At 34.9% G+C, this 120,949-nt stretch overlaps 9 protein-coding genes and 1 long non-coding RNA gene across 16 annotated transcripts; 4 read left to right on the top strand and 6 right to left on the bottom strand.

The window, feature by feature from the left end:
* Nucleotides 1–6,844: 6,844 nt before the first annotated feature.
* Nucleotides 6,845–11,219, bottom strand: LOC142622675 (putative cinnamyl alcohol dehydrogenase 1). The gene is made up of 7 exons (XM_075796202.1): nucleotides 10,810–11,219; nucleotides 10,381–10,475; nucleotides 9,419–9,532; nucleotides 8,999–9,229; nucleotides 7,897–8,182; nucleotides 7,630–7,780; nucleotides 6,845–7,506 (listed from the first exon to the last, which is right to left on the bottom strand). Exons 2-7 carry the CDS (start codon nucleotides 10,467–10,469, stop codon nucleotides 7,310–7,312), a joined length of 1,068 nt encoding a protein of 355 aa, XP_075652317.1. The 5' UTR covers nucleotides 10,470–10,475; nucleotides 10,810–11,219; the 3' UTR covers nucleotides 6,845–7,309.
* Nucleotides 11,220–23,019: 11,800 nt separating this feature from the next.
* LOC142640750 (protein FAR-RED IMPAIRED RESPONSE 1-like) lies at nucleotides 23,020–26,736 on the bottom strand. 4 transcript variants are annotated; one of them, XM_075814993.1, is made up of 3 exons: nucleotides 26,468–26,723; nucleotides 26,287–26,358; nucleotides 23,020–25,250 (listed from the first exon to the last, which is right to left on the bottom strand). In XM_075814993.1, exon 3 carries the CDS (start codon nucleotides 25,244–25,246, stop codon nucleotides 23,258–23,260), a length of 1,989 nt encoding a protein of 662 aa, XP_075671108.1. In that variant the 5' UTR covers nucleotides 25,247–25,250; nucleotides 26,287–26,358; nucleotides 26,468–26,723; the 3' UTR covers nucleotides 23,020–23,257. The 4 variants fall into 4 exon arrangements, with proteins under 4 accessions (XP_075671108.1, XP_075671121.1, XP_075671113.1 ...); XM_075815006.1 differs by having other exon boundaries at nucleotides 23,094–25,248; nucleotides 26,308–26,358; nucleotides 26,468–26,736; XM_075814998.1 differs by having other exon boundaries at nucleotides 23,094–25,250; nucleotides 26,287–26,384.
* Nucleotides 26,737–30,123: 3,387 nt separating this feature from the next.
* Nucleotides 30,124–35,914, top strand: LOC142622897 (uncharacterized). Its single transcript, XM_075796456.1, has 5 exons — nucleotides 30,124–30,453; nucleotides 30,722–31,686; nucleotides 31,831–31,903; nucleotides 32,835–33,031; nucleotides 35,653–35,914. Exons 1-4 carry the CDS (start codon nucleotides 30,334–30,336, stop codon nucleotides 32,979–32,981), a joined length of 1,305 nt encoding a protein of 434 aa, XP_075652571.1. The 5' UTR covers nucleotides 30,124–30,333; the 3' UTR covers nucleotides 32,982–33,031; nucleotides 35,653–35,914.
* An 840-nt stretch (nucleotides 35,915–36,754) lies between these two features.
* LOC142621965 (putative cinnamyl alcohol dehydrogenase 1) lies at nucleotides 36,755–40,963 on the bottom strand. Of its 2 annotated transcripts, none has more exons than XM_075795363.1 (7): nucleotides 40,808–40,963; nucleotides 40,354–40,451; nucleotides 39,079–39,192; nucleotides 38,729–38,959; nucleotides 37,725–38,010; nucleotides 37,455–37,605; nucleotides 36,755–37,335 (listed from the first exon to the last, which is right to left on the bottom strand). In XM_075795363.1, the coding sequence occupies exons 2-7, from the start codon at nucleotides 40,440–40,442 to the stop codon at nucleotides 37,139–37,141; spliced, it is 1,068 nt and encodes a 355-aa protein (XP_075651478.1). In that variant the 5' UTR covers nucleotides 40,443–40,451; nucleotides 40,808–40,963; the 3' UTR covers nucleotides 36,755–37,138. The 2 variants fall into 2 exon arrangements, with proteins under 2 accessions (XP_075651478.1, XP_075651479.1); XM_075795364.1 differs by lacking the exon at nucleotides 40,808–40,963 and adding an exon at nucleotides 40,628–40,664.
* A 2,476-nt stretch (nucleotides 40,964–43,439) lies between these two features.
* LOC142640892 (uncharacterized) lies at nucleotides 43,440–46,051 on the bottom strand. Its single transcript, XM_075815209.1, has 2 exons — nucleotides 45,701–46,051; nucleotides 43,440–43,950 (listed from the first exon to the last, which is right to left on the bottom strand). The coding sequence occupies exons 1-2, from the start codon at nucleotides 45,935–45,937 to the stop codon at nucleotides 43,720–43,722; spliced, it is 468 nt and encodes a 155-aa protein (XP_075671324.1). The 5' UTR covers nucleotides 45,938–46,051; the 3' UTR covers nucleotides 43,440–43,719.
* Nucleotides 46,052–47,064: 1,013 nt separating this feature from the next.
* On the bottom strand, nucleotides 47,065–54,700 carry LOC142622537 (uncharacterized). The gene is made up of 3 exons (XR_012841920.1): nucleotides 54,101–54,700; nucleotides 48,758–48,834; nucleotides 47,065–47,734 (listed from the first exon to the last, which is right to left on the bottom strand). It is a non-coding gene; the product is annotated as an uncharacterized LOC142622537 (long non-coding RNA).
* A 10,230-nt stretch (nucleotides 54,701–64,930) lies between these two features.
* LOC142623694 (uncharacterized) lies at nucleotides 64,931–66,435 on the top strand. The gene is made up of 3 exons (XM_075797143.1): nucleotides 64,931–65,116; nucleotides 65,654–65,926; nucleotides 66,115–66,435. Exons 1-3 carry the CDS (start codon nucleotides 64,931–64,933, stop codon nucleotides 66,433–66,435), a joined length of 780 nt encoding a protein of 259 aa, XP_075653258.1.
* Nucleotides 66,436–66,525: 90 nt separating this feature from the next.
* LOC142623684 (uncharacterized) lies at nucleotides 66,526–67,443 on the top strand. Its single transcript, XM_075797131.1, has 2 exons — nucleotides 66,526–66,576; nucleotides 66,718–67,443. Exons 1-2 carry the CDS (start codon nucleotides 66,526–66,528, stop codon nucleotides 67,441–67,443), a joined length of 777 nt encoding a protein of 258 aa, XP_075653246.1.
* A 3,652-nt stretch (nucleotides 67,444–71,095) lies between these two features.
* Nucleotides 71,096–72,120, bottom strand: LOC142609359 (RING-H2 finger protein ATL79-like). The gene has a single exon (XM_075780932.1). It carries the CDS (start codon nucleotides 71,946–71,948, stop codon nucleotides 71,283–71,285), a length of 666 nt encoding a protein of 221 aa, XP_075637047.1. The 5' UTR covers nucleotides 71,949–72,120; the 3' UTR covers nucleotides 71,096–71,282.
* A 19,909-nt stretch (nucleotides 72,121–92,029) lies between these two features.
* Nucleotides 92,030–112,009, top strand: LOC142615945 (uncharacterized). Of its 3 annotated transcripts, XM_075788849.1 has the most exons (28): nucleotides 92,030–92,546; nucleotides 92,639–92,731; nucleotides 92,843–92,991; nucleotides 93,227–93,500; nucleotides 93,579–93,646; nucleotides 93,781–93,850; nucleotides 93,949–94,311; nucleotides 94,936–95,015; nucleotides 95,120–95,171; nucleotides 95,394–95,547; nucleotides 95,691–95,778; nucleotides 96,415–96,517; nucleotides 96,609–96,696; nucleotides 99,726–99,823; nucleotides 100,542–100,724; nucleotides 101,361–101,606; nucleotides 103,891–103,986; nucleotides 104,086–104,180; nucleotides 104,293–104,356; nucleotides 104,465–104,552; nucleotides 104,661–104,734; nucleotides 105,317–105,577; nucleotides 105,704–105,777; nucleotides 107,278–107,384; nucleotides 107,656–107,774; nucleotides 109,110–109,187; nucleotides 111,119–111,324; nucleotides 111,410–112,009. In XM_075788849.1, coding segments are annotated over exons 1-28 (3,576 nt in total). In that variant the 5' UTR covers nucleotides 92,030–92,342; the 3' UTR covers nucleotides 111,411–112,009. The 3 variants fall into 3 exon arrangements, with proteins under 3 accessions (XP_075644964.1, XP_075644971.1, XP_075644962.1); XM_075788856.1 differs by having other exon boundaries at nucleotides 101,361–101,610; nucleotides 103,901–103,986; nucleotides 111,119–112,009; XM_075788847.1 differs by having other exon boundaries at nucleotides 92,031–92,546; nucleotides 111,119–112,009.
* Nucleotides 112,010–120,949: the final 8,940 nt, after the last annotated feature.

Genomic DNA, 120,949 nt, shown 5'->3' with positions numbered 1-120,949 from the left:
CCCCAACTGCTGTTCGAACATCCTGGTCATCATTCTTTGGTAAATAGCCCCAGCATTTTTCAAACCAAATGGCATGACCTTATAATGATAATTCCCCGTCGGAGTAATGAAGGCAGTCTTCTCTTGGTCCTCCAATGCCAAGGGAATCTGGTGGTAACCTTGGAAAGCGTCCAAAAAACTCATCCGAGGATGTCCGACAGTGGCATCCACCAGTTGATCAATACGCGGCATTGGGAACGAATCTTTGGGACAGGCCTTGTTCAGATCAGTAAAGTCCACACATACCCTCCACGTTCCATTCTTCTTTTTAACAACGACTGTATGGGCCAACCATTCGGGGTAGAAAACTTCTTTGATAGCCCCAGCCCTTTTGAGTTTAAGCACCTCTTCCTTCACAGCCTCGGAATGTTCTCTGGAAGAACGTCGAGGTGGCTGTCTTCTCGGAACAATAGCTGGGTTGACATTTAAACGATGACAAATGAAGTTCGGATCGACGCCCGGAGTTTCGTAAGGATCCCACGCAAAAACATCAATATTGTCCTTTAGAAACTCTAACAATTCGATCTTCTCTTGGTGTGGCAAAAGTATGCCGACCTGGAAGAACCTCTCTGAGCCATTGGCTACTGGAAATTTCTCTAACTCCTCACAATGTGTCTCCTCTCCTGTCACCATTCCAGATGAATCAAGAGCTGTTAACTGCTATAAGTCTTTGGTGATTAAAGCCGAAGACTCGGCTTCTGTCTGATGCAGTACTGCAGCCGATATGCACTGCCTGGCTACCGATTGGCTGCTGACGATTTCCTCAACACATTCCCCCGAGGGGAATTTAACTTTAACATGTAAGGTAGAGGAGATGGCTCCAAGCGCGTGCAGCCAAGGCCTGGCGAGGATGGCTGTATATGGATAGTACGCGTCAACCACAATGAAATCCACCTCAACCGTTTCTGGGCCGGATTGAACGGGCAAACGGATCTGTCCCTTCGGCACAATGGCTCTCCCTTCAAAGCTTATAAGCGGCGAATCATAAGGAGTAAGATCTTCCAACTTCAACCTTAACCCCTTAAATAGATCAGGGTACATGATATCTGCACCGTTGCCCTGATCTATCATCACCCTCCTCACATCATAATTCCCTATCCTAAGCGTAACTACAAGGGCATCGTCATGGGGCTGGATAGTCCCTACCTTATCCTCGTCGGAGAATCCTAAGACGGGCAAAGTGCCCTTCAACCTCTTCGGCCTGCTGCCCACATCCTCGGCCTGAGAATGGGAAACCGCCATTACCCTAGTGGGACCTGAGCCGGTCCTACCAGGTGCAGCGAAGATAACATTGATTGTTCCCAATGCCGGCCGAGACGAATTATTCCTCTGATTGTTTGAGCCGGACTGGCTGCCCTGCCCAGTAGGTTGACACAAGTGCTGCTTCAGTTTTCCTTCACTGACAAGCTGCTCCAAATGGTTCCAAAGGGTCCGACAGTTCTCGGTAGTGTGGCCCACATCCTGATGGTACTGACAAAAGAGGTTCTGATTCCTCTTCGCAGGGTCCCCTGACATCTTACCAGGCCATTTGAAGAAGGGTTCCTTACGAACTTTCTCCAGCAGCTGATGTACTGGTTCTCGGAATACAGTGTTCACGGCCTGAGGTGCCGCCGAGGCAGGCTGTCCAACGTAATCCCTCATCGGCCTGTTATTGTGGTATCTGTCCGACCTGAAATCCCTTCTCTCCTGCGGGATAACCTTTTCCTTACCCTTTCCTTGCTGTTGGTCTTCCTCCACTCTCTTATACTCGTCAATACGGTCCATGAGGCGATGTACACTGCGGACAGGCTTTTAGTCAAAGACTTTCTCAGGTCGTGATCAGTAGGAAGGCCTACCTTAAAGGTATTAAGCGCCACCTCATCAAAGTCGCTATCTATTTCATTAAACATCTCCCAATAACGGTCGAAGTATGCTTTCAAAGTCTCCCCCTCCCTCATAGTCATGGATAACAGCGAGTCCAATGGCCGAGGGACTCTGCTACACGTAATGAACCGCGAGGCGAATGCTCTAGTAAGCTCCCCAAACGAGCCTATAGACCCCGACTTAAGGCCGTTGAACCACCTCATAGCAACAGGTCCCAGGCTAGAGGGGAAAACTTTACACATCAGAGTCTCGTTGTGAGAGTGCACCGCCATCCTCTGGTTAAAGTGACTCACATGCTCCACCGGATCAGTCCGGCCATTATAGATGGTGAAAGTGGGCTGGGTAAACTTTCTGGGAAGCCTTCCTTTCTCAATCCTCCGTGTAAATGGAGATTTGGAGAGTTGGTGCAACGCCCTACTCATAGCATCGTTGCCTAAGCCCCTAGAATGAAGCTTCTTACGTCTGCGAGTTGGCTGGTCGTCCTCCTCACCGGAGGATGTTGCACTGGTGGGAGGGCGTGACCTTGAGCTGTAGCCACCTCCCCTATCCTCCTCTGAGGAAGAATTAGATGAGGACGGTGAAAACCTACGCTTAGCACGGCGTAACCTTCTCTTCAAATGATTGATTTCCTTCTGCATGGATTTAGAACCCTCTCGTGGGTGGTGCTACCCCCCTCATGAATATGGCTAGCGCCTGGGTATTCTGTATGGACACTTCCCTCACGATCCCTTCGACGTTCAAGACGTTCGAAATGATCTTCCAGCTGTGATCCCTGTGACTCTGCATGGTGAGCACCTAAGCCTGCCATAGTATCCCTACCTCTTCTAGACTAGATTTCCCACAGACAGCGCCAATTGTAAGTGCACAATTGCACCTGGACCCAAAGACAATCACGGGCTCAGGCCCAATGAGCCTTAAACAATAAGATTTGTAGAGTGTGGGCTTGAAACCTAGGTTAGAAATGCTGGGAGCTTGATAACAGGCTTTTATAAGCAAACACAAGTAAATAACGAATGATAATGACAAATTGATCTCCTCAGACTCGAGCCGAGGACTACTTCTTTATTATTTCTTTTTCTTCCTTCAAAATTACAAGTTCTTAATTTCTTTCTTAGTTTCCCGATCCCCCTTTTCTTTGGCCTTTACCCCCCTTTTATACTTCCTTTCCTGATACTTTTTGAACAGTGACTAGAAGTTTCCACCTCACTGTTCAGGGGTCACCTCCCCATTAATGCGGCCAGGGAGGTAGGTGCAGAGCCTTTAATGCGGAGGTGGCAGCCTTTATTCTTGATATTTTCTTTAATACTGGTGCATCTAGAAGATTCAGGATGTCCCCTTTTAACCACTGGTCTCTCCAGAGTTGTGCTTTGACCTTCATAATGAAATTTTGAATTCTCTAGGGCTTTTCCGAGGAGAAGCTCGTCCTCGGCTGTATCCTCAGACCCTCGGCGTATGGGCCAACTCATAGATTTTAACCCTGGAGCAGGTCGGCCCTCCATGTTACAGCCCAAAGGCCCATATGCCCACTTGGGTCCTTTTACTCCCCACAGTTAGAATTAAATATATAAGTACTCTATCATTTCAGTAAAAAAAATTATATATAAGTATAGCTAGTTGCAAATTTATGTGATACATGAGAATAAATAATTATTTTGTAATTGTAATATAATGCATAATTTTTTCTCTAAAATTTGTTGAAGATAATTTTTTCTTCCTAAAATTAAACATCAATTGGGTCTTAAATTGATTCTTTTTTATTTTCTCATTTTCAAGTTTAGTTCAAAAATTCATTTTTTTCCCTTAATTTTTGGGTTGAAAAGTATGAAATTTTATTATTATATTTTGGGCTAAACTCTTTATTTTTGAGTAAAAAATTACAAAAAAAAAAAAAAAGACATTTGAAATTAAAAATATGAGCCATAAAAATGCAATAAAAGTAATAAATATTCAAAAGTCTTCAGTCCATTTTGGTCCTCTTCGGTTCATTATGTCCACTTCAATCCTATTCAGGCCATTAGGTTGACTTTGTTCCTATTCAGTCCCCATTTGCCTTATTCGGTCCATTCTCTCCACTTTAGTCCTATCCAATCAACATTGGTCCTATTTGATCCACTTCAATTCTTTTCAGTCCTATTTGTTCCTATTCGGTCCATTACGTCGAATTTGGTCCTAACCTGTCCATTTGTTCATATTCAGTTCACTTTAGTCCTATTTGGCCCACCTTGTTCCCATTCAGTCCAATTCCATCCACCTTGTTCCCATTTGGTCCACTTCTTTCTATTTGGTCCAATACCAATATGGTCCATTTGTACCACTTCATTCCCTTTTGGTCCATTTTTATGCACTTACATACAGGTAAAAGACATGTTTGGGTTGAGAGCACCTATTCTAAAATCTTATGCATAGTATTTATTGTTACTACACTTTTGTTGAGCCACATTAACGTAGTATTTTAAACCACTTTGGTCCGGCTAAATTTAAGTAAAAAAAGTTTTTCTAAACATTAAGGTTATGAATATACAAATCTAATATTTAAGGCAATTACTCATTTTTTTCAAAGTCATTACTTTTAAATGAATTGTATGAGATTGATTATACCTTCAAGCATGTGTGTGTGTGTGCGTGTGTGTAATTTTTATTTAAATAAATTATTCAAATTATTCGTTTTCTTAAGAGAGATTATTATGATAATCAAAACTCATAACAAATTTATATTGAATATGTATAATTTATTTTTTTAATTATCTTGTACATAATTTTTTCTCCCTAAAAATTAAAAAATTACAAAAAAATAATTTCCAACGCTCTATTTTTACAAACCAATAATTTTATCATTTTTGATGCTTTTGAAGGATATTATTCTTTTTTGAAATGGTCCATATTCTTCTAACTATTGCCATTATGCATTATATTTTCCTAGTTTCTTTTGGTTCAATTAAAATTTTTAAGTTTCAAAGCTATTATTCAAATTCACATTCTCTTAAAGAGATTACTATGATAACAAAAACTTATCATGTAATTAAAATTTAAATTACTCAGCCCAAACTTTAGGTACACCAAATTAGACTGAAGTGATCTGAAATAAACCAAATGGACTGATAGACCAAAGTGAATCGAATGGACCAAATATACCTAAGTGAACCGAATGGAGCAAATAGGACCGAAATGGACCGCATTGAAAGGAATGGACCAAAGTAGACAAAAAATGACCGAATTAAGCAAAGTAGACCGAAATAGGCCTAAGTGAACCAAATGGAGCGAACTGGACCTAATAGACCGAATTGGACTGAATTGACCGAAGTGGACTAAAGTAGAACGAGCCAGACGAGATAAATGAAGTGGACCAAAATAGACCGAAATGGACCAAATACCGATCTGTAATTAGCATAGCCAAGATTGTGTTTTGATATAAACTCAAATTCTTACTTTCAAAATAATCAAGTATTAACTCAAACAAAAATCAAACTAAAACTATAGGAGAGATAGAGATACTACTTGGATTGGGGAACTAAAAGCTACAACACCAAAACGTATGAACCTAACATAGAGTTTTAAAAATCACATTAATTCATCAATAAAAAGTAAAGTTTCAAGAAAGAATAATAAAAAAAAAAAAGAGAGAATAATCACTTTTTCAAGAGAGAATGTGAGAGAAAATAATAAGAAATTTATAGAAAATAATATGAGAAGAAAAAAAGTAAAATAAAAAAATATAGTAATAAACACCAAATTATCCAAGTCATGTTATATTATGTAATAAAATAACATTATATTCTTATATATTATCTTAAAAACACAATAGGATAACATCTATGAAATCAAAGAGAAGAAAAAAGATAACAACTTAAAAACACAACTTAATCACATCAACCTAAAGTAAATTTTCAAATAATACAAAAATTCATCAACCTAAAGTAGAGATGCAAGAAAAATATGTATTTTTTAAATGCTCCAAAAAATGAAAAACAAAAATTTGAGAAAGACAAAGATAGGGAAATAACATTTTGTGAGTGGGAAAACTATGTATAGAATGAGAGAGAGAATTGTAAATTTATAGTAAGAAGAGGGGAATAAAAAAAAAAGCCAAAAATAAGGAAGACAAAAAGAGTTGGGAAATGAAAAGGTATAACTAAGTAAGAGAAAGTATAACAATAAGTTAGGAAATTAATAAGGGAAAAAAAAAAGTTCAAAAAAATGTTGAAAATGGGTGAATGATGTGGCTGCTGATTTGGCTCAACAGGAACGTAATAACTATAAACGCTATACTTCAACTTTTAGATATATATAGATTATAAATAAAATATTGTTTGCATTCTTAAAATTTGCATAAATTTGTTTTTCGTTCCGAAACTTTAACGAGTTCTTTGTCCTTAAACTATTGAAAACATTATACATTATATTGTTTATTCCAAACCTTAAAAAGATCTTTTATACCGTGCATATGACCAATAGTATCGTTTCGTGCCCCTTGACCGATATAATGATCCACGTCAAACATGTCAATTCTCTAATGCTAAAAATAGTACCACCTAGGACAAAAGTTAACGGAGTGAATAAAGGACAAAAAAATGTAAAATTTTCAACAATTTAGGAGAATAATACTTTTAGAAATTTAAGGATAAGACTTCTATCGATGGAAACAATATTTTTGCCTAAAATAAATAAATATAGCATAGTCAAGATGCAAGAAATCCATAGCTTTTCAAATACAAGAGAAGCTCTGTTCTCAAAAAACAAAAACAAAAACATGACAAGCTGAAGTAATCTTTGGATGATTCTAAAATGCATAAGCTTCCCAAAATTGGCGAAAAGCTAGGCAAGATGGAAGTAATTTCAATCTTTAGAAGAAGAATCTCCAGAAAAGGCCTATCAAACGGTCTTAATACCCCTTTAGCATTACCGTAGGAAGTAAAGTTTTAACTACAGAAATTTAGTAATAGAGTTTATACGATATGGAGCTTTACCATTAACTGAACAAATCTTTAGCATTATGAGTGTCAAACAAAGATATTCTGGTTGAGGGATTTTTCAGTTTGGTCTCCGGGAAACAAAATAAAATAAAGAACTACCAAACAAAATGACATATTCCCTACAAGTAGAGCCTGCTGCGCAGCCACAAGACAAGGGCACAAAAACACAACAGTTTAAAAGTCCATACTTGGAACTTTCATTAATTCATTTCTCACAACACCATTTAAAGACCTAAGAAAATGATACAAAAGTCTTTATAAAGCCATTTCTCACAAAACCACTCAAAGACCTATTCACTTATTTCAGGCTATTGTATGATGCAGAAGAGCAACACCAAATGCTTGTTAATAGAATTAAGTGCCCGCCATCCAAAAAAGAACAATTACCAATCACTGTATGCTTTTGAGAGGAGGAATTCCTTGTTTCTTTATCAGTGTTATTTCAAGGAGTTCTCAATATCAATCACGAAACGGTACTTCACATCTTTCTTTATTAGTCTCTCAAGAGCTTCATTTGCATACTGAATTGGAATTACTTCTATGTTTGGGTAAATTTTGTGAGCAGCGCAGAAGTCTATCATTTCTTGGGTCACCTTTGTACCACCTGTTACGCTACCAGAAATGGTCTTATTACCTACAAAAAGTCAATGCATGCAATTCATTACACTTGTGGTGCTTAAAACCTAGAAAGGTAACACTATCAAACTAAATAGTTCTTTGATTTCAAGAAATTTTCAGATCTAGGAATTGTAAGTACCTATATTAAGGCTTCCAGGGCTGAATTTGACTTCACTTGGGAACCCCACCAAGACTAGAACACCAGCAGTCTTCAACAGTGACATATATGGATCAAATGGGTGATCACCAGATGCTGTGTCAATTATAAAGTCAAATGACTTAGCCAGGGCCTACAACAACATAGCAACAATCAATCCAACAAAGCTTAAAGACGGTTCATCAATTTCAGCATTGCTTACATGAACAGGGCAACAGATGCTCTATAAGAAGTTTTATGTAAATCTACCTTCATTTGCTCTTGGTCAGATGAGACCACAAATCTGTTTGCACCAAGCAAACTCAGGGCTTCCTCTTTCTTGGATACGCTAGTGCTGAAAATTGTTACATTCAACCCAAAAGCCTTTCCAAACTTCACTGCCATGTGACCAAGACCTCCAAGCCCAATCACTCCTAGAGATTTACCAGGTTGGTTCATTTTGTGATGCACCATGGGAGTGTACACAGTAATTCCAGCACAAAGCAAAGGAGCTGCTGAAGCCAATGGATAGTTTTCAGGTATCATGAAGCAGTACCTACATATTCAAGGCCAAAACTGTCTTACTTTAACCTCAGTTAAAAACTTGGCAAATTCCCAAGTATAAAGTCAATAGATCACAATCATCACATCAGATTCTCAATTCCAAAATCTTAAAGTTGCTTCATGAAACTATGGTTGCTATTGACTATTTTAGAACCGTAACAAAGAAATGGTAATTATCTTCTTTTCCTAATGGCATGCAAAATATAACTGCGAGCTCTAAAAGCCCAACCATAAGCAAGATCTATATATTGATGTGAACAGCCATCCTTGATTTCCTTCATTGAAGGCTCTAGTACCAAGTAAAAGATAGAGAATTCAAAGAATTAAAACAATGCACAAGAATATAATGTCAAATATGTCATAAACTGGAAGGAGTGGAGCGAGAGAACAGCATGATAATAGAACTTTTTATAAACCTAGCCACATATGTGGTAGCATGTAGCTTATGTTCAGTCACTTGTGAATTTGCCAAAGACGTAGGTCCCCTGGGAAGCCTTACCTGGCCACTGAAATCTACAACCTCGATGTAACACCCTTTTATTACTTCCACAAAATGATAAAATGAATTGACACAACTTCCACAAGGTCACATTAACTCCGATTAGTATGAACCAAGACCCTTCTTATTTAGGAAGTGCATGAGGTTAAGAGACTTATATATGAATACCATACTAATGTGAGCAACAGCTTTAAAGATTCAGCAGATACCAACCATTAATTGGGTGCCAGAAAGGTGTTTTTTTTCTGTGAATTTTGTATGTAAAGGAAGATAAAGGAACAGAATGTAGTAGCATTAGAGAATTCTTACCTTTCATGGGCTACAATGTAACTGGAATATCCTCCTTTGGTAATGCTACCATCCGCGTCCACAGCATTAAAGGTGTAAACTGATCCTTTTACACAATGAACTTCTTGTCCATCATTACAATACTCACAACTTCTGCATGAGTTGACATAGGTACCCACTCCAACATGGTCACCAACTTTGAAGCGGTGAACATTGGAACCAACCTCTTTCACGATTCCTGCAATCTCATGTCTATTGCGCAGGTATAGATACATCAGTTCAAGGATAGTCTTTTTAAAATAAAATAAAAATTGTTTAAGTAAATATTTTATTGAAGGAGGAACAGAGACTGATACAAAGGATGTGTATAGTCCCATTTCAAAGAATGCATCAGTTCAAGGATAGCTAAGACTACTCATAGTATACAGTTGGTCCACTTACCCAGGCACTACAGGATACTTTGAATCCCCATGAAAATTCCTGGTCCAAATTAAATCAGCATAACAAATTCCACAGTGTGTAATTTTTAATGAAACATCGTCACTGCCAACAGCCCTGAATAAAATTTCCCAAGATCCATGCATAATTAGAATATATTACGTAATCAAGAAAAACAAATTCATCAAGAAAATTTCAAGTATCATTTAATCATAGTTCTTAAAATCAGAGAGGAACTCATGTATGGGACCATTAATGTCAACCAATGATATGAAAGATCAAGATATGTAACTCACTTCCAGGTAACCTTTTTAATTAATAATTTCACCAACTTAAGCAAATTACTTCTATTTTTTTTTTTAATTTACCTAAGCAAATCATTTCCATTATGAATATCTAAGAGAATAAAAGCACCTCAACAAAATAACATAATGTATAAAAAGATCAATATGATTGTGCTTTCAAGCACATTTAGAGTTTCTTTTCATTTGTTTCTTTTATTCTTATCAAGAAAGGAATCATCAGGTCTAGTACCCACTTGTGTTCTACCATATACAAATTTGTATGAACAAGTGAACTTGAACACTAGTCCAAGCTTCATAGGACATTATATGACCACTAATAGGCTAAACAACATGGTTAGGAAGCACAACATAAGTATAAGCAAGAGCATATGACCTGCGGCTCTGCAAGGCATTCTCAAAGTTTGAAGCCTCAAACAAACATCAAAGTAGACACCCCATTAATTTTTCTTAAAAACATGATATCGCCCATTTGCCATTTAGCTTTATTTGCTTTTGTATATATTCTTGAAGTCTCACTTTTTATAGATCAAACTATAACTACAGTTTGATCAACTTTGCAAATAAGCTTTTCAAACAAAAGCCACATCCAAACGCATTATAAAAGAATTGACAAGTAGGCCATGGAAAAAAATGAAGAAAAGTAAATATAAGAAGAAAGACCTGCGGCTGAAGTTGTAAGGTGATAGAACTCCAGATGGGTCTCTTGCTGCCCATGCGAGGCAGTCATCCTTTCCAGCCAAGGAGCTCATCTTGACCTGGTTTACCATAAAGTAAGCAATCAAACACCAGTATCCTCAAAGGAAAATATACTTGGAGAAAGAAATCGATAAAAGTTATAAAGCATTCCCACTTTAACATTTAATAAAATCAAGCAATTGAGGCTCATAGCTTTGATAAAACAAGAGGCACTGATATTAAATTAAATTTTTTTATAAAAAAGTAATCTTTTTTATTTATTTATTCAATGGAATTCAGAAAAGCAGCTACAAAATTATTTGGGGCATTCATAAATTAAATCCAAAACTTGAGTTCTTCAGATAACGGCAACTTCAATAGATTTGAGATTAAAGTGTGCGTTGGCTTACTTACCCCAGAGGCAGAGGCAGAGGCAGAGAGAGACGAGAGAACAAGAATATGGATTATGGAGAGAGTGTGTGAGAAAGAGACAGAGAGACAGAGGTACTATACTATAAAGGACCAATCCAATCCAATCGAATCCAAGTAAAGACAGTATGTAATTGGATGAAAACAAAGGTGCTGCGTCAGTCTCGCATTTGTAGATAGTCACGAATCGATGATGATACTACCACGGGCTCTTTACATTACCCCCGACTACGTTCGATTATTTCTAAACCACCCAAGTAGGATGTTCAGTGATTATTACATTAGAATCGGTCTTCAAAATGTAGAATTACATGTACACATTCATCTTTTCTTGGGTAATGACCACCATCTGATGATTCTGATCTCCAGTCGTCCAAGAAGAAGTTATAAATTTCAACGTGATAGTGATATTTTACTTTGGGAAATGTTAACATGCCCAGTGAGTATGATTTATTGTAAAGTTCACTTAATAAAATTTGGTATAAATTCACGAAGTAACTGAAAATATTATTAAAGTGGTAAGTGAAACTCAAATAATTAATTTTATTAACTCTGCACTCTATAGAGTTTGACAAAAATCTAACATAAAGTAAAATGATGTGATATAAGATGCCCATTAACACTGATTTTTACTTTTTAGTATTTCTTTTTTTACTTCTTATTTCATAGTACTAGTATATACTTCTTCTTTTCTTTTCTTTTTGGCGAAAATGCACTTTTGGTTTATATATTTTGGGTCTATTCTCGATTTGGTCCCTAAATTGATTTAGCTCCTAGATTAGTCCTTGATCTTGTAAAAATCATTTTTAAAATTGTCCCTACCGTCAACCCAGTGACAAAAAATGCTGAGCTAGCAAATGGAAGTCCTAGATGTCAAACCCATTTATTAAAATAATAATTAAAAATTCAGCGTGTCCCACTTACACCCACGTAACTCTTCACGTGACCTTGCCACCTCATCTCCCACGAACTTAGCCCCCACATGTCCTTGCCACGTCATTTTCCCGTGGACTTAGCCCACACGTGACCCTCTCATGACTTAACTCATAAACTACCTTTAGTCCTTCACTAAAAATCTCCAAATTTCACCTGAAAACTAAACCCTAACATTCCCAAATCAACTCGTGTTCGTCCTGATGTTCTTCCCCAACATCCAACTTGAAAACCATAACATTCCCCTGAGAAAACCATTTCCCTGAAACTTGAAAGCTGATAATCTGAGAAATCATAGTGAGTTAAAACAACAGAGACTTTTACCGCAGCTGATAAGCTGAGAGGTGCATAACTGTTTCTCTCTATGTGTGTATCTATTTGTCTGTATCTGTGTGTATATCTGACTCTTTTTGAAAAGGTGTGAATGGGTGTATATCTGTATCTGTCTCATATTGTCTCTTACTTTTAATGCTTTCTGTTTCTCTCATCGATTATGGACCACAGTTTAAGTGCTTTATTATGCTTTTATTTGTTTAATGTTGTCTATTTGTTGGTGTATTTTTCTGTTTGGCCTTTAAGGATTATGGTGGACCATGTGTGTTCCCTATTTTCAGTAAATGATATATGTTTTGGCATTGTTTTATGTTTAGAATATATAGAGTCAATACATGTTTGACTGTTTGGTTTAGTTTTGTCTTTATTGAAATAAAATATTCGGTAAATAATTTTTCATGCATGTAGGATAGACGAGTCTTTTACTCTATATGTGCATCATGGTGGAAATTTTAGTGAAAATTATGAAGAGTATGCAGGGGGTGAGGTGGGGGTAGTAGATGGTTGTGATCCTGATAGGTGGTCTAAGGTGGAAATTGAGTCCATCTATAAAGATTTTGGGTACACATGTGTGAGTAGGTTGTGGTACACAAGACCTGGGGATGATCAAGTATGACAAGGATGCAATGTTCATGACTAGTTTGGTGGGGGGTCATGAACATATTCATGTATGTCCAGCATCCAATACATGACCCTATCCTGATTAATAATGGTAATGGTGTGACATTGGACCTTGTTGTAGAGTTTGAGCCTGAGCCTGAGCTTGAGAGGTACAGTTCTAGTGATGGGGAACCTGCTTATGAGGATGGAGATGACTTCTATGATGGTGATGGTGATTTTGATAGTCATCAGTACTTCTATGAGGGTAATGAGGATGATAGGGTAGGGATGATTTTGATGGTTATCAATATTTCTATGAGGGTGATAAGGATGATAGAGGTGAAGGTCCTGGTCCCACTAATGGAGATGGTATCCAGAGTGATTCTGATGTTGAAATACTTGGATGTAGGAGACTTGGTAAGGAACCAGTTGTTGAGGAACCACAAGGGGATGGGGCTGTCACCACTGATAGTAATGAGAGTTCTAGTGATACTGAAATGGAAGGGACTAGAGAAATAAACCCCAACCAAAGGTATGTGGGTGAAGATAATAATGATAGCTGGGACAATGATGTTGTGGTAGCATTGCTAGATCATATGGGGGCTGGTGCAATGAACTCAGATTACACCAATGAGGAGCTGTTAAGTTTGACTAAGTCATCATCTAGTGGTGATGAAGGGGTTGATGATAGTGAAGTGAGGGTGATGGTGATGCTGCTCATGGACATATGGATAATGTCACTAAGAGGAAGAAATTTCCAGTGTTTAAACCAGTTTCTAATCCTGAACACTTGAGGTTTGTAATAAATATGTTGTTTATTTCCCCTAAACAATTCAAGGATGCTATCACTGAGTATGTAGTGAATGGTGGATAGGGGGTGAAGTTTGTGAAGAATGATAAATTAAGGGTTAGAGACAAGTGTCAACCTACCTGCAAGTTTACAACTTACCTAGCAAAGCTGCCAAGAGAGATGAGTTACCAACTTAAGACCTTGAACTTGGAGCATACATGTACCAGGAGCTACAAAAATCCAAGGTGCACTGCCAAGTTCCTTGCAAGGAAGTTGATGAAAAAGGTTAGGAGACAACCTGATATAAAGTTGAAGGATATTCAAGAAGCAGTGCATGAGAAGTATGTGGTAAAATATCAATGTTGGGAATGCTAGTAGGGCTAAGGAAAGGAGCTCAAGAGTTTGTTGATGGGTCTTACACAGAGCAGTACAATCAACTCTAGGATTATTGTGTTGAACTGAGGAGATCTAGTCTTGATAATACAGTTCTAATGAAGACTCACACTTATAATGAGGGAGACTTGGCAGCTAAAATAGATTTATAGATAAGAGTGCCCTACTTTGAGAGATTGTTCATTTGCTAGGTTGGGTGTAAGAAGGGATTCTTGGCAGGTTGCAGGCCAATAATTGGATTGGATGCTTGGCATCTTAAAACCAAGGTGGGGGGGGGGGGGGAAGGGGGCAGCTGACTGTTGCAGTGGCAAGGGACCCCAATGAAGAATATTTCTCTTTGGTTGTTGCAGTAGTGGAAGCTGAAACCAAGGACTCATGGACTTGGTTTATAAACCTGTTACTAGCTGACATTGGTGACAGCAAGAGGTGGACATTCATATCAGACCAACAAAAGGTATTTCCATATTTTATGTTTATAACATGAGAAATATGAACAACAATTGTATGTGATGTATATATACTTACTTCTTGTTGTCTGCATTTGGCAGGGATTAGTGCATTCATTTGCAGAGAACTGGCCTCATTATGAACATAGGATCTGTTGTAGACATTTGTACAATAACTTAAGGAAGCAACATCCTGGTTTCCTAATTAGAGAATTGTTTTGGAGAGCAACAAAAGCAACTTATGCACAAGAATTTGAGAGGGCAATAAATGAGATGAAAGATATTGACGAGGGTGCATATTTTTGGCTGAAAGGACACACCACAACAATATAGGCTAGACACATGTTCAAGGGTGATGGGCTAAGTGATATTGTCCTCAACAATATGTGTGAAAGCTTCAACAGAAGGATCATAAAATTTAGAGGGAAGCCCATTATTAGCATGGTATGAAAATTTCCTATACTTTATGTATGTAGGTCTAAGTTATATATTTTTTAGCATGCACTAATATGTGGATTGTTTATGTATGCAGCTTGAAGACATTAGGTTGTATTTGATGAATAGGTCCCAACAAAATAGACTGAGTATTTTAAAGGTAGAGTTTGAGTTGTGCCCTAAAGTATGTAAAAGATTGCATAGGAAGAAGATGAGTAGCAGTAAATGGTTGGTTTGTTGGTCTTCTCACACAAGATTTGAGGTTAAGAATGGGCTACAAAGTTTCATTGTGGACCTGGATAAGAGGACATGTAATTGTAGGATAAGAGGACATGTACTTGTAGGAAATGGGACATCACTGGTATTCCATGTTGCCATGCAATTTCATGCATATTCTTCAATAGGGAGGCAGCTGAGAAATACACCAATGACTGCTACAAAGTTAGCACATACAAGGCATGCTATGAGCCCATCATTGATTCCATTAATGGTTAGAATATGTGGACCCCAACTAGACTCCCACTTGTGCAACCTCCAATAAAGAGAAGGCCACCTGGCAGACCCAAGAAGAAGAGAGCAAGGGAACCTAATGAACCAAGAAGGGGTCATAGCAAAGGGTTAGGTATTGCAAAGAGGTGCAAGTCATGTGGGAAGATTAGGTCACAATAAAAAAAGTTGCAAAGGTGAGGTTGGAGGGAATTCTTCACTGCCTAAAGCTACTGGTGGTGGTCTAAACAACAGAAGTTCTAGGCTAAAACAGGTATAATACTTGTTTGTGCATTAATTTTTTTTTTTTTTTTTTTTTGTACTTGTTTCAATTTTTAAATGTTAACTTGAGTGTATGTGTTGCTTATAGACAACTAATAAGGCTCATGCTGGTGGAGTTGGTGGAGCAAGTGGAGGAGTGACCATCAATGAACCAAATCCACCAAGGGTACCACCTACCAAACAAGCTGGAAGCATTGCAGCAACCACCAAACAAGCTACAAGCAGTGCATCAACCACTAAACAAGCTACAAGCAGTGCACCCCCAATGGTACAACATCCAATCCAAGCAGGAACACATATGGAAATTCAAAGAAGAGAAAGAAGGGGAGTGTCACAAGAGAGACTTTGAATGCATCAAGAAATGCATCTAGGTATAGAGAAGCATTGAAGTTTGCTGAGAGCTAGTCATTTGTGCATGGGCCAATGGGATAAGCTGGTGGAGACTGGGCAAAGTCCATTTCTTTGTTTTTTGTTTCTTTGAACTTTTTTGTGGTAGTCAGCTAGAAAGTTTGATAGAGGCAGCAAAAGTCCTTTTTGTTGATTGTAATTATTGCTGAATTATGTACATTTTGGTATTGAACTATGACAACTAAGTACTGTAGTTTGAGGTGTAATCACCTTTTTGTTTTTGTTGCCTGAACAATGGCTAAATTATACAAAAAAAAAGTTGCAAATGAAGATGTAACTTGATTGCCTATAATATTGTAATATTGTGGCAGCTAAGGTTTTTTTGTATTATGATTTGTGTAATATGGCAAGGATTGCTTGGGTTTTGTCAATGAATTGTGTATTGTGATCTATGTATTATGGTAGGGATTGCCTATATGGTTTGTGTATTGTGATTTGTGTAATATGGCAGGGATTGCTTGGGTTTTGTGTATGACAGTTAAGGTGTAACTTGATTGCCTGAACTATGGCAGCTAAGATTTTTGTGTATTGTGATTTGTGTAATATGGCAGGGATTGCTTGGGTTTTGTCAATGAATTGTGTATTGTGATTTGTGTATTATGGCAGAGATTGTCTATATGGTTTGTGTATTGTGATTTGTGTATTTTGGACAGATTCATGTATGTTATGTATATAATGTAGTCTGTTTACACACAATGACTGAATTGGTAACTTCAGTTCAGTGAGTTACACACAGTGATCAACTTAAGTTCATTATATGGCTAATGGCAATCTGCTCCAGCATTTATCAGGTATTTAGTTATTTATTGGTTACCATTTGTGTCCAAAGGCTCTTCACCATATGACCCTTTATAAATTATTTCAGTCAAATCAAGAGCAAGATTTAGTATAGGACAAGGCTTGGATAAAGCACCAGATAAGTGTCAAGTATTTTCCAGTGGACAGTTTGCACACAATGATTGAATTGGTAACTTTAGTTCAGTAAGTTACACAGTGACCAATTTAAGTTCATTCATTCATTACAAGACCAAATAACATTGAACAATTTATCTAAAACAGCATATACACTTTATGTTCAATCCATGATAATTTCATTTCATTAAAATTGAAATTACAAAGGTAATTGGGATATAGTTTTCCACAAAATGCTTCATACAAGGCACTTCATTTATCTACCTTAACCCTACATACCTTAACCCTGCATACACCATCTAACCCACCCATTTAAACCACCAAAAACTAAAATCACACAAAGGCAGATCCCACACATCAGCAATGCCAAAATCAGAGACACTGTCAAACACTTCTCCCTCTTTTTGCAAGTTGAAACTTCAGCCTTAAGTCTGAGAATGGTCTACCTCTGTTCTGGGATAAGGACCTTACCATGCGAACAAATCTCAACATCAACCCATTGAAAATATTTGCACTTCTGTCCAACCTGAAATTCAAACCAAAATTTCAAACCAAATCAATCAGCCCACTTAAAAAACGAACTAAAGAAATTTTTTTTGGAATAACTCAAACCTTACCCAGTAATTAAGACACCCATAAAACCTTCTTCCTAGATTGTTCTCCGTCTAGGACACCACTAGACCTGGTTTACCAAGGCTGGGGCAATAACACATGCGTGATGCTCTCCTCTTCAGGCTTGCCGAGGATGTTGAGCTTAATGCCATCTCTTCAATATGGTTTTGATGAATGGGTGATGCAGAGTTTTTTTCTATGAGTGATTTAGGGTTGTTCGTGCGTGTCTGTCTAAGGGGTGGTTGAAGGAAGTTGATGGGCAGGGACACGTGAGGGCTAAGTCCGCTAGATATGAGGTGGCAGGGTCACGTGGGTGTAAGTGGGACACGTTGGATTTTTAATTATTATTTTAATAAATGGTCTTGACACCTAGGACCTCCATTTGCCACCTCAGCATTTTGTCACTGAGTTGACGGTATGGACTATTTTAAAAACGATTTTTAAAAATCAGAGACTAACCTAGGAGCTAAATGAATTTAGGGACCAAATCAAGAATAGGCCCAAAATGAAGTGACCAAAAGTGCATTTTTGCCTTTCTTTTTTTGGAGAATCCCCCTTAGAATAGTTACTTCTTAGACTTCATTTGGGAATTCACAACGGAATGGAAATGAATGGAATGAAATGTATTTAAATAAGGGAAAAGAATGAAAAAAAAATGGAATGGAATTAAGTAATCTTGTTTGGATGTTTTAAAATAAAGGAGTGAAAATTAATGAAATGTAAGTAACCTTATTTGGGAGTAACATAGAGGGAAAGGAACGGAACCATTTTATGACGATATTACTATTAGACACTTATTTTAAAATAAAATGGTTGAATATATAGGGGTATATTAGAAGTTTTAGTAAAAAATTCATTAAATCTAATTTCATTTCCTTCAATTCCTCCTAATTTTGGAAGAATGAAAATTTGAGGTTTTAAGGAAATAGAAAAGAATGAGTGTTCATTCCTACCAATTTCATTCCCTCCCATTTAAACTCTTAAACAAAGAAATGAACTTTCCATTTCCTCCATTAAAACTTTTAAACAAGAAAATGGAAGAATATTTTAAAATTATTCTTTCTATTCCTTTCCATTCTTTTGTATTCCCTCCTCTCAAATGAAGGCTTTATTTTGATAACTTTCACATGTAAATTTTTGAAAGAGGAAAAATAGCGCCGATGATAATTACTATGACAATTTTCCCCTACCATGACATATCCCCCCAGTACACAATTTACAATTAATACTCATTTATTACCATGTGTAAATAAATTTAAATTATATTACATATCATTAATTTTTAAAAAATGCAAATGAACTGAATTATAATATATATATATATATATATATATATATATATAATTCCAAATTAGAGTTCTAATTTTGCGCCATGTGCCCTAAATTATCTATTATTAAAGAGTTTTATTTTCTAATTTTAGAATCAAATGTGGGATCGCGTCATAAATATTCATCTAAGTGAGTTATTAAATACAAAAACTAAAGAGTCTGGAATAAATTACTCGTAAAAAATAATGCTTCATAATAATTTTTTTTTAAATGAACAATTTACATTTTATACCTAATAATATCCTTACAAATTTTTTAAAAGAGTTAACAAAATATAAAAATGAATATCAATAGTATTTAAATTATATATGTAAGAATTATATTATGTATCTTATTGTATATCTTTAAGTGTATCTATGCATATACATGGGGTTACAAGCTAGTATAACTTAAAATACGAGTTTAGCTAATAGACTTTTATTTCAAATGGAATGTTTGCAATCAAAAAATGTCTAGAGTCTATACTTCATCCCCAAATATCGAATTATCAACAATATATATATATATATATACACACACACACACACATATGTATGTAATGACATCTTAAATTGTGCAGCCTCAAAAACTTATTTAATTTTATTCCATTTATGAAAATTATTCTTTATCATCTAGTTAAAATATGAATATGTTTCTTTAGTATGTAAACAAGATTCAATACAATAGAAAATAGATTTTACTAGTTAAATTAACTCACATTTCCTTTGTTACTTTTTCAAAATAATAATTGTGGGGACGAGGACCCCTAACCCAATTTAGTTAGTTAGTTATGGCTAATTCCGAGAACACGCCTTGGACCTCGGGGACAAGTGCCAATTGTGCGAGTTATATGGAGTTAAACACTAAAAGGAAGAGGCAGCAAATTGGGCACAAAACACAAGGAGGAGGAAGAAAGAGAGGTGTAGAAGTCGTTCCCTCCGCATTAAATGCATGACAACCACTCATCTTACCGCATTAATGAGAAAATGACCGTGAACAGTGGTGACACAGCTAAGATTATAGAGTAAATCAAGTTAGCATGCTTTGGATGGGACAGGAACTCAGGGACTGCCATCTCAGCCCTCCAGGTTTAAGACTCAGATGAGTTGTCGCTAGATATAAAAGCAAGAGAAAGATAGAGAGAGTGAAGACCAAAAAAAAGGTCAATTCCGCTTGTAATTTCATTCTTTGACTAAACCCGAGGACCAACACTTGTATTTTCTTTTTGAACCAGTTCTTGAACTGTGGATTAATAGAAGAAGATTGGTTTTCCTTCCCGTGCCTATGCCATAACCTTCTCGTCCTTGTATTTTCCGCCGTATTTTTTGCCATTACAATAATTATCAAATTTAATTACTCAAAATAAATGTGGAACTCACGAGAGGTTTGCTGCATGCATTGTAACAAGAGATAGCACCTATTAAATCCTAACAAACAAAAAATAACTTCAAGCACCCACAAAGAATCGAATTCTACCAATACACTCTCTATTCCTTATCTTACATTAACTGATATTAGATTTGGATAGAAAAAGTATGTGGTAGGCTCTATAATATAATGAATACCATGAAAAAAAAATTTCTCATCAAATGCAAGGCTGTCTCAATACAAATTGAGGCCTAAGGCAACATTTTTCAAGTGGAAATTTGTTACATTTAAAATCCATTATACATATTTTTATTAATTTAAATCTATTTTTCTCTCTAAGATGTAGAATTTCTAATTATGTTTTTGTGTCTAGGTTTTGCTAGCATATATTTTTAATTAATAATATAATTCACTTAATTTTTTGATGACAATTAATTTTAGGTAGAATTTCACCAATATAAAAAATAAATAAAAAACTTCCTTTTGAGAAAATAATTATAACAAGTATTATTAGTAAACTTAAGTAAGAAATTTATTCAAAAAATAATTTAGTATTTTTATGTAACCAGGAAATATTTTTAACCTATTTAAATTTCATTATGATCATTTTCATTGCTATTATTATGTTGTATTATTTCGTTATCTTACAAAATCCTTTTTAATTTATTTTTCTTCTTTTTAACTCCTAGCAGCAACTTCATTTTTATTAAATTTTCTTCTTTCTTTTTAATTCCTAATAACAACTTCATCTAGGCATCGTTTAAGATTCACTTTTATTTTCTATTTTCTCTCATTTTTTTTCGTAAGCTTTTCTTATTTTGATTGATCTTTTCTAGTAGGCATTTATGCTGAAATAAAATTATTTGCAAACACACACACACACACACACACATATATATATATATATTCCAGTTTGAAGGAATCTCCCTTCATCCCACTACATGGCAGTAAAGAAGTCATCCAAATGTAGTTTTAGTTACAAAACTTTTTTTTATGAGTTATGTGACTTGATTAATTTAAATAATGCACATGAATAGCATTCTTATAAACAGTCATAAAGATCTCCCTATAGAGTAATGTGTATTCCTTGGCTGACTAATATTATTTAATTGTTATCATATCACATTTCAAGAACCTAGATACACCAAAAAAAAAAACCCTACTGCAGGACAGATCTGCAGTGCAAACACACAAACAGCATAAGGGAAACAGTACAAAACACAAAACATTACACCCTATTACCCTCCCCTTATAACAGAAGAAGAAATACTCTGCCTGCTTCATAAAATCCTATCACAAGTAGAATTACGGTCATTTTGCATAAAGAGGATTTGAAACCCAAGTTCTGACATGAAACACCTCACATTCCTTTGAATCCGCTTGTGGGATACATAGACAACCCAAGCTGATTTGCATAAAGAGGATTTGAAACTACTCTTCTGCAGACATCCCATTGTAATACTCTATTCACAAATATTTCAAGAGCACATTTTTTGTTAATATATGTAATTGGAAAATTTTATTTCAAGCATAATGAAAAATTTTATTTCCACTTCAAGAGCGCTTTTACTCCAATATAAAATAGAAAGCAACAATATGCCTGAAGGGCAAGGCTAGCTCACCTCATGACAGGAAATATAGGAAGGTTCTATGAAATACAAATCCTGATTAGTGTCTTATATAAACCCATGCTGAGGGTAAATACAGGTACTACAATGTAAAATTGGTTAAAATATTTAGTCCATAACATGAGGGGGGTAATACTGGAGAACACTGTTCACCAAGCATTCGAAGTAATTGCTCAGTGAAATTCTACTGGCGGCAAAGCATAAAGATTTGCATCCTGTGTATGCATTTTAATTAAAAATTATTTTAAAAAGAGAGCTAGTTAGATAAAAATTATATTTAAATATTTAACCACATAAAAGTTAAATCTATTTCTTATATGATGATACATAAATCAATCAAACACCTGAAATAATTTTGGACGTCTCTATATAACAATTGTATTCTATCACCTATGTTTAGCATTCATAGTTTTAGAAGAGGGGACTGGTTCAGTGACCTTGACAATGAAACATGAAACAGTGATAGGGGATATAACATAAAACACAGAAATGAAAGAATACTGAATTTACAATTCAAAAATATCCCAAATACGAGTGATCCATCAAAGCTAAAAGGCATAAAACAGCTCTAACTTTCACAAAGAGACAATAAATAATAACAAACCAATAATTTATATAGATATATAAATCCTATTTATTATATTTAAATACTAAGAGCCTTGAAGATAAGCTGGCTGGCACCTCCTACTATTTCCAACAGAGACATCCAACTATTGAATCATCAAAAAATATTTATTATATTCAAATGCAAAAATAAACAAAACAAAACAATGAGGACCAAGACCTAGATGAAATTTCTTTTACTGGGAGACCAAAGACAACCTATAGATTAGACAGGAACCAGTTTATGACGAAAATAAAGATGGGGTTCAGTTCAGACTTGAGATTTAAGATTGCAGAAACATAATTATTCAAAATAATAACAATAAAATTAACTCTTCAATTTTTTTTTTTTTTTTTGTATTTTAAAAAAAGAAAAAAAAGAGGAGTATGTAGGTTTGGGGATATGAAGGATGTGAACTCAAGGGTACAGAATGAGACCCCAAAGACCATTCTGGCCATATCTATCACAGGCACTTGTATCACTCCTACCATCTTTGTGCAATCATGGCTTTTAGCTTTCACTATGTTATTCATTTCAATCTAGTGGAACTTGAGGGATAGATTGCTGCCATATCAAAAATTGCCTTCCACGATGGATGATGATGACCCTAAAATATAAAAATGAATGATAATAGATATTATGCTAAAGACACTCAACTTTGTTATAAAATCTGTTTAAGCTATAAAATGGCTAAGGCAATAAATGCACACCTGAGTCAATATCATGATAAAAAAAACGGGTGCATGCCAAACCCTTGTCTAATCATACTTGCGTAGAATGGAAAGATTGTTTCCATTTAGATGTCAGTGGCTCTTTGAACAAAAAACCAACAAAATCAAGTATTTTTCTACTTTCTTTTAAAATTGCAAGATCATCTCCACATGAGGCTAAATCGTTAAATAGGCTTATTCCTTCCACAAACACCTTCCTCATTTTCAAACTCCCTTTTTAATTCCTGAATTTGTGCCATCACCTTCTCACACCTATCTTCCGAATCTGCTGCTAAGTTGGCAACCTCATAAAAGGCTTTGCACATTTTATCATAGCGTTGTGCTTCAGGCTTCACAAACCAGTTGTCATAACTTATCCGAACTTTATTGTGGCTCCTTATGACAGTTTTACTCCATCTTTTTAAGATGTACTTGTCTGGTATTCGATAAACCTCCCTATGAATGAACACCATAATTTGATGTCTGCACAATATCCCCCTAAACTCAAACAACTGGCAGTTACAGTTAACTTCATTGGTATCCTCGTTAACATAAACTCTAAAAATTGCAGGTCGATGACTTTCTCCAAGTGATACATCTTCACGTAGTTCATATTCTGAAAAGACAGTACCTTTCTTGCATGAAAACAAATTACAACAAATGTTCCCAATTAACTCTCGTTGGAACTCTTTAAATTTTGCAATTGTGTAAGCACTTTGACATTGCTTCTCCATTTCATAATGAGTGATACATGGGATGCACAAGTTAAAAGAATTGAAATCTTCATTATTTTCATTTACCACTTTTTGGGCTATAGCAGGCTCATACTGGTCTAAAAATTGTTTCAAAGTAGTCTTCAAATTGATATACCCATCAAAGAATGCATGCATGCTTTCACCCTGCTTTGTAGTTGACATTCCTGCCCAAAACATATCTTTCACAAATGCAGGCACCCAACGATGACGCTCATCATACAACCCAAGTAACCATTCATTACTTTCAAGTTTATATTTTTCAACGAACTTCCCCCAACTTTCTTCAAACTCTTCTTTTGTTAAGGAATCATACACAGCATTTTGCATACAAATTTTGATTGATTCATATTCTTTGTACCCTCTCAATTTTTTAGACAGCTTTTCCATGATATGCGATAAACACCATCTATGTCGTGCTTTAGGGAAAACAATTTCTATTGCTTTTTTCATGGCTTTGTCATGATCTGTAACTATTGCACAAGGAGGGCATCCAAACATGCATTTAAGCCAAGTTTGAAATAACCATGTAAATGTCTCTGTGTCTTCATTTGAGATCAATCCACATCCTAGCAATGTAGATTGCCCATGATGGTTCACCCCAACGAAATGAGCAAATGGAATGTCATATTTGTTAACCAAGTATGTTGTGTCAAACATGACAACATCACCAAACTCTTTGAATGTTGCTCTACTCCTTGCATCTGCCCAAAATACATTCCTTAATCGACCATTTTCATTAAAATCCATTGTGTAAAAGAAGTCAGAATTATCAACTTGCATTTTCAAGAAGAAATCTTGCATTGCAGCAACATCTCCTTCCCCGAGGTGTAAACAGCTGAGTTTATTTCTGCAATCCTTTTCTATAAATGACAAATTCCCATGCCCCCCTGCCTCAACCACAATTGATTTCAAATTCTTCTTCACTCTAATATCAGCTTTATCATTCGATGCAAACCTCTTTTTTGCATGTGGTTCTAGTAGCCTGTTGCATTTGTAATATCGAGTTCTGCTTGGACTCAATCCATGGTTATGGTCAAGTACCATGGCATTCAATATCCACTTTCCATCCGGGCATAGAACCGCCCTGAGCTGTGCTTTGCAATCTGTTTTTGATTCTGATTGCAATTTAAGTGGGTTGCTAGATCTATTCCTTGGCTTTCCAGCACGATTACAAGCAATAGTCACATACCTAACCTCTCCATCATCACCCTTTTTAGAGCTTCTTTTAGCCACTGCAAACCCTTTTTCCTTCCCATATCTTGTGTAATATTTCATTATATCATCAATGGAGTTAAACATCATTCCCACCTTAGGATCCTCTATTTTTTCTTTTACATTTCTTGTTTCTTCTGTTGCATTCTCAATATTATTTTCATTCAACTCCACGCGTGAAGAACCGATTGTTTTTTCTTCTTCCATGCCTCTACAATATAATGCATAAAAATTTATCAGAACATAACATCATTTTAATCATAAAAATTACAATTTCATCATTCAATGATGTTGCCAAGGTTCTAGATTATTTCTTGTATTCCAGCAATGGGTTAGAACCTCTGATAAAATTAAATAAATGACAGGGGATCACAAACTTAAAGGAATCAAAATCTCCCATATATCATAAGCATATGATATAAACCTTATCACACATTTGGGAAATTAACAGCTATGAAAGGATATAGACATTTGTAATAGTTTGCTTATATTGATTGTTTTTCCAATCAATTAAGGCAACCTAATCATACCAAAAGACTATAAGGAACATGTGAAGTTTCAGAATTTATTTAGCAAAAAATTGGGTATTCCTTGATGCTTACCAGCTACAATGTAAAGTAATTATAGTACATGAATAATGAAAGTTATGGATTTTATGAACTTGGAAAATTAGATTGGTTGATCAAGCCGAGAATTCATATCAAAATTAAATGTGGAGCCACTTAATTAAATACAATCTAAAACCTGCTGGCAGTTTTCAAAAATTATGTCAATAAGCTAACTAGTACACCAAGCAATACCATGCCAAGCACATGTTTGTTAGAAAAGAAAAATATACCAACACGCCAAGGGACCTGAAACCTTACAGACCCTTTCATCAAAAGCCAAAAAAAAAAAAAATTGTATACAGTAGAGAAGGAATTGAAAATTGATTAAAACAAAAAACATTTGATGCAGAAGAGCAACAATACAGCCAGCAAAAGAATTGATGGGTCAGAAGAAATATTACACCAAGAAAAAGAACCAAAGACTAAAATATAAAAATAAAAAAAAACAAAACAGAGCATGCTAATTACAAGCATATACATGTTTAGTAATTCCCTCCAACAAAAAAAAAAATGTAAACTTTAGGGTGTATAAATAAAGTTAAAGTTATACATGGAAGTTGGTGTAAAAGAAACAGAAATGAAATGAAAGAGCTAGCGTATATTATGGTAGAGAAGAAAGTTCACGGTTAGTAATAGTACCAGAGGAGGTGTGTGTCTGACCTCTGAAGAAGAAGAAGGAATCGCAACAGTGAGAAGATTAGGGTCCACAGCCTAATAGAAAAAGGCGAGGAGGGAAGCTAAATTGAATATGCAATGAGATACAAAATCACAACTCATATCACAAAGATTTAAGCAACAGAAGAAGAAAAAGGAAACTCACCGTCACCGAGCAGAAATGTCGGGAAATGAGGAAGGTTAGGGTTTGGATTTTATTAGTTGGGTTTTGAAGTTTGAAGTCCGCAATGGAGAAGTAGAAGAGCGCAGAGAAAGCGATCCTAGAGAGAGGAGAGGGAATTGTGGCTTGTGCTATACGCTCATAATATATATTAACAATTAACAAAACACTGCTGTTTTGTTTTTGCGAAAGAAAAGAGAGCTCCTCTAGCTCTGACACTGTCACACTAGTGGGCTGCCTGACTGAGCTTATCCCTGATGTCAATTATCCTATCCCCACTAACTCGTTATCAAATAATCTATCATTTTACCACTTTTTTTTTTTTTTAATTATTATTCTTTCTTTTACCACCCAAAATTCTCTCTACTTTTATTTAAATTTTTTTTTTGGGTGTGTTTACCACTGCATTAAACTGCTAATTAGGTGTTAAAAAATTATAGGTTTGACACTTTAGATGTAAATGTTCTAACACATCATTGTATAGTTAGTCCTTAATAAGGGACGACCTCAAAAAAGAAGACAATACACATTTGATAGCTCCTTAACAATGGAGTATACCATTGAAGATCCAAAAATAGAGCTCTTTGGTAAGAAAGTGCACATTTAGGTTCCAAATGAGTCACCTTTAAGAAAAGTAATGAAAATGAGGTTTCAATCCTAAAAAGGAACAGTACAACCCTGTCAACAGGCGTAAACATTGACCACGAAAAAAGCTTAAGAATTTGTTTATATGATAGTGTTTGTATATCCTGATAGCTCACAACATAATGATAGTTTATATGAAATAAATGATGTTAAAAAAAAAAAAGATGGCTTGCAAGTTATAACTTTGTTATATGGATTTTTCTTTTAAAAGATTTGTTCCCACACCTCAAAATTAGTGAATTCCACTTATTGAGTTATCTCATCCCTCCCCCTTATTTCCCCTTACAGATACATTAAAGGGAACATTGGAGTAGAGATTCTTGAAAAACAACAGAAACAAATTATATTGTGGAACTAAGGGTTTTATTATTATTTTTAGGGTATTCAATATTGTACAGGAGAATTATTTTGAGGATATTTTATCTCGGGTGAAATTAGAGTTCTGACAGTTGTGATAAAATTTTAGGTTGCTGGTTGCATTTATTTAATTTTTTTTATGGATTATTTAGATTGAATATATTCTCTCTTTTTTTGGGGCATTACTTACACAAAATGAAAAAAAAAATTTCTTAAACCAAAACCACCAACGATGGAAGACCATATATGTGTGTTAGAAGGACTCGAATGTAAGGAGGACTAGATCTGTGTAGGGAGGATGCGACAAAGGACTAAGTGGGAGTTATGAGCACACCCTTTGGTAGTCATTTTAGACTAAGTAAAGAACAATCATTAAAGACAAAAGAAGAAATGGACCATAAGAGCAAGGTGCCCCATGCCTCAACCATTGGTAGCTTAATGTATGCTATAATGTGTACAAGGCCAGACATTGCACATATAGTGAGAGTTGTGAGTAGATATATGAGTAGGCTAAGGAAAGCAGCATTGGGAGGCAGTCAAGTGGATTCTGAGGTATCTGAGATGCTCAACAGATACATGCCTTTGCTTCACAAGTGTAAGTTTGAAACTGCAGGGTTATGTTGATGCTGATTTAGCAGGTGATATTGATAGTAAAAAGAGTACTACTGGATTTGTATTTACTCTAGGTGGTACAACTATATCTTGGGCTTCAAATCTACAAAAGATTGTTGTTTTATTTACTACAGAAGCTGAGTATGTTGCAGCAACTGAAACTGGAAAGGAGGTGATTTAGCAATATAGTTTCTTAGATGAGTTGGGTAAGAAGCAAGAGTTAAGCATTCTACACAATGATAATCAGAGTGCAATTTTTCTTGCTAAATATGTGAGAGGCGTAGTGAGGACCACCGTGGCTATGAGAGGTGAAGCCATGGTAGATTGGGTAAGAGAGAGAGAGAGAGAGAGAGAGAGAGAGAACCAAATCGGAGAAGGAAGGACTCAAAAGGCATTGGTGGTGATGATGACCAACAGAATAATCGTGACAATGGCTCATTCAAGGGTGGAGCCACGTTACTCCTTAGGGGCCATGGCCCCCCCAAAATTTTAAATTTTCTCAACAACATATACAGCAAAAGGATATAGCCCCCCTCAAAAAATTATAACGCCCCCCCCCCCCCCCCCCCCAATTTGTTCAGATGACTTAAACTTAGTCTAACAGGTAAAACTTTTCCTCAAATAAAAGAATAGTTAAGCTCCCCAATTATCCAAAGACTTGTAATTAATCTAGTGGACAATGAGATACTCTCTACAAATAGAATCGATGTCAGCCCATTTCAAAACAAAGCTTTTACATTTTCCTCTTCATTCTCATTCTCAAGCTACGTGCCTTTTGCTTTTTTTCTCCTCAATATTGTTGTCAGCCTCATTGTTTAGTTAATATTAACAAAACAAAGCTCATCTCAACATAGCCACACAAAACTGAACACCCTCACAGCTAGTAAAAACAAATCTGTCCCTTTTTTTCCTTCTCATTGCTGCTATAGTAGAGTAGTGAACTTGGAAGCGTGTGAGGATGTGGATTTGTGTTGGGGATAATTCATTAAAATATTTTAAAAATAAATAATATGAATGATGAAGTGGATGTTGCTTTAAAATAATAGTGGAATTTGTTTTTCTTTAATGTGAGTAACATCTATATAATTGAGAAAAAAATTAAGGTTCTTTTTAGGTTAATTCTTGTGTCATATTAAAGATATTAGTAATTTAAAATTTAGGACACTTGTAGCAACAAAATTTTTTTTAATGCAAAATGTTCTTCTTTAATGATTTGATGATTGTAGTTGAATTTAAGATGCCTGTAGGAACATTTAGAATTCATAATTTGATGATAATAGATTAATTTTATTCTATAAAAGATTATCGTCATACAAAACATTATTTTTGTGTGGATATTATGTATGTCTATAGTGAACTATGGATATATTAGAGTTGATAACTTTGTATTCAATATATTTATGAATTATGATGATTGTATAAATACTATAAGTCAGCCCCACAAGTTAAAAATCCTGGCTACGCCCCTGAGCTCACTTTTAGGTATTTTATGACAACATTTTTAACATCAAAATAGGCTGAGATCTGAAATCATCCTCTCACAGAGTTCGCTAGACTTATCACCAATGATGAGTGGAGTCAAATATGGGTGGTGCTGTCACTTGTGGGTGCTCTCTTTGGACTAGCTTGGGTGAGAGTAAGAGAAAGAGAGAGAGAGAAAAAAGGGTCAAGAATAAGGATTTTTGTAAAAAAATTTACACTAGTTATATATATATATATATATATATTTTTTTTTTTAAATACAAATTTTCAATCAACGGAATTATATTTTACAAGCAAATAAAGATGTGAAAAATGTGGGAAAATATTTACATCAAAACAAATAGAGTACAAGTTGATTTTGAATTCTTTCTCCAAATGGTTAGTTATCCTTTTAGGGTGACCAATTTTGTTGCTCATAATTTAACCAAATGAACTCTTTTGTGTAATTTGGAGAGAATAATTGTAATTCTCATTTCATAGTTCAACTTTCAACGTCTAGGTTTTAAATGTCCCCGTCCTACCATCTAATTATCAACAATGACAAAAATAATAATAATCCCAATATAAATGCTTCATTAAAAAAAAATCCCATATCATCTGTGGTGGGCCCATTTGGTTGGGCCAGGACCCAGGAGGGAGAAGAGCAACGGACATTACAAAGAAATTAATACAGTTTGGCCTGTTTCCTGGGAAATGGGAAAAACGGAGGAGCGAAAGGGAAGAGAAGTGTTGTTGTGATCGGAATCGGAGAGAGAATGAGAAGCAAGAGTGGGCGCGGGGGTAGGCCCAAACACAATCGTTCTACTTCTTCTTCTCCTTCCATCACTACTACTACTACTTCACTTCCTATGCTCTTCAATCACAAACACAATCAGGTTTGTTATCTCATTCATATTTTTGTCCTCTTCTTCTATATTTGTTTAACATTGCAATTTTACAACCTATCCTCTTTGATTTTGTTCGTTAGGTTTTCAATTTCATATCTACTTGTGTTTATTTTGAACTCTTTTGTTTTTTTTTTTTTTTTTAATATGCTGTATAATTATGTAGGCATGCATTATGCAAATCCTCACTAGTTTATTTTTGGGAATTTAAGAATTACCTGTTCCTGTTGTTGCTTAATACGTGAGAATTTATCTTCAGTTCACACTGGACGAAGATAGCATCTGTGGAGAAATGCCCAATGCTCAGCTACACAATGATGTAGCTCCTGATTTGGTTGATGATGCTCTTGCTTCCAAAACAAGAGTCCATTGCTCTACCTCTCATGACATTTCTACTGAAGATGATGGTATGGAGATTGATTGGTTCAAACAGACTTGTATAATATGCAATCAAGGCGGACATGTGTCTGTTTGTGCTGAATCTGGCTGCCCAATTGCTCTCCACAAGAAGTGCGTGAGTCGGGAACTTATGTCTGATGACGACTTAGAGCAATTCTACTGCCCATATTGTTTGCACAAACGGGCGTTGGTACAGAAACAACAACTGAGAAAAAAGGTTGAGTTGGCAAAGGAGGATTTATTGAAATTTTTGGGTACAAATGCCGTTGGTGGGGATGGGCTAAAGCAGAAAGATGGGGAAGAAAAGAGGTGTCAGGATCAGCGCAATGCGGATGAACAGATGACTGATGATGTTGCACTTGATGCATCAAAAGGATCGCAAGGCGGTCTAAAGATACATGAGGAAAACATTTCTGAAGCACATCGGTCTAAATTTGCAGAAGACGAGGAAAACATACAAGTAGAGATGAATGCAGATGGTGCACTTGATAGATCAAAAGGAGGATCAAAGGACAGTTTAAAGGTATCTGAGGAAAATAAAAGCAGAAGCAAGGATGAAGAACAAGTGCAGCCAAAATCACCAAAGCAGACTTCAAATGTAGATTTTGCCTCTGGAACTACGGATTCAGATATGGAGATACTCTCAGCACGAGTATGCCGAATCAAACAAAGAGCCCAAAAGAAGGCTTTCCCTCAGAATGATGATTCACCAATGAAATTATCCTCTCAGGAAAATAGCACTACAGAGAAAAAGGCCGCCTCCAAGAATAAGAAACATGCTGCCTCCAAAAAGTCAAGACAACCTCAAGTGTCGACTAAGCAATTGTGAGTTATTCATGTCATATAAGGTTTTCCTTTGTCTAAATAAGGTTTAATCTGGAGAGTGTGGAAATTTGGAGTGAATATTATCTATAGTGTTTGGTGTGGGCCAACTTTTTTTGGTTAGTTAATTTGCTTTTCTACATGCAGCAAAACAATGCCTTTTCCTACTGCAAAGCGAAAGAGATTATTTTGGACAGCTGAAGAGGAAAATATGTTAAAGGTATATGTTTATGGACACAGTGCTGTCTAGAGCTATGCTTGATGATTATGTATATTTTCCCTGTTTTCTTCCCCAATAATAGAAAACATCAAGAATCCATTCTAATAAATTCATTTTGGTATCGCAACACTTGTTTGGAAATATGAACAGATTAATTTTCATGGATATAGTGTGACCGGATACATGCAGAGTGTTAATATATTTGATATTCACTAAGAGATCTAAACTTAAATAAAGATTGATATGACAACCTATTAATGCTGGATTTCTTTATCTTCTTTGCCATAGTATCCAAGTTCCACTTCCGTGATCTTTGCTGTTTGATTCCAATTTTTTCATCAGAGATTTATTATTATTATTATTATTTTAAATATGTATATGAAAGAGCTAGGCAGTATACTAAAGTTTTTCCATTTGTGGGTGTATATATTTCTTCCAATATGTGGTAGAAACTGGCGGTTTTTGGGTCGTAAATAAATAAGTACATTAGACACTCAAGGGGGCACAAGACAAGTATGAAAATAGTATACACAAGAAAACGATGGCTTAAAATAAGAACATGTATAATTTTTTTTTCTTAAGTCAAGGATCTGAGAAAAGAAAAATTAGAGAGAGCACAATTGAAATTCTCCTGAACCTTTTACAAATAAAGGGATTGCAAAAGGGTTCTTTTGAACTCTAGCAAGCCTTGCTCCTTGCCTTCAAATGTCCAGCTACTGTGTTTAGAAATAAGACTTAAGACAAAAAACACCAAAACAAGCATAGAGGAGCAGTATTTCAATTTCCTGTTAGAAAAATGTCTTGTTTGTTGATCAGGTATAAAATTTGCTGTTTGTGAATCTGAGATTAGAAGCTATCAAAAGAAAGAGAGAGAGATATTAAATGTCTGGCATGTTGGCATCTGACTTAATCAAGCGCTCTTTTGTTGCAGGAAGGTGTGCATCATTTTTCAGCTTCTGCCAAAAAAAATGTACCCTGGAGGAAAATTTTGGAACTTGGTCGTCATATATTTCATAAGAGTCGAACTCCAGAAGATCTCAAGGATAAATGGAGGACGATGTTGGCCAAAGAGCCTTAGATATTTAAGAGAAGATTGACTGAATTGCTTAGTACATCAGATGACAAAAGGTAATTTTATTATTTCATAGTTTAGTTTCATTATATTTTGTTTTTTGAAACCTTCTTTGGGAGCAGGTGGATCTAAAGGGTAGAAGATTGTAGCTCATGTTCCCTCTATAATCTAGATGTGCTCGAAATTTAAGATACGTGTTATGTTGATTGTGTAACTTACTCCTAAACTTTTTAAGCAACCTTAGTAGTGGTGTAATAATTAAAATGTTGTTAAAAGTTGCATCTCCATATACTAATAAATCTAGAATGACAGAGTTCATAGGGGGCTTCGAGTGGTGATTTGACGTAAAACATTCTTCTGGAGTTGGAGTTGGTTAGTGTTCTTGTCTCTTAAGATCACGTCCAACATACGGCAAAACATTGAAGATATGACCGATGTTGTGGATGAAGATTAGAGTCAAGATTTAGTAATTAAAAAAAGAAAAAGAAAATAAGAGTCAAGATTCTATTGAGTTTATTGGTTTATGATGTTAATGAGTTCTAGCTTAAATGGTATCTGTTCCTATTGTCAAAAAAGGTGGAGGGTGAGTTTATGGGTTCAAGACTCTTTGCATATAAAAAGAAGTATATTGGTGTATGACTTTATGAAATAGCCTGCCATTAAATTCAACTCAAATTTTACTTGATTCCATATTCATATACTTTTTCATGGATGATATAGAACCACCTTTCAACGGCTCCCTTCCAAAAGGTCATAAGTTATACAAGGCTCGAGGTTGGATGCTTTTAATGAGTAATAATTAGACTAAAATACCCTTTGGTTCCTCTAAATTTTAGATGGTTGTTGTTTTGGTCCCTCAATTATCAGAAGTTGCAATTAAAACCTTCAACTTTAGGATTGTTGTCAATGTGATCCTTTAATCAAGATTCATCAACTTTAGTTTGGACTTTGGAGTATTTATTGGCACTCTACTAAGTACTAACAGATTTTAATAGAAGGTTTACATTGACAATGATTCTATTGGAGATTTAAATTGCAATTTTTCTTGCTTGAGGGGTTAAAATGATAGCAACTGAATGAACTGCGGATTGGGGGAGGATACTCACTATTACTGGTAATAATTTGAGGAGGAGAGGTTTCACTTTCCCTATTGTAGATTGGTGCTGTATGTGTAGGTATAGTGGAGAGATTGTGGACCATTTATTGATTCATTGCGAGAAGGCCTGTCAGTGGTGTTGTTTTTTCCTTAGATCCTTTGAGATCTCTTGGGTTTTCCCTAGAAAGGTGATTGATCTTCTTTTTGGATGGAAGAATTGGTTGGGAAAACACTCATCCAACATTTGGAATTTGATTTTGATGTGTTTGATGTGGTGTACTTGGAGGGAGCACAACAGTTGCACTTTTGAGGATGTGGAGAGTTCAGACAATCATCTGCTTGCCTCCTTTGTTGGCACCTTGTTTGATTGGTCTCGGGTTTGGGGACTCACATCTAGTGAATCTCTCCTGTTGTTTGTAGAGTCCTTTCTTTTCTGTATTAGTTTCTGTTTCTTTTGTAATTTGTGGCTGCTTTATTATTATTATTATTTTGCATAAAGAAGTCCTTTTTTTAATAATGTTTTTTCTTACCTATCAAAAATAAAATAAAATGACAGTGACTGGAAGTAATACATATTTTAACAGAAGGTTTACGTTGACAACAATTCTATTGGAGGTTTAAATTGCAACTTTTTATTCTTGAGGGATCAAAATGACAGCAACCCAAAGGTAAAAAGAACCAAAGGGTGCTTTTTAGTTTTTGCTGGATAAGTTCTCAGGACTTTCTGAGCCTTGATGTATGACTAACATACAACGTACATGCTGTCTTTTCTTATTCGACCACTAATATAACTATAATGTCAACTCTTCTTGTGATGTGGATATATATATTGAGGAAATCATATTGTACTTGACCAGATGTTACAATTTCTGATCATACTTTTTGTTGGGTTGTGAAAGGAATGGAACAAATTGTTACAACTTTTTGTGTTTTTTGTCAATCAGCTAGCGAAAGGGGTGACAGGAGTCTTTCTCGTAGTCAAGTCTAACTATACGTGTGTATATACCAGGAAGACCTCTTAAATGATGAAACATGTATAAATATCAAATGGATTCGCTACTGTTTTTTGCTTGTCAATGAAGGTTTTACTTTTTATGAGAGTAAGAAAGAAAAGCAAGGCATGTTAAATTTGTTTCTAGGGCACAGGAGCAAACATAACCTATGAATAAAACTTCCTGTAACTAGCATTTTGGATGGAGGAAATTGCCAAGGTTGACTGTAGATTGAAGATGAATGACCATAGAAGTTGTAATTGGTAAGTCCAAAAACATGTGGACTTGCCAAAATTATGATCAAGCTGATAGCATGAGATGATATTCATAGTGCACAAAAAATAGTAAAAACAATGAATTAATCCTCTGTTAATTACAACTTCAGGAGAAAGTGAAAAGAAAAAGATGATCTTGATGTTAGGAAACTAAGGACATGCCACCAGCTTGGCAACTAAACTTTGGGCAGCCTGCTATGGCCTCAGGCCTACTCTTTCCATGGGAACACAGCTACAGGAATATCCTAATGAGGATTTCTTTCTAGTCTTTCATTATTTGACTACTAATTGCCTCTGCCTTTGTCCGATTGCAGGAGCTTGCTCAATAGATATTCTGGCCTTTCGAAGTATGATGAGTATATTAGGAAGCAAACTTCTGTGCAGACATTTTGACTCAGCAGCAGGCTGATAGTAACTGGATTATCTTTGTACTTAATGTTCTGCTCCCAGCATTTGTGAACCACTATCTTTTGTGGGATGCCATTCACCTGTCATCTGTAAGCTGTAAATATTAAATTACTTTGTAGTAAATAATAGTTTCCCAGCTAAGCAAAGGAGCTTTAATCTTTTTGCCAATTTTGAGAAGTAGCTTATGCATTTTTAGATGACTTTTTACTTAGAAACGCCCAGGGATTTTTTCATAGTATTTAAGCAGCTCTACCAAACTAAAGAAAATAGATTTTATCTTGTATATTAATATTGATATGAAGCCAAGGATTTGTTTCAATTCAAAGTAGTACGCATATCCTTATGAAGCAAGACAAATTGCAAATGATTTAGTAATTCAAACATATTGATAATATTTGTCTATCACTGGACCAAGAGGCGAATTCACCGTCTAACCCCATCAAAGGAGAGAGGGAGAGATTTCTGGCAGCCAATTTAGGCATCCAGTAAAAGTGTAAAACAAAGGGCTAGGTGAGATATGAATCTATGTCATACGTCATGTCCTGGGAACAGCGAGCGGACTTTTGCATGATGCTACAGAACCTGTCACGTAAGGTAAACCTTCCGATCTATAAAATATAAATGGTGAGACGAGATCAGAAAGCCACATGTTTCGCCCAGCAGTTAGAACCATGTGCAGGGCAATGCTTTTACTTCTTAGCTCTTTGGCGGGTAGGAGAATTTCTCAATTTTCATGAATTTTTCCGATCATGGAGTACGAACAATATGCAAATTTAGAAGCTTGGGTCATGGGTGACTGGTCTGTACAGATGCAATACTTTTTGCTTTTCTTGTTTCTTTTTTCTAAAATTAGGTAATTCTAGCTAATCATGATTGCACGGATCTCACCATAGAAAGTAACCACCTGTTTTATTAAAGGCTTTATACTGTTTTTATGAAGCAACCCTGTGATCTTTTCAGCCAAAGTTCCTCATTCTTCAAAATTCATGATTCCACAAAATGAAAATGGACCTTAATGTAAGGGAATTTCATTACGAAATTTTTTTAAAAAACTACAACTCATACCGTTCCTTCATTCAAGTAAATTAAATACTAATGGCTAAAGTTGACTACAGGATAAAATTATGAAAGGATTGTAATTTAAAATTCTATACTCTTATCATTTTTATTAAACCATTTTTCACAACACTACTCAACAACCCTTCAGTAATTTCAGGCTAGTTAGACACTTGCAGGATGTAGAAGATCAACACCAGATGCTTTTTGATGGAAGTAAATGCCCACCATCCAACAAGGAAGACTTGCCAATCACAGTACGCTTTACGAGTATCAATATGTGATCCATACGAACATACATATTGGGAAGAAGAATTCCTTGTTTCTCTGGCAGTTTCATTTTAGGGAGTTCTCGATATCAATCACAAACCGGTACTTCACATCTTTCTTTATTAGCCTCTCAAGAGCTTCATTTGCATACTGAATTGGAATTACTTCTATGTTTGGGTAAATTTTGTGAGCAGCACAGAAGTCTATCATTTCTTGGGTCACCTTTGTACCACCTACTACACTACCAGAAATGGTTTTCATACCTGCAAAATGGTCAATGCATGCAGTTCATTAAGATTGTTGTGTTCAAAACCTGGAAAGGTAACATTGTCTAACTAATAGAGTTCATGAAACTCTTCAAATCTAAAAATTGTCATAGTACCTAGATTAAGGATTGCAGGACTGAATTTGGCTTCACTTGGGAAACCTACTAGGACTAGAACACCAGCAGTTTTCAACAGCGAAATGTATGGATCAAGTGAGTGAACACCAGATGCTGTATCAATTATGAAGTCAAATGACTTAGCCAGGGCCTGCAAAAACCAGATAACCATCAATCTAACAGAACCTGAAGATAGGTTATTGACTTCAATAGTGCTCATGTGAACAGGGAAACAAATGCTTTTTAAGAAGTTTTATTATATAAATTTACCTCTATCTGCTCTTGATCAGTCGAGACTATAAATCTGTCTGCACCAAGCAAGGTCAGGGCTTCCTGTTTCTTGGATAAGCTAGTGCTGAAAATTGTTACATTCAACCCAAAAGCCTTCCCAAACTTCACTGCCATGTGACCAAGACCTCCAAGACCAATCACTCCTAGAGATTTACCAGGTTGGTTCATCTTGTGGCGCACCATAGGAGCATATACAGTAATTCCAGCACATAGCAAAGGAGCTGCTGAAGCCAATGGATAGTTGTCAGGTATCCTGAAGCAGTACCTGTATATTCATGACCAAAACTGATATGCTTAATCTGTGTTTAAAAAGCTAAATTCCCTTAAGCATAAAGTCAATAGGTCAATTATCAGAATAAGTTATCAAATCTAAACGCTCTAAGTTGTGACATGAAACTATGGTTGCTGTTGACCACTCTGGAACCTTAATAAGAAATCATAATTGTGTCCTTTTCCCAATAGCATGCAAAGTATAGATGCAGGCTCCATCTGTAAGATTTATATACTGATGTCGATTTTCCATTCTTGATTTCCTTTATCAAAGGCTTTGGTACCAAGTAAAATAAAAATAAAAACAATGTACACGAATATTGTATGTTGTTTAGTCACTGGCAAAACTGCCAAAAACAGGCCCCCTGGCCCCTGGGAAGCCTTACCTGGACACTAAAATCTACTACCATGTAACTTCTTTTTTCCTTTTTGGGTTTTTCAAAAGTAACCTTCATTTAACACCTCCACAAAACAAATGATCAAATGAATTGGCACATAATCCAAGTAGTATGAACTTAGACTTCTTGTTTTGCAAGTGCATCAGTTTAAGAGGCCTAGATTTATATACTATGCAAATGTGAATGATAGCTTCATAAATTCTGCAGAAACAATTAATTTTAACAAGGGAGGGATTGGTCCTATTCCATAAGTTTGAATTTTGTATGTAAAGGAAAATAAAGGAAGAGTGTGTAGTAGCATAAAAGAATACTTACCTTTCATGGACAACAATGTAACTGGAATATCCTCCCTTAGTAATAGTACCATCCGCATCCATGCGATTAAAGGTGTAAACTAACTCTTTTACGCAATGAACTTCTAGTCCATCATTACAATACTCACAATCTCTGCATGAGTTGACATAGGTTCCCACTCCAACATGGTCACCAACTTTGAAGTGATGAACATTAGAACCAACATCTTTCACAATTCCTGCAATTTCATGTCTGGTGTACAATTGCAAATATCAGTTCAAGAAATATATCCAAGACTTTTATTTATTTTTAAATATAAGTAAAGGTCAAGGATATCTAAGACTACTCATAGCTTAAGTTCGTCCACTTACCCAGGCACTACAGGATACATTGAATCCCCATGTTTATTCCTAGTCCAAACTACATCACCATAACAAACTCCACAATGCGTAATTTTTATTGAAACATCATCACTCCCAACAGCTCTGTATCAAATTTCCCAAGTTAATTCTTAATCAGAATATAATATTAAAAAATATCATATAACCAAGAAAAACACAATTCATGAAGCAAATTTCAATTATTTATTAATCGTAGATCTCAAAATCATATGGAAACTCAGGTATAAGATCATTATTGTCAACTAATGATATGAAAAATTAACAGATGGATTCACTTCTCTATAAAAATTTTAATTTTTCATAAACTTAAGCAAATTGCTTACATTTGGTCATTCACTTAAGTACATCATTACCTTTATGAACATCAAAGAGAATAAAAACACATCAACAAATAACATAAAAGTATAAAGAGAAGGCTATTCATCTTTCAAGCAAATATAATTTTTCTTTTCTTTTGTTGATATTATACTTGTACTTCAAGAAGGGATTCATCACGTCAAGTACCCCCATTTATAATCTATTATATACAATTGTATCAGCATGATATGTTATACTGAATTATTTGTATAAAAAAGTGAACTTGACCGTTAATCCAGGCTTCATAGGACATTATATGACTACTAATAGACTAAACAACATAGTTAGGAGTTTAAGCAAAACAAAAGCAAGCAAGACCTGCAAGGCATGCTTAAACAAACGTTTTCTTAAAAAAAGATGACACACATTTGCCATTTAAGAAAAGGCCGAAGAAGGTAGGTGTAAAATTTTTGCTACTAATGCATAGACAAATCAAGAATTGGTTACTCTATGACATTTGACGTCTATACTTAACTTACACATGCACCTGATAAGTCTTGAATGGGCGACCTCATTCCTCCACCTTACGCTTACAATGGGAGGAGTTGCAATTTGAGCTAAAACAGATTGGCCACTCATATTTCTATATTTTTTCGGGAAACAAATCCAACATTTTGAATGGGCAATTCAAGAATCACAACCATCATAAAAAGTTTAATGAAAGTAGAAATGCTTTATCCCATCCCTTGTAGTGATGGCTTCGATGTTTTTGACAGTCCAATTCAAGATGATGGATTTGTATGTCAAAATAAGTTATGAATGGCGGTGTCCAAACTCATGGACAACCAAATGTGCCCTTAATGAATGATGAATAAACATGCAAGATTTTTCTTGTTTTATTTCACACCCCCCCCCCCCCCCTCTTTCAAAGAAGAATAAAAAACACACCTGCGGCTGAAGTTGTAAGGTGATAAAACTCCAGATGCATCTCTTGCCGCCCATCCAAGGCAATCATCATTTGCACTCAAGGAGCTCATTGTTGTGGACTGCTTTGCCATAAAGCAAACAAAGAATCAGTTTCCTCAAAGGAAATTATAATTGGGGAATTGTAAGAAATCCATCAAGGCTAATATGCACCTTAATTAGCTTCAAATAAAGATAAATCAGCTGACAAACTCTAGCTTATATATATATATATATATATATATAGCACCTCCTCTACCTTTAAAAACCAAGTTAAATGGTGAAGTATTGAGTTCAAGAACCACTGTATATCTATGCTTAAAAAGGTAATCGAATTAAAAACCAGCTATGAAAATTATTGGACGTTCTACAAAATTGAATTATAGAGTTTAGATAACGGCTACTTTTAAGTAGCAAAGATGAGACTGTGTTGGCTTACCAAGATTGATGAAGGAAGTATATATATGCTAATATGTATGGAGAGGGACAGAGAATAAGAATGATAGATAGAGATAGTACGAGGATGAAAACAACCTCTTCTCACTTTACTATTTGAAATTTGACAGAGAATAAGAATGAAAGATAGAGATAGTACGAGGATGAAAACAACCTCTCCTCCTCACTCTACTATTTATAGGTAGACATAATTCCACGGCTCTTTACCTTACACTCGAAAACGTTCGATTATTACCACTCCAATTAGAATCAGTCTTTTTAGAATTCCTTTTTTTTTTTTTTTTTTTTGAGAAAATTTTAAAATTCAATTTAGATAGGTTAACTTTAGTTTAATTTTATTAATACTAATAATATATTATTATATAATATTGCTCTCTCCCTCTATTTTGTTTGTCAAACCCTAGGAAATCCAGGATTACAATACATTATCCTTTAAATTAATTAAGAAAAAAATTATCAAAATGGTCATTTTAATTTAAACTTAAATGAAAAGGTAGGTTATGAAAATAATGTCTAAATGAATAATATTTTGGGAATAATAAACAAACAAAATGAAGGGTTCAATTAGCTTAATTAGTAAAATTTCTAATAGTTAAATAAAGAATTTAAATTCAATCTCCATCTACACAAAAAATTAATTAATGTCTTGAACGAAATAAAAAGTACAATCATTAAAAGCATACCTCTATATAAAAATAAAAATAAAAAAGACAAACAAAATGGGTCAAATTAAACAAAATGAACTCAAAGAGGCTTTTAATATCAAAGAATTATCTAATCAGACCAAAAAAGATGAAATGATTTATTTCATTTTGATTGATATTGACCACGGTCATCTCATCTCCCGTCAGGCAGCCACAAATTTCTAAATTTCATTAGTGAATTTATCGTTACGTATGCAGTGACCTCCTTGACCTTGAATATTTATTTTTTTTTTATATTTTTAATATGAATGAAATTATTTATTCCAGAATCATGACGAACAAAGATCAAATTATTTAGATTGACTAGCGACGTTACTACGTAGGCAGTGACCTCCATTGAGTTGGAATGGTGGAGCTATGGGACTATTCCTAATAGCGCATTCGCAAATGCTATATGTATGATAATTTTAGCATTAATACACGAAACAAATCCAGCATTGGACTTACAAACACGCTCAGCATCCAGACTTACAAACCAAGGAAGTCAATATTATACTGGAGGTTGTACTGGTTTGGCCACTGGTACGATATATTTCGGATACCGGTCAATATCGGTGTACTGTTTCGGGTTTACCGCTATTATATATATATATATATACACACACACACACATACCAAAATCTCTAGAACCATGTTTATAAGCATATAATATTTCACTTATATTATAGTAAATATAAAAATTTATCATAAAACATTACCTCAATTCAGAACAAATGATTCATAGTTTTAGACTTTAGTATCAATTAAAAGAAAAAAAAACACACAATATAAAAAATAGAAAGCTTAGTTGTTCATTGCATACTAAGAAAACAAATAATACTAATAAGTTAATGTAAATAAGTTACTATTATGCCTTTACAAAAATTCAAAAATTACAAAACTAAAAAAAAGCTTTTTTCTGTACCGGCTGGTATTGCCCGAAATTGGCCGGTACGGCCAATGCGCGGCCGGTATTTTTTCCAGTACAAAATAGAAGTATACCAGTACCGGTGCACCGGCCGGTACCGGTGCACCGGCCGGTACGGTATTGACCACCCTGTTACAAACACCAACTATTGCAAAAAAATTTGCAATAGTACTACTGTGCAATTCTACCTTAGCTCAATTCTATATAAAAAAAATAAAAAAAAAATAAAAAACTAATATTTTATTCACTTTATCAATTCTTCTCTCTCTCACCAAGTTTTGGGTTTTTGTTTTTATTTAGGTTTTGAGATATATTATTTTATTGAATATAAATATTATTTTAATGTGTTATATTGTAAAATAAAAGTTAAGATGTGGAGAGTATTGTAAAATGGTATGATATAATTAATAAAGTAACTTTTTAGAATAGTAAAATAGGATGAGATAGAATTTTGAAATGTGAATGCTATTAAAAAATTCAAAAGTCACAGCGGGGGCCAAAACATTGGTTTATCTAAATACAACCATAGCTTGTCTTCAATAACTCCACGATTTTGCTCAATAATATTGCTTTCGAACTATCTTGCCAAATAAGATTATATTAAATTTATATATCAGAAAATAATCTCTTTTTGAATTTGACTCTTTCCTTGAATCTCAACTCTTCAAGAAGTTTCAAAATACATTTTATTGATATAACTATCAGTGATGTGACATTCTTTGAAAAAAAATGATTCACTTGGATCACAACTTTTTAAGAAGCAAGAGTTTCAAGTGGATCTTTAAAATAATTGATTTACATAAGTTTTTCTTCTTAAAGAGGTAAGACCCACTTGAAAATATGATCTCAACTCTTCAAGAGGTGAAATGAAAATCAATAGGTTGTATGATATCTTAACCGAGTTACTTATAAATAGTTGGGGCTTGGTTCAAGAAAATGCTTGCTTATATAAATTTATTTAGCATACGAATCAAACCCAAGCCCAAGTTTAGGCTTGAACCATATTTCTCAATGACCAAATATCTCTGTTGCAAATCCCAATCCCACCAAAACATGAAAATCAATAGGTTGTATCTTAACAATCCATATTGGATCCAAATACATAGAAAATGGGAAAGGAGCAAATTGGGCAGCATACAAAAGCCTAACGAATTAGCAAAACAGCTTTAGACAGCAATCTTGATACAAAAAACATGTTCAAGACAGATCAATTGAAGGAAGCACTCATGTCACCACAGATTATACCAACTCTGGATGAAAGGGGAAGGTCTGGATACATACATTTTATTTCTTTTGCTTTCTCTTCCTCTTTATGGAAGGCTTCTCAGTCTGCAATTTCAGTTCTGAGTTTTTAATAAATTGTGCAATTTGAGGGTCTTCCGGCAAAGTACATAGCAGAAATTTCTTGTTGGAACCAATTTGGTTGCAGAACAGCTTCAGCATCTTCCTCCCCCTCATCCATTTGAGCATTAGTTTCAAGTGTGTCTTGCTGTTCAATCCACTAATACCAGATTCCTGTTATGAAAAATCAAACCTAATAAAAAACATAAAGCTTACACAAGCAGATATAATTTCCCATATACATTTTTAAAAGAACAATATATAAGTGACTCATTTCGAGAACATATGATTATCCTCTATCTGTGACTCATATTTCAATAACATTTTATGATGTACCAAAGATGATCTATATATCTCAGGTGCCCTGTGCACAATACAAAGTTAGCAACATAATTATTCCATGGCATAGTACAGTTAAATAAAATAAAATAAAACTAATCCCAGGCTCAGTAAATGAAGGACATGTGCAGTGTCAATTAATTCAAATGCCCGTCCATACATCCACAGGCACATAAATTGCACAAGAATAACATTAGGAAGTTAACCACAATTACAACAACAAAAAGGACTTAATCCCAAAAAATTTGGGGTTGGCTATGGATCCTCAATTAATTCATGGACAAACATAAACCAAATTTAGATTATACAAATTTTAGAGTGTCATAACCATCAAAATAGGTTACAAAAATCCTTTAAAATAACTTGAATTTTACTAAAGGAGCTAATCGTAAAGTCATATTTTGTATTTGGCATTAAACATAACAAATATAACGACTAAAGAATGAGTGTAATCAGCGGTACTATACATGGAAGAAAACATCAATCTTGATGGTAACACAAGATTTATAAAGTATTACACCTTTCATATAGATACTGATGTTAAACAAATATTGGAGAAGTGTGAAATGGAAAAAGAATTGAAACAAGTGAAGTTTTGGAGTTAAAGAATAAGTTAGGGCTAAGATAAACCAAGAATCATGAACAAATGCAGCTTCAAAAAGGAGAAAAAAAAACTTGTTTAATAATAGATCCAACTTCAAACCACTCTTTAAGAGTTGAAACCATGTTTAATAATGACTTATATATATATATAAGTCAGAGAAGATTTCATTAAAAATCAGAGAAGATTGCTACCAAAGTACATGGGCTGTATACAATGGGAAACACGAGAACAAAGAAGAAACAATAATGAAAAATAACATTACGAAAAACCCAAGGAGTCCAGAAAATCTAGGAACTCCTCGACAGAAAACGAAAAAGGTGATGAAGTCCACTCATACAAAGACTTCAAAAATAGATATTTCAATTTCACCATGCTTAGTTGTTGACCCTCAAAGCAATGCAAAGACAACAAAATTTATATGGTTCTATTGCATTTTGTCTAATTATAAAACCTTTTCAAACATAAAATTGATAGATTTTATTTCATTCTTTTTATTGTAAACAAATGAAAAGTTAGTCTATGTAATTAACTTGAGTAGGAATATCTCAACTATAACACAGATGACAAAGAGTGAGGATGGATTTTGGTAGAGGTACAAAGTTTTACTCATGATGTTTGTGAATCAACATATTGATTTACTAATTGGTATTTTCCAATTGAGAAATCTCTATATCTACAACTACAAGTCTATTTTGAATTATCATTATATATAAGTTTTTTATATAATTCAATAATTGAGGGTGGGGGATTTGAACCCTAAACGTCTCCATTGAAAGTAAAAATAGCATTTAATCAATTTTCTCATGGTAAGCATAAAAGTGGCAAACTAACTAAAGCCACATTTAAAAAATAAAAATGTTGTCACAGTCAGTCACAGATGGTAATGTAAAAGTGTGGAGTTAGCTCATATAACAATGTTATAGGTGTTTGATTCAAATAGAAATAGGAGACGTATTATGAATAAGAGGAAAAAGAAAGGACCTGGGCTTGAATCCAAGCATTAGAGATGGTGAGAGGGCCGCGTTGGTTGATGAGACGGTAGAGGTCTTGAGCTATGTTAGATGCCTCCTGAGGCGCCACCTTCGGATTTATCTTCCGTAGATTCTCCCCCCTTTTTCGAGAGAAATGCCTCACCAAACTACTGCTCATCATATTCATCATGCTACCACTACCGCTACTAGTAGCAGTCCTACTAAAAACTCCGCCGAGGAACCACATCTCTACTCCACTCCGCCACCGCTTCTCCGCTCTCGCTCTGGGTCTGCGACCTCACCTGAGACTGAAATTAGACTCAATAATATTAGGATTTTGTTATGGGGGGTTCGGGCGTTTTGGGTTTATAAAATCGACTATACTCAAGAAAGAAAGTAGAAAGTAGAAAACCCTTCATAATGAGCACGTGTCCCTCACGTGGCTTTTACCCAGCACCAACTAGCATCCTTCTGGTTAGATTTGCATGTTTCTAAAATAATAAGAGCTCGTTTGGTAGAAGAGTTTGAGTAATGTTGTTTGTAGTTCTTTGATATACCTGTAGAAAAAGTGTGTGAAAAAATATGTAAGATTGTTTAATAACTGAAAACGTGTGTTTTAGCCACTCTACCAAACAAGGCCTAAAAATGAGTTTGAGGTTTCATTCGCTCCCAAACTTAACATAATATAAAGAGGAACCTTTTATCCTCAAAAAAAAAAAAAAAAAAGTACCTTTAATATTATTATTATTATTATGAATTACTCATATGATTTCATTATGATCACTCCAAGATGAAAAATGTTACTCAAGTGGCATCCCTACCCATTTTTTTGTTCATCAAAAAATTTTCTTAATTTTGAAATACAATATACTAAAAAGTAAAAACAAACACTTACAAATATCATTAGACTATGTTCCAATGCATCAATTAATTCAACATTTACCCCTAGGTGAGGTGTCAAAATAAGAATTCATTTGTGAATTAACTCAATTAGTAAAATCTCTTATGGTTGAATAAGAGATTTGGGTTCAATTTCAGCTTACATCAAAAACCAATTAGTGTTTTAGTCTGATAATAAAAAACTATTATTAGGAATGAATGTCATAAGCTCTCTAAATTTTTTTTTTTTTTTTTAAATCATTTGCTTTGTTTTATTAACACACTCTTACAACAAGTACAAATTACATTACTTAAAGCCAAGCATTTCCCCCTAGCCCTTTTGCCCCTCCTCCGTTTTGGAAGCTCCTTTCTATATAGATTATGGACTACAATCCATATGCATTCATTCACATAAGATATGACATCTACGTATATATTGCTACAGCAGCAGTCACTTTGACGCTTTCCTCTTTTTCTCATATATGTCTTGAAACAAAAACAATTGACATTTATGTAAACGCATTGTTAACATTTAATAAATTCAGCCTACATATATGCCTCTCTCTTTTACCACTACCAAGTGACATGGGATTTCATGGATTGTAAGCCCTCACTCATCGACCCACGCCTCCACTTGGCCAACTAATAAAAAAAAATTTGAAAGTTCCACTAATGTCTCCACTATTTCCCACAAACAACATGAACAACACTGTCTCCATTTGGCTTCTGTTGCTGTGTTCCAACATTTCTTTTCTGATCTTACTTTTAAAGAACCATGATAATATGATATCTGAAAAGCTCTCAAGGCTTTCACAAAGAACTAACATAAACAGGTTCCAATTACAGCTCTGCAAGACTGCATCTATCACAACGTCCATGATGCAAAAGGACTGACAAACTGAGAAGTGAACAGGCCATCAACAGCAGCCTATGCAACCGCCACCATTTCAAATCCATGCTCCCTACTACAAACTGAAGAAATTCCCTCCCTACTACAATCAACTATTCATGTGGAAATTTCCTTAAGCTTAACAGCTAGCTGTGACTGCATAAACAGATTGCATGAAGTGGTCCAAAGTTCATGTGCAAGTTTGCTGTTGTACAAAAGCGCAGAAGAGTTAATGGTTGTACCCTTTCCACCGAAAAGGTGTACTCCAGATATATCCTGAAATAAACACACTAATTATATCAGTAATCAACACATTGACATGGATTCCAAGATTTCCTCCACAAAGTCAATAAAACTACACCAAAATCCAATTCAATAATAATTCAGCTAAATGTTTCTAATACACATGCAAGGAGAATCATACCCAGATCAAAAGTTATCAACCTCAACAAGAGGTTAGTAATGTTAGCACTCAATCGAAACCTTTCTAGTAACCCACCAACTAAACTTACTCAAGAAAACCCGCAGGTAATTGTAATCTTCAACTCTATAATATTTGGATTTGAACAGCCTGTAATAGGCCAATCTTACAGATTTTGACGCAAACAGCAATAGACTAAACTGGCCCATTTGCAGGCACTAATTTTCATCAGCATGAAAATATATCCGTTATATATTCCATGTGACATCAGTATCAAGTAACAGTCAACACTAAATATTTGATGCCTTGGAGTGTCCCACCTATTAAACCAAGGCATGTCCAGAAAAGGGCATTAACCAATTCAACTTCGAAGCGCCAAAGACACAGAGAGGCACATACCATCCAATCTGTCCATAGAACACAATCAAAAACTCATCACAAGAAATTGAAGTTCTAATACCACCCCACAATAAACAATACATGGGTGCTTTTAAGTCTCAAAAAAAAAATTACCTCAACAACGTTCATAAAGAAGAAAAAAGGTGTCCTGCTTTATCACAGCATAAGTTGCTAAATATTACTAGATAGGAGAAGCATCTAAGATATTCCAGAAATTATAGATGTATATCAAGGTGCAAGATTAGAACTAGTTGCATTAGACAATACACTCTAACATGCCACAATTCTGTCATTTGCTTCAGTACAATCAAATTGCTGATATAACTACTGGAGTTGGACTGACACATGAAATTGTAGGCATAATAGCTTTGATTAAGATATATATATATATATATATATATATAATGAAAAAATGTGTGCCTGCATAACAACTTCGTTTTGAGAATTATAATACAAATCATTAGAAAAAGAAAACTCACTGGTTGCGCAAGGGCTGCATCAAGAACAGAGCTTCTCCCTTTTTTAGGTGATTGCAAAAGGCCGAGAAGCTTCAAGACTGTAAATGGGACACAAGAACATCTTGAAAATGCATAATGGATGACAGCATTTAGGTAGACCTAAAAATTCTCAAATATGCTCAAAAAGCAAAAAAGTTGTACATGGTATGAGAATGGTGTTAGCGTGAGCTGTCTAATAAGATAAGTATAGAAATATGTTTATGTAAATCCCATACTTCAAGGGATGCCCTTATTTTTTGCCGCAAGATATGTATAGGCTAGAATAGGTTCCTTTGCTCTGTATCTATATACGATTGTATTCAGCACACAAAAAGATATACAGAAAACTACTACCTTTTGACATGGTATCAGAGCACGTCCTTAGGACCTCTGCTCAAACCACTGTGTGACCAGAAAAAACCAGACCCGATAGACTCCATGGCAGAATCTAGAGACATAACACAACCTCTCATTCCCCAGACCAATTCCCAGACCGATTCCATCCTTAACGATCTAACTACAAGAATGACGGAGGTCTTGACTAGAGCCCAGACCTCCTCTCAACCTTTGCTTGCCGATTCTTCAACTACTCCGATCGGTATCAAGTTGGAAGGATCCAACTATGCCGTATGGTCCCAGGTTGTCGAGATGTATATCTCTGGCAAGGACAAGCTGGGATATATCAATGGAGATTCTCCTCAGCCTCCAGAAACCGATCCTTCATTCAAGAGATGGCGCACCGAAAACGCCATTGTCAAGGGATGGTTGATCAATTCGATGGACCCTTCCTTGATTGCCAATTTTATCTGATTCCCAACTGCAAAACAGGTTTGGGATTCTGCTGCTACAACCTATTTTGATGGGACAGACACGTCGCAAGTCTATGATCTCCGACGTCGTGTTACTCGTATGAAGCAGGCAGGTGGACCCATTGAAAAATACTACAACGACCTTCAGGGGTTGTGGCGAGAAATCGATTTCCGTCGTCCTAACCCAATGGAGTGTGCTATTGACATACAGAAATACAACTCCATTCTACAGGAAGATCGAGTTTATACTTTCCTTGATGGACTAGATGACAGATTGGATAAAACTCGGAGTGATGTGCTCCAAATTAAACCACTCCCTACGGTGGAACAGGCTTATGCATTTGTCCGTAGGGAAGAGGTCAGGCAGACTATGATGATCTCGAGCGCAGATACTACTCTAGGAGCAGTTATGGCTTCCAAAGGGATCAAGGGAAGCCATCACCAGATGCCACCAAAACCAAGAGCTCTTTCCCTGAGCAGCGGGAAATCCAACTCCTCATCCAAAAAAAAAACCGCCATCTGACGGCATGAAGTGTACCCATTGCGGCAACTCCAAACACATCCATGACACCTGCTTCAAACTGCATGGATATCCAGATTAGTGGAATGACCTTCAAGCACGGAAAAAACGGGAAACCATTGCTAATGATGACCACATTGGGAGAGCTGCTGTGGTTACCTGTGATGCTTCGGTTTCCCTCATCCCTCAGGCCGAATCTTCACATGATCTAGGTACTTCGAGTAAGGCATTTCATATCTCTACTCACAATGATGATGAGGATTGGATTCTCGACTCTGGGGCTATGGACCATATGACATTTGATTCAAAGGATTTCTCTAATACAACTCAGCCGAGACGGAGCTGTGTTGCAAATGCCAATGGGGTCACTTATCCAGTTACAGGGGCTGGAACAGTGACTTTATCTCCTTCCCTTTCATTATCTAATACATTGCTTGTACCCTCTCTTTCAAATAGATTGATGTCTGTAAGTCAAGTTACTTCAGATCTTAATGGTGTGGTATTGATGTATTCTACTTTTTGCCTTCTTCAGGATATTCTCACCAAGGAGATAATTGGGCGTGGTACTAAGAGGGGGGGGGGGGGGTTATACTACGTGGATGACTTCAGTTCGAGAAGAGCAAATCACATGCACCACATGGTTGGTAACAAGGAGAGACAGATTTGGTTATGGCATCATCGACTTGGGCATCCATCATTTGGGTATTTGAAGCACTTACTACCTGGGTTATTTTCCAATGTAACACACTTAGATTTTAAATGTGATACTTGTATCTTAGCCAAAAGTCATAGGGCTTCTTTTCCCATGAGCATGAATGAAAGTATGATTCCTTTTGATTTAATACATTCCGATGTTTGGGGACCTTCCCCAGTAACTACGTCTTCTAGTCATCATTGGTTTGTAATTTTTGTTGATCATTGCACACGAATGACATGGCTTTACCTCCTCAAACACAAAGATGGAGTATTTGCTATTTTTCAATCATTTCATACCATGGTTCAGACACAATTCTCTGCAAAAATTAAGATCCTTCGTTCTAACAATAGAGGGGAATATGTTAATCAACAATTCCAGACATACTTCAACAGCCATGGTATTCTCCATGAAAACTCATGTTCACAAACCCCACAACAGAATGGTACTGCTGAAAGGAAGAATAGGCATATCTTAGAAACTGCCCGTGCTCTATTGATCAATGCACATGTGCCGAATAGATACTGGAGTGATGTTGTTGCCAGTGTATCAATTGCATCTCTACTGAACCGTATGCCCACCAAAGTCTTACAATTTCAGACTCCATTAAAGGTGCTTTTTGATCATGTCTCCTTACCTACTGTTTTGATGATTCCTCCCCGAATTTTTGGTTGTGTTGCTTTTGTTCACCTCCATAAAAATCAACGAACTAAGTTGGACCCATGTGCTGTCCGGTGTTTATTCTTGGAGTATGGAGTACACAAAAAGGGATATAGATGCTACGATCCCATTGCTAAAAGAATCTACATTACCATGGATGTCACCTTCCTAGAATCTGAAAATTTTTTCTCGTCACTGGTATCCAATTCCCCTCTTCAGGGGGAGATCTATGGTGAAGAACGAAATTGGTCTAATGTTGAAGTGTTAGACGTTGGTGACAATCCAGCACATCCGAATGATGACAACGACATGGTTGAACATGTACCTAGATCTGAACTTGTACCTGAACCTTTAAGAACTGAAGCTGAACCAGTGCTTGAATCATCAGAAGATGTAGAATCTGATGAATTCCCTCACTCCTTAGTACCTGAGGACCCTTCTACTGAGAATATTCTTGAGATAAGCTCTCCTACCACACCTTTACAAACTAATGCTATAGATACATCTGCGGGTTATGTTCTACCTTTCAGACACAATCGAGGCAAGCCTCCAAATCGATACTCCCCAAACATAGAAGAACGGCGATCCAAGTATCCAATAGCCAACTATGTGTCTACTCAAAGATTATCGGAACCTCTCAAGGCTTTTGCACATACACTCTCCTCATGTCAGATTCCAAGTAGTGTTGAAGAAGCTTTATCGGATCCGAAATGGGCTCAAGCTATAAAAGAGGAATTAGAGGCGTTGCAGAAAAATAACACATGGGTTTTGAGTGTGTTGCCTGAAAGGAGGAAGACAGTGGGGTGCAAGTGGATTTTCTCCATTAAATATAAAGCAAATGGGTCGATTGATCGATACAAGGCGAGGTTGGTAGCAAAGGGTTATACATAGAAACATGGTATAGATTATCAGGAAACTTTCTCACCTGTAGCCAAACTAATATATGTTAGAGTTCTGTTATCTCTTGCAGCAACCTTTGATTGGCCATTGCACCAAATTGACGTAAAAAACGCCTTTCTCCATGGTGATCTTGAAGAGGAGATTTACATGGACATTCCACCAGGATATACTGCTACATCAGAGGCAAAGATCGCATGTAGGTTACAACGAGCATTGTATGGACTAAAGCAATCACCTCGAGCATGGTTCGGCAGGTTGAGTTTGGCAATGAGGAAATATGGATTTCAACAAAGCAATTCTGACCACACTCTCTTCCTAAAACATCGATTGGGAAAAATAACAGCCCTCATAGTCTATGTAGACGACATGATAATTACAGGAGATGATGTAAAAGAAATATCCAGGCTTCAAGAGCAATGGTCAACTGAGTTTGAGATGAAGAACTTAGGAGGGCTTAAATATTTTTTGGGCATTGAAGTGGCAAGGTCAAGACAAGGCATATTTCTTTCCCAAAGGAAATATATACTAGACTTGCTGGCAGAGGTGGGATTACTAGAGTGTAAGCCTGCTGATATTCCAATTGTCCAAAATCATAAACTTGGAGAATATGTAGACTAGGTACCAGTAGACAAACAGAGGTATCAACGGTTAGTGGGTAAACTCATCTATTTATCTCATACTCGGCCAGATATTGCTTATGCTGTGAGTGTAGTGAGTCAGTTCATGCACTGCCTGAGTGAAGACCATATGGATGCCGTAATGCGAATCCTTCGTTATTTGAAGTCCTCTCCTGGGAAAGGGCTTATGTTCTCAAAGAATGGTCATTTGAAGGTTGTTGGCTACACTGATGCGGACTGGGCAGGGAACATCACGGACAGGAAATCTACTGCTGGGTACTTTACTTTTGTGGGAGGCAACGTGGTTACATGGAGGAGCAAGAAACAGAAGGTAGTTGCCTTGTCTAGTGCTGAAGCTGAATTTCGGGGAATGGTTAAGGGAATATGCAAGCTCCTTTGGCTAAAAAAGCTGCTAGCTGAGATCGGTGTTGCTCCTAGTTCCGAATTGAACTTGTTCTGTGATAACAAGGCGGCCATTGCTATCTCCCACAATCCGGTTCAACATGATCGCACTAAGCACGTTGAGGTAGATCGGAACTTCATCAAACGGAACCTTGAAGAAAAGATTATTCAGCTTCCATTTGTTAAATCAGAAGACCAGTTGGCTGATGTACTCACAAAAGCAGTGTCTGCAAGGAACTTCTACAACTCACTTGACAAGTTGGGCATAAAAGATATCTATGCACCAACTTGAGGGGGAGTGTTGGCATGAGCTGTCTAATAAGATAAGTATAGAAATATGTTTATGTAAATCCCATACTTCAAGGGATGCCCTTATTTTTTGCCGCAAGATATGTATAGGCTAGAATAGGTTCCTTTGCTCTGTATCTATATACGATTGTATTCAGCACACAAAAAAGAAATGTACAGAAAACTACTACCTTTTGGCAAATGGAAGACAAGAAATCTAGTGTACAAAGAGTTAAAAGGGAAAATATAGGGATACAATCCTAGTTTTTAATGCACAAAGCCCAGAAAATGATAAATATGTAATAAAAAATATTGCACTCAAGCAATTTTAGTAATAATTATACATTCAGCAGGTAATTATATGTTCAAAGATACACCGAGGCCTGAAAAGAAATGAAAAATCATAAGAAGAAGAAGAAGAAAAAAGCGCAATACATGACAGAGACCCGATGAGACTTTTCCATCAAGCCAAGTTGTTGGTGGAGCTCGTAAGAGAACAGAACTAGGCATGCTACAGCAAAAAATGGGGTGCTACTTGTAAGCTTTCAAATAAAAGGCAGTCAAATATATCTGGCGGGGCATTTATATCTTACATTTAGAATTCTCATAAATACAAGCACATGGATATGGTTTTGTTAGAAGCACTTCCCCGAAACAGTTTCCTTGTCAACCTGCAAATTAAAAAACTGAAGAAAAAGGAGGTCATGAATTTTGTGTTAAATAGTCTGTTGGCCGATACAGTTATGTCTTTCAACTCTTCTAACTATAAAGTCCTGCTAATAAAGCAATTTAACTAACCATCAAGCACCATGTGGAAATTGTGATATTTCAAGAACTCTCATCACAGCATATCTTATCTTCTTGGCTCAATGGAAAGCCATCATAACATATCTTATCCCGAGGGATCAATCAGCATGCACTTTTCTTTTGCCATTTTCAGTTAAGGCAACAGTCAGATGTTATGTTAGTAAGTTAGCACATTCATTCATTTACCATGTCAATGTGACCTCTTTGACACATCAATAAGCCGGTCAAACAAAATTTTCGGCACTTACATTCTTTTACAAGTCTCCTTCTTTAATTTATCAAAAAAAAAGTCTCCTTCTTTAACTTCTCTTTTCTTTGCTTTTCTTTTTTTCACTTTTTTTCCAACAAATGTCATCATGTCAGCAGATTGAATGAATCAGAAATGGACAGCAATTTCAGAGCCAATGCCAAAGTTATGGCATTGGCATAGAATTAAGGATGAGCAAGTCGTAAACAGGCAGTAATTACAAGTGTACAAGTTTTTCCCAAACGAAGAAATTATTGGTGAAAACTAAAATCCCCACTAATTGTTCATAGAAACATGTTCATAACTAGGAACCAATTTTACCATTTCGATGAGTAAAGGACGTAACATTCACAATCCGGGAAGGAACAGGACTATTTCATAGAAGTGGTAGTAAAAGATTAGTCAAACAGAATGCGCCAATGTAATTTGTAGCCATCATCCTAAAAAGCACATGTAAACTTATCATCAAACAACCCATGATGGAACTTCATGTGGGTAGGAAACAGGGATGTATCACAGGCACTAAAATGAATGAGATACTTACTAACAATTATTTGTGATGACATCAAAATGTATTTTGCAAATATGCAATAAAAAACAAAAATCTGCTGAAAAATGTAGCACCAAAAAACGCAATTTTTGCATAATAGAGAAAGATATGAAATGGAAGATTAAAGACATAAACAAAGGACAAAAATGACTTCTACACAATCTAGTAAATCTCAATTCCATGAGGGTCAAGTCTAATTGAGCATGGTAATATTGGTTTTAAAAGTGCAGAGGTCACCAGAAACTTATGCTAGTTAGATCAAATTATACAAATCAAAAGAAAGCCAATTATACAAATCAAAAGAAAGCTGAAGCTTATCCAAATTGTTGTCGTGCGGTCTGCATGTTTGATCATATAATTGGACCGAAGTATGCATATTTGAATCCAAAAGCCAATGCTGCAGGGAGCTCTTAAAGTTGAATATCGACTGGAAGGATGATATGTCAACCTGAAAAGCTTTGAGATGGGCATCCTTATTCCAACTTTTTATCTCTCTCAGAGTCAGTCAGTCACAGAAAATTTAAGAAAAAACGTTAATTGAAGGAGGTTTTTTTTTTTTTGCATGATTTTAATTTGAGTATCCTTTTCCAGTGTCAAAATATCAAAATAAAAATTTGGATATCCCTATATAGTGTCAAACTATTAAAACTAGAAGAAACCACGCCTGATAACAAGTTTTAATTTTTAATTTTTTTACTACACTTGGTGTTTCAGAAAAGAATCAGCACTTAATCATTAAAAAAGCTCTATAAAAAGTTTGGGTGTAAGTCAAAGACAAAGCAAGCTTGAATGGTTAAAATATAAGGAAATTTAAATGGTTAGAATTATGGGTAGAAAAGGTTTAAAAAAAACAATTTGATAGGGCAAGATTGCACAAAAAAGGATGATTGAGATAAGAAAGCAGATTGACATGGTTTTAAATTAAAATAATGTTTTTTTTTTTTTGTGGTAAAAAGGAACTTTCATTCAAACAAACTAAGGAACAAAAAGCTTACATCATTGTTAGCACATAGCCTAACATGACCAAGACCACATAGGTCCGAAAGGAAAAGATTCAAAAGCAGAGGGGGAGGGGGGGGGGGGGGGTTTGTTATAGAATAACATGTCTGGGTCCTGGTGGGTTCCTATACTTGCCAAAGCATCAGCACAACAATTTGCTTCCCTAAAACAATGAGTCACCTTGACCTGAGGAATCTGTGAACGAAGAAGCCTACAATCTGCCACAATGGATGCATTAGTAGCATTGGACAAGCTGTCACCATTAAGTAAGTCTACAGCTACTTTAGAATCAGATTCTACTATTAAAGCATTTATCCCAAGATCAATACACATACTTAGCCCATCTCTTAGAGCCCATAATTCTGCTAGCAAACTAGTTGTGTGGCCAATGTTTCTTGAGTAAACTTTGATCCAAGCCCCATTTTTAGTGCGAAGGACACCTCCTCCACCTGCCTTTCTAGGATTCCCTATAAAAGAGCCATCAGTGTTGATCTTGCACCAACCCCTCTCAAGATTCACCCATTGAATTATCCTTTCAATACGAGGTCTGACCATTGCCTGATTCTGAGCACAGAAAAATAATTATGCTGCTCTTGTTATGACTTTAGAGTGGATAGCTTGGTTGGGAGGTCTGTTTTGGAACACCAATTTGTTTCGATGCTGCCAAAGAGACCATAGTCCAAAGGAGAAAATCAGATTCCATGGTATCAGTAACGAGACAACTTTGGACTCTTTTCTACCATGCTCCTCCAACCATTCTTTGTTGTCCAAGGAGAAGAAATCTGCACCAAGGTTTACTCCAAGATTCTGCCAACAAGTAGATGCCAAAGGACAGCCTCTTAACACGTGGATGATAGTTTCAGGGGCTTGAAGACAAATAGGGCATATGGTGTTGATTTGCATACCTCTATTAGCTAAGCAAACTCGAATAGCAACGCTGTTGTGCATACACATCCAAATAAATGTTTGGATTCTTGGGAGAGTTTTTAACTTCCAAATCCATTTGCCTTTGAAAGTCTGAAAGGAGTCAGGGGTTTGGGTTGCAAGAAGGTATGCACTGCTCAAATTAAATTGCCCATTTGAAGTTGCTGCCCAAATGATTCTGTCTTCCTCCGATGCAACACGAGCGTGGGGTATAGCTCCCCTCTTGAAAGAGGACCATGAATTGTAGATCTTAAAGGACCTCCAGAAGTCCAATTTTCCAGCCAAAAGTTTATATTGCTATCTCGACTCACACTCTATCGGGTACCTTGGTGAAAGATATCCATGCCCTTGTTCATAGCTTTCCAAGTCCTTGAACTAGGTAGAGCTTTCTCATTCCTGGATGTTACTCTCCTCCAAGATAAATATTTTTTCTATAGGACCTAGGTCCGCAAGGCATCCTTATCTGTGTTGAATCTCCAGTTTAGTTTAGCAAGGTAAGCTAAGTTCCTCCCTTTAGTTGTTTGCAGCCCAAGTCCTCCTTCTTCTTTTGGCCGAGTCACCTTGGCCCATCCAATCCAGTAGATTTTACTTTTTGTTTCACAGGTACCCTAAAGGAAGTTCCTACTAAGCCTATCCAGATTATCCGAGATTCCGGAGGGGAGATAGTTGATATGCATAACATAAGAAGGAATGGCACTTATGAAGGCTTGAATCAGAATTCTACGACCTGCAAAAGATAGAAGATTTGCCTTCCATCCTGTGAGTTTTTGCTTAACTCTATCAATGATAAAATTAAGAGCTTGGTTGGAGGAGCCAGCATGCCTTAAAGGAAAGCCCCAATAGCTGTCCAGATTTGCAGTGGATCTAATCCCAAGATATTACAAAGTTCCATTCTCTGCTCTCTCTCTATATTCGGAGAAAAATTAACTTTGGAATTTGTAGTATTAGCTTTCTACCTAGATACCATACAAAATTCATCAATAGCATCTCTCACACTTCTACAATTTGTGCTATCTACCCTGGCAAATAATAGAAGATCATCGGTGAAGAAGAGATGGGAGAAGGCAGGTCCATTGCTTGAGGCTTTAATTGGTTTCCAATCTCCACTAGCACAGTTTCCATCAATTATTCTGCCCAACACTTCCATGCACAGAATGAATAAGTAAGGAGACAAATGGTCTCCTTGCCGGATGCCCCTTAATGGTTGAAAGGAATCAAGCACACCACCATTAAAGAGTATGGAAGTTGAAGTGGAAGACACACAACTCATGATCAACTTGATTAAGTCAGAAGGCAAATTTGCACCATGGAGCACTTCCCTAATAAATGTTCATTCTAGTCTATCGTAAGCTTTTTCGATGTCAACCTTGATGATCATGTGACCAATCCTCCCTTTTTTCTTGTTAGCTGAGTGAATAATTTCTTGGGCAATAATAGCATTATCCACCCCTTCCTGGCCCGATACAAAAGCAAATTGAAGAGGGGAAACTAGTTTGTCCAGATGGGGCCTTAGCCTATTCACAATTATCTTGGCGATGACTTTATACACCATGTTACATAAGTTTATAGGTCTGAAATTACCTATAGTCTAAGGGCCTTTTATCTTGGGAATGAGAGCTATGTGGGTCTGATTTAAGTTTGGGGAAATCTCTTTGCTTAAAAAATTCTTTTAATCTCCTCAGTGATGGATCGACCCACCATAAGCCAGAATCTTTGGAAGAAACCTGCATGCAACCCGTCAGGACTCGGGGATTTGAATGCCTTTAAGGTCCAAAGAGCATTCATGATTTCCTCATCAAGAACAAGAAGGTTTAGACAGTGTGCTTCAGAGTCCGAGAGCTGGGGGTAGCCTTTAACATGTAATTGAAAATTTCTTTCTTAGAAAGTTTGCTCAGTGGTGAAAAGCTAGACAAAACTCTCTCGTACAAACTCCATCACTGCTCTAGTGTCATTAATCCATTCCCCTTGGAGATTCATGAGATTGATAATTTTATTGTGCTTCCTTCTAATGAGAGTGGAGACATGATCAAATGAAGTATTTCTATCCCCCTAAATCATCCAGTTAATTCTGGATTTCATGGCCCATAACTCTTCTTCTTGGTTCAAGACTAAGGAAAGCTCTTGTTAAAGCTGCTTCTCTAGATTAATAAGGAAAGTTGATGGCCTGGCTGCCATGGCTTTTTGTAAACCATTTAATCTAGCAACAATTCTTTTCTCCCTTGCAAAAATATTCCCAACACGCTCCTTGTTCCAAACCTAGACTTCTCTGTTGAATGTTGAGATGAAATCATAAAGGCCAGCATGGTTACTCCAAGCATTGTGAACCACATTAGGAAAAGATTCATTTGATAACCAAAAACTTTGGAATATGAATGGTCTCTCAAGGCTAATGAAACTTTGCAATTGCAATTCAAGGATAACCGGACAATGATCAAAGAAGAATTGTGTGTGTCTACTCCATGAGGTTGAACATGTCATGTGATTTTATACACTTTTTTTAGTAGAGACACACCCAACCCAGATGTAGCCAAACTAAACCAAACCAAACTAGTTGTAGTTGTAGTTTAGTAAGTAGGGTGGTGATTGGGAAATTAAGGATTAAAACTAATTTGTTGAGAAAATAATAAGAATTATGATAATGCAAACAACAAGTGGCAATAATAAGAGACAAGGAGGGAGAGAGAGAGAGAGAGTACTGCCATTCTCTAGAATTGTAGGTAGGGAGTAGGGAGCATATGTCCCCAATTCCTTCATATTTCTACAAATCTAAAAACTAAGACGCCATCTCTCTCTCTCTCATCAGAGCGTTCGTATGACCTTGGCGAGTCACACACTATAACGGAGCACATTTTTTTTAAGATAAACAATAGAACGGAGCACTTTTTTTAATTTCGAGTATGATTGGATACCGTTTATTTTGCTGAAAACTGAAAATATTGTAGTAAAATAATTTTTAAATGTGTAAATAGTTTTGCTGACCCATTTTTAATGAAAGTTTTGCTGAAAAAGGAGGTTTGCGGGTTCGATGAACAATGCATGGAACCCACTAGAAAGCAGAATCAACCTTCTCAAAAAAAAAAAAAAAAAGCCAAAACGCGGACGCACTACCCAAACGGTTACTTGGACAAAATTTGGATCCAAAGTCCAAACACGGTTATTGTTGATGTTTAAAAAAAAAACACGCTGTCATTAAAAAGTAAAAACAACGTTCTAATGTAATTTTAATTAGGATAAATGTTGTGGGCTCCGGTTAACTCAACTCGTAAAGTTTCTTATGAGAGGAAGGGATCCGAACACAACGTGAAGCCCATAGGTCCAATCCAAGGATGGGCAAAGGCCCATTCCTGCGCCAATCAAAACCTGAGACGTAGACGAAATTTGAGGAAGGCAAACATGAAGACAACACTAGATCAGGCTAAATATGTGAAAAAAGGTCTGAGGATAGGAAACGGACGGACCCATTGTCCAAGGAGTCCAAGGAACAATTGCACCTCGGGATGCTCTAGCTGTTCACCTGCACCCAAAAGCAGGACACTATGAAAGACATCAGAAACGTGCAAATAGAGACGAGAGGAAATATTTGTAGAAGGTAACCATCATCTCCACATTCAATGTTCTACACCAACTGAGTTGGCCGCATTTATGAGGAAAAGATACCTGAATAGTAATTCCATAGCCCACAACACTCTCTACCACCTCCAGAAGGGTCTTAAGGGAACAAACATCCAAATTATTCTCCTGAGAAGTACAAGTGGAGAGCTGATATGCATTAGAAAATACTATATAAGGAAATGAACCTCTCTAGGAATGGGGTTGGCAAGCAGAAACTTGAAAGGATAACTTTAAGTATTAGATTGTAGAGAAATTGGCACTCTTTGTATATAAACAATCCATCCTTGGATAAGCCCGAGAAAAAATTTATACTAAACTTGTGCTTCATTTCTTCATATAAAGAATAATTGCTTCTTTAATTTCACGCTTGGATCCTACATAACATTATAGTTGACATAGAAAGTTCACTCTCTTACAAATTAATTATGTTGGGCTAAAAATACTGAGTAACACTATTCTTAGTGGGCTTGGACCATTTTTTGTGCTCTTACATCTCTAATAGTTGAGGTTGAATAAGATATTTGGGGTTGATGGTGTGTTTTTTTTTTTAATAGGAAAGTTGATTGTAATTTAAGACTACAACTTCCATTAAAAAAATTAATATGACTACATATTTGAAAATTTAACATTTGAATTACATGAGCTTTATATTCTTTACACATGTCAAATTTCATGTCAATAAGTATTATTTACTATTTGATCTATAAACTTATTTTTATACACAATTTTATATTATAAAAACTTGAGATTTAAAAATTTGATTGATATAGTTATTGATGTTTGATTTTCTAGAAATTTTGCAAGTATAAAGGATATAAGAAAGAAATGTAATCTAATGGTAAATTTGTTAAAATTTACATTAAATAAAAAAGATAATGAGTGGAGTTGTAACCTTATACGACAACCAAGTTTGTTGCCAAAGTTTGTCTTTTTAGTTATATGACTTTTTAATGGGTAATGTGACTTATTAATTTAGCATGTAATAAGTTTAAAAACAAAGATTCAAACATGTTTAGAGCTAAAAATTTTATATTTTTTAGAAACAGCTCCCACTAATCAATATATGATGAGCTAAGTTGGGTTAGTATAGGCATTGCAATGGGTTATTGGGTTAAAATTTTCTCGCCAACTCAAAAAATAAATAATAATAATCCAATAACACAGTGTGTCGGATATTTTATTTTATTTTATTTTTACTAAAGTATCATTTTAATTTTTTTTTTGTTTAATATAAAGGTTCGAAGCACTTTTGATCTTTAAAATTTGGGATTGTTTTCATTTTAATCTTTTTTATTTTAAAATTTTTATTTTTGTCCTGCTTTTTTTTTTTTTTTTTTTGATTTCATATTACTATGTCATTCATATAACCATCCATAATATTTTTTTTCCTAGAACAATGAAATGTTTGCATCCTACAACATTTTAAAGATAGTATTTTATGAAAAAATTATACATGAGGACACGTAATGGTCCGATTACCCATAGAATTGGAAAACATGACCAATATGAGAATAAATTAACATAAATGCCAAAATAAAAACAATCCCAAACTTTAATGGTCAAACATGTACTTTAGTCTCTCTTTTTTTCTTTTTCTTTTTTTTTAAGAGGAGCCACACCAAGAATTCCAATTGAGCAAAGTAGTGGGTAGGATGAAATCAACCAAATTCAAATCTACAAGAATTGAACAACCTACTTTCTAGATTTCAAATGGACAAGATAGTTTATAAAGACGTAGTTTAATGTAAATTCAATAGAAAAGAAAACTTTAGAGATCAATTGTTTAGAACTTTATAGGTGTTGAAGAATTCATATGTGAGTAGTGTGCTTGGTTAAGTAATAAAGTCCCACATTGGATACTAATGAGAAGAGTAAATGGTTAATATAACAAATTTAAACTCATACACATTGGGCTTGAACCTTTTGGGTTAAATAGTGTCTATATATGTTATATTAACTACTTGAGCAGTCTTCCCAAGATTTTTCTCTCCCTAATAATAGGTTTTTCTTGAGTGTGGCTAATGATTAGTTCATGTTACTAATTGAGATCAAGTACTACTAGCCAAAGCTAAGATTGTTCCCTCAATGTTCCTCTATCTGAATCTTTTTATTTGATGTATGATTGACATTTAAAGTATGTTATTTGATAAGATGAGGTGTAGTTACCACATGAGTGTGGTTTTAGACTGAACATTTTTGGGATGCTGATTAGTTCCCGATAAGTGAAGGGATCCTGACAACATGTCATCCCCTCATGAATTGAGATTAAGTGCTATGCTAGCCAAAGGTTGGGATTGTTCCCTCACTGTCCCACTATTTGAATCTTTATATTCGATGTATGATTGACTTTTAAAGTATGTTATTTGCAAGATAAGGTGCATATTCTATGTGTGATTGACATTGAAGTATGTTATTTGACAAGATGAGGTGCAACTACAACATGGGTGTGGTTTTATATTGAACATTTCTGGGACGATGATTAGTTCCCGATAAGTGAAGGCATCCTGACAACATGTCATCCTCACATGTTACTAAGGGAAAGGCTTAATTAATTAAGATTAGGGGAGCTCATCTATTGAGCTTCAAGACTAATTAGGCAAAGGTTGGGATAATTCTCTTAGTGTCTTTGGTCGATCCCTATATTTGAACCTTTTTATTTGATATATGATCGACATTTAAAGTTTGTTATTTGACAAAATGAGATGCGGTTGCAACTTATAACAGGGTTGTTATTGAATAGTCCAGAACTCTACTCCTTCTCTCTCATAGAAGGGTGGGTCCCACCCACCATAGGGCCCACCCCTTTGTGAGAGGCAGGAAGTATAGTCCTAGACTATGCAATAATTTTCCCTTATAACATAGGTGTGGATTTAGATTCAACATTTTTGGGATGAGTGATAGTCTAGGGACTTTTTTGGAGGCATGTTGGCTTAGACCTTGATGATCCTTTTGTTCTAAAGTTCATGGAGAAAATAAATCATCTTCATATGTGTGTACACACACATATGCAGAGACGAAGCTATTGTTGGACTTGGGGGGGCAGTGCCCCCCCCCCCCCAAATTTTCAAAAAAAAAAAATTTTAGTATATATATAACATATTATTTTTAGCAATTTACTTCAATAAAATTACATTTTGCACCCCCTTCATAATATTATTGATATTTTCAAATGCTAAAAAATAATAGCCCAGTAACAAAAATTAAGCCCAAACAACTCCTCAAAACAAACACAAGCAAAAAATAAATCAAAAATCAAAAATCAAAGCCGGTTCTAATTAGATATCTACCTAGGCTAGGAGTGGGAAACCCCCACTTACCTCACACATATAATAAAAGGAAAAAAGAGAAGGGGATTTCTAACTCTAAGCCATTTAAAAAAAGAAAACCTAACTAACTTACGGCTGAACACAAAGGAGAGGAATTCGGCAGCCAACGGCAAAAGCAAAGGTATCCTCTCATGTCTCATCTCATATTGAATCCTTGTTTGGGATAATTTACTTTTTGTAATGTGTTGATTGTTGACACTTGATATTGTTGTGGCTTGTAAGTTGTAAAGAAAACTTAAAAGAGAACACAGAGCAACTAAGCGCAGGGACTAGAGGGGGAGTTAGCAGTCAGGGAAGCTGGGCCTGGAGCCTGGGAGTTGGGACGGACAGACTTTAAACAGAGAGTAGAGAGAGAATTAAAAGAGAGGTAAAAATATCACTAACCTATCTTTCATCTTTGTCTTTTGCCTATAGTTTATATTCTTTTATACATGAAAAGGTCTCATCTGACAATTGACAAACACAATTACACAACCCCACACGCAACATCAACTCTCGCCATTAATGTTTTGTAATTTTTTTTTTGTAAGTTTTGTTTTTAGCAATAGCATGTAGCTGTGATGTTTTGTCATTTGTGATTTTTTTTTTTAGTCTTGTCTTTAGTGTTTTTGTCTATTAGTTAATGTCTTTTAAAACATTAAAGTTTGGTAAATAATTAAAAAGATTATTTGTAATTTTAAAATTTATTGGTCTGTTGTTGAATGTTTGTGTGCATAGTGTTTGTCTATTGTGTGTAATGATTATAGATTATTGACCATATAATAACATAATAATTTCAAATTATATTTTATTTGTAGATTATGAAAAAGTCAAGTACCATATTTGATTTTTTCAAAAGAAAAGCTTCAAATAGTTTAGAAGCTAATACTAGTGATGCAACATTGCCAACCACTAATGTTGAGGAAAATCCCGATGCCCCAATTGAGGAAAATCTCGACATCCCAATTGAGGAAAATCCTGATGAACCTGTTGAGGAAAATCTTGATGTCCCTATTGAGGAAAATTCTCAAACAAAATTTTAAAAGGTTGATATGAGTTCGTTGCAATTAGAACGTGATCCTGGATTGCGTAGACAAATATATACTTATCATGTTGATCAACAAGATGAGAACTGGCGACGTTACATTACGTTGGGTCCATACCAGCCTCATTTTAAAAAAATTTAAAAATCTGAGAAGGGTCGAAGCTTTCAAGGTTCTTGGTATGAAGATGATCGCTTTAAGCCATGGCTTGAATATTCTCCTAAAAAAGATGCCACTTTTTTTCTACTCTGCTTTCTCTTTCATAAGCCAACTGGGCATGATGGACAAAATGCATTCATAGTTAACAGATTTAAGAATTGGAAGAAAGTGAGAAATGGTGAAAGCTGTTCTTTTAGTCTTCATATGGGGAAAGATCTTAACTCCACTCATAGATTTGCCCATAAAGCGTGTCAGGATTTGATGAACCAGTCTCAACACATAGACAGGGTAGTGGGCAATTTCACTTCAGAACAAATAGTAAATAATTGAGTACTATTGAAGGTTTCAATTGATGTTGTTCAACATCTTGCCTTGCAAGCTATTGCTTTTAGAGGTCGAGATGAAAGCTCTACTTCAACCAATCGGGGAAACTTTCTTATGACATTGGATTTGATAGTGGGCTATAATAATAATGTTGTTGAAATAATGGCAAAAGCTCCAAAAAATGCCACCTACACATCACCTCAGATTCAAAAAGAAATTCTACATGTTATTTCAACCAGAATGAAGAAGGCAATTAGGGAAGAAATTGGTGATGCAAAGTTTTGCAAATTGGTTATGAAACTCGTGATGAGTCCATGAAAGAGCAAATGGCTGTGGTTTTAAGATATGTTGATACAACTGGCTTTGTGCGAGAACGATTTTATGGGATTGTTCATGTTGTTGACATTGCAGCAGTGACCCTTAAAAAGGAGATATATTATTTGCTCTCTAATAAGTGCTTAGATATCTAAAACATTCAGGGGCAAAGATATGATGGTGCAAGCAACATGCAGGGTGAGTGGAATGGATTACAAGCTTTGATTTTGAATGATTGTCCATATGCTTACTACATTCATTGTTTTGCACATCGCTTACAATTGGCATTAGTAGGAGCATCGAAAGCAGTTGTCCCTCTTAATAGATTTTTCAATAAATTGATTTTGGTTATCAATAATATTCGTGCTTCATGCAAACATATTGAGCAATTAAAAATTGCTAGAGCTTCTAACATTGCATATTTGATTGATATTGAAGAGCTTGAGACTGGGAAAGGACTTAATCAGATGGTCACTTTACAGTGACCTAGAGATACTCGTTGGGGTTCGCATTATAAATTGGTTTCTAACTTGATAAAGTTGTTTAGTCCAACATGTGAAGTTCTACTGAAAATCATGGATGAAGGAAATTCTTCACAAAAAGTAGAAGCAGAGTCCGCTTATGAGGTATTAATTTCATTTGAATTTATCTTCATCTTGCATTTTGTTAATGAAACTATGGGGATCACTGATAAACTTTGTCAAGCTTTGCAAAACCAATAACAAGACATTTTAAATGCTATGCATTTAGTTTCATCCATTAAAAAGCTTATTCAACAATTTAGAGATGAGAAATGGGATGACTTACTAGCTACTGTGATATCATTTTGTAAGAAACGTGGTATAGATGTCCCTGATATGAATGCTCATTATGTTGCAAGATTTGGTCGATCTCATCATCAACAAGAGGACTTTAAAAATGAGCATTATTATAAAGTAGATATTTTTAATGCAGGAATAGATTCTCAATTACAGGAACTAAATCACCGGTTTAGCGAGCATGCCATGGAGTTACTTACACTTAGCTCAGCTCTAGACCCTCGAGAGGCATATGAATCTTTTCGAGTTAGTGATATTTGTTCATTGGTAGATAAATTTTATCCAATAGACTTCACAAATGATGAAAAGAATGATTTGAAAAAGGAACTTGATCTTTATAAGTATGATGTAGTTCAGTATTCAGGGTTCAAGAATTTGAAAAATATTTCTAAATTGTTCCAATGGATGGTGAGAACTAGAAAATCAGAAATCCATCTGCTTATTTGTACTGTGGTCAAGCTTGTGCTTACTCTTCCTGTTTCTACTGAAACTACAGAGCGAGCATTTTCAGCTATGAATGTCATCAAAATTGACCTTCGCAACAAAATGGAAGATGAGTTTTTGTTAGACGCTATGATATTATTCATTGAAAGGGACATTGCTGCGACAATTAGTACAGATTCAATCATAGATAATTTCGAAGATTTAAAAAGACGGCGAGTTCCATTTTCATAAATAATTGCATTGTAATATCTTTTAAAACAAAATTCTGTATTTTTCTTTGTTGATGGTTTATTAAATGAATGTTTATTTGGAGTTTCATTTTTTTTTTATACTTCTGCCCCCCCTAACTCCAAGTCCTGGCTCCGTCCCTGCACACATGTAAGATAATGGTCAACCATAAGTAATCCTCCAATTATCTAATAGCATATAATGACTCAAGGAAAAATACAGTGAGTGGATGAAGAGAGAAGTATGGATGAGTATTGTGAAAGATATATGTTGCAAGGAAAAAATAACAATACAAAAGAAAACTGGGAATATAATCTATTTTGAAAACTTAAAGCTTACTGGATTTTTGAAAATTTTGAATAATACTTTAAACGCTAATTCTCACTCAAATGAGAGGTTTTGATAATTTTATAAACAATATATTATGGTTTATATCTTACTATATTATTAGAAGTTTAAAATTTATTTTTTTCTTTCATACATGTGTGTATATGTATGTGTGTTTATGATGTATGCATATTTTTTGAGTTATCTTTAATTAACAATTTTTTTAAAAAAAACACACACACACACACATGATGGAGAGGAAGAGAGGTTCTAACAATATATTGATACTATAATTCAATCTTGCCAAGGAAAAATCCATCACTCACCACTAGACCATGGTTTTATAGAATATTACAAAGTATCGTGGTTTCGTAATACTAGGGGCTACCGTAGTTTGAGGCTATCATACTATTTACTATATAAGCCTAATATATTTCTATATATTTTCAATATTGGATTTATTGTAACATATATACATTAATTCTCTTATTTCCGCTCTCCCTACATAATTTTATTTTATTTTCTTATTTTTATTTTAAAATAGTATCAAAGTCACAATCTTTGTTTCTCATCAACATTTGTTGCCACTTCTGCTTATTAACACTTTAACAGCATAAATGGAACAAAAATGATAAAATATTTTTGTTGAAAATGAAATCAAACCACCCATAAGACTTTAATGGCTAGAGCCACCCTATGCACATGTGGCATTGATCTCCAATTCTATACCTTACCGTGCCACAATTTAAAGCAAACAGTTATAGTTGCACTTCGTAAACAATAAAATGGGTCAAATGCCGAAGCATTTTACTAAATTCAACTTCATTTGATCCATAAACCCAACAAGAAAAATGGATTGCGATTATTCGGCGAAAGGGAAGTGCTTTCATCTCATAGAGCCAAAACTGAAGATTTTATATTGCAAAAATTTTTCCTATGAGCCAGAAAGAGACTTCGAAACAGAAACAAACTCGCAAAACAATCATTGCAAAGAGAGGATTTGGGACCTTTAGAGCAACGACATCAGTGGCTGTAAAAGTTCGCAAAATACAAAAAGTACTTTTAACAAAAAAAAAAAACACCTACATCAATACTTGTAAAAGTGTGCAAATTTTGCAAATCATTGTTTTATTATATTCTCTCTCACGCAGACTATATCCCTTCTTCTTCTCTATTCTTTTTCTTCTTTATCTCACACACTCTCTCTTCATCTGCACAGCCAATCAACCATCTGCCCACCACCATGTAAGAATTATACTTAAAAAGTAATAATTCAAGAGAAACAAATATAATACATCTATCAATTAACAATGATATCATGTGCATATGTAATAAAATCGACAATAAAATGTGAGAAATTTACATACTAAATTATATTATTCAAGGACCTCATAAGCAATTAAGATGCTCTCCCCAGCTGGTCAGGATTAATAAGAGCTTTCTTTCCACTTCTCACACCCTTTCCAAGTGTGGCCTTGACAACATTTATAATATTCATAAAGGACATGACCGGTCATAAAATCATTTCTATCATAATAACGATTCATGTAACAAATATGTTACATTCATTAATAAACAACTTCATTAATTAGATTCATTAATGAATAAGTTCATTAACATGTCATTACTTTTGTAACTCCATACTAATACATGGATTCATTTATCGTTCATATCTAGAATCATTATAATGACAATACCTCTTATAGGAGGCCAAGTTATTGGCAATGACATGATAGATTTATTAAGGCCAACACTCAACGTGCGTGAATCTCATTATGGAATGACTTCCAAGATTATTATGCATTAACCATTGAAACACTAGCATTTATTGTCTTCCATAGCCTGAGTAATTTTAACTTACACCTCTTTTCCATCATGGTCCAACAATGTACTTATTAGAATATGCTACATCATGTAGACATAATCTTAGTCTACAATATCAAGTAGACATATTCAATATTCCAATATTTTACATGATAAAAATATTGTAAAATTTCACAAGAAATTTTGAATAATTCATTATTGATAATAAAATATCATGTTGGGCCACATTATTCTAACGCACCACTCAACCGATGCAACCCACCACCACCATTTTACAACATATAAAAATCCAACCGCAAATCCAGTAGAAAATCAAAGCTAAAATCAACAAAAAATCCAAACCCACCCAACGGAAAAGCCAAAATCAACAAAAATCAAACATGAAATCAACCCCAACATATCAAACAAAAAACCCAAACCCACCCGAAGCCCTCTCCGATCTCACCCTTACTAAAGCCCTCTCGATCTCACTCTTGCTGAAGCCCTCTTCGAACCCAAGCCACTCATCACTTGCCACTACCACCTCTGTGGTGGATTCACTTCTTCTATTTTTTCTTTGTTTAATCAATGGGTTTTGGGATTTTGATTTGGCTTGTTTGTTAAGATCTGATGTTGCTTGCATATGCTTGGGATTTTTCTTGATTTCATATATAGCATTTTGGGATTTTGCTTCTGATGTTAAGATCAATAGGGTTTTGGGATATTGCTTGATTTTGGGTAGCGTTGGGTCTGTGAAAGACAGAGAGAGGTAGTGAGTGGGGAAATAATAAAAAATGTAAAGGAATGAATTTTTTATTGAATAAATGTATAAAATAGATAAATTGATGTGAATATTTTGTAAAATGAGTTTGTAAAATAGAAATGTAGATTTTTTTTTGCAAAATATACATAAATTTTGCATTGACTAATGTGGTTGCTCTTAAGCTTTAGCCTTTAGTTATGGAATGACAGCAGAATAATGACCCAATAAAGAAAAAAAACTTAAGTGTTTTAGGAGTAATGCTCCCTCCTCTCACATGAGGGGTAGGCCCCACGCGTGAGTCCCACCATGGGGTCCACCCCTCATGTGAGAGGAGAAAGGAACAAACATGTAAGAATTACCCTAATAAGAACCTTTTTTTCACAAATTTTCACTACTGCCGAAATGTTCTTGAGTTGTAATTTGTAAACGTTAGACAATAAAGTGGTGTAGTGATGAGCCTTATGATTTATGAGAACTAAAAACAACGATTTGACGACTCGACAGTTATGGAATTTGTTACGAAAAACAGTCATATGTTTATTTTGGTTATTCTGCGGAGAATTGCTTCTTTAGTTTACGCTAGATCGGTTAGACCACCAGCAGAGACTCCATACATATTGGCCTTGTGATGATTATTCTCTAATTCCCCGCGAGAGAGAGAGAGAGAGGTCGGGTTAGCTAAAGAGTAAATCTGTTTTTTTTTTTTGTATAAAAGAGTAATCTGTTTATATGGTTGGTAAACAGGTAAAGTCATGCATATATGAAGTAATCACGATTCATGAGAGAAATTGAAATTAAAACCTGAATTTGAAATACACAAACTCCTAGCTAGTTCTAGCTATATATACATAGATGTATATATAGCTAGCTAGCTAGCTCCATTGCATACAACAAATGTACATTCTCTGATCTGAATTGTCTGAACTAGTCTTGAACTTTTGAAGGGTAATCATGAGAGAGAGAGGATTGGTCCTTCTCCGGTATTGGTTTGGCTGCAGGGTTGTGTAGGAATAGGAGAGGGAGGGAGACAGCTGCGGCGGCAAGTGGGACAGGAGGTGTGGGAAGACAACCACTGTTGAATGCAGTTCACGTGGAAGCCATGGTTACACCTTCCCAACACACGAATCCCCTCTCCCTCCACGAACTCCGACAAGCAAATCGCACACTCTGCTTCCGTTCCAGCCAGCTTCATCCCTGTCGAAAACAAGAGGCTCGGACCTGCAATTAACGTATCAGCTGCCTCTTTCTCCAGCGTGCTCTTTCGCTCATCATGTTGTACTTCTTGTTGTTGTTGTTGGTTTTGGGGTAGTGGTTGTTGGTGATTATTGCCGCCACCACCACCACCACGTAGGAAGCAGCGAATGGTGGAATTGAGAACCAAAGCACATATGAGTGCGCAGAGGAGGACGATGAGGATTGTGGCCGCGTTTGCTTCAAAATCTCGAGAATTGGAGTACGGCTGCCAACTGTTGCAGCCACGATCCTGTGGCTCACATCTTGTTTTTGTTGGGGTCGACGGAGAGAGTGGTGGGGAGAGGTGGATTATAGCAGATTCAGCTGCTACTGCCGCTACTACTGTTGCTGCTGCAGCTGGTTGTGGTGGTAGCGGTCGCATTTGTTTCTCTCTTTTCAAGGCTCAATGAAACTCTGTATTTTCTGGCCTATGGCTTTGCTTTTGTTGTCTTCAGTCTTTGAGGTGAGGCACAGGCACTCAGTTATTCTTGGAGGGAGAGAGAGAGAGAGAGAATGCGTAGTAGTCCAGACTGGTATTATTGATATGCGCACCGGGCATCTCAAGAAATGAATACGTACGCCTCAGGTTAATCTTTTGAATTTCCAAAAAGAGTGTAATTTTCATTGTTAGTGGTAATTACCATAAACTTTTCTTATGTGGGGCCTGCTGTTCCTTTCTCTTGCGTCTTCCCTTTGGCTTTACAGATTTCCTAACCGCACTAAAAAAACCCTTTTCGATGTTCAACACGTTTTGGGAGACAAGAATCTTACCATTTTCAAACGCTACTTCTTTTTAGAATATGAATATTGCTTCCCAATAAAGAGTCTTTCTTTAGGATCCTTATTTTTCTTCATTATTTTCACTTTGGTATCACTTTCCCACTTGGTTTTTCTTCATATTATACAATTACTCTTCCCTGTCTCTGTTTAACCTTTTTTTTCCCATATCTTTGAGAACACGTGTTCTACATCCATGACTTCAAAATTTATTTGAATTTAGAGTCTGTGATGATATTGATAAGTGTCGTCTATGGGACTTGATGTAAACTTTTTATGGTTAGTCTTAACTTAATGGTGCTGATTGGTAACGGATATAAACCCCAAGAAAAACAACAGATTGAAATGTGCCAATCATAATAATGTGCCCATTGTTAGATAGAATACATAATTAAATACATCATAATATCATATACCCATTAAGAAAAGGATAAAAGAAGAGAACCACCCTCTTGCTGTAGGCCCAAATGGAGAATTGATCTTTGGGCTTTTCTATCTCAAAAGTAAGGGTGGCAATTTTTGTCCATATTCACGAACCCGTCCATTACCTACCTTATTTGGATAAGTCTTAACCCAACCCATTTGAATATTTGGGTTAAATGGGTAAAGACCCATTTGGTTATTTAATTAGATGGGTTTAAATAAATAAATCACTAATACCCACTAAACCCATCTAAATTTAAAATTAAATAAACCCACAAATACCCACTAAACCCATCTAAAATTTAAAATTAAATAAACCCACAAATACTCACTAAACCCTTCTAAAATCTAAAACTTAAATAAACAATATACCTCTTAGATTTCTAAGATTTGGCCCTCAATCTCACTCTCCTTAAACACTTTCCCTCAGATTTTCTCAGTAACCAAACAAAAGTAAAGAAATTCTAGAGAGAGATACTTAACGTCAAATCTTTAAAATTTACACTCTTTTTATAGCAACAATATTGAGTTACAAAGTAAAATTCTAATTCTGAAAATCTAATATATATACATTTACCTTGTCTAATTCCTTATTAACCTAAAACGTCCCCAACAATTATTTTCCTTAATTAGGTAAACTTTTTATTACTGAAAACCCCAAAATAGGAAAAAAAATATTTACACATAATATTCAATATTCCGTTACCTTTCCTTTTCCTTAGGTTTCTGGGGAACCAAACATCAAAAAAATTAAACATAACAATATTCAAGATTCTATTTTTTTCTTAGTTTTCTAGGGAACCAAACATTGATTGGAAATCCAAACCTGAGAAGCGGAGAGTGGTGAATCTAAAAGAGTCTTCGAAGTCGAATCGGCAGACGATTTAGGCGAAGCCTTAGTGGACTCAGATAGAGTGGACCAAGATATCGCGCCCATTACAAGACTGGCCTAAACTATGCCGCCGTTTGAGGGCGCGTTCCAAGCAAGCTTCTTTGGGCGAGCCGCATTGCCGTCATTACCACCATTGGAGCCCTCGCCGGCATCCGATGGTGGTGACGGTGAAGCCATCTTCGGAGGAGAGGAATTGAAGAATGGAGCCACCAGTTCCGGTTGAGAAACCGAAAGCTGAGTTTGATGATGTTGATGATGAACGGTCGATATTGATTCTAGTTAATTTTGAAAGTGTAGGGGGTATTTGGGTCATTTTGGGTAATTAAGGGTATTTTGATAATTTTGGAAGTCAATAGGGTATTCAAAGAGTTTTATAGGTATTTGGATCATATTAAATTAAATTGGCGGGTTACTAATTAAATGGGTTGAGCGAATAATGGATAATTAATTTATATATAAATGGGTAATTACACGTCTAACCTATTTATGACCCAACCCATTTATGATCCAACCCGCCCATTTGCCGCCTCTACTCAAAAGTAGGTAGAAAACAAAAACAAAAAAAAGGACAAATATACCAATGGGCTCTGAAACCATTAGAGAACAAATGGTGACAGTATTCTCTAGTTTGTTCATATTAGGGGAAAGGGCATGGGCAGCGCTACTCTATATTCAGGGGATTCAAATGAACCCCCTGACTTCAAAAACAAATTACATATATAAAATTTTTTTTTTGTTAGTTTCATTCTTTAATTTATTTTTAAAAATATTTTTGCACACTTTGACTTAAATTTTGTACACCCTTATTACAAGTATTTCTAACTCTAAGAGTAAAGAGTGTTTGTGAATTGTAAGTATCACTCTTTTTTATAAATTTATATTATGTGTGTGAGTGTGTCTAATATTGATTGTGTGCATTAATTTTTGTTATAATGCTATTTGTGTGAATTATGATGTGTGTGGACGTTTGTGTGTACAATATAAATATAATATAAATTTATATAATTTAATAATTAGGGAATAGAGATAGTTTGTTACATGTGTGTGTATTGTTATTGTAAGCGCACAATTGCACCTGGCCCCAAGAACAGTTACGGGCTCAGGCCCAACGAGCCTTAAACAATGTGATTTGTAGAGTGTGGGCTTGAAACCCAGGTTAGAAGTGTTTGAGGATTAAATAGCAAGCCAAAGATTATAAACCCTTAAAAACAACAAAGAATGCTATAAGTCAATCTGCTCGGACGTAAGCCGAGAACTGTTCTTATATAATTTCTCTCTCTTTTTCTCTTTCCTTTAGGTTACAAAGAGGGGGATCCCTTTTTTTGTCCTAGATTGCTCTTTAAATACTACTCTTTTGAATCTTTGTACACGTATTGCTTTACCTCCCCTTTTTCCTAGATATTTCTTTTCTCAGTGCCTTTGAATAGTAACCAGAAGTTTCTCTTCCACTGTTCAGGTGTCACTTCCCCATAAATACGGCCAGGGTGGTAGGTGCAGGGTCTTTAATGTGGAGGTGGCAGCCTTTATCTTTGACATTTCTTCAACACCAGTGCTTCTGGGGCATTCTAGGGTTTACCCCTTTTAACCATTGGCCTTAACCGTGTCATCCCCTAATCTTTATCACGAAATCCCGAGTTCTTCGGTGTCCATCCGAGGGTAAGTTCACCCTCGGCTAGATCCTCGGACCCTCGGCGTATGGGCCGACCCATAGTACCAACAAATTCTAAACCCAGTAGCAGGTCGACCTTCCTTAACACGGCCCAAAAGGCCCACATTCTCATTAGGATCTTTTTGCCCCCCACAGTTATCATGTTATGATAACTTTTTGTTATAAAGTTATTAAAATTTAAGAAAAAAAATTGTAAAATTAGTGATTGTCCAAGCATTTGATTGGTTAAATAGACACATAGTGTATAAGTTTATGTATGAATGAGTGTAGTTATGTGCGTCAATAATTAATACAAAACTAATGAGTTTAGTTTAGTCATTTAGTTTAAAATATTTTTATAAAAACAATAACAAATAGATAATAACAACAGCATAAAAATAAAATGTTAGATAAAATCAACAAAATAAAATGGTCATAGGCTTATAGCTATCAAATAGATACTCATAATAAATTATCATATAACAACTTAAAATTTAAAAACTTATAGAAGAAAATTGTAAAATTTTATATATTAATTTTTTTATCGATAACTCAATATATTCAAGTTTTTTTTTATTAAAATTTTTTAATAACTTCCTTAAACAAAATTTTTAGCGGCCACTTGTACAGGAGGTGAGAGAAATCGGTTATGTCCTTCTCAGCCTTTAAAATTTGATTATAGATTGGGAAAAAAATAATAAAAGAAGATAAGATATCAGATATGTCTCAAAGGTTTCAGAAAGACGTAGACATTTGTCTCCAACTTTATCTGCTACTCAGAATTGCTCAGAGAATTGGACGTGTTACAAATTTTGTGGTGAAGAATAGAGGCCCACATCAGTAAACGAACATGAACGTGGGCATGCCAGGACGCTGGCCTTTCTGGATCTACTGAGTTGACGCAGCAAATACATTCCACATACCACATGTCTCACTGTGGACTGCCCCCACTGCTTGTGCTAGAAGCTCCATTATTTAACATTCTCAACAAGAAGAAAATAATACATTATTAAATGAGAAAGATTGAAAATGAAATTGCCTGCAAGAGAGGCAACTTATCATAGTAGCAAATTGGTGCATCGTCTGCTACTAATGTCTTATCTACTTTGCAAGTAGCGTCCTTGTCACCATTCCCATGCCTTCAATAAATATGTTTGGTAGGAGGGCCCCTTTTTCTAATTTTCTTTCTTCGTTTTTTTCTACTGTTTCGTTTTCTTTTGTGGCGTGAAATAACAAAATTAGGAGTCCGTCAATTCCATGGGCCCAAGAAAACCAAATGGCCGAAACAGTCAGGTCAATTTTGAGTCCAATGACTTAAACAATTTTTTTTTTTTTTTTCAATAGGGTGATAGAAAACCTGCAGCTCATGAAACTTGACCAACCGGATGAAATAACAAAGCCAAGGAACGATGAAACAGAATAGGAGCGGAGTTTTGAGGAGGAAACTACCCCAAAGCACCCGAAGTTGGAATCGGATAACCAACGTAGAGTTGGTAATACTTTTTGGAAGCTGTAAGGAAAAGCTGGTTGGGACCATTCCAGGTGCCTATGATTATGAACAAGCCTTTGGTTTGGTTTGGCTTCCTCCATGCAGAGAAGGACGATGAATCTGATGGTGAGGAAGAGGTGCCTAAGCCTAATGAAGAAGAAACATTGAGAATTTGAGGAAAGTATAAAATATATATAAATTAAGAAAGAGTATCCATACCTTTTGAGCAAAGCCATTGATAAGTGCATCAAGTATTCTATCCCAAAGTATCGGAGTACACTTCTAGGATGTTACTTGAAATCTCACTTCCATTAACAGCAGGAGATTCAAATGGATTAGCTAGTTTATCTATTCTCAACAACAAATGCATATTTATCACGTAATAAATATCTTAATAGATTACTGTCCACTAATATTTCAAATTGTAAGGAAGCTTGATTTCTGATCAACTTAAGGATTATAGGGAAGAGCATTGAAGTGCATTAGTTGTACTGTTCATGTGTCTGTATCCGAATGTGTTTGAAATTATAAGAGCTGGAGAATTATTGATTATAAGAGTACTCACATCAATGAAGGTATAATAGAAAAAAAATTTTAAAAAAATATACATAGTTTTGCCTAGAAATGACCAACGTCAATCAGTATATAATTTTGCACTGTTTTCAGAACCGGACCGGACCGAGAGGTCGGACTGTAAAAACCGGTAGCCGGAATGAAAACTGGTTTTTTAAGCATAAAGAACCGTATTTTTAGTTAATTCCGTGAACCCTAAAACCGGGGTTGGGCCGCACGAACCAGTCAAGAATTGTGCGGTCCAACCCCTTAGCAATTTTTTTTTTTTTATATAAAAACAACTTAACACAATTTTATTCTACTTAATTAAATTATCCATCTCTTATAAGGAATTAAAAAAAATCTATAATTAAAATCCTTCAAAGGCATTCAACTTTACTTCAAAAATTAATCATAAATTTTAATGTTTTCATGGTTATTATTTTATTTTATTAACTTTCTTATTTAACTATTAAATATATGCTTGAAAATCATTAAATTTTCCTCACATATATAGATATATTAGTCAATTTTGCTAGTTTTATAAATTTAATATCTATATTTAGGCTTTAATTAATTATTAAATTAATTATGACATCATCACAGTTCGATCCCGATTCAACCTCGGTTTGACCTCAAAAACCTTGAACCTCTCCTTTTTACGGTTCAATGAACGGTCCGAGTTTCAAAACCTTGTAATTTTGTAAATTTACAAGTTTATTACTGTAACTATGTAAAACTACATTAACACTATTTGTTTTGCATTTAGTTTTTTATTTATTTTTACATATCTCAAGAATAAATGAAGAGAGTAAATAGTGGTTGTTATGTGTGAAGAAAGATAAAAAAATTTAAAAAAATAATAATAATATAATGAAATGTAATATAAAATAGATAATTTAATGTATGATGTTTTGAAAAAAAAAGTATGTAAAATAGAAAAAGTAAGTCATTATGTTAAAATGGACAGAAAATTTTGCACGACCTGATGCAAATGCTCTAAAAGTGTTGTATTTTGGGAAAAAAAATTGTAACACTTGTGAAACTTCATCATAAATATCAACAAAAAAGTACTAAACAAAGAGAGCTATTTATTAGTAAAAAAATTGCTCAACATGAATATAGAGATAGTGCATACATTGTATGGACTATGGAATAGATGTTGTCATAATTGTCAGTATTGTACGATACGTGATATATATAGTGTGTAAAAAGTTTCTTATCATAAGACAGTATTGTAAGCGCTCATAAATCGTATGATACAAAATTTGTATCATATGATTCGTATCATATCGTAAAATTGTACATATCATACAATGCATAAACATATGCTTTAAAATGTATATTTTATTTGAATCTAACAAGTTGTTAAACTTGTCTTTAACATAAAATTATCAGATTACTTAATTTTGCCTAATAAAATAATATGTTCATAAGTTTTTTTTATCCTACGAAATTTGGACTACACACTTTACCTTTATATTTACAAATTTCTTTTCTATACTTTGCATAAGGTATTAACTAACAGTATAATTATTTTTTTCATTATTGTTAGAAGTGTAAAAAACTAGAATGCCAAAAATAAATTTTTTTAAAAAAAATATTAAAATAAAAGAACAATAAGAGATAATTAAGGGCAGCTTGATGCATTTGGGGGCTTAAGGCGAAAATCAATTATCTTGTTTTAGATGTAAAATTACTACTAATTGACATGAACTATGTAGAATTTTTTCTTTTTTTAGAAAATTTATAGATAGAAAAAATTTGACAAAATTTTTCATACTTATTGATATGGTAGATTGATAGTGGTAAGTAAAAAAATAGTATTAGTAGTAAACTTATATGAGAACTAGTAAAAGTTTGCTAACTAAACTCTTATTATTATTCTTATTTGTTTTTAGAAATGCAACATTCACAATATTTTTTACAACAAATCATAGGTTTTAAGTTGCTTTTTTACTTTCTATTTGAAAATATCACTATAATTATTTTGTTGCCATCAATAACAAGCTGTAACAACTTGCTACTTAGCATTAGTTGTAAAAGTGTTGTGAAAAATATTATGGACGTTGCATTTTTCTCTATTTTTTATTTGTTTTTAATCTAGTAAAAAAATATAATTTTATTTATTGATTATAAATAACCCTATTGGTTAAAATTTGAGGGCCTTTTTTTTACTTAGGGCCTTAGGCGACCGCATCTCTTGCTCCACCATTCAGCTGGCCCTGGAGATAATAAATGTTAATGTTAAAGTAGAAAATTTCAAGAAGAAATAAGTTTGCAAAGTGATGAATATGATGATAACACTGACTTGGATGAAGTTGATTAGGCAATATGATGCAAAATAAATTATTATTTTGGGTCATTTGTAATATATTATCACTTTTGAGTTTAATCAATTTGAATGTGATAAACACATGCTATAAACACATGCTAGTTTTATTTATTTAGTTAGCTTGTTATATATTATTACATAAGTTATGAATAATGACTATTAGTTGAATATATTCAAAATTTATAATGAATATACCATTTATATATGTATATCTATACATTTTTTATTATAAATTTTATGAAGTGTTTGTGTATCTTACAACATATGATATGATACGATACAAAAAAAATAAAAAAATCGATTTACATTATGATTTACGTTTTGACAACTATGGTTAGGGGTGTTCACCAAACTGCTCAAACCGCATGACCGCACTTAAACTGCTCACAAAATGAAGTAACCGCACTGCAAGTGGTAATAAATCACACCGCATCATATTATGTGGTGCGGATTGCGGTTTTATGATAAGAAAACCGCACCGCTCTCACATATACACACACACATATATATATATATACACACACACACACATATACATATACATATTAATAATTTAATTATTATATGAAGTAAGTGTTTAGCCTAGTGTTAGTACATTCTAGTTTCACGTTAAAAACGATTTCGTTTTGGTTAAATACAAAATCAAAAGTTCAAAATTTTAATAATATTTTTTTTGTTTTGTATATACTATATATTTGCCGTACTTTAAACCGTAAATTTGTCATGAATTCGTTTTTGTTTTGTATATATTTATGTTACATTTTTTGTTACATAGGTTTTTTTTTTTTTAACGTACTGTCATATAGTCATGATTATTTATAGTAAATTAGAAATTGATCATGACATCTTGAAAAATATACCATCTCAAAACCAACCAAACCGCACCTTATACATCGCACCGCACCTTATACATCGCACCGCACTGCACATGTGACTGCAAAATTGAGGTACAGTGCAGTTATGATTTTGAACAATGTTGGAAAATTTAGACCCCGGTTGATAAAATTAACAATTTTAAACCCAAGTTATTAATTAAGTTTATTATGAATAAAACTTGTTAAAACAAATAGACATCAATATCATGTCAAATATAAGTGCAGCAGAAAAGTAAATAAGACAAGATATGATGACCTAGGAAAACCAATGAAACCAACCAGTTTCACAGTAAAAACCTGGGTGGAAACCTTCCCGAAAAGCAATTCACTATAGTAAAGAGAATTTTTAGATCTAATACAAAACCTTTGTCCCTAGACTCTACAATCCCTGTAGATAAACTTACAGCAGAAACCTTCTACCGCTTCAGAACCTCTGAACTTTTCAATATATGAACGTCACACTTTGATGCACGAATCCCAATACGTGACTAACTCTTTTGCACGAATCCCAGTACATGATTCACTCACCAACTTGAGAAAGAAAAATGTTGGCTGCAAAGTTCTTCACTTCATCAACAATGAAGAGTAATAAGCACTTGGTTACAAAACCCTAAGACGCAAAGATGTAGTAACTTCTTTCAGAGAGAATAAGGCATAGGTCACATTTTACATGTGTTCTCCTTGTATCCTCTTATGTGACAGCCTCTAAAATAAGTCTTATATATGTTTAGAGTTGTAAGAAAAGAAACCTTACACAAAGACATAAGCATGGGCCGAAAATCAAATCTAGAAATCTGAATTTCTGTAACCTCGATAGATACCTCGATAGATATTGAGCCTCATTAAACCTCGATAGATAGCTATCTGTCGAGCAGCTGTCGAGCTATCTGTCCAGCTTTAGTAAACACATTTTCTTCACTTGTTTCTTGGTCCAATCTTCATGGCTTTAATACTAGACTTGAACAACATGTTCTTTGAAGTATAAAACACATCCTAGATCTACCCAAATATAAATAAAGTACGTTTTGTCGAAGGATTAGCCAACTACATAAAATATGTCCTTAACAATCTCCCCCTTTGGTAATCCGTGACAAAACCACAACAAACAAATGAACATATGAGAGAAGTCATAAATCACTCAACTCATACTCACTTGTTGAATACAATAAAATCTATCTTAACACAAACTCTTGAAAAAGTTTGCAAAAAGAGAGTTCATGGCATGAAAGACTGTGACAACCTGTATTTCTGAAACACTTAAATAAAACTCATCAAGGCATCTTTGTGTGAAGTAGAAATAATAGATTGCATACAAAAATAAGAAGCATGTGTATAAAAAAAGAAAAGAAACAACACATATAGAGATAGGTGAATAACACATACATCATCACATATACCACTTGATAAGCATCATGTATGTAAAAATGGTCACAAGACCGATGTACAAGAAGATGAAGCTAAAAGTAGCTCCTACAACAACAAGGAGATAAGCACTCCCCCTAACAAGATAAAACACAACTCCCCTTACAAAGGTATGTATTTCTCCCCCTAACTTGTTGAATCTTAAAAAGAAACCACAATTTCTCCAATTTCTCTCCCTTATTGTCATGATTGACAAAGGGCACAAGAAACTATAAAGCTTTACCCGAAAAACATAAAGATGATCAAGGATGATCAAAAGGGCACAAAGAATCCATATTAATGCATGAATGTAATGAAATAAGATGCTATGGATGACAAGATAAGAGAAATATGCAAAACATGTGAAAAACAATGCATGCAGAGGATCTCAATGGATCGAGAGGTGTCGAGAAGCTATTGAGCATACCTTGATGGATCGAATAGCTATCGAGAAGCTATCAAGGGGACATGAACTTTCTTGATCGATTCACCTAGTTATCGAGAGGTGTCGAGATTGTGATAAATAATCAACTGAAGATCTTGACAGATAAGCCAGGTATCGAGAGGTGTCGAGATGGCTTAAAAACCAGTTTTTCAAGAAGTGAAAAACACAGATGAATGCTATCAAACATGCAACTCAGTGTTGACACCTCATTTTGCAACCTGCATTTAATCTCACATGGAGAGTAAAATGGTAATTTTGCATTAGAAATATGCATCTTGATTCTAGTCATTAGATCTTTAATCTCATTTCACCAAAATGATCTTGATATTGTAACAATCAAATTGATTGGTCTTAAGCCCTAATTGAACCATCAAGTTGAAAGTTATCATCAAATCAAGTTTTAATGACCAAGATGCACTGTCACAAATTGAGTCTGACTATATGTAATTACGAACAATTAATTCTAATTGGTTATAATTATAATCAATTTGAGATCAATGATATGTCATTATTTGATGGGTTAGGACTACATTTTATGGTAGGATTGCACACACCTAATTAACTAGATAGTTAAACATTAATTATTCAATGAGTAATTTGTGCAATTATCTTTTAATTAGAGTAAATTTGGAACCAATTAAGTCTAAAATGGGAGTGATTAGAGTCATTTAATGTTAATTGGGAGCTAATTTAGGACCTATTAATGTTAATTGTGCTGAAACCATTTTCTAACAAATAACCTCTGCTCACTATTTCATCGATATCTCTCAGAATATTTTGAATCTGTGAATGAGGTTAATTTTCCCAAAAACTAGATATCTGGGGCTTCAATTTAAGCACAAGAACGAGACAATTACGATCAGAATTGAGTCAGATATAATTTTTCGAAATTGGCTCTACAGGCTGTTACAGTAGCTACGGAAAAACTGAATTTTGGCTTGCTCCTCACTCCCACCAATCTCTACATTTAATACTCCAGATTTTCTCCAAGTCTAAAATGAGGTCTAGGTTCATGATTCTTTGTCAACCCTCATTAAATGGTCTTTCATTCATATTTCCTCCACCACTACTATATAAACCCTTCTCTCCTTCATTCCAAGATACAAAAACCCCCTCTCTTCACCTCTCTTGAGTTTTAGGAAGTTGAGTAGTCTTGTTATATCTTGGTCTTCTTGAGACTCAAGGTATTGAATGAGACTCACTCTTCTTCTCCTAACTCTTCTTTTCCTCCACCCTTAGGACCTCCCTCAAGAGTCACCTCCTCCACCATATGGATCTTGCATGAAGGTATAATCAATTTTCCTAATTATTTTTTGTGTTGCCATGATGAGAATTTAATATTAAAGCATGATAGTAATCATTTAAATTCTCTTGAATATGTTTAAATATTCTTAATTGTTCTCCACATGTTCTCGGTTGTTAATCACATGTTCATGCATAACACTAGTTTTAATCTTAAATTCACATCAAAAATATGAAACACATGTTTGTTTAATAATTCTTTCAAATCCTTGAATCTAAGATATCACCATCCACACACATTTACTAGAATTTATTTTTCAAATCCAAATGCAATGCTTAATAAATTGAATTAGAATTTATCACATGCACACACATTAAATTCAACATGCAAATTGATTGATAATATATTGGATGATATGATATGGATGTTGGCCATCATAGTTTAGAAGACCGGTTTCACCGAGCAAGGTGGGTGCCTAACACCTTTCCACCTTGTAACATAACTTTCGAACTTAGATCAAGGGTTAGTAGATCCAATGCTTATTCATGTAATTTTTCAAATTTTAGATTGTAACTAGAAAACCAAGCCATGTACTTTATCTTAGATTGTGCCTAGAACCAAAGTCATGTAATTTCCTATGGTCAATGTAAATTCAATTTCAAATTAATAAAATGAGAAATTTTCAATTTTGGTTTTCTTATTTATTCCAATAATTAAATAAGTAGCGACTTCATTGTAAACCCTTAATCTAAAGAGGAAAATATAACTAGTCAAACCTCCATTTTGAGAGACAATAACACGACTCCACCCATTCACGTGGGTTTAGCCTAACACTCTGTAAAACGGGCCGGGGTCGCGGTCTCTCACACTCAGCTAAAGATCCAACCAACATTTTAACCTCTCAAAATCATCTCTCAATCAATAAAGAGTTAAGCATTTAAATCCCAAAAACACACACACACACACTAAACAAGTCTAACTAATTTTATATTTTAAAAACAAGTTAAAACAGTTTAGTGAGCATATTTCAACACATGTAAATCTTGTGATGGTCAAATCATATTGTACCTACATATGTATCAAAAGTAGCAAAGAATATTGCGTGTTGTGTGTGAAAAACATCACAAAATTGCACAAGTGTCTTTATGTTATGACGATTTGAGATATGAGAAAATCACTTTAACTCACACATAATCATAACTGTTTGATGGGGACTATCACTTTCGAGATATACCCTATAACTCCCACATCTCCTAGAAAATACGCTTGCAATCATGTTTTTAAGCATTTTGTTCTTTTTACTTATATTTTCTTTGCATATATTTTTTTTTATTAAGCAAATAATGCATGGGTATATAAAAGAGAGAAAAGAAATACCCAATTATGTTAAACTTTTTGACATTGCACTTTTGCTATGCCGAAGCATACAAATGCCATTGTCATGATTGGCGGGTAACAGTGGTGAGATGGTTATTTATGTCTTTCTCTTAGGATCTTCTAGTCCTTCCCGTCAAAAAGAGTAATACAAGTTTTAAGTAGAAGAGATTACTTAATCTTACTCATCACGAACAAAGAGCCACAAAACTTACTTGCTTAGTTGTGCATAGAAATGCTCATCTAAGGTACAAGAGATACAAAATTTAGAGAACTTTGTTTCAATGGCCATTTTAAGGTTCACAAGAACCAATGTACACATACACACACTGTTTTTGTATTTTTCTAATTTTTTTCATTTTTATTTTGAAAATAAAACAAAATAAAAACTAAACAACCAAATAAAAACAGAGAAACAACATGAAAGCATAAAAGGAAGATGCAGATGCATGAAAGCATACAAAGAAAAATGCAGATAAAAAATCAAGTAAAAAGAGTCCTACTTTAGATAGAAAGAATTAAAGTAGAGGACAAACAGAAAAGACAATTAAGTCTTAGGCTCATTTCTCACTCACACAACACGAGTCTTTGGCCGTGAAGATGAAAAAACACGTGTCCTAGTATGACTACTAAAGGACATAGAGGAAATAATATTCCCCTGAAATTGAGTTAAAAAACTCAAAACTTTTAATAACTCACCAAAAGTTTCCATGACAACGGAGGTCAAGGATCACACTCAGGAAATTAATCCAATTAGAGTGTACCCGCTCTGATACCACTTGTTGAGAAATTTAGACCCCGATTGATAGAATTAACAAGTTTTAAACCCAAGTTGTTAATTAGATTTATTATGAATAAAACTTGTTAAAACAAACAAACATCAATATCATGTCAAATATAAGTGCAGTGGAAAAGTAAATAAGACAAGATATGATGACCTAGGAAAACCAATGAAACCAACTAGTTTCACAGTAAAAAACCTGGGGAGAAACCTTCCCAAAAAACAATTCACTATAGTAAGGAGAAGTTTCAGATCTAGTACAAAACTTTCGTCCCTAGACTCTACAATCCCCGTAGATGAACTTATAACAGAAACCTTCTACCGCTTTAGAACCTCTGAACTCTTCAATATATGAACGCCACCCTTTAATACACGGATCCTAGTACATGATTAACTCTTTTATACAAATCCCAATACGTGACTCACTCACCAACTTGAGAAAGAAGAATGTTGGTTGCAAAGTTCTTCACTTCATCAACAATGAAGATCAAGAAGCACTTGGTTACAAAATGCTAAGGCGCAAATACGTAGTAGCTTCTTTCAGAGAGGATAAGAAATCAGTCACTTTTTGCATGTGTTCTCCTTGTATTCTCTTATGCCACGGCTTCTAAAATAAGCCTTATATATGTCTAGGGTTGTGAGAAAAGAAACCATACACAAATACATAAGCATGGGCCGAAAATCAGATCTAGAAATCTGAATTTCTGTAACCTCGATAGATACCTCGATAGATAGTATCTGTCGAGCCTCAATAAATCTTAATAGATAGCTGTTTATCGAGCAGCTATCGAGCTATTTGTCCGCAGGTGTCGAGCTATCTGTCCAGCTTTAGTGAACACATTTTCTTCACTTATTTCTTTGTCCAATTTTCATAGCTTTAATACTAGACTTGAACAACATGTTCTTTGAAATATAAAACACATCCTAGATCTACCCAAATACAAGTAAAGTGCGTTTTGTCAAATGATTAGTCAACTACATAAAATATGTCCTTAACAAACAAACTGCATCGCAAAGTGCGGTGCTTAAAATGGCCCAAAACCATACCGAATCACACGATGAACACCCTTTATGGTTGTTGTTTTTTAGGTTGATTTGGAGTGGTTTGGGATTTTCTTATGTATAAACATTAGTTTATTAAAGAAAAAAAATCTGAGCATTAAGAAAAAATTGTTCAACGTAAATATCTATAAATGTATATATATTAAGAAAGAAACGTTTTTTTTTATAAAAAAGATAATAAAAAATATTAATTTTTTTTAATGTTTATCCAAATAATTGATATGGTCATGATAACTTGTAAGAACAATTATACTATTATTTTTATTTAAAAATGAAAATTGTAAGGTTTCGTTTTACACCTAAGCCCACAAATGGGAAGGGGATAGGCCCAAAGAGCCCAATACAATGAATTTCTAAAGAGTGGGTTAGAAATTTAGGTTTTAATGAGTTTTGCTAATAATAACGTTGGGCTGAAATTACAATAGGAGGAAATTGGAATAATTTCAATAGTGAAAACTGTCCTCGGTCTTACACCGAGGAAGTTGGTTCTTATATTTCGATCTCTTAAGGACAAATTACAAATGTTGTTCTTATGTCTACGATGTTTCCTTCTTCCTCCCCTTTTTTTCTTGATCCCCTTTCTCCGGGACCTTCTTCCATCTTATACTTCCTTCCTCTTCTCATTTTTGTATTCCACGTGTAGGTCTAGACCGCTAGTGTGGATACTTGTCCCATCAGCACCTTCCGAAAATCTTTAGGTAATAACTATAAGGCTAAAAATTACTGTTCATATATCACTTCCTCATTAATGCGGCCAAAGATTTAGATACAGCGCATTCAATGTGGTGGTAGCAGTTTTCTCTTAGATATTTCATAACTGTTTCTGCTCTCTGTGCCCCCGTGAAACATATCTTCATCTATAAGACCTCCTAGAAAATCATTCTGGACAACACGATGTACCATCTGATCCTTACTTCGCTTAGCCGAGGAGATACCCTTCCTCAGATTACCTCTCTCAGCTTCTTCTGTCACAATTTGCTCGTGGATCTCTAGGTCTGACATCTTCATCGCTATCAATCTGTCCTCGGACAAGTGAACAATCTTGGACAAAGCCCATGGCCCAAAGATGCATTTTGTGTATTTTATCCCTACAGAAATGTTAATAGATGCTCTAAGAAAAGTTTTTATGAAAAAAGAAAAAATAATTAATATTTTAAGAGGTTCTTATATTTTTCATAAAAATTATGTCAAAATTTTATTAAAATAGTTTATTAACAATTATACTAAGGGTACCTATTAAGATGACCCTTTAATAAAAAAAATATTAAACTTTTATGTTTATCCAAATAATTGATAAGGTCATGATAACTTATAAGAACAATTAAACTGTTAGTTTTATTGAAAAATGGAAATGTTAACAAATGCTTTAAGAAAAGTTTTTATGGAAAAATAAAAATAAAATGTTTTAAGAGGTTTTTATATGTCCCATAAATATGGTGTCAAAACTTTACTAAAATAGTTTATTAACAATTACTCTAAGGGTACTCATTAAGATAACCCTTTAAAAAATTGTTGCAATTTAGTGCAACCACTTGGCACAACCACCATTTTTAAGCTTAACTTTTAGTACGGGTTTAAGATTTATATATTTTTTAAGGCAAAAATGCACTATTTTTATATATATTTTGGGCCAATTCTCGATTTGGTCCATAAATTGATTTTGCTTCTAGGTCAGTCCTTGATTTCAGATAATCGATTCTATTTTGGTCCCTGCTGTCAACTCAATAACAGAAAAATCTGACATGGCAAAGAGAGTGTCCTGTTAGCACATTAAATGCTGATGTGGTTATTAAAATAAAAATAAAAAAATTTATTTGGCCTTTTTTAAATGCCACGTCTGCATTTACATTTTTTTTAAAAGTCACCTCAATTTTTTTTTTTAATTTTAAAGAAAACCCTTAAATCTTATTGAATTAAAAATTTCTTTTCTTATGTTCTTCAACTTGTTCTTCACAGACCAATCCCAAGAACCAAAAACTCAAACCCATCACAAGAACACAAACCCAGCAACCAAGAACTCAAACCCATATCAGAAGAACACAAACGAAAACAAGAAGAAAAAATTAAATTAAATACTAACAGGAATTTTTCTTCAGGTTCTTCCCAAATCCAAGAAGCAACCAAACCAATCTCTAACAAACCCCAAATCCAAATCTAGCAACCAAACTCAATCTCCATCAAATCCAAAAAAATAAAAAATAAATCGTGGAAACCAAACCATAAATAAACCCAAGAAACAAACCCATAAACATAGTAACCAACCCAATCTCCAGCAAACCCATAAACCCTGAAATTGTCTTGGGAAACAAACACATAAAAAACCATAAAATCAAACAACTCCACATTCTCTCCAAAAAAAAAAAAAAAAACCTAGAACAAGAGGAACAAAGTATTGCAATATGAGAAAGGAGAGGAAAATCAAACCACAAGTGAAGTTGTAGGTAAAGGAGATAAAGCTTGGGGTGGCTCATCCATGGTAGATCGGGAATAGGTGTGCCGCCACTACACCAACGAGCCTCCCACGTGAAAAACCTCAAGGGCCACTCCGCCGAACCAAGACCAAAGACCGCATCAAGATCGTCTATGGCAGATTGTTTTCTACATCCATGGTAGATTGTTTTCTCCTAATCAAGCTTGTAAGCCCCGGCCATGGAGTTACAGTGAAGAGAATGATTCCGTCCATGGAGGGTGAAAAGAGAGAGAGAATCTAAGATTAGAAAAAGAAATAGACTTGAAAAGATAAGGTTAAAGAAATAGGAAGAAAAAGAAAAAGAATTTTAAAAAGAGAGAACTTGATATTAGTAAATGCTGATGAGGTTAAAGAAATAAGAAGAAAAAGACTAAGATAATGATTTTTGTTTTTTTTAGAAATGATCTTAGTTTAAATTAGATTAAAATTTGTTTTTGTTTAAAATTTCTGTGGCGGCTTTAAAAAAAAATAAATTAACATGCTGATGTGGTATTTAAAAAATGATAAATAAACTATTTTATTATGGGAGGTGCTACGTCCACAACATTTTTACAACATTTTCACAACAAATCATAGGTGGTTAGTTGTTACTAGTTCAAATTTGAACTTAACACTAAGATTTGTTTTTTACCCCAACAATAACAACCAATAACAACCTGCCACTTATGATTTGTTGTGAAAATGTAGTAAAAATGTTGTAAACATATCATTTCTCTTTTATTATTATTTTAATAGCCACGTCAGCATTTAATGTGTCAACAAGGCACTTCGTTTGCCACGTTAGATTTTTCTGTTACTGGGTTAACAATAATGACCAAAAAAGAATCGATTTTCTGAAACCAAAGACTGACCTAGGAACAAAATCAATTTAAGAATTAAATCGAGAATCGGCCCACAATGTAGGGACCAAAACTGCATTTTTGCCTTTTTTTTAAATAAGTTTTGATTTAGAATAGATGCTCTCAATCCATTTTTTTATATTATTCTTAAGTGGATCAAGTCTTGTAGCTTAATTGGCACATCTTTGTATAAAATACTTTTTTTTTAAAGAATCAAGTACTTGGGGTTCTATGAGAGAAAATCTTCAAACTACGTGGTTAAGAACATACTGTAACTATTTTTTTAAAAAAGGGTTAAGTGCACCAAATGATTGAAATAGACAAAATGAAACGTTTAGAGCATTAGCATCCGGTTTTTACAAATTATCATATTTTACTATCTTAAAAATTATTTTATCCATTATACCATACCATTTTACAACACATCCAACATTCCAAATTCTTTTTTTTTTCATTTTATTTAAATTTTATTTATTTGTTTTTACTCTCTCTCTCTCTCTCTCTCTCTCTCTTCGTCTTCCTCTTCCTCTCTTCCTCCCTCTTCCCTATTGTAACCAACAACTGCAATCAATTAACAACACCAAAAAAAAACCCAACCAAGCCCATACTCATCAAACCCACCACCACCCTCAATCACCACCCACAGCCAAAAAATCAAAACCCATTAGCAAGCAAACCCAACACCACCCATACCCACGGCCAAAACCGAGCACCGATCTCGCAACCAGAACCATGCTAATCCAGCAACCACCAGACCCACGCTGATCTCGCAACCACCAAACACCACCACAACAACAACCCACCCTACCACCACAGCAACACCCATAAGAACCCACCAAAAATCAAACTTATTCCAAAAATCCAACCCAAACCCATCGGAACCCAGCCACAACCACGGTTACCCAGCCACCATGGCCATTGTTGCCCAGCAGGAACCTAACACCACCACACCCACACCCACACCGTTACCCAATAAGAACCCAACACCACCACCATCATTACCCAGCCACAACCACGACCCCATGCCACCATGACCCAGACCCATCACACCACCGCCACCCATCAACCCAAACCCACTCCCACACAAATAAAAACCCCACACCCACACCGCCAAACCACATCAAAGACCACCACAAAACCTAGATCAACCCACACTACAAACCATCACAAACCCAGATCAACCCACACCATAATCCCAAACCAACCCACACCACAAACCTAGATCAACCCCACCATCGCAGAAAACCTAAAACCATCGACCCAAACCCACGCCGCCATCATCAATTACATCCCACGCCCACACCTACCTTTGCCTTCGCCGCTACCACCACTACACGGGATTTTGGGTTTGAGAAAATGGGTTTTGGGTTTGAGGAGAAGAGAGAGTAGAACAAGAACAAGAGTGAGAAAGAAGAAAAGGAAGACAGAGAGAAATTAAAGAAAGAGAGAGAAAAGTAATAAATATAGAGAGAATAAAATATAATAAAAAATTTATAAAAGCTTGCAACAGTAGTTACAATACCATGATATATTGTAGAACAATTGTAAAAGTTTTTACAATTGAAAGACTGGGTAACTTTTTAGTACTTTGATGCCAAAATATACTAACATTTCTTATTTGAGAGACAAGGTATGATACTCTAAATAGTATATAATATGATTTTTTTTTTATCAAAGTATGATACTCTAAGTAGTATATAATATGATTTGATATGACATAAAATAGAAAAATATTATGCCTATAATATTTATACAATAAATTTTAAGCGAGATAACTTCACCAGCGTTACGAGTGACTGTAGAATCAAATTAAAAACCCGCAATAACTTGCTACCTAAGCGTTATGTACATAGCCCACTTGTCTACTGTGATGTTGATATGAATTTGAAATTGTGAATGAATGCTTTTAATGATTTGAATTTGAATATGAAACAGAGAGGAATGTTGGAAGTTTTGGAAGAGTTAAAAGATAGTGGAGTGACAAGTGGTGATTTGGGTTTGCAACAGAACATGAGTGTCTCGCATGGCCGCACCATATCCATATCCATATGGCAGTAAATAGATTAGAGATACAACAACGCATGGCCGTCACCAAAACCATGGATTTATTGTTGTTGTTGTTGTTGTTGTAGAGGTTGAGAGAGGGATCGTTTGATCGATCTGGTAACGGATGGCATCTTCTTCATCAACAACAGCTGTTAGGTCATGGAGGACGGCGTTTCTGACGCTCAGAGACGAAACCCTAACAAGTCACAGTCCTCATGCCAGAGGAGGAGGAGCCTCCTCCTCCTCCATTCACCAACTCCTTCATCGTCTCATCTTTTCCCATTCTCAATCTTTCATCTCCGCCGCTCCCCAACTTCCTCCTCACGAGGTTCTCTCTCTCTGTTATTGTTTTCTAAATTTGCAAAGAAATCACATCTATAAATATGAATATGAATTTGAACATAATGATGATTTGATTAGGTTACCTCCGACCTCTTGTTTCTGCTGGAATTGGTGAATGCTCACTCCCCACCCGATGATATCACTGATACCTTTACTCTTACTTCACACTTGGTAAGTGCCTTTGATTTTCTTGTCTTCTTCTTTTCTTTATTTTATTTATTTAATTCTCATTCTCTGTTCCTCGTTCTTCTTTTACTGAATATATTATATATTTTGTCACAGATGCATGATGTCTGTCTTCGTGTTTCCTTTGACCTTAATCCATCTTCTTGGACTCTCATCCTTGACTCCTTTACAAAGATGCTCCAATATCTCATCCACACTAATGCTGCTTCAGTCGCTTCCATCATCGAATGCCTCCACACCATTAAGTTTGTTTACTCTTCTTTTTTTTTTTTTACCCCAAATTCCTTTTTATGCATATGCATTATGAAATGCTACTTTTCTACCATTATACAATGCCCTAAACTGTCTTTCAAGTTTCGCATTTTATGACTTCTGTTCATTGTGTTTTTGCTGTTCATACTTCATACCAGTCCATACTCCAGAGAATATGTCTTCCAACTTCTAACAATTATGTTCTAACTTCAACTTTTCTTGCCTCAGACGTCTTACCAGTCTATATCATAGAAATTTTTCACCATCTGAAGATACCCAGCTGGTGAAATTCCTTCTCAGTGTCATTTCGCACTCTCATACGCAATTACTTTGCTCGTCTAATTCTATCAAAAACCAAAGACGTGCTGCTGACACTGGAAAGAAAACGCCTAGATACAGCAGTTTGTGGGAAGTCCAGACCCTTGCTTTCACTATGCTTGGTGATACTGTCTCAAGCGATGGATCATCCATTCCAGTTGATCTTTGGAAATTGATTATTGAGGTGGGAAGTTATCATATTAGCTTTTTTTTTGGGTGATATCTATGTATATAGATGCTAAGGTTTGTCTATTTTGAACAGGTTTTTAGGAAAGTGATGGATTTCCTGGCATCTAAGAGCTTGCTTGAAGGAGACAATGTTATGTCCAGGTATACCTCCTCTTCGTAACTGAATCCCAAGAAAGACTAACAAAAAATCTTCCTATTGTTAATTGCTCTAATCTATTTGTTTTTTTTGAAACTTCTTATCGTCCTCATGGATGGGTGGTACTTCTGCCCTGCAGGTTTTATGCATCTCTCTTGCGTTGTCTGCATTTGGTACTCAAGGATCCTAAAGGTTCCCTTTCTGACCATGTAAGTAACATCTGTGTTTTGGGACTTTAGATCATGTTATGAATTTGTACCTGCAGTTGTTGTTTTTACAATCTCTTCCTTTGTGATATATTTTCCAGGTGACAGGTTTTGTAGCGGCACTACGAATGTTCTTTACTTATGGCCTTGAATGTAGAACACAAATTACATATCCAGCTCCTGGTAACCAGGAGAAGGAGTTCCGTATAATGAGTAAGTCAAGCTTTGATGAACCTAAAAAAGTAGAGCATAGTCCATATCGGCCTCCACACTTGCGCAAAAAGGACACTTCATATATGAGGCAGAAGAAATCTCAGAACTCTCAAAGTTCTTCAGATCATGAATCTTCTACAGTTGATTTCACATCATCAGATTCAGATTACAGTGACAGTGATGGATCAGTTAAAGAAAGTGAGACTGTTTGGCACTCTAAGGTTAGAGTAGCTGCCATTGTTTGTATTCAGGTCAGTTCACAAATTCTCAATTCTCCTCATGATGCTTGAGTCATTCAAGGTGTCCTTTTTTTGTTTTGTTTTTTTTTTTTTCGTCATTAAATCAAATGGCAATAGCAGCCTACAAAAATCAATGGAATCCTCCCCTTATTCTTCTGGTTGAACCCACCTCCAAACCTCCCCCCTCTTGGAGGGAGCAAGGGATTGTACTTGGGATCGCACATGTTAATATGAACTTGTGAAGGTCACTTAGGTGATCATTGTACTTGGGGTGGCATGTGTGGGTTACTTTCTCAGATGCTGGATTTTGCTATAAATATAGTCTTTTTGAGATAATGCCTAAAATGAGGACCTATTCAGGTCAACCTTCCTAAGACCCCTGATTGTAAACAGCACGTGTCAGTTCTCTTTATCAGTTTAGCACTTTTCTGTTTATTTGTATATGAAGCTTGATTTTGAGATGTCCCATGTGTGTATTTGTTGCCTTTGGTACTTTTAGTTAATTACTACCTATCACAAAAGAGAGTTATGCTGTGCATGTTAGCTTAGCCCTCTCTGTAGATTCTTTATCACTACCTCTGGTGAAATCCATTTTGGCTACTATTGACAATGACAATTTTTACTGTTGGCGGGAAGGATCTCTGTCAAGCTGATTCCAAATCATTTACAACCCAATGGACTCTGCTTTTGCCGACCAGTGATGTACTGCAACTTAGGTGAAACTTTCATTGTTCTTTGTGCCTTTCTTGTTAAATTATTTCGATTGTCCCATCCTCAAATTTGTTAACCTTCCATTTCATTGTGACTTGCTTATTTACAGGAAGTTTGAAGCAACTTTAATGACATGTTTGGTATATGATCCTTATTTAAAGGTATTGGTTCTTTTGTTTATATGTAATCACTTCTGTTTTTTGGATATTTATTAAAATCTAAGCTTCCATTATTAAATAAGTTTTTTTGTAATTTGTGAGATATGATGCATATATTTCCTCTTTCTTGTTTGTTGCAGTTTTCATACATCTTTTATCTATCATATTATGATTTTCCTTATTGGCTTTCCGGACTAACACATTGAGCTGTTCTGTACTGCCTAGGCTCGGATTGCTTCTGCCTCAGCTCTGGCAGTCATGTTGGATGGGCCTTCCACCATTTTTCTGCAGGTAGCAGAATACAAAGAATCTTCCAAATATGGATCTTTTATGGCACTTTCAAGTTCCCTTGGACAGATACTAATGCAACTACATGCAGGTATTTAAATACATTGTTGCACTCCTCATTTAGGCTGGTGCAAATTGTGCCTTCTTTTTGGTGCTTTTTTTCAATGCATGAGGTTATTTATATACTGTTTACATGCTTGCATTTTACATTTTTTACAAATCCATTTTGTGTAGGGATTCTGTACTTAATCCAGCGTGAAACTCATAGTAGATTGCTGGCGTCCTTATTCAAGATTCTCATGCTTTTAGTATCATCCACACCGTATGAATCTTCTTCTTACTGATCTCATAATGCTGTACTATTTGTTACTGCTTTTCATGTTGTCCCTATTGTGCTAGACTAATTTGCAAAAAACTCATACGCGATAAACATATGTCACTTGTACCTATCAGAATTCAGTTCCAAAACATGCCATACATGGTTCAAATTGTCACCTTCTTGTCAGACTGGGATAACCTCGTTGATCATGGGTTTATGTCTATAAGTCAGATTCATCTACTCTGGCCTTAAATTATCCATATGTCTGTATACACACCTATGGTATTTAACTATCTTATATGATGATAGAATATATGATGTTATGATATAGTAAAGCTTGCTTTCTGATATGATGGTTAAATGGATATTAACCTGCAAAACTTCTGATCTATGGCAGTTGGTAATGAATCTGAAGACTCTGAACCATTAATAATGTGGCTTTGTTTTTAGCAAAGGATTAGGATTTTCTACCTAGATCTAGTTGATTAATTTTAGATAAATGAGCCTAATAACGAACTAAACATATGATGTCATGGGTCTTTTTCGAATGGTGAATGAGCATACTTTGAATGTTTTCATTGTTGTGAGAAAATGTGCCTACTTACAATATTGTTGTTTGTATTCATGATAATTCTTCAGATATTCAAGAATGCCTGGAGAGTTGTTGCCAACAGTTATTACATCTCTTCAGACTAGGATCAATGAAGGGTTTTCATTCAAAAGTGATCAGACTGGCCTTCTGGTTAGTTTCCTAATGTGTTATTTTGAAATATTTGTAACTCTCACTTCCCTGTTTTACTGACCTCTCGTCATATTTCTACCTCCTTTAACAGGCTGCTGCTGTTAGTTGCTTGACTGCGGCGCTGTCTACTTCACCTTCCTTACAAGTCAGAGAAATGCTTTTAGAAGAGATATCTACAGGTTAAATCCCCCCCCCCCCCCCCTTTTTCTCCATTTTGTGTATGTGTAGGTAAATTAAATTTTTTTGAAAACCAACATGATGCAGGACCATTAAGAAAGTTCAGCACTATACTAGGCTTCTTGATAAATTCTTGAATAAGGAGTGATGTTTAAGAGTTTAGGTTAGAAGAGAATGAATGTTGACGGCTGTTTGGGGCTGAAACAGGGGATAAATAGAAAATAACATAAATAAAACACTAGGCAATCACACCTAGGTCTTCCTAAGCATCTCACCTAGGGTTCCTTGGCATCACACCTCGGAGAAGTTTGCATCACAAAAACAAAGCTTAAAATAAGCTGCTGAATTTTATTAATCAAAATATTCTGAAATAACATGGCTACAAAAGAGCCTTTATATAGAGGCTATGGTTATCCTTTTCCTAGTAGGACTTGGACTCAAAATAACCTATTCTTAGAATGAATAAGAATACTAATAAAAATTAAATAAAAGACTTAATAATACGTAAACATAAAATAAGACTCATGGGCTTTTGGTACGGCCAAGGACAGCCCCTTCCAGATTTTTGGAAATTACCAAATTTCCCTTATTCTAATAGGCCTTAATTAAAATTGATCTAGCAGCTTCTCAACCTAAAAGACTCAATACTAATAACTAAAATGATTAAAGGTGCAAAGAAGGTCCGACATCAAAACTAGACCACAATTCTTGAATCTTTGTATATTTAATCTTCTTTTTCCTTGAGCTCTTCCTTGAACTCATCACAACACTAGTTACAAACACCTAGAAGAACTCTTTGAATACCTCATAGAAACAAAGCATGAGGGGGAAAAAACAGCCACTTCAACCGCAACAACCTTGGCAACCCAATTGCCATAGGCCTTAGGCCTTAAGCATGTTATCTCCTTATTCAACAAAGCAACTCTTAAGAGACTTAACACTTGAACAGAGCTTCCATGAAGTAAGAAACACAGAATTCTAGACAGTACTACTTAAAGCCAATTTCCAGCCATTTTTAAGTTGCTGTTGTCTGTAGCAGACAATATAGTTTAGTGGATGAAACTAGATGTGGAGTCAACACAAGTTGGAAACATGGAGGAATGCTGTAGAATCTAAAGAACTCACAAAGATGAAACATCTCTGTAACTGTGGCTTGATGGTCACAGAGAATAATAACTGTTGGCAAGTTAGTCAAAAAGGATCAATTTGGGCATTTCTCAAAGTTCAAGGGTTTCTGATTTCAAATTAGAAGATCAGGGGTGTTTTTGGTACTGGATATTTCTTAAGTCAAATAGAAAGTTTTGCAAGAATGTTATAAGACTAGCCATGTTATATGGCACTGGATGCTAGTTAATTAAGAAACATGTTCATAAAATGAGCGGATCTGAAATGATAATGTTAAAATGATTAGTGGAAATCCAAGGAAAGATGGGATGTCGACATAGAAAAAGTTAATGAATTTGTTTACGTGTGGTTGTAGTGGGTGTGTGGTTGTAGTCGGTGTAGAGTTGGAAGAATTTGTGGATCTAGGGTTTAGAATTGTTGAAGAAAGGATTATGGGGTTGTGTTTGGAATTAACAGGTAACTTGATAAGTTATTTGATGGCTATTTGGTAGAAGAAAGTAAGTGGGGTTTTAAATTACCAAAATAAACTCTAAGTTGTGATCTCCTAGAAAATTCTAGACTCAATTAAACTACCAAAATACATTTAATTTGTAGGAATGGTTGAATTGCAAATTTGTCTCTGACTACAAAATTGACCATAACTAATAAAATAAAATCCCAAATAAAAAATTGTTAAACCCTAAAGGAATTATACTGCCTTTAAAACCATACAAATGTTACTTCGATTGAATTTCACATGGACCCCATAAAATAATATGATTCTTGAATAGGTCAATTTGCAAAGCAATAGCAAATTAATCTTCCATGGCCGCATTGATGAAGGAGAGTCATTTGAATTGGTTTGGTCATGTGCAAAGGAGAGTGGTTAATGCACTAGTAGGAAGATTGATTTGATTCAAGTTGAGGGAATAGAAAGAGGAAGAGAAGACCTAAAACAATACTACAAAAAGTAGTAGAAAAGACATGTTAATTAAGGGGGTGACAAAGAGTATGATTTTGGATAGGATAGAATTGTAGAGAAGAATACAAGTGAACGATTCTAATTAACTTGTTCAGGATCCATAGATGACCCCATGGTTTTGGGACAAGGCTTTGCTGTTGGCGGTGGTATTGTCATATGTATAGAAAACATAGAATTTTCGTCTTCCACCTTTTTGCTACTGAACCACTTTCTTGACTTTGATATGTGATATGTCTTATAATATTCGTTTGCTTTCATCTTTAATGATTTTGCCTCACCCGCATCTACTAACTCTTAGGGTCCATTTGGTTGGGGGTGGAAAAATGGGAGGATAGAAGAGATTTTAGTTTCCCTCATTTATGTTTGGTTGGGGGTGGAAAAGTGGAAGGATGGAAAACTCATTTATTTGGTTGAAAAGAAAAATGGGAAGATAGAAAACGAGGTTTGTCTAAATTTACTCTTATGTCCTTATTTTATTATATATAAGAAACACTTTTCTCATACTGGTTTTACTTATCAAAAAAAAAAAACTTTTCTTTGTAATAATGCGCGCTTCTTTGATTGTACCTCACTTTAGAGGCGAAAAGCATTAGAGCCTTAGCACTTCGCACATTGTGCTTAAATGCACTTTTACCAACACTGCTTTAGAGTTCAGAACACACATTGAGAATCATGATTGGGAGCTTTGTAAACAAAACCAGAAACAAGCATAGAGTATCTCTCTCATTTATTAACTGCTATACTGCTACCCTTATGAATGTATTTATGGTGTCGGACTAAGAAATTCAGTGTATGTGTCAAGCATAGAGTATCTCTTTCATTGCAACTGCCTTTGTCTCTAGGCTGGATGTTTATATGCATAATCAACTTATTATTAAGGTTGGAAATTCCATTGGTATTTTCTTTTTTGGTTACCTGGGAAATTCTTTTGATGCCTCTTTCCAGGTTTCCTTGAGGCTGAAAAGAAGTCAGGTGTTCTTTTTGCAATATTTCTATACTCAGAACAACTAACCAGCCCAAATATATGCTTTGAGGCTCTCCAGGTAATTTCATAAGGAAGCTAGTATCTTTTTTATAATTTGTGTTGATTGATTTCACATTATTAATACTGGGGTTAATAGTTCTTGTCTGGTCATCCTCTGTTCTTGCCGTTTTCTCCTTGTCTTTTCTGAAGTTGGGTGACTAGGGGGTATGTGGTAATTGTCATGGGTCTGTTGAAAAATGTTATCTGGAATGCATATGGTTAATTCAGTCTGCTCATTAAAGCTAAGGTTTTGTCTTACACGGTTATTAAATGAGAGAAAATCATAAAGCTTTTTTCTTTTTTTATTGGTAAGTTACACACACCCATTGGGTCTTGAACCCACGACTCACCCTCCTTCCAATTATTATGGGAGGAGGAAGTGTCAGTTGTGCTATTGCTCATTGGCCTAAGAGGCATAAATATTATTATAAAAAATCTTTATGAGACTATTTGAAACCCATGCTTAAGTAGGCTGCTTACAACAGTAACACCCTATTATATGAACTCAACACTTAGATTTGTGCTCATGCCTGTGTCCTCAGATAAAATGAGTTTTACTTACAGCTTTTGTCAAGACAGTGGCTAGTGATTGCTCAATGTTTTAATTAGTTGTGCAAATTATGCTAGAATTTAGAAAAAGGATGGTCAAAGATCTTAAAGATGTTACTTAAATTTTTGCTTTTGTTGGTAATAACTTGCTTTGGAACTTGACATTCATCGTATATTATTTGTCACAGGCACTTAGAGCTGTGTCACACAATTACCCAAACATTATGTTTGCATGTTGGGAACGAGTTTCCACCATTGTTTATGGCTTCTTCATGGTAGCAACTCCTGAAGTACCTGCAAGGTCATGGAAGGGAAATGCTGGAGACATTGCTGGGGTTATTGGGGAAAAAGTTCTTACAGCTGCAGTCAAGGTAGGACGTCTTTGCATGTCTATTCCCCACCCCACCCCCGCACGCCCAAAAAAAAATATATATATTTGTTTGTCTAGGCAAAGGGAAAAAAAGGTAGATTGTGCTTTTTTTAGTCCCAAGCATTCCCTCCTGTATGATTTCTACTGATAGTATCACATTGTTACTTCTGCTCAAATCTTACTTGCCCTTCAATAATGTGTACTGATCCATATGGTTTTTTTTTTTTGGTTCACTTTCTTAGCACCTCTTTTGATGGCCTCTTTAATATGAGAATAACGTATTTATTAGATCTTGGCCTGTGAAGGACTCTCACATGCTTTTGGAGAGTTCTGTTTTATGTTTTATCATGATGCTTAAATCTTCTTAATCTAGGAATTTTGGTTGGTTGAATGCAAAATTCATAGTATTTGAAGTTAAGAGGATATCAGAACATGTACAATAGAGCCTCCAGTTCTACATGCTCATTTTTACCATGATAGAGATGCAGTTGTCATATTTCCCCCTCTTTATAGAACTTCTCTTCTGGATGATGTGCGGTGTGCCTCAAATGTGTTTTTCACTTTTTGTGATGGGAATACCTTCTTCCTATTCTTCTTATTCTGATCACGGTGTCATAGTTCATGTTAAAACTTTCAGGTTTTGGATGAATGTCTTCGTGCAATATCTGGATTTAAAGGAACTGAGGATCTTTTTGATGATAAAGCGACCCCATTTACGTCTGACTGCATAAGGATGAAGAAAGTATCGTCAGCCCCATCTTATGAACTAGATGGCACAGAAGCTACCAAAAATGAATCTGAAGTGTGTCAGACAGGCACTGAGCAGTGGTGTGAGGCAATTGATAAGCATATGCCTCTTACTTTATGGCATACTTCTGCAATGGTTGGTTAGGATTTTGATCTTCATTTTTTTTGAACAATTAAGTTTCATTAGTATATTTGGTCCTGATGAAAATTTTAGAATTTCATATTGCTTGCTTTAATTTTTGGGTTAGATCTAATGATATGTGTGCTGTATTCTGCCATTATCTGCATAGACAGATATGATATCTCTGCTGTATTCTGTCATATTATCTGCATAGACATTATAGCATTTTCATAAGCAATCTTGTCTTAATGAGGATAGTAAAAGTTTATGCACACCTTAGAGCATTCACATTGGACTAGGTAAAATTTTAGCCAAATATAACTCAAAAAGCCACTTTGCTATTGCAACTAACACTTGACTCCCTATTTTTTTTATTAACTACTTTATTTAAATATTATTGATCTTTTCTATTTTTATTCACAAATAAATTGTTTGGTCATGATCGGCCACCCACTGGCCAGGATTGGCCATCTCACAGCCAAATCGGCCACCCACTGGCCAGGATTGGCCACTCAATGGCCAATTAGCTAAGAAGCATGGACATGGGTATGACACGGTGACACGACAATTTTTGAAAAAATAAGACATGGGTATGGCGGGACACGTCTATTAGATAATTATTAAATATATTTTTATTTATTTTCCGTACATTATTAAGCATTTGTTTTTCATATAATGTTAAATATATATGTGTGTGTGTGTGTGTGTGTGTCAAATTAAGAGTAATAATGGATAATAAAGCAAATCCATGACTATTAAAGGATGTTTAGAATTTAGAATATAAACCAAGAATAAAGATATTTATAGTATTAATTTCAGATGCATTATTACTATTCAGAGCATGAATGCTCTCTTTGTTTTGTGAAAGGGTATTTGATTCCTCTTGTTCTCCTGTCCTAGCAGTGTCATACAAAGTGTCCTAGTCGTGTCAAGTGTCCGACACGGGTACAACACTCCAAAATGAAGTGTCCTCGCTTCCTAGCCACCGTGTGCCCAACAACAGCCACCGCATGCCTCAGTTGAGAGAGAGAGAGAGAGATCTGAGTTGGAGAGAGAACCATTGAAAAATATGTGCATTTATTTGTCTGAGCTACAGTGCTAGTTAGTTTTGACTATGCACTGTAACTTGATGATATTGACGCTTTTTTTTTTTTTGCTGCGCCGGGGGGGGGGGTGGTTAGCAAAATTTTAGCTGGAAGATGGATAATCCATTTGCTAAAGCTTTTTTATTATAGTAAGCTATATGTCTGGATTAAGACATTTATATCCATTGATTTAAGGAAAAAAAAAATCAGGGTCTTAGCGTTTAAAGGGCTTAAAGAAAATGAAGAAGTAATTTTATGCTTATTATTTCGGCTGTTTTTTCCTGAATGTGAAACACTTTCAGATACGTGCTCAAATACGTCAATTGTTTAATATTATTTGGAATAACTAATTAGATATGATATTGATGGATACTAAGATGTTAAGAGAACGGCATATATGCTAAGCTGGTGAATATTCAGCACTGCATGTCACTTGCGCAGTCTTTTTGCGAACCAAATACTTTTAACCTTTGAAAGAAAAAGGTTGTATATGACTTCATTTTTTTTTTTTGATAGGTATATGCTTAAGTTTAAGTTCTCACTTCTAGGTTTCATCAGAGTGAAAAGTTAATTTGAAACTTTTTAAATGTTTTTTTTTATAATTAGTTTCTTTTAGCTTTATTGTTATTATAATTTACATCCTTCAGCATTGCAGAGGAGAAATGTGAAATGTAATCTTTTTCCTTTTAAATTTATTATCATTACTTAAAATTTTGGTTTAAGCTACTAAAATTATAAATCAGTTATAAAGTTGGACAATGGATCTATGCAAGCCACAGCTATTATAATGTATTGGTGGATTTATAGTTAACACTTCTGAAAATGTCTCTCCAATCCAGATGAACAATGGGTTTTGTTATTGTTTGAGAATGTAACAAAAGATTTTTAAGCAACACGCAAGGCAAAACTAGATATAAATATGGAGAGAAAAATGCCCAATGTTTTGAGGGAAAAGAGATACATATGACAAAAGTTTTTATTTTTGAATACTTTATATGACTGGACTTAAACTTCTAACACTTTCTAGAATTCCTGGATTCTTCGAGCTTCTAATAACATATATTTAGTCCTTTGTTTTTATTTTTGTTCGGTTTTTGCCTTTGTGATTTTAGTTTAATGGATTTTTGTTACTTAAAACATATATATATATATATATATATATATATATATATATATATATATATATCTAAATTTTCTTCCTTTTCCTCTGGAAGGTGAGAGCAGCATCAGTTACATGTTTTGCGGGTATAACATCTTCTGTTTTCTTTTCGCTTATGGAGGAGAAACAAGATTTCATTCTTTCTTCTTTAGTAAGTGTACTTGAACCTGTGTTTGTTTTCTGTATTATGATGAATGGAATTGAATGCCTTGCTAATTAGGTTCTGGATTTAATTGCAAAATCTTTGTAGGTTAAAGCTTCTGTAAATGATGAGATGCCTTCAGTTAGGTCTGCTGCTTGTCGAGCCATTGGTGTCATCTCATGTTTTCCTCAAGTTTCTCAGAGGTGATTCTGAAATATTGTTATATGGTCTATTAAAATTCTTATGATCTTTTATCTACTTGTTTTTATGCAAGAAAAATGGCTAGAGGTTTTACTAAAAATGTAAACCATATAGTGCAGAGATCCTTGCCAAGTTTATCCCTGCTGTTGAGATTAATACTCGTGATCCCTTGGTCTCGGTATATTTTTTCTTTGTTTTTATTTTATTTTATATATATATATTTAAAACAAACATGTGATTTATGTTGCTGAAGGAGGTAAACCTTATTTGAAAATACTTGTTTCAGGTAAGAATAACAGCCTCTTGGGCTTTGGCCAACATATGTGATTCAATCCGCCACTGTGTTGATGATTTTCAATCAAAACAATTTAAAGGTGGGCTTGAAGTCACTAGAGTCGTATTATGAGTCAGGCGTTTTTTTTTTTGGAGAATCATTGCATTCAATATTTTAATTACTGTTTTATTATTATTTGTTGTTATAGCCTCAGATGCGGACTCTTCATTAATTGGGTTATTAATTGAGTGTGCTTTGCATCTTACAATGGATGGAGACAAGGTAATTGTTGTTGATTGGTTTGTTTTTGGCCCTTTGGTTGGGTGCTATGGGGAGGCAGGAGGCACTCATCATTGAAGATATTCTCTAAACTTAGAATAGCACCTTGACCAATATGACCAACAATATAGAACCATTTTTGGGATGTCTCTCTCATAGACTTTTTACCTCATACTTTGTCTTCCAAACGCTTGACCATCTTGTATATAAATTGTTTTATTATCTATGTGAGTAATAGTATAATTGCTTTGTGATAATATATTGATGCAGAGCATCTGGCCCATATCACAAATACCATAAGCTAGATGAAGTATCAAACGCTTTGATTCATTTTACATTTGCCCCTACCTGCTGCTTGCCTCACTTTTTTGTATGAAAATTACAGTCCCTCGTTAGTTGCTTAGTTTCCAGGTTTTACTCTCTTTATTTTTGGGTTCAGCAGCAGATATGATCTATAAGCTGGAAAGAATTTGGTTATAGCTACCAAGCCTACTATACTTTTCTTTTTGTATTCTTTTCAATACTTGTCTAATATGTATAATTGTTCATTGCTTTAGAAACTCCTTTCTGTTTCATTATCATCAGATAAAATCAAATGCTGTGAGGGCTCTTGGGAATCTCTCAAGATTTGTTAAATATACATTTTTGTCTGGTGCTTGTGACAAACCAATGGACTATACTGGCCTATCTCAAAAGACCAGCAGCAATGAGGTGTTTCCATCAAGCAGTTATATGAAAGGTAGTCACACGTCAAATTCACTCCATCCAGCTTCTATGGGAGATCCTTGTCGGCTTGAGAGAATGGTCCAAGCTTTTATCTCTTGTTTCACGACTGGGAATGTTAAGGTATCATATCCCCATTGTTAGATTTGTGGAACCACGTTTCTAGTTGGACTTGGCTGAGAACTTGCATATCTTTGTTTCTAATATAAAGTCTGTTGGGCACTGAGCGTGACATGTCTGTCTAAACAGGTCCAGTGGAATGTTTGTCATGCATTGAGCAACCTATTTCTAAATGAGACGTTAAGACTTCAAGACATGGATTGGTATGGTAATTATGCTTGCTTTTGTTGAGATGCCTATTTGTTTACATATGCATTTTCCTGATTTTGTGTTAACAAATTGTAGATGTGTGCTGATGTTAATAAGTAATTATAAGTTGATTAAAATGTAATGGTGAAGAAATTGAATAGACGGTGAAGATTTTATCTTTATTCTGGCACTTCATCTAGGTGTTTGCGGGGGAAAATGGGCTTTTGCCCTTATTTTTAAAAATATCTAGCATAATGTCCCTGTTTTGAAACTATTAAGCACCGTGTCCCTATTTTGAAACTTGATTTAAAAAAAATAGAGTTATAGGTAGAACTCGACATTAGCAATGTTGAGATCTATGCATATTTTGCCACCTACTACTTTTTTAAAATTTAAGTGAAACTTGACATTGCTAATGTCGAGTTTCAATTAAAAATATACATATAACTCGATTTTGAGGATATCAAATTTCATACTGAATTCAATTTTGTTAAAATTGAGTTTCAAAATCAAGGGCATTCTGCTAAATGGTTTCAAAACAGGGACATTGTGCTAGATATTTAAAAAAATAAGGGCAATGGCCCATTTTCCCTGGTGTTTGCATATGGATATTAGTTTCAGGTTCTCTGTTTGTGCTATTTGTAGAACTCCATGTGCTCCTATAGAGTTGAATAAGGGGATAGAAACTTGCATGGTTGGGCATGTATAGAAAAGTCCATATGGATTCAAGTGCAATGAGGTCTGTTTTGGAGCTAGATGTATTTCTGTATGCTAGTTTTTCTCTTCAGATTCATGAGCAGATAGTGCAAGTATCCAGGGGGTTTTGTTACCCAAAATATCTTTTTACACACTCTAAACCATTCCCATCTAATGGTAAATCAAATCTTTGTTCCCAGTTCATCTTTGCCTCTTGAACTCATGGTTATATTCGTCAGTTTTCTATTTTGAGAATGCGTTAGATGGATTCCACCAATCAGAGTGGACATTACACCATTTTGCATAAAGCAAGGAAACAAAGTATTGCACTTAGTACCTGAAATACCTTGGCCTTTGGTAATGCTAGTTCAAGATAGTTAATCACATCCATTAGTTGGGTACCTTTTTCTTGGGGTAGTGACAATGATGTATGTCTCCTTGTTATTGTGTTATTTTTCCTCTCAATTGTAGCTATTATACCAATAGACATTAATGAGAAAAGGGATAAAAGTGGCAGAAGTTGTCTTAATCTCTATCTGTGATTGTCATCTCCTTCTCCCTTTTCTCTTCATATTTAACTGTTTAAATCAGCTTCTGTTGATAATACATAATTTTCCATTTGTCCCTCTTTTCCCCTTTCTTGCCTTGAATTAGCACTACCGTATTTTTATTGTTCATGTATGCTGTGGCGAGTTGTAAATTTTCTAATGATAATATTTAGTTACAGTTCTTGTCATCCACCTTGTTAGCATGTCATAAACGTTTCCTTGAAGTGCATTGTAATATGATGTAATTATGCATACCCAATAAATTGGCAGGGCTCCATCTGTTTTTAGTATTCTTCTACTGTTGTTGCGCAATTCTTCCAACTTTAAGATCAGGATCCAAGCTGCTGCTGCTTTGGCTGTGCCGGCATCAATATATGGTGAGTAGTAGGCTTGATTCCTTTCTCCATTTTCATGATTAAAACGTGATTTTAGTTGTTGTAGTAACTCAACAATTCCATTTACTTATCAGCATAAGCCAAAGCTAGGATATATATTGCATCGTGGTCGTCTTCTTTTTAACCCCATGAGTTTCATTTCCTGCTTTCTGGGACCTTCTTGTATTGTTCAATTTGAGGTTTCCTGCCCTGTTCTAAAATAAGTAATTGGATGAGAAGGTAACTTAGTCTTCTCCCCATTTGTTTAATGCAGATTATGGAAAATCCTTCCCAGATGTCATCCAAGGCCTGGAGCACATAGTAGAGAATCTCGGATCAGATCAGATTTCAGAGCCATCAAGTTTCAAATATAGGGTGGCACTTGAGAAGCAGGTCTAGCTCCTAGATCTTTTGCATTTGAGCACTCGTATGGATTGATATTATATGGGATTATCTCGATTTGCCTCTAGTTGTCAGATTCAGATAAGATGATAAAATTTAATATATTATATAATTTGAAGTAATGGGGACAATGTATGACAAATATTATATGGGTGCTGAAATATATTATATTGAATTGATGAGGTGAATTCATTTCTGTGGGTGCTTCCTATTATATACCCCTGGTGTATTAGGGTTGTGCCTCTCTGTCGCATTGATGAATTCTTGTAACCAATCCATAGCAGTTTGGATGATTTGGGAGTGTGAAAATAGTAACATATAATTTTCCAACATATTATGACAAATGATGTGTGTTATAGTTATGTAAAGTTACTTATTTATTTGAATTATCTGAAAAGAATGCTTATTTTGAAGATGATAGAAGAAATACATATTGTTTCACATTTTTATAATATGAAAATTATGATCTTATTTACTAGAGATCAAACATGAATAATATTTTACAGTTGTATTATCTCAGTTGCTTGGGATCTGAAAGTTTCTTTATTATTATTAGAACTTATATCTACTTAATGAAAATTCAAAATTTTGTCTTGTTAAACACCATGCTGCTTGTATGTGCAGATAATCTGCATCAAATTGTTAGTACTAGTGTCAGAGTTCATGCTTGCAAAGTATCATGAACACCCCCCTACGCTTCAAATCACCAATGACTCCATTTGACGGGGGGAGGGGGGACTATGTTTGGGAGTTTTTAAGAGATTGGAACATAATGAAATTGGTAGATTATACAAGAATGGAATGGACTATGGCATATTGTATCCACTGTGTCTGGGAATTTATAAAAGAAGGAATGAAAGGGAAAGTAATATTATACCATATACTTATCAAAAAAAAGAAAGTAATATTATCCTTTTTACCTTTTATTTGTCTTTTCTCAGGATAGTGGTACAATCAGTATTTCTTCTTTATTTCATTAAAGGAATGAGTGTTCCTCTCATTTTTGGGATGAATGCTTATGAGTGAACGGGATGGAATTAAAATCCCTGCCTAGGTATTCCATTCCTTCCCACAAAACTCCCAAACAAGGGATTAGATAGATTATTGTGTAAAAATCATTTTCAATTTATTCCATTCCATTATATTCTCCCCTCTCAAACGAGCTTTATGATTCAAAATATAAATTGTGACATTCTCCTCTTTTGGTTTAGATATATACTGAATTATTGAGAGCTGTTATATTTTGTAAGCCTATTTCCTTTAATTTATCTCTCTCTCTCTCTCTCTCTGTTATAAAATTTAATTTATTCTTTTTGCCTCTTACAGCTAACCTCAACCATGTTGCATGTTCTTAGCCTTGCTTCAAGCACTGATCATGAACCTCTGAAAGATTTTCTTGTGAAAGTAAGTACTTTCATGTATGTGAATACTAGTCAATATGCTGTCAAAATTTATTTTAAATTATGTCAGTTCTTTTTCTTTTCTTTTCTTTTTTTTTGGGGGGGGGGGTGGTTTGTCACACGTGTCATTTTTCTTGCTAAGAAATATTTTCTGAAATGGATAATTTAATGCATTGAGTATGCTGGCTGTTAGTGTGGATAGGTTTCACAATAATGGTTGGCTGACAAGCAGCCCAAGTAGCACCAACGCTTAAAGATGAAGCTTTGACAAAGGCATGCTTTAAGCATTAATACTCTCTGCCATAAATTGTTGTTCTTATTTAGTAGATCCAACTTTTTAAGGGAATATCGTGCGAATATCATTTAATGCACTATCTTTCAAATTACAAAGGTAGAGGTTTCCAAAACTAGCAGTTTTAATGTCAACTCAAATAAAAAGGAATATTGAATATTTGGTGTGGAAGTCGTTCTCTAGAAGACTAGTTCCATGATTAGTATGCTTGCTTGCTTGATCAGAATGCACCAGTCCATTCAGTCATGGAGAGTCTGGTAGGTAGGGAAGGCCAGATCTGGAATGTGAGATTTCACAGAGGTTTTCATGATTGGAAGCTGGAGTCAGCTGGTTCTTTCTTGGACCTTCTATACTCCAATACTCCTAGGAGGGAGGGGGTGACAAGATTATCTGGGAATTGAAAGGGAGTGGTGTTTTTATTGTTCGCTCCTATTATGAGGTTCTTTGTGGTGCATCGTTTAACTCTTTCCCATGGTGTGTTAAGACCCCAAGAGGGTCTCTTTTTTCGTTTGGATTGCAATGGCGGAAAATTCTTACTTAAGATAATTTAATCGAGCAGGGATTTACCTTAGTTGGGTGGTGTTGAATGTGCCAGTGTAGTGGAGAGATTTTAGATCATTTGTTAATTCACTTTGGTGTTGCCTATGACTTATGGAGTCAGATTTTTACATCTTTGGGATTCAATGGGTCTTACCAAGGAGAGTGGTTGATCTTTTGTTTAGATGGAGGAATTGTACCACTATGTACCACTATGTTTGATGTGGTAATCATGGAAGGAGAAAAATAGTCGTACATTTGAGAATACAGAGATCGAGGACTCAACTAGAATCATCGTTGAAATGCACTTTATCTGATTGGTCTCGAGTTTGGGGAATTACAAATTGTAACACTAATAGATTTCACACATTGTCTTCTTTTTTTGGTATAATATTTTGTGATGTTTTTAGGTTACAGAGTGCTCAATCATAAGCATGCAGTAATCTATTTTTTTAATAAAATTATCTAACTTATCAAATAAATAAATCAATAAAAGGTTGGTAAAATTATTAACATTATTATGTCCATTGACTTTTTGAAGAGTATCATGTTTTAGGACATCCTAAAATGGAATAGAGGACCAACAATATAGGACAGGAGTACTTCTTTTACAAATTCATAAAGTTTGAATGGAAATCTGTAAATTCGGACACTTGAATGGCTCATGCACGGTAAAATGCTGGACATTTTCAGATACAGATTTTGTTTCATTTCAGGTAGAGTGGTATATCTTTTGTGCATGTGGGGGGGGGGGGGGTGTGGTGTTGGTGGTTTGGGGGGTGAAGGAAGGGAGTTGTATCAAATCATCAGAACTTTAGGTTTAATTAAAGCGTTGACTAAATGATATGTAATGATGTTTGAGAGAAGAAAATTAATGTGTTCATGCATGTATATACGTGTTGCCATGTTGAAATGCCTGCATCTGGTTGCTCTTATGGTGTGTGTCTGCAACATTAGTAATATAGTCTTTCCCATAATGTTTGTACCTTTTAAGGGGAATGACTTGGCAGATCGCTTGTAACTGATTTAGACTTTTATATGCCCATCATTTCTCATAGTGCTTGACAAATTTCTCACTTTTGGCTATTTAACTGTGCTCCATGTAGAAAGCTTCATTTCTTGAGGAGTGGTTTAAGGTGCTATGCTCGTCACTGGGAGAGACAAGTGCTCAGTCTGAATTTGAAAATATATATCTTGGGGACCAAAAGAAAGAGATGATATCCAAAGCACTACGATCACTAATTGAAGTATTCAAAGGCAGGAAGCATCATTCAGTGGTTCAGAAACTAGAGAAGTTGGACAGCGGCATATGGTAAATTTTTTTATTGTCCTTGTCGTACATTTGGTGGTTTACTTCCGCACTGCAAATCCCAGCCCCATGATTTTGTACCTTACAGAGCCCTGTTGTAAATGAAGAACACAGATCCTCTAAAAAATTCGTGATAATGGATGTGTTGGAAGGGTTAGAATGGGGTGTGTACAGGCTTCAGTTGCTACCCAGTTACCATGACAGTTAGCCACGAGCAGCTTGAGGATCATATCACTAACATGGAAGTTTGGTGGATGATTCTTAGTCCACGAATAGGGTACTGATTTGGTGGGAATTGAATGTGAATTAAATGGTAGGGTGGTAGTGTTTCTAAATTATGGTCTGATATAGTGAATCCTGTACAGGGCATCAATTGATGAATTCAAATTAAAGGTTTATGTCAGCCATTTTTGTGCTCCAATATGATTATTCCTATTTACTCAAAAGTGTGAGGTGTCCGTCAGAAAGGCGCATGAAGGGATGTCATTATCCCTCATTATGTGAAGCACCACGAAGAGTTTTCTTCCAAAATACCATATTTGTGCAAGCACAGGTCTTTACAATGTATGCTACTAATGTTCTTGGTCTGTTTTGGCATCAATAGAAGTAAAATGCATTTGTTAATGTACAAAAAGCAGATTGTAGACTATTAAAAAAAATGATAGTAGATTGTGCTTACAACTCTTCGCACTAATATGCAATATGAATGATGGGACTAAATTTAGGATAGTCTATTCAATACGGACAATCCACTACATGATGATCTATCACGTTGTTGACAGTGTGCTAACAAAAATCAAACTGATTATGATGTTTTTAGTGATGGAATGCACTAAAATTTCATTAAACTTTCTTATTTTTTTACCCAGGTAAAAGTGCAATATTATTAAAAAAAGCAAAAGGTAAAAGAATACAAGGTGTTCACAATAATGAACAAAGAACTACAAAACAAAAGGCAAAGAAACATAGGAATCAAGAAGCTATGCTGAGAGACGAGAAATTTAGTAAGAGAAAAACAGTTTGAGAAAGCCCAACACCGAGACCAATCTAAGAGTCTATTGGAACAAATCCATTAACTGAGTCAACAATTTTTTAGCATCCTTAAAAGAATGCCGATTATATTCTGTCCAAATAATCCACATAAAAAAATCCTTGAACCAAATTTCAAATACCGAAATTATGCTTTCCAAACTATTGCTTCAAATAAAATAATAAGGTAGCAATAGAACCTGACATGACTCAATAAATCCCAAACAGCTGAAATATATGCACCCACAGATAATCAGCTAACGGACAGAAAATAAAGAATCCCAAACTTTCTTCTATTGGAGTTAGTAGCTATGGATAAATAGCTTTTTAAAAGATGCTGATCACCTCAAAAGTCCCTGATAAAGTTTGTGTTTCATTTGAACTCCCCTACAGTTGCCAACTCGGTGATGGTCATGAGGATCCACAAACGTCTAAAAGGTTAAATTGTCTTAAATTGTATATTTAGAAATTAAACGCATCTACAATCTTAGCTTACACTCTTTCTTTCTGAGCTATGGGATATCCTGTAGAACTTCTGGTTACATGAATTGCAGGTAGGTGGGGTAAATCCATTTCACAAAGTTTTTTTTTTTTAAATTGTGAGGAAGCATGAGAATTCTAGCTGGTGCATTATTTGCGAGGAGAATTTGAAATACTCTCAAGTGCCACGTAAAGATAAGAGTAAATTAAATATTAACTTTTTGTTTTATTTGGTTCTATAATTCAAGATTTTTTTAGTTAAAAAATAAATATTCTTTGCATCAATGTTTTAAGAATTTTTCCCCTTTACATGTACACACAAAACTCTTTGCATTTCAATTCGCTGTCTTCATCTCTTGCACTTCTACTCTTTTATATACACTTACTCATAGTCTTTCATATCATCCCATGTCAAATATATATAGACAAAAAACGACGTTATTACTTTCAATATTTTGACAACACCTACCTAGTTCTAACATTATTGTCTCATTTAATCCAGGGAAAGGGGCTTGCATTTTATATTGAGTGACAGTAGCAATTATGATTTTGATGTTAAAGTCAGACGTTGTGGACTTATGGGCTTTGGAAAGATTATGATTTACTATGGGTGTTTGAGATGTTGACGTAGGAAAGTCATAAGAGCATTTTGTTTTAGAATTAAAAATAAAGAGAAAAACACATTCTATATCAACTTTACTCTACAATATTCCTCCAAATTTTGTTATTTTATTTTTGATTACTTGAACCGAATAATTATAGTGAATATGTGTGTGCAATTTATAATTATTGCCTTTTATTATGAACTTATTACTAACAAAACTTTATAATAATTATGCTATAATATATGTTCAATATTGTTTAAAATCATTTTACATAAAATATTATAACATTATCCGATATATCGCATAGGAAACTTCCTAGTATATATATAATAATAAAACTAGAGAAACGTTAGCACTAGCATTTTCTCCCCCCCCCCCCCCCCCCAAGTTGCAATTTTCAACTAAGACCATGGTTGTCAAAATCCCGATCTGGATCCTACGATCCTACGATTTTACAATCTCACCTGCTCAAAACGATTCAGATCTTTCAAGGATCTTTGCGATCGTTCAGGATCGATAGGATCACACGATTCTGACGATCCCAAATGACCTTTATTTCTTGTAATGTTTTTAAACTTAATAGATTGCTCAGTTGGACTTCAATGAAAAATAAAATCCTAATAGACCAAATTTTTCAACTCTAATGTAGAGAGTGTGCCAGTTGGATCCGAATAAAAAATATTCCAATAGAGTGTCATGTTTTGAGATTTTTGACCTCTTTAAATGATGCTTATAAATGAATATAGTGATGTATGGTAATTATATTAATGAATGTATAATTTATGTGATTATTTAACATACAAATGTTTATTTTTTTTTGTTTTTTTCTCAAATAATATAGGATCTTACGATTTACGATCCGATCTTACGATCCACGATCTCACCTACCTCCTACGATCCTACGTAGGATCCCGATTTTGACAACCTTGACTAAGACATTAAAATAGAGCTTCATCCGGGTATGAGTTTGTAAAAAAGTGTATATTTTACCTCCTCAAAACTTACTTTATCTATTTTAGCATATCATTTTATAACTCACCAATATCTCAGTTTCTATTTTTACACACAACTCATTAAAATAATATAAATTATACCAACAAATAATATAAATAAATCAATTCTCTCTCTTCCCTCCCATCTCTCTCTTTCCTCTCTACCTTTTTGTCTCTCTTTCCTCAATAAAATAATATTTATTTTTTACATCCTTGTGAATAGTTGGTAAAAAAAAATCCCACCCCGGATGTGGCTAGATTTTAGGTTGTTGGTTGCTAAAATATTAAAGAGGGGGGGGGGGGGGGGGTTTAAACCGCCAATGTTACTGTGCATAGGTTGTAAACAAAAATATTGATGTTTCTTCTTATTCTCTCTCATACTTTAAAAGAGAATTTTTTTTTTTTGTATTATTTGATGGTGTAGTTTATATTATTTTAATGAGTTGTATGCACAAAATAAAAAGTATGATATTAGATGAGTTGTAACATAAGATGGTACAATAGATAAAGTATGTTTTGACAGTGGCAGAGCCAGGAATTTATCTTTGGAGCCATATATAATTTTTTTTTTTGTATGAAATGTAAAATAGTAATATCTAATACTTCATAACTCAATAGATGTTATAAACAAAAATGTAAGGTATAGATAGAGATTAGAGCCGGTCAGCTATGGGGCTTAGATAGAGCTACCGCACTCTGCACAGTGAGGGGCCCATGGCAGTGACCTATGTAAAAAAGAAAGGTGAGGCAAAGTGGCAAACACGCACGAAGACAAAGAGAGTCACCTGTGTGAGGTAAAATGGTTGTAATTATATAAGAGATTTGGTGGTGCGGCACATCAACAAAATTGATGACTTTTCAATTTTTACTACTATGTACAAATTTTTTAAAAATATATATGTTTATTATTAGGTATAAGTGGCTAAAATGATATGGTTATTTAAAAATTTTCAAACTATTTAAGATGTTTACAAAAAAAAAAAAGATTTTTTTTTTTTTCAAAAATTTGGGGGGGGGGGGGGAGACCCCTTGGTCCTTTAATAGCTACACCACCGTGTTTTGAGATAGTAAAATAGATGTTTCTTAACAAACCCGAATGCCTGTTTATAATTTAGAAGTTTGAAGTTTCCATCCTCGACTCAGTATTCGTAACGTATGAGTCTGTTTTGTGCAATTATATTATAATAACACAAATTCTAAACAAACTTTTCGACTGTATGTAAAGTGGCAGCATGTAAAATGTGTGGCCTCGCGAGTGGGGATGACAAATTGTTTTGATTCGTCCGCGAGAACGAAAGAAAATCTCTGTCTCTCTCTCTCTCTGTGTGTGAGAAGCACATGCATATAAATTAGACGTGGACAATTATAACGAGTCTCATTGGATACCTCTCTGTCTCTCTCCGACGTGTGATTGCGACTGGTACTTGTGGACAAGTAAGTTAGGCTACTTGTTTAGCAAAAAAGAGAAAGAGTAATAAGTCAGGTTGTTTCTGAGGAAGAATTATATGCATTTCCTAAGGACCAAGAAACGCAATCGCTTTTTTGAAAGATCCACGTTATTCAGCAAACAAGGAAAGATCCACGTTGCGACCAACCATTGCAATCAGTTTTGTCATGTCAGCATCTGGATTTAAGCTATTGCTTTTCCGTTACTTTTACTTTGACACTTCCGTTTGCTAAACGATCTTTCGTCTCACTTCACTTTGTTCTTGCTGGATCAACTGTCCAAGCTTGTGGGAGTAATTGTACGCGAGCTGTGGTCCTTGTGGGACCCGATCATTTATTCCCATGCAAATGCAATAGTTATATGTAACGTATTACCCAACAAAAAAAAGTTATATTTATTGCATTTGCATAGGAAGAAATACGTACCTTATGAACACTTAATAAATAATAAAAACCCTTATGAAACATTTTTGATCAAAAATTTAGAAGTTAAAATACAAAAATTGCCTTGATGCTTGGGTTAACATTTGTTACTACCAAGATTATTTTATAAATATCCATGTTTTACCTTGATTTTAAATTACAATGTTTACCGCCAATGGCCTTGTAGCCAAATTGGCACTTCTCTATGTATAAAGTATTTGGGGGTCTAAGGGAGAAATTGTTCGAGCTGCAAAATTAGAAGCATGTTGTAATTATTTCTCCAAAAAAAAAAATTACAATGTTTACCACTGCGCTCTATTGACGTGATGGTCGTTTCACAAATACAAAGTTATTATGAGATCACTGAGATGAGAGGTAAGGGTCAGGTTCCTTGCTCTTTAAACATAAAAATCATTTAACATCATTTGAAATCTCTTGTTCTTTCAAGTTCTTTATTTTCTTTCAACAACTTGTCTTAACTCTTAACTACACAAGTTGATTATAGGCAACTATATGCGTGACAATTGTATAGAAAGCCAATGGTATTTAAATAGTAAGGAAATATGGAGAAGGAATTAGAGGAGTAGGTGAATTTTCAAACGATGTTAAATGATGTTTTTGATTATGGTGTTAGGGGTCAAATGTAATTTGTGTTAGCAAAACTTGCTTCCAGAACTTTGTTCAGTCATAATTGAGTTGTAAGTTTTAGCGTCTAGATTAGTGGTTGAAGATCTACATTGAAGACATAAAATTTCTAAAACTTGTTAGTTCTATTGCCTTGACTATATGCTCAATTCCGGCACTTTTTGGGGCTATCCCAGCTCTTTTGCAAACGCTGGGATAGCCCCATTTTTTTTTGTAGTAATTAAAGCTTGACTCCAGTAGATTGATTGAACCTCGGGCAAATTGTTTTCTTAGTTTGTGGCCCATGATGACCAAAGACCTAAGGATCCCTATACTATGGTTCCAAAATGTATTTAAAGATATCCTAGGTCATCATGAACAAAAGGGAGAATAACATATATGCATATTGAACACCCAAAAGTGTCCCAAGTGGAGTTGCTGAATCACGAACCTACTTCAATCAAGCTTATGTTATAAGAGTAGACACTGATTGGGTATCTATGCTCCAAGAAGATTCACAAGATATAAAGTTCAACTAGATTGGAGTTGTATGTGGTCATGTAAGTCCTAATATGGGTAGCAATATTATGATCAGGTATATTCTTGTATTGTTGTACTTCCATTCTACTAAAGTTATTTCTTTTGTTTGGTGATAAGCTATAAATCACCCTTAGAATTTTTCTCATAAGAGTTTTCCCTTAGTAACCACATCTCCGTGTTAAAATTTATTTTTTGTAGCACTGTATTATTGCAATATGGTTGTTCCCATCTTAAACTGAAATGGACTTTTACATCATTGGTATAACTAATCAGTTTGGTTATCAAAAAAAATCAGTTTGGTAAATTTGGTTGTCTAAATTTTCAGCAGAGAGCAAATTGGATGTTTTTTAAAAGTTTAGGTATTTCCTTTACATTAACCCAAACCTCACGAGTAATTTTGCATTTTACCAAGACATTTATTTTTCACTTTAACTGTTTTATTAGAGAAAAACTTATCTGAAATTTAAAATTGTCACATCAACATTTAAATTATATTTTTTTTAATTTTGAGAATAAAAAAATGTAGAAACGTTTATTTTTGTATTTTCTTGGCGACCAAATATTAAATGCAGATCAAATTTATCAATCTCCAAATCTCATAAAAATCATCCCAAAATGTTGGGTCAGATTGGGGTGGGTGGTTGCGTGGCCAGCGCGAGGTTGGGTCAGATCAAGCTTTTTCACTAATAAAATGTTATAGTGCTACTTTAAATTTTCAAATAAAAAATAGATATACGTAAGACTCAAAAAAAAAAAAAAAAATTTGGGGTAAGGATATACTCGAGTTCAGCCCAAAAAAAAAAAATTAATAAAATAAAATAGAAGAAGAAGAAAAGAAGAAGATTGGATATACTCGAGTTAACAAAGTCAGATTGATAAGATAATATAGAACTTCGAGCCATGCATTGATGTGATAGATAGTAACAGGAACGTCAATCCAAGTTGATCAATCTTTAAATTTTTTTTTTTTTAAATATCTATCAATTGATAGATTGGATAAAGACCTCTCAAACAAAATATTTTGATTTTTAAATATAAATATGGATAAAATAAACATTATACTTACTCTTTACTCTTTTTGATGAATTACTTAGGGCCCGTTTGGATTGGTCATCACTCAATACTCAAAATTTATCACTCATAACTTAAACTTCATTTTTTTCTCGAAAACTCAAAAACATCTGTTTGGTTTAAAAACCCAATCACATATCTCACATTTTTAACCCAACTTTTTGTCAAAACTGTGGACCCTACCTACTGACACTACACAGTGGTTCATTAACAGCTACTCGTGTCCCCTTCTTCTATACTACATAGTGGTTCATTTTATCCCATCAAAAAACCCATTTAACGCATCTCATAATACCCATTCATCCATGGTTCTTCCTTCACCTCCCATATCATCGCACGCGCAGATCATCCAAGGTTCTCTCTTCTTCGTTTTAATCTTCTTTCCTTTTTCAATTTCACTTTTCTTTTTCAATTTCATAATACCCATTTAAGGCACCTTTTTCAATTTCACTTTCCTTTTCCTTTTTCAATTTCACAATACCTATCTGCAGAAAACAGAGAGACCCATCTCCTCATCTAGATCGCAGACCCATCTTCAGCAAAGTTCGAGGCTTCTATTCTTCAACAACCCTCAACACAACCACAACCTCAACCAAAAAACCCACAAACACAGAAAACCCAAACCCAAGAATCCTTAGATCAAAAACCAAAATCACGGAAATGAGGTGTAGGTTTTTGTTTCTAGGTATAAATTTATGCATGTATAAAAATGGTGGAGTGGGTCTGAAGAAGAAAGAAAGAAAAAAAAAGAAGAAAGAAGAACAAAAAAAAAAAAAAAACGTTGGAGTGGGTCTGAAGAAGAAAGAAAAATAAAGAAGAAGATAAGGAAAAAAAAAGCCTTGGAGTGGGTCTGAACTTTGAAGAAGAAAGAAAGAAAAAAAAGGAGAAAATGCCGTTGGTGATGAGGGGGTCTGACTTGACAACACACAAGTCATGGCCCCACAAAGTCCTTATATTTACCAGCGTGCCACTGAGAATTAGTTCTCAGTTTTTGAAAACATCATACTCTTGTTTTGTGTTTCCTTTACTCTAAATCAAAATTTGTAAGTTTTGAGTGATGGAAACACAATATGAAAATCAAGCCAAACAAAAAAATTGGTGTGGGTCCCATGTGTTTTGATAACTTAGTTATGAGTTTTGGATTATATTGCTCAAAATACCTCTAAACCAAACAAGCCCTTACTCTTTACTCTTTACTCTTTAGTATACATTTCTATAAAAAAAAATAAAAATAAATAAAAACCCTTTAGTAATACTAGTTTATACCCATATACATGGGTACAATTGAAATACACACACATATAATTTATATAAATTATTACTTAATAATAAATAACATTTGTTCATACTTCATGGTATTATGTAAAAAGTTTATAAATTTGAATTTTTTTTAGCTAGACAAATAAATAGTATTGGAAAGTGTTGGGAAATTTAGACCCTGGTTGATAGAATTAACAAGTTTTAAACCTAAATTGTTAATTAGATTTATTATGAATAAACCTTGTTAAAACAAACAAACATCAATATCATGTACAGCGGAATGGTAAATAAGATAAGATATGATGACCCAGGAAAACCAATGAAACAAACTAGTTTCACAGTAAAAAAACCTGGGGGGAAAACATTTCCGAAAAGCAATTCACTATAGTAAAGAGAAGTTTCAGACCTGTCCCTAGACTCTACAGTCCGTGTAGATGAACTTACAGCAAAAACCTTCTACCGCTTCAGAACTTCTGAACTCTCTAGTATATAAACGCTACCAATGATGCACGAATCCCAGTACATGACTATCTCCTTTGCACAAATCCCAGTACATGACTGACTCCAGCAACTTGAAGAAGATGTTGTTGGCTGCAAAATTCTTCATTTCGTCAACAATGAAGATAAAAAAGTACTTGGTTACAAAACCTTAAGGCACAAAAGACGCAGTAACTTCTTGCAGAGAATAAAGCACTAGGTCACTTTCTGCATATGTTCTCCATATATAACGACCTTTAAAATAAGTCTTATATATATCTAGAGTTGTGAGAAAAGAAACCCTACACATACATGTCAGCTGAGCCAAAAATCAAATCTGAAAATTCTGATTTCGTAGATCTCTACAAATTCAACTTATGTCGAGCTTCGTTCTTAAATCTCGATAGATACCGTTTTTGTTGAGATATGTCGAGCTTTAATGAACAGCTTTTCTTCACTTATTTCTTGGTCCAAATTTCATGACTTTAATACTTGAACTCTTATTTCTTGAAGTACTAAACCCATCTTAGATCTACCTAATTACAAGTAAAGTACATTTTGTCAAAAGATTAGCCAATTACATAAAAAATGTTCTTAATAGAAAGAATAATCTTTCAAAGTCTCTTTTCTTTTAATTTTAGATATATAATTTTTTCATTGGAGTTTTAGATATATAATTAG

This window comes from Castanea sativa, chromosome 1, assembly GCF_040712315.1.
Source record: "Castanea sativa cultivar Marrone di Chiusa Pesio chromosome 1, ASM4071231v1".
Lineage (NCBI taxonomy): Eukaryota > Viridiplantae > Streptophyta > Magnoliopsida > Fagales > Fagaceae > Castanea > Castanea sativa.
This window is presented reverse-complemented; position numbering and strand designations above follow the sequence as displayed.

Excerpts from the sequence above, each read along its gene's own strand:
- LOC142622675 (XM_075796202.1), bottom strand. The coding sequence starts at position 10,469 with ATGAGCTCCTTGGCTGGAAAGGATGACTGCCTCGCATGGGCAGCAAGA. Across the intron at positions 9,533-10,380 it reads CCTTACAACTTCAGCCGCAG|GGCTGTTGGCAGTGACGATG; the intron begins GTCTTTCTTCTT and ends AATTTTATTCAG. Across the intron at positions 9,230-9,418 it reads AAGTATCCTGTAGTGCCTGG|ACATGAGATTGCAGGAATCG; the intron begins GTAAGTGGACCA and ends CCTGCGCAATAG.
- LOC142640750 (XM_075815006.1), bottom strand. The coding sequence starts at position 25,246 with ATGGAAGAAGAAAAAACAATCGGTTCTTCACGCGTGGAGTTGAATGAA.
- LOC142622897 (XM_075796456.1), top strand. The coding sequence starts at position 30,334 with ATGAGAAGCAAGAGTGGGCGCGGGGGTAGGCCCAAACACAATCGTTCT. Across the intron at positions 30,454-30,721 it reads TCAATCACAAACACAATCAG|TTCACACTGGACGAAGATAG; the intron begins GTTTGTTATCTC and ends ATTTATCTTCAG. Across the intron at positions 31,904-32,834 it reads AAGAGGAAAATATGTTAAAG|GAAGGTGTGCATCATTTTTC; the intron begins GTATATGTTTAT and ends CTTTTGTTGCAG.
- LOC142621965 (XM_075795363.1), bottom strand. The coding sequence starts at position 40,442 with ATGAGCTCCTTGAGTGCAAATGATGATTGCCTTGGATGGGCGGCAAGA. Across the intron at positions 37,606-37,724 it reads CTGATCAAGAGCAGATAGAG|GCCCTGGCTAAGTCATTTGA; the intron begins GTAAATTTATAT and ends TGGTTTTTGCAG. Across the intron at positions 37,336-37,454 it reads TCCTGCAATCCTTAATCTAG|GTATGAAAACCATTTCTGGT; the intron begins GTACTATGACAA and ends ACCATTTTGCAG.
- LOC142640892 (XM_075815209.1), bottom strand. The coding sequence starts at position 45,937 with ATGTGGTTCCTCGGCGGAGTTTTTAGTAGGACTGCTACTAGTAGCGGT. Across the intron at positions 43,951-45,700 it reads ATGCTTGGATTCAAGCCCAG|GAATCTGGTATTAGTGGATT; the intron begins GTCCTTTCTTTT and ends TTTTCATAACAG.
- LOC142623694 (XM_075797143.1), top strand. The coding sequence starts at position 64,931 with ATGAAAAAGTCAAGTACCATATTTGATTTTTTCAAAAGAAAAGCTTCA. Across the intron at positions 65,117-65,653 it reads CTGTTGAGGAAAATCTTGAT|GTTTCAATTGATGTTGTTCA; the intron begins GTCCCTATTGAG and ends GTACTATTGAAG. Across the intron at positions 65,927-66,114 it reads ATGCAAAGTTTTGCAAATTG|GGGCAAAGATATGATGGTGC; the intron begins GTTATGAAACTC and ends TAAAACATTCAG.
- LOC142623684 (XM_075797131.1), top strand. The coding sequence starts at position 66,526 with ATGGATGAAGGAAATTCTTCACAAAAAGTAGAAGCAGAGTCCGCTTAT. Across the intron at positions 66,577-66,717 it reads AAGCAGAGTCCGCTTATGAG|CTTATTCAACAATTTAGAGA; the intron begins GTATTAATTTCA and ends TCCATTAAAAAG.
- LOC142609359 (XM_075780932.1), bottom strand. The coding sequence starts at position 71,948 with ATGCGACCGCTACCACCACAACCAGCTGCAGCAGCAACAGTAGTAGCG.
- LOC142615945 (XM_075788847.1), top strand. The coding sequence starts at position 92,343 with ATGGCATCTTCTTCATCAACAACAGCTGTTAGGTCATGGAGGACGGCG. Across the intron at positions 92,992-93,226 it reads GAATGCCTCCACACCATTAA|ACGTCTTACCAGTCTATATC; the intron begins GTTTGTTTACTC and ends TTCTTGCCTCAG. Across the intron at positions 105,778-107,277 it reads AGACTTCAAGACATGGATTG|GGCTCCATCTGTTTTTAGTA; the intron begins GTATGGTAATTA and ends ATAAATTGGCAG.